The 121,896-nt window shown below is 38.3% G+C and overlaps 1 protein-coding gene across 1 annotated transcript; it reads left to right on the top strand.

Annotated features, from left to right (window-relative positions):
- Positions 1-550: 550 nt before the first annotated feature.
- Positions 551-76,792, top strand: TMEM245 (transmembrane protein 245). The gene is made up of 18 exons (XM_053945321.1): positions 551-1,192; positions 10,890-11,007; positions 12,154-12,255; positions 13,160-13,267; positions 18,207-18,431; positions 22,456-22,625; positions 27,467-27,490; positions 32,889-32,993; positions 34,307-34,389; positions 36,470-36,560; positions 37,360-37,458; positions 39,291-39,422; positions 46,025-46,147; positions 49,996-50,141; positions 66,117-66,217; positions 67,526-67,700; positions 69,848-70,042; positions 71,064-76,792. The coding sequence occupies exons 1-18, from the start codon at positions 551-553 to the stop codon at positions 71,107-71,109; spliced, it is 2,685 nt and encodes an 894-aa protein (XP_053801296.1). The 3' UTR covers positions 71,110-76,792.
- Positions 76,793-121,896: the final 45,104 nt, after the last annotated feature.

Below are 121,896 nucleotides of genomic sequence, written 5' to 3'. Positions count from 1 at the left end.
TCCTTGTTAAACAACTTGTTGCCAGAACATGTTCATACGATACAAAATTCTCCAGCTAGTCTAACCAGTCTTGCTCTCCACCATGCAATGACACTGCAGGTCTCCGAATTCGCTCCGCTCCCCGAGACTAGAGCAGCAGCAGGGAGAGGGGAGTGTTCAGCGAAGCAGGACAGGGTTGTACTTCTGGGATAGGGATGAGGTTGCGCCGCAAGCTGCTGGGCTCTTCCACGCTCTAGCCTTTGGCCGCCTTCCTCAGCGGACGCCACGAAGGCGCTGGGCAGCCCGCGCTCGGCGGCTCAGGGCCGGGGCGCAGCCCCGCAGGTCCCGCCGGGCGGAGGGAGCGCGGCCGCCGCTCTCGCGGAGCAGAACTGCATTTCCCAGCTCCCTTCCCGGCAGGCACCGCCCCTTTCCCGCCGGGCTGGGCGCACGCCCGGAGCCGCGCGGCGGCGGCACTACAGCCCCAGGGCCCCTGCGCGCCCTCGGGCACGACCGCCTGGGCAGTCCCGGCCCCGCTCCGCGCCCGCCAGCGGCGGCCGTGCCCGCGCCCGCCATGGCTGACAGCGCAGAGCCCGCGGCTCCCGACGCCGGTCCCGCCGCGGCTCCGGACGCGGGTCCCGCCGCGGCCCCTCCGGGCTCGCCGGTGCGGGAGCGGAGGGCGGGCGGCTCCCCCGGCGCGGGCGCGGCCGCGGCCATGCCGCGGCTGCCGCTCAGCGGCCAGGGCGGGGCGGCGGGAATGTCGCTTCCGCGGCTGGAGAAGCCGATCAAGCAGGCCTTCTACAACACCGGGGCGTTGCTGTTTGCGGGGCTATGTTGCGGCGCCGCCGTCCTCGTGTACTTCATCCTGGAGGCGTTCCTGCGGCCGCTGCTCTGGGCCGTGCTCTGCGGAACCTTCCTGCACCCCTTCAAGACCTCGCTGACGGCGCTGGGGCGGCGCTGGCTGGGCCGCCTGCACCGCTCCCGCACGCCGGTGCTGCTGGCCGCCCTCCTCCTGCCCATCTGCTTCGCCAACTACGGCGTGGAGGCGCTGGGCGAGCAGGTGCTGCGGCGGCGGCGGCTCCTGCTGCTGCTGGGCGCCGGGGGACCGCTGCTCTACGGGCTCTACTGCCTGGGCAGCTCCCTGGGCGTGCAGGTGCTGCTGGCACAGGCCGCCCGCATCATCTGCCAGGGGCTCGACTACTTCAGCAGCCAGTGGGTGAGTGTGTGAGTGTCGGCGTTCCGCGGCCGTGCTTTAGGCATGCCCCGCTTCTGGAGATGCTGTTAAGTCAGAGGTGATTCAGGCGAGTTCTTGGGTAAACATCGAGGCTTATTGAAGTCTAAGGTGTGTGTTAAAGTGTTGCGAAATAGCAGCGCAGCTCCACAAGTGACCCGGGATGGGGGAAGGCATCTTAAGGTTTATTTCTCAGTGTACGGTGTAGGATTTTCTTTTTCTTCTTAGCCTATCAAACAGTGCAAACGCAATTTGAACGTTAGAAAGTAAAGCTGTTTAACTTACAAATGTTACTGATGGTAACAAATCCTGGGAGACTACTTTTCCCTGTGTTCTGTTGAGTGCATAGGATAGGTAGAACTTCAGGCAGAACTCTTTTAGACTTCGTTAGTTATAACTGAAAATACAAAAAGTGCTACGTATCAGAAGCAAATGGATATGTGAAAGATCAGATCAGTAAGTTCTACTTCTGTTAAATACTGGTGTACAACTGGCATGCTCAGATTTCTTAGTGTCAAAGACTTTTCAAAAGCGGCTCTCTTTTTTAAACAAACAAAGTATGCCCTTTCCCCAGGTAACAGTGCTCCTGAATGGACTGACAGAGGATATTTGGACAGACTACCTCTAGTGTGAATAGAATGGACAGGAGAATGTGTTTAGCTTCTTGAAAGTAAGCGCTGGAGGAAAATATTTTCTTGACTTTATTTGGTCCTGGAAGATGTCAGAGGACATGTGTTTCTAGTCTGTTTTGTCCTCAGAAGTATAATTAGGACTGAGTAGACAGAGATACATTCTCTCTTTATAAAGAGGCAAGATATTACCATGTTTACTTTCAGCTGAGTGGTAACAGAACTAAAGCATGGCCTGGTACTAGTGGGAAGCTTTGACTTGTTGCCTCACAATTTGCTTGGTAAGCTTAAGATTTTTTAAAGAACTTTGCACTGGCCTCTTTGTTTTATTTTTAACAAATCTATATTGCTGCACTAACTGATTTGGCTAAGTCCAGGCTTTTATTAAAGGTATACTTAATGCTGTGTAAATATAAGGGTACTGAAGGAAGCTGCACTTACTGAAGCTTATAGCTATGGCTGTAATGCACTGCTGGATGTCTGTCCCTCCTCAGTGCAACCTTGTTTAGCAGTCTCTGAGCCTTCTGGTTGGCGCTGGTGTTTCTGATTTAACACTTGTGTTCATTGAACTGTGGTAGGATATTAACTGCACAAAGCATAGTAAGCTCCCAGAACTCTTCAGACCTGAGTTTCTTGGGAAAATTTTGGGTTTGTGTCAAGGTAACTGATCACAGAGTTCCTTAAGCAAACCAGTTGCTTTCTAAGCAAGCTGTCTGTGTATCTTTCTGGGGCCTTATAGGAAAAAAAAATGTGGGCTTTCCTTTGTAAATAACTGCAACTCGGTCTGGCATAATCTGTACACTTTGCAGTGTTTTCTTAGTCCATATATTTTTTTTTTAATTTTGCAGTGCTTGATGTGTATTATCTCAGAGCTGTAGCAGGATAATTTAATTTTATCTGTGCTGCTGAGGAGCCCTGAGCTGCATCAGTTAATAGTGTCAGTTTTAACTTCAGTGAAGCACTTTAAAAGCCTTTTAATTGCCGTGTTATATTGCAGGACTCTGTTTTCATGCATATGTTCTGCTTGTTAGCTGCACAGGAATTTGGGATATTTTGAGTGTTCTTCTCTGGGCTCATGGTTCCTTCTGTATGCAGGATTGCCTTCTCCCTTTCTGAGTCCCTCTCCTGGACTAGAGAAGTGAGTGGATGCCTATCGTTAGAATTATGGGGATTTGGAATACTGATTTGTTATTCTCTAACTAAAGGTATTTTTATGGTATCTACTAGGCCATGATACTGAGACAGAAATTCTCCTCTTAAGTTCTAGAAAAAAAGAAGGTTCTTCAAATGCAGTACTTGCACGTGACAATGACATGGTAAGGTGTATCTTGGCACCAGTATGTTAAAGAGCTTTCCTGTCCTGCTGCCCTCAGATCTGGCAAAGCCATTCATGGCTTTGGTGAGTCAAGATTCAGAAGTGCCTGTGTTCCCATCTGTGGTTCTTAAGTCACACCTGCAGTTCAGGAATTGGGTACCTACATGACTGGATTGTTTGATAGCTGATTGCAAAACACTGCATTTGGAGAACAAGTTCAAGATCTTAGGCTAGTCTACAAGCATTGTGCTCCTACGGTCTCCTTTTCTTTCCCTGCAGGCTTTATAATCTTCAAAGAAGCTTGCTCAAAAAATGTAGCTGGCTGCTAGGCCTTAAATTAGAGGCTGGTTAAAAATTCCAGATGAGTTCATTGTTCTGACTCTAGCCTTTTCTTGGTTATTTGCAGAATTCTTATGCAGAGGGCCCTGCACAAGCAGCAGTTTCATATAATAGGGAAGGGGAATGTTTTCCTGTGTATTTTATTTCTTGGAAAGGATGGGATTTTGTCCCATAGAGGACTGAATATAGTCCTACACACTTCTGGGCTGCAGCAATTTTACTAGTTTTGCAGGAGCTATGCCTATGTCCAGTACTGTATCTAAAAACCAAATTCTTTTGCTTTGTGGCAGGAATTCAAACTACTTTAGGCTGATGTTTTACACTTAATATATATCCAATTCCAGCTATTCATTATATTTTCTTCTTTTTTTTAGAAGAAGAATTTGCATGCTCATATTTATTTGGGAAACAGTTTTGTAGATCCCAGCAGATGTAAAGAATTATACAGCTGCTCTATGTTGGCTCTGAGGTTCATCTTTGTAAATTAAATTTGATGCAATCATAATGAGCAGAATTCTCTGTAGTGAACTTGATTACAGGGCTGTCAAAATCTTTCTCTCTGGCCAGTCTTTCTTCTTTGCTTTGTCACAGGTAGTTGCAGGCTCACAACAGTGTAGTCACATGTGTGTCAGTGTATTTTTATATCTCTGACTGTATGAGGTACAACTTGTGTTGTTCTGGGGGTTTCTATGCCATTAGAGCACTTAATCAGTCTTATCCTCACCAAGGTGCTGGGTGGATCTGGAAATGCCATTGCCCACTATTGCTGTGACTGCTGTATTGGAATATTGTCAGAGTACCTGCTACCTGTTTTGGCTGGTGCTGTCTGCTCCACATCAGGGATTCTGTGAAAGACATCCACCAGGGAAACCTCTGTTTGTGTTGCACTAAATGTCACTCCCCCAGCAGCCTTTGCAGACTGAAATTCTCCAAGCATTCTTCCATGCTCTGAGGTGTTTGGCTTCCACAGTCCTATCGAATATCACCTGTAGGGGCAAAAAAACATCTGTGTTTTGTTGAATTCACCTGATGGGGCAGTTTCTCTTCTAATAAAGGAAAAGGCACACTTCTGATTTTTAGTGTGCGTACAATTTCTATTTCTTTGAGGATTTAGCATAGGTGGGCTTTTTTTTCCTTCCCTTTCTTAGAGCAGGCTTGCAGGTTTCTAAAACTTGCCCACCATAAAAAAGAAAAAAAAACCAAACCAAAACAAACACCTGAACAAGCTATTAAGTATTCTTTCTGCTGTTTATTATGGTATCCTGGCTTATAAATGATACAGCCAAATATTGCCTGTAAACACATCTTACCAAAACCACAGATTTTGGTATGTTTTCACAACTTTTCTTGGTAGAGCTAAACTGTGTAGAGACCACGTGTGGCCTGTTTAAAAACAAGATGGGTAGAGGCAGGGAAAGTCTGGGATGTTGATAGTGTTTTCTATAGCTGTTTTTCCCTTCCACACCCATCCTCAGTTTTGGAAGAGCCTGCAGTGAGGTACCTTTCTTGGAGAAGCTGAGGAGCTTGTTCTGATTTATATGCAGGAAGTACAGCCTCAAAGCTGGCAGTAGCCTAAAGCCTAATGATATATGCTACATAATATTAGCTGTTTACTGGTATTTATATATATTGGTTGAACAAATGATATTTCTTTTTCCAGCACCTCTGAAAGAAATTATCATTATGGAACTGTCCAGCAAAATTTTAACTGTGCTCTATATAATAAAAGAAGAAGGAATTGTGTATGTTGTGGAGCCATCTCTTGCAAAAGTGTTATCATAAAGTATGTCAGAGGAGTGGTGCTCTGTTTGCAGGGAAAGAATTTGATATGCTCTGGGAAACCTCTTTTTGCAAGAGAATCTTAATGCATTTGATTTCTGAATAGCATTTTTATTGCTAGTTTCTCATAAGTAGCTTTTATATTAGGACAGAAAAAGTGAACTAAAGGAGAAGTATTCTCAACATCCATTGCTTCAGTCTTCTGGATATCTTAGATGTTATGATTTTTTTCTTACAGTGTAGAAAATGTTGCAGGAAACATAGAAAATAATTTTCAGCCTATGTGTGGCAGTGTTGATTTTGATAGTCAGTTTCCCCCTGCCCCAGGGTTCTAGTTATAAGTTCATACCTTCATTCCTTCAAAAAGGGGTGATCTCACTAAACGCCATATTTCTGTTTCGGGTGGTTTAGTAGTCTGTGTTTTTTAATGCCAGAAATACCAGCATGGATATATGCCATGTTTGGGGGTTCTAGAAGAAACAGAGTGGGCACACAGTTCTCTAGTCCTTTGGACTTGGGACAAGGAATAACTTACTTGTGTCCACTTAGAACCTGCTTTAGATAAATGAAGGCTTCCTAAGTGAAGGGAGGAGGTGCTTGTCTTTGCTCTGAGGTGAAAAATAGTCTTACATGTGTGCTTAGTTGGAGTTTGGGTATTTTCTTATATGTTTCATAAGGGCTGTCTCTGTGCTAAAGGACAGGCACACTTACTCTGCACGTTATGGGATGTTTTGTGTGCTAGTGAAAATGCACTAAAGCTACCATAAATTAATTTTTGTTCTAGAAACTGGAGTCAAAATGACATCTTTATAATTTGTCATCTGCCTCCTTAATATCTTTTATGCAGTTTAGAAAACCATTTTCAAATGAACAGGCAGATAAAACACTGATTATTTTTTTTGAAGGCAAACACAGTTTGGCTTTTAGCAGTGCATTTAATGCATTGTGTTGCTTCATTTTTCAAGTCCAACGCTCTTCTGCTCAGCTTTTTTGGTAGGTTCATTTTCCTTTGTCAGCCTGCATCATCACTGAGGAGGGAGATGTAGAAATAGTCAACTGGTGTCATAAGATCACCTCTTTAATCCATCTTCACTCTGCAGCACTGTTTTAAAAGTTTGCAAAAGTGCTGTGTTAATGCTTGGTCAATGTTTTTAATGATTTTTTATTTTAAGAAAAACTAATTAAAATCTCTATTTCCAAATGAAAGTTTGGTTTTAAAATACTAAAGGGAACTGATGAGGTAGTTTGCCCCCTTTTTTTTTTTTTCCAAAATACAGAGACTGGAAAATAGAAAGCAATTTAAATTAGATCTGTAGATCCATCAAACAATTTTAAATTTAAAGCTCAGTTAAAATCCCCTAGACAAACCAAAACATAAACCAAACTCTGAAAAACCTTGCTCTATGATTTCCAAGTTGAAAGAGCAGCCAGGGGAAAGCATAATTTCAAAATGGCCAGGGGAGAGGGCAGAGCTACCATTAGAAAAGGAAGGAGTTCAGACTCAGTTTTGTAGGTGCTGACTTGTTAAAAACTGAAAAATTTTGGCAGGTTGGCAGGGCATATATCAAAAGAAGTAACTGTTGGTTCATCTTCTCAGTCTTCACTGTTGGGTTTACTTGTGGGGTGGTTCATAGAATCATGGAATATCTTGAGTTGGAAGGGACCCAGAAGGATCGCTGAAGTCTCACTCCTGGCCCTGCACAGGACCACCCCAAGAATCATTGCATGTGCCTGTCATTGAGTCAGGGATGGATGAATGAGTGATACATAGACTCTAGGTCTCCAGAAGGCTAATAATAATTTTGTTAGGAAACCCATTCTTTTTATACAAGGTTCTGATACAGGTGGACCTGATTGGTCATGTAATTAAAGCACGGTCACCATTGGCTAATTAAGAAACCACCCTTTGGTAAACATCTAATGAGAAGCAACTGTTCAAAACGCCAGCTGCAGAGCCTTAAGATAAGAATTGTTTTAATTCTTTTCTCTGAGCTTCTCACAGCTTTTCCCAGAACAATTCCTGGGAAAGTTTATCTGGCTGTCCATCTCTGACCAGTCTGTCACAACCATGTGTGCCTGGGAAGGCACATGAAGCAGGTGGGAAATGTGTTTGCTGCTGGATGTTGAGATGTTGGGGCAACATTCCAAGGAAGACTAAATCATTCCAACAGCTTTGCAGTGGGAAGCTCTTCTTGCTTATTGCACTTCTGAGATATGCTTCTGTTGCCCTGTTGTTGGTGCCTGCCATGCTTCTGTGAGCTTATTTTGCTATAACTGAATTACAGGTAGTTTTTTATGAGCTTAGGGATCTTGAGCTGGCTGGATGAATGTTGAAGCTGCTGTGTAGAAGAGGTGGGACTCTCTAGCGGGTAGTAGGAGATAATGAATTGCCACTTTCAGTAACAGTTACTGAATGCACTCATCTGCAAAACCTTCCCCATAGCCCTTAACTTGATGATAGGAAAAAGGGGAGGGAACCGTGTAAATAAAGAGTTTTACTCTCCAACATAAATCAGTATAAACATTGTCAAAAGTTGAGTAGTAGGAGTTTGTTCATGAAAAATGAGGTCAAAGCCAAAAGAGTGGCTCTGATTTTCAAATCCTTCAACTTCAATTTCTTCACCAGGAAGGAGAAACAAACTTTCAGTAATGTTGGTGATGGTTCATGCTGATATATCCCTGACTTCCCAGCACAGAAATTTCAAAGAAAAATTACTGAAGCAGCTGCTTGAGTTTAATGCAAAAGCTGCATCTTTCTATAGTGTAATTTTGTCTCTAGTTGGCAATTTAAAGAGAACTAAAGCCTTTCATAGTTGCCTTAGACATCTCTAAATCTGCCTCTTAAATTTACCACTTTAACACAGAAGTGGATGCTAAAATCCAAGAAGTTTCCCTGCAGTCTTAGCACTATTTATTCAGAAAAGTTGACAGTTTTACATGTCTAAAGGCAAAGCAACACTTAGTTCAGTTTGTGAGAGATGCTACAAAATGCAGAGGAGATATGAAAAATGAGGTCTTGGCTGTCTATTAAGATAGGCCAGAGAATGAAGAAGGGCAGCTTGCAGGATTAAACTGTCCCGAAGTTGCAATGTATGGAAGTTGTGCATGTCTGTAAATAGTAATTGTGATTGAGGAGTGATTTAAAATTGCAGAGTACGTGGTGAAAGTTAGGCATCTGTAACTGATTTCAGCTTGCTAAATAGTTGATGAGAGTTAACGCATTCTGCAAAATCTGAAGTGTATGTATTAGTTACCTGGTTAGCTTATAAATTAAACACTCTTATAAATTAAATTTATAGACATTTTGTCTTAGCATGGAATCTTATAAATTACAGTTTCAGTGCAATAATTGAAGTAGCTTAATTTTAGTGAAAGTAGGCAGTCTTTCATTCTTTGTTTCAATTATGTCAGTTTTTGAGAATGACATAAAATAGCAAAGAGGCTATTAATATTCTCTATGCTTTTCAAGCCAAAACCTTTGGAGACCATCCAGAAAAACGATGGGAAGGATTATGTAATGTGCTTTTAAAGGGTTAAGGAAAAAAAAAAAAAAGTATGCTGTTGCCAAATCAGTATGGTATGAAATCCTAATCCATGTCAAATTAAGTTAATTTGCCTTGTCAGTTGCTTTCAGCTATGTGCTGTTGGAAGTAGGCTACCCTAGTTCCCGTGCACTGGTTCTTGCAGTGTAGGGATGTGCTTGGCCTTAAGATTAACCAGTAAAGAGCTGATTATTCCATGGTGTCACTGAAATTAAATTTCTTGCCCCAGTCAGTTGACTACACGGTTCTTTTTACAGAGCTTCGGGAAGGTTATTATTTGATCTCTGAAACAGGGTGACTGCTTAATTTAAAAGTAAATTATTTCTATCTGTTCAGTAGAAGTGAAGACTTCTACTTGGATAATTTGCTAAGCTTTTAGGAATGATAACTGATTAATTATTTTTACTTCAAACACAAAAAAAAGTTATTAAATACCTAAACCCTATAACGTTCAGCTACATGCATGGATAAAAGCAGTGCAGTGTGTTTTGCTTTGTTGGCTGTTAAACATAGGCTTTTACCCTGTTAGCCTTCTACTTCTTTTTTAAACAGAAAATTTAAATTACTGAATGTATTGAGTCTCCTGTTTGTAATTTATCATTAAATTTAAAAGCTAAAGAGAAAATCAGCTTGGAACTGGAACATTTATCATACAAAGATGCTGTACGGCTGATGTTGGGGAGTAGGATAATATTTTTGTGATGCATTATCTATTGGAATTAGAGCTGTGCTGTGAAGTGCCTTATGAGTGAATTTATGTTTAAACCTATTGAAAGAGTGCTACTGTGCATTTCTGGTAAGAATTTTTGTTTGTGACTTTAGTCTTGATGTCTATGGGTTGTGTTAGTTTTAGACATTTATTTTGAGTCTGCACTTGGCCATAAGTATTATGGAACTCTGTTGATGCAAAACTAGAAATAAGTGAAAAGTTGGAGTGATCTGCTTAGATGAGAAGCATTAGTGTGCAAAGGGCAGGTATACCTTTGTTCAAATATCTTAAGTGATTTTAAATTACCTTGCATATGCAATCGTTCCCTCTGAAGTTATCAGGGACATCACTCACTGCTTGTCTGCTCAATTCAGTACAGCTAAGATTTCCTCTCCACCAATTAGATATGTGGCAGTAGTCGCACAAACCTGCTTTTCACAAGGACTCTTGTGTTTTCAGCATGAGTTGTACAGTGCAGAGTAGAGGTGAAAACTCCTCTGGTGTGTTCTTCCTAATTACTTGTTCTGTGTCACTGCCTGTGCGTTCTTCCTTCTTGTAGTGATGTCTGATTCAGCAAATGCTCTTAATAGCAATTCTGTTCGAACTTCTTTGGAATGTATGGATTTATAAGTGTAAATTTGAAGGGGTACTTAACTGGTAATGGATAGGGAATGTTCATTGAATTTGAGCCAGAAATATCTTTAGTTATTTATTTTAAGAATGAAACACTGGGTTTTAATTTTTATCGGTTTTTGTACTTCTTTTATTTCACATCCTCTCCTGAGTAGCAGCTTTTCACCTCCTGTTACCTCTTCCTGCTTCCTTCTTTCTTTTCAGCTCAAATTCATCATCTCAAGATTCTTAACTTCAAATCTATATTGCTGTTTATCTGATTAGTAGAGTAGTAGAAGGCAGTTAGAAACAGCAAACCCAAGTTGTCACTGATGTCTTCCTGTTCTTGTTTTTCTAAGTTAAAAAATGAAAAAATTACATATTCTATGAAGACGTCTGTTTTGTGAACCGGCACCACTGAGGAACAGCAGTTTTTGTTGTGCTTCCTAATGGCTTCTTTGGCTTAAGCTCCCTTTTGTCTCTTTGGACTGAAACACAGGAGCTGGCAAATTGCTCCATGCTGGAATATGTGCAGCATGCTGTGCTGACCAGCTCTGTCTCCCTGTGGCCACAGAGGTGCTGCTGATGAACTCATATAATTAATTGAAATGTGGGCTTTTAAAGACTTACAAGCTGACTTCAGTTCTCTGTCTCTTACAGTTATGGGTGTGTGCATGAGTTTACACAACATACATGAGTACAGTAAAGCTCTCTTTTGATGTATGTATACATACCTATATGTATCTTTTTCTTAAAGATATGGACATTGGTAGTTGGTTACCTGCTGATGGTTTCATTCAAGTGGAATATAAGCACTGAACGTTACTTAAAAGCAATCTCTGTTCCTGTCTGGATTATGCTGCTCTTTCACTTAGGTGAGTAACTTATTATTAATAAGTTATTATTCTGATAACTGAGAGTTCTGTAAACAAAGCTCCTCACTTGCTCTTCTACTAAATTCGTGAAATAGAGTCTTAGCTGAAATGCAAACTGTTTTGTCTGCATGTGTCCAGAAGGGAGCATTAGAGTAGGGAATGGGAAGGCATCAAAGATGCTGAGCAACATCTTCCACTCCTCATGCCTTTGTATTTCCCATGGTTTCCCCTTATTTGGTTCACAGACAATGTGAACTTCTTGACAATGAGGAAAGGCTGGGGTCATGTGAGGCTGGCTTTAGACATTCATTTGTGATATTTTATTGAAAGCCTGCCAGTAACCAAGGCTGAAGCTGCAAAATGCATTTAATAGTAGTAACAGAAGCAAAAAAAAAAAAAAAAAATTCTATTGGTAGTCAACAAGCATATCAGAATGGTATCAGCAGTATAAAATACACTTGCCAGGAATCTATATAATCTGTTTATACAAATATAAGATTATAGTAATCTTTTAGACTTATGTTACACATGTAATATAATAGATGATCACCTTATGTTCTCATATCAGAGTTTATGGTGGAAGAATTGTGCAGTTAATAGAAGACTACCGTGACAGAAGGTTTCACAGTGTACCTCATGATTTACTTTACTTTAGCAGCAGGCTTCAAGGGTTGTTCTGACCATGTGAGGATTCTCCCCTGAGGTTTAAGCTATATGTACTGACTTTGCATTTACTTAGATTTTGACAGTCTTGTATTTACTGGAAGTACAGGCTGAATAGGCAAAAATCCCATTCTGTGGAGATCTAGCCTAAATACACATTTTTGGGGGGAACATGACTTTTCTCTGATATCGAAAATGTTTTGATTTTGTGTGTATTTTCATGTGATTTTGAATGTTGTTTTCAAAATTGTTCTCTATGTCAACATTATGTAGCTGAAGTTATGAACTGTAACAACTTGGTTTGTTCATTGAGAAACTTGTTCATGTTTCTTTTCTGTTCTTCCTTTAATGCAGAAAGCCTGTTTGTTTTACAACTTCTTTGTTTTTTGGTTGATGTGCTGCCTTTCTTGATTTTGCTCAATGTAGGGTTTATTAATGATGTAATTTTTCTTGTAAAAAAAATCCCAACACTGTATCTTTCAGCTTCTGTGGCAGGTTCCTGGAGAATTCCTGTATTTCTGGTTATAGTTGTTCTGATGACAGTAGGCATGTTGCATGAACAGCAGAATGGGAAGGAGTCTTCTGGTAAGGAAAAGTCCCTGTTTCTTTTACTGTTGGAGGCAAAAATTCACTTAAGTCAAATGAAATAATATGGACTGTATCCCCATAAATTTAATACCATATGGATTGCAAGAATTTACTATAGGATGTGTAGTGTGTTTTGAAGAGGTTTACTCATGCTGAAGTGAATCTTGGATTCTTTACAGAATGATTGCTGTGGACTGATGTTTCTTTTCCGTGGTAAAGTAGCAACTCATTATTAAGCCAAATTCCTTGAGTTTAAGGATTTCAATATGCAATTTCAGGCATGAAGGTAGACCAGGATGTTTGAAATCAGAGGCTAATTTTGAAAGAAATGAGCAATATGGGTTTAGTAGCTCCTAAAATACTGAGTATGAGAGAAACCAAGACAACTTCATCCAGCAAGTTTCCAATATCCAGTCGTTTGTTTTTAAAATAGTTTCTTAAAAATATGTTTTGTGTTTATATTTTGAGAAGAATAGGTTTTTTTCCTGTTACAAGTCAATTTAGAAAAACGTAAAGGCATCATAAATTCCTGATGAAGGAAACCTTTTTCCTGTCTGGCTGTTTTAGTTGGTTAGTAAAATTGATTAACTGGTATACACATTTTTATAATAATCATACTGTCAGCAGCTGTGAATGTCTTGGTTGGTAGCAGTTCATTATCAAGAAAAGCACTAAGCAAATAACTGTTTGTGAGTTTTGGCTGCAGATGTGTTGTAATACTAAAATTAATAGCACTCATTCCTGTTTGATCATATTGACTACATATAATACGTACTAAACACTAACAGCATCTATCCATATAATTGCTGCTACCTGACAGCTCCAGTGGATATCTAACACAAAACAAAACATTTTAAGGCTTAAGCTTTTTGTTACTTACATGCATGTATATATTTTACAGGGGCGGAGCTTCCTGGTCAGATGATTTCCATTGCTGCTTCAACAATTGCCATGGCAATTTCAATGACAGAAGATGAGTCCAATAATGAACATTCCTCCCAACCCTCAGGTGACTGAATACTCTGTAAGAAACATTTGAATTTGCTCTAAAGGCATGAATATGGATGGAATTCAGATAAAATTTCAAAATAGTTCATAACCTCTTCATTTTGTCCAAAGAGTGTCCAAATCGTGAATCAGACTTATCTGTTTTTAAAAAATGTCAAGAAGATGCTAGTATAAAAGCTGTCTAGCAGAGGATATTTTATGTGGTGTTGAAGACCTGACTAGAAGGATTTATTACTGTTTTGTGGTTTTTTTAGAATGAAGGTGTGATTTTTTTTTTTTCCTGTTCGTCATTGTTAATTATCTTAATTTTTCTAGCCTTTTGATTTGTTGGCAGTTACATGTTATATAGCTGGATTTCTGGACCAGGTACAGACGGACTGGAGGAATTTTTGTGTACATTACAGTGAGAAAAAACCACACCGCTTAAAATATGGTATGCTCAAAGTCCTTCATATATGAGTTTACTTGACTTTGTGGCTTGAGTCACATGATACTTTCACTTATTATAAGACAATCAGCTTAAAAGAGTTCAGATAAAATATTTAGATATCCAGCACTGATTTTGAACTTTACCATCTTTTTTTTTGGGTAGGTCTTTGATGAAATGTGATACTAGAAAATTAAGCTATTACTGAGATCTCTGGAAATTGAAAAGTTTCATCCATTTCCTGCAAACCAAACGAAGCACATCATTCAACTTGACAGAATGTGAACTTCCAAAACTTAATTTTTAAATCTAAAAACAGCACCTTTAGACAGCTTACTCTTAGCTTTTTTTTTACATTTTATATGACTATCATCAATATAAACATAGAAACCTATGGAATTATATCCTGAAATTTGAAATCAGAGCATTATGGTGACAGTTCTCCTGTATTTCTGTGTTCAATCTTTAATTTTGGAATTTAGAAAATTTTTTTTTAGCTGAATTTTGAAATCTAGAAAAGTAACAGATGCCCACAAATGGGCTATGTAAGTGTTTGTGTTCTTTCATTGCTATTTTTTTTAATTTACCAGTTCTTATTTTTTCACTTCTTTAAGACAGTTGTCTTTCTGTTTTCAAGAAGAGATAACTACAGCAGTTTTTCAAAGGTGTCTTTTATATTTTTTTGACTTCCCTTGAAACAGCTAACCAGATGAGGGTTTTTTTTTCTTATGAATTATGTTGTTTTCCTTCACAGGGAAAAAAAAAACCCATGGAGTTTTCTTTTAACTCCTAACAACAGTTAAAATAATATTCGCAGCAATCTGGTAAAAATTAGTATTCTGTTCTGTGATATATTAATCACAATTTTGCCCATCTTTGGTTTGGATATTTTGTAAATGATGATGAAACATTATTCTTATACAGCAAAAAGTTTTACCTATAGGCTTAAGAACTCACAGCTTTTTTGGTTTTCCTGACACTATTAAATCCATTACAGAACAACTAGGCTTAAAATTGTTTATTAAAAGACCATGAGGGAGTATAAGCTTTGTTGTTGTTGATTTTATATTTTTTTCTGAACACTCAAGGTTTTCCGTATTTTATTGTTGCATACTGGTATTTAGTGCTGGGAGTGAGGAGTTAATTGGTACCGGTTTGTGTGATCTAAGTGGTCCCTCCTGGTCTTCCAAGAGTTTCTGGTGTATACAGCAAAGAAGTAGTCTGCAATTTCTGAAGCAGATACTACTGCAGTATCTGCAGACAAGATTCTATTGTCTTGTTGGCTTTAAATATGATAGATACTAAAATTCTTAAATGAAGTCATGCCTCCCAGGTTCCCTTTTGCCCTCACTTCTTTTTTTTTTTCTTTGAAAAAAAGCATGAGAAATATTTTTCATGTGAAATTACAGAAAGATGTGGTCCTTCTTGAAGGAGTACCTTCATTCTGATGTTCTGTGGACTTCTTCATTAATAGTAATAAAATTACTGTTTTCCTATCTTATGCCCTGCATAGAAATACAGACACCTCTCTTTATGTTACTGTTTATTTGTCTTCTTCCTGGGGAGGAGAATAATTCAAAATTCTGTGACAGCAAGAAATTGATGTGACAGAGAACATACCATGTAATGAAAAGAACAGGTCTTAATAAGACAGCCTATGAAATTTGCTCTTTTTTTTTTGTTTGTTTTTCAAAGAAGTACCATTCATTCTGATTTAGCTAGAATTTTTTCCTAAGTATTGTGCTAGCTGTTTAGACTGTCATACTTCCATTAGTTGGAAGATAGAAAGGTGTTTTTCAGATTTCATTTCTCAAAATATCATGAAGCACACTAAATGGGATTTTACAAAAACAGAAGTTACTCAAAATCACTGTACTGACAGTTTTTTTTTTTCTGTTTGTATTGACAAGGCACTCATACCTTGGTTTGCAGAGCATATCTTGCCAGCAGAAGGTGACTTTTTTCATTTGCAATTTTGGTTCTTTTCTGGGTGGATCAGCTTTGTGTACTGGTTTATGAGAGTCATCTAAATGGCAATTCTGATGCAGGCCTGTGTTTGTCATGAGGAGAATACTGGGTCATGGGGAGTGACAATTTAATTTTGCTAAAAGTGCTGGAGAACTGCATTCTGAAAAAGCTTTCTTGCCTTGGGATCCCCTAGAACTTTTTCTTTTCCTCTTTCTTTCTTTTCCTTTTTTACTCCCTCATATCTTGCCCCTTTTTTTTGTATTCTGTGTACAGTCAACTTACAGGGAAACTGTAAGAAATAAGACTGTTAAATTGTTACTGCTTTTAACATTACTGTTGCTGTTATTTAATTAAATCATTCTTCATTCCAAAAATATGTGAATCAAATCTTTCATTACTAAAAGAAGGAAGGTTCTTTTTTTTCCTAAAGGTGACTCTGCTCAGGAGTTTTTGGGCAAAAAATACTGTATAACTTCAATTTTAGGCATAGACTTCAGCTAATTATTCTGTTTTTGCTTTTAGTGCTTCCTTTTATTTGATAAATATTTGAGTTTCTGCTTGTTGTATTATTACTTCTTATGTTGATTATATTAATTTTGGAGCAGAACAGTAAGAAGTGTTGAATAAATTGAAGGGGAAAATTCTTTATGATGGGTATACTGCTTTCAAATTTGTGTTCCTTTAGTGCATCATTTGTTTCTTTTGGTACTCTTCTGCTTTATTACATATAGGCTGAGAAGTACAGGGGAATCATAGACCTTCTTCTATATGACAAAAATACTTTGTCTTTTTATGAAAATTTCTGTTTACAGGCGAATTTTTCTCTACCCTTACGAAAAGTTGTTTGTAGTTTCTATAGTAGGGCTGGCCATCATGCCATGGAGATATGCACTGATTTGCCAAGAACCTTCCCACCTGAAGCTTGTGCTGTGATTATCTGCTTGCAGAATTCCTTCTTTGAGGTTGCATGCCATAGTTCCTTCATGAATATTCTGAAGTTCCACCAAATACATAACCAGTAACCATTTGATGTTTCTGTCATCATCTCAGTGTCAGTCCCAGCTGGCTGAATCAGTCGATTTGCATTGTTGTCTTGGTGTGGTGGGGATGTCTTCATAAGCTGTTAAAGTAGTTCCACTTACCTAGAATACCAGGGCAGATTTCTGCAAGAAAAGAGAAGTGTTCATCTGCTCTGTGAGGGTATACTTTGTTACTTACTCTTACTGTATGACAAATGAATCTTGCCTTTTGGAACATTTTTAGCTGTCGTGCTTTGGGCTAGAAATGGCTTTAGTGACACACTGCAGCTAAAAATGTGTGTGTGGAACACGAGTAGCTTGACTGCTGAACATGTAGTATTTTGTAGTACAGTTTTTATGCAGTTTTTCTTCATGGGAGAAGAAGTGTCTGTGACGCAAGTCCAGTGAAAGAGTTGTGTTCATCGTTTACCAGCTGTGTGGTATGTACCAGCATATTAAATAGCGTTTTACACTTCAGCATGGTGTAACTTTTCAGGTTTTTCTGTGTGTGCATTCCTGCACTATGGCTGCAGACTTCCCTCAGGTAGTGATGTGTGGGAAATGCATGCATTTGGACAACAGCACAGAGCCTCAGTAAAAGTTAATACTTCTGTGTTCTCAGGGAGAGATTTCATGTAGAGTGGCTGAAGATGGATTTGGTGTCATCCAGCAACTGAAAGATTAAATAAATAAATAGCCATGTTCTGCATCCAAGAATTTTAATTTCAGCATAGTATTTTTGCATGAAAAGACTATTGTTTATATATAGGGTCTTTAACGCATCAGTTTTCATTTTTGAATTTAATTTTTTGTTTGCTAACTTATTAGTGAGAGACTGACAAAATTTGTTATCCGCTAACTTGTGCTTGATATTACTAATATTCGTTACACAGAGCAAGGAATTTAGGATGATAGTGTGAGTGCTGCTATGTTTGTGTTGTGAGTGATCTGGAAAAGTAGTAGTGAGACAGTTGTAAGATACAGGTTTTCAGTGTATACTCTGTATTGTTTGTTCTGTTTAAATGTATTTTGAGCAAATCTAAGTTTGCTTTTTTGAGTACTTGAAGTAAAGGGAAGTGAAAGATTTATTTTAAGATTCCAGATTTCTTCTAGAAGTTAATTATATTTTGTGGTTTTCATGGTTTTATGGTTCTTTGATAAAACATAATTGGCTTGTAATTTACCTGCAGTGACAGGAGCCCTCTTAGAGGCTGTAACAACTTTTCATCTCTCCTCCTCTCAGCACTGTTTGGCATGGTGATGTAGGATGTAAGAGAGTTTACCCAGCCTAAAGAGTTCTAGCTCTTCAGAATGCAGATCAGTGCCAAGGCTGTCTCAGTCTTTCAGAGAAATTAAAAAACCAACCCCAAAACAAACAACAAAAACACAGCCTTCTGCTGCTGTCCCTTCCTTCACCCCCACCTTCCAAAAAAAAGAAGAGGCAATTTGGGAATAAGGAGCATATTCTGTTTTATGGTGAATATTAATGTGATAATTTCCACTTTGTTTGCATGTGTTTCTTTTAGGATCAACAGCAGAAGATGATCAGCCTCCACCTCCACGAGCTTCATCATCTTTCAGCACCTCCTCTTCATCATCTTCTGGGAACAGACAAAGAACTGAGATTGGATCTTTTCTTAGAAAAAAGAAAACTAGTGATATTTACTTTGTTACTCTTGTGTGGGCCATTGTCATTGTTCAGATCTGGCTAAATTTCTGGATTGTGCAACTATTGCCAGTGCCATTTGCAGGTAATAATCCAATTACTAGAAATGTTTGGCATCATGTTAAATAAAACAGGAGGAAAGGCTTGTAGACTTTTAGGAGTTTTAAATTAAAACTCTTTCAGGATTTGTTATGACAAGATGAACTGTAGCTTCAAAAAGGAGGATTGATGTGCCCTGTCTATTACCATGTAATGGACAACTCTTAAATTGCTTTGTCCATTGACTATTGTAGTTACCTGAAGTAATGTAATGCCATACCTTACATAGTAAGAATACTTCTGGTTTAGACCAGTTAATTTTTCTTCCTCCTGATGTCAATTCTTTAATATTTTTGCACCTATAAATGAAGAATATTTTAGCTGTTATTCAATAGTGAAGTAGAGCTCATGTTAACTTTTAATTTCTGTAAAAAATGGGTTGCTAGGCACTGTGGACGAGTCACAAGATAAATTTAGTTCCAATTTTAGGTCTGAGGTTAATTAGATTTGTTGCTTCACATCTATATGCATCTGTTCTCCTATATATCAGGCAGGAATTGGAGTAGTTACCATAGCTATCAAAAGATATTATTTTAAAACTGGATTCCACTTTTTCCTCTACTCTTTTGGGGGAATGCAAAGGGAAAATGGGAATTCTAGGAGTATGTGTGAGTTACTATGAATTGGAAGGCATTTCTTCCCATTCCCCTACTGTAAACATTGTTTCCTAGTTTGCTTGGATTTTCTCTAAACTCCAGTTAAAATGCTAGGTTTTAGCATTTTAAAATGCATTTAACACTTGAATGTATCTATTTTTCTTTTTTACTAAGCGTTGTGGGTTGGCCCCAGCTAGTGGTCAAATAACCTCAAAACCAATCATTCTTCCAGTGTTTTAACGTGGACTTGTCTGCATTCCCTTTAGGGAGATATGGGCTCGGGATTTCCCTTATCCCTGGGCCACAGTCCCTTCAAGAGGTGTACCTGCTCCAGCATGCTTCCTCTGTAGGCCATGGTCCCTCTGAGTGGTGTGTCTGCTCCACTGCAGAGCACTTCTGCTTCCCTGGCCTTTTCATTACCTCTCTTCATCCCTCTGTTCCTTTTTCCTCTCTAGTCACTTTTTCGGTGTTCCTTCTTCTCCCTGCCCAGGGATTTCTGCCTTTCCTTAGATACATTTCCACTGAAGCAGCACACCCAGGCCTGATGGGCTCAGCTTTGCCCAGTGATGGATCTGTTGTGAAGCCACCTGGAGCTGTGTCTGGGACAAGGCACCCCCTGGTCTCTTCCCATGGTGGCCACCTCAGAGGCCACCCTGCTACCAAAGTCTTGAGGTCTGTGCACAGTACACAAAGCTACTGTAAACCATCTGGAAATTGTGACTTGGGGTCACACTTAGCTATTTGAAGGGCTGTGAACTCTGAGGCATGGAGAAAGGAACAGCTGCACCTTTGGCTGTGGCACTCTAGCAGCAGCAAAGGGTAATGTGATGGCAAGACATATAAATAGCTGAATGAAGGGTAAGAGCAGAGAGGGGTTTGACCTTTGTTTCATTCCAGTATAGTTACTACAGAAGGAACTTCCCAGTTTTGGTGTCTGGGTGTCATGGGAGATGGCAATCACGAGTGAAAAAGGAATTAGAAAATACATTTTAGACTTATTAGAAGCAGACCTTACGTGACTAGTTTACTGAAAAGTCAAGGAGTAACTTAACCACTGTTCAGAAACATTTACATGTGAGGAAGAAGGGAAGCAGCAGTTCTGCAGTTAGACATAAGTTAATGGTTTAAGCTTGAGCCACACAAGTCTAGATTAAACTACACATCTAAATGAGACAGAATACTGCTCCTGACAGTCATTAGGTCTAAAATAACTACCCAAGCAATAAACTCAAGTCAAAAGAGAAATTACTTTTGGGAATATTTGTGACTTGTTGCCTTAGCAGTGACACTGGGCATGACGTGCTTTTTCGTGGCATAGAACTGAATCATCAGAAAAATATTACACATAGGCAGTATAATGATGAACAGAGCTAAACTTAGAACAGTGGTTTATTTTAAGTGTCAGAAGGTGAGTGATGATAATCTGCATGGCTAAGAGGGAGGTAATAGTAAAAATACTAGGAAAATAGGAAGGCTAATAAAGCAAGTTTCCTTGTAATGGTTCAAGTTTAGAGACTAATAATAAATTGAGATACTTCTGAGACATTAAAGAGGATGCTTCTAGTATGTAAAAAACCCCCCAAACCCTCCACAAAACCTTAAACAAGAAAGGTGTTAATTTTATGAGAGTTCCTTATATTAGTAAAGTGGACTCATACAATGTAGCATTTAGATTATTAGAAACATCTTGGTGCCATTTACATTTTTCCTTGCATGTATTTATATTTCAGTTGGAATGAAATGGTCTTTTAAAACTGCTTAGTGTAGAGGGTGGGAAAATGATACCATAATTATACCATAAAATGAAAAGGTGAAAGAACTGCTATGAATTGAAAAGCTAAGCAATGAATCACATTGTGGAATACTTGCAGCATTTTACTGAGTGATGTGAGCCTGGAAATCCTGGTATTGTCTCTTTAAGATCTTTCGTTTGCTTCCTTGCTTGTTCTGTTGTATCCTTTTTCTTAAATAGTTTTCAGGTAATTTTCTGCTTCCTGCAGATGTTTGGAACTTGTTATTATGCAGACTTTTTCTTGTTTTGCTCACTGCTTTCTAATAACAGTTGTTTAGATTTTCCTCTCTTGTCTCTTTTTAACTTAATATGATTACAGCTGTTTGATTGACTGTAGCACCTCCTTTGCAATGAGTGAACAGTCATTTATTTTAGAATATACTGTGTAAACACTTGTTCTTAAATAACAGTGGAAGATTAGAATGCCATTTCAGGATTTTTTTCACCTTGTAAAATGCAAGCCTGCCTGGCTTTGCTGAGCAGCAGTTTGTGTTGTGACCATGAGCTGCATTTCATCATACAGAAACTTCAGCCTTTAAGTTCAGTGCTGGCACTTGCACTGTATTTTCTCTTTTTTTGTATCTTTGCCACTCATTTTATTGGAGAAATTATTGGATTATTCTGTTTCTTCAAGAGAATAAATCCCATATTTGCCACGTGGTGGTGCCAAAGGATAAGTAAACTAAACCTCAGCACGTTTTTGCGCTGGCTCTCCAAAACAAGAGCAAGAACATAAACTATTACACGTGTGGCTTGCAGAGAATAAGCTCTTGTGGCTCTTGGATAAATGCCCTGTAGGCAGTAAAAGTTAACCTTTTTGGCTGTGTATGCCATTTTACACGTCTCCAAGTAGAAACATGATGTGAATTTTTGATGATGAAGTGATGTACTGCCAACTGTTGTGGAGCTCATGTATGGCAGTAAGTAATGAACCAGGTTTGGAGAATAGTCACAGAAAAAAAAAAAAAAAAAAATTAAAATTTAAGTTACTTGTGGTGATAGAAAGTTCAGTGTCCTGTGTTGCCAAGATAAAATGCTAATCACAAATAGCTTTTTTTTAAGGTTTAAAAGAAAAAATCTTATCAGTAATATTTCAAAAGAAGATTTAAATGGATGCTTCTTTACTGTGAAATTTGGCATGATGTGGTGTCAGTTATTGAAGGAAAGATACACTTTAACAACGTAGAAGGCCTAAAGCTTAAGAATTTTGGCTGAAAATTTTCTTTTATGTGTAAAGTGCTCTTAAGTTCTGATTGTGGTACTTTATGTGGAGCCATTTGGCATGGTGTGTGTGTGTGGATATGGAAGAAATCCACTGTATTGGAATCATGGAGTGGCACCTTCTTATCCCAGGCCTTGATCAGTCTAAGCTGCATTATTGGGTAGTGTGCAGTCACTTTTCTTGTGCTGTCATCTAAGTTCCATGTGGATAAGCACAGCTGCAAAGCCAGTGAGGAGATTAGTACTAAAAACACTGGCAAATTCCAGAAGTTTTTAATGGGAAATGAAACTCAAGAGTCTTTTCCTTTCTTTTTCATCAGTCTTCCAGAATAGAATAGATACGTAGTCTTTTGGTGTTCCTCTGAAATCTCTGATACTAAATTTCCTTCTTGTGGTTACAGTTTGGGCACTTAAAAAATCCGTGGTTCATTTTGGAGTTTTGAACTTCATGGCAAACCACTGCAAAAGTTGGTGGCAACTGGTTGAAAATTTTGTGAAGGAACGCCAGGAAGCTCTTGCTCCACGGCCCATCAGAGGACTTGGAAGTGTTATGCTAAAGCTTGACAGTAAGGTATTTCTACTTACTTCCTTAAGCAACTTGAAAGTTTGTTTTATTCTCTGTTCACCATATTCTGAGGTGCTTTAATTCTAAAATAAATGTCTGTCACTAATGGATATGTCTTTCATGTAAAACTGTATTTGTTTTATGGTGTATTTTAAATTATGTCTCTTCTATCACTATTCACACTTAAGTGCACATTTAAATTTGTTAAATGGTTGCATGCAGACCTTTACAGAAGTCACTTTTAAAATGTTGAATCACCTTCATAAGATTCCTTATCTGAGTAAGGCAAAGTTCTCTTAATCCTACCTGCTTACAAAGATTTTGAATTTAAACCTAATGAGCTTTAGTCTGAGGGATAAGATGTTGCTACTTCTTATGTGAAAATTTAATTAAAAAGCAGACCATTGTGTTTGGTAAGTAGGGCCCAAGTCAGTTCAGATGTATTTGTCTGTACGGTGTGGAAGGAAAATTGTTGCACTCAGTAGTATGGTGGTACAGAAATGAGTCTTCCCTCTGTAAGTGAAGAAATATGTGGGATAAAGTATTTGGGAAATGCCATAGAATAAGGCTTCTGTGTACCCCTTCCTTCTTCCCCATGCAAAATATGCCTACATTTGCATTGCAAATTGCATAGTTGGAAAGCTCCAGAAAATTTATAGTTTCTTTCATTAAGAATTTTAAGTTTTCACGTAAACAGATAGATGGATTCTTTTGTTTGTATAGCTATGGCACTGTGTAAGAATGTGCTTTCTGTAACTGTGTTGTTGAAGTATTCTCTACTCTGGAAATAGCCTTTATCTTAGGACTTCTATAACTGAAGAGCTGAGCCCTGTAAGTACATTTGTCAGAGCATCTGTACCTTGGCAGATTGGTCTCACAGTTTATAGCTCTGAATTCCTACAGGAGAGGGAGGAACTTAAGCCTGGATCTAATGGGTGAGTGGATGACAAAAGGTCAACAAAAGTATTAAAATAGCTGTAGGAAAAAAGTGATGATTTCACAGGGTTCATTGAGGAAGAATTTGAAAAAAGAAAAGCCTTTCAAAATACAGCTATAAACCCAATAAAGTGGTTTTCCAAAGGTAGTGAAAATTACTAACATGGGGATAAAAGCTAACATGATACAAAGCTTTTCATAAAAAGATTTTGTTCTGTAAGTAAGAAGCCACTCTAGACACAATGTTTAATGTATTGTTGTTTTATGAGTTGTCAAGTTTGGTATCCTTGTATTGTATAACTGTATGATACAGTATCCTTCATAATTCCAGCAAGTCTTTTCTCCTTAAAGAAGGTAGGGCTTTAATATGCAGCAGAACCTCTCGCTCTTCAGCTTAAATGTACTTAAGGTCAGTTTATTTACATGTTGTTTTTGTCTAAGCAGGAGAACAGTGTTGACCAACTCATTTCCCCATCTCCCTTCACACCTCCATTTTTTAGATGACAGCTGTATTCCTCCTGAGTGTGTGCTCTGTGTATTAAAGCAGTTTAGCTTTCCCAGACATTACAAGAAAGGCACTTGATAATCTGCATGATTCTGTTGTCCTCATTTGTGCCTATTCTAATTCTGTTTCAGCCAGCATTTATCATGGGTGGCTGGGATTATGTGTAGTCTTCCAGTGCTTACCACACTAATACTTCCCCATATCTTTTAAGTTCTACTGGCTGTGCTTATTCTGTATATTGTAGGATGATGGATGCACGATATCTCAGAATTTGGGAAGCAATGCCACAGGCTATTGGCAGTTACATTTTTTGTAGGGACAGGGAAACAAGAGGAACGAAAATTACATCATTGCAAGATTTTTTAAGTTAGATTACCAAATGTTTTGGCTTCAGTAGGCACTGTTGAAGAGGAAGTAAAAAATAAGCAGACACAAAATAGAAATTTGAGGAGTAAATTGTTACAGCTTACCTTTTATTGGGTGTGTGTGAGAAACCAAGACTGAGGGATCATTTCCTTTGCAATTAGAAGTTTAATTTTTAGTATTTTGTTTTTAGCTTATTTTCATGGGAGCTGGATCTGCTTAGGGTTTTTGTTTGGTTTGGTGTTTTGTTGGTATGCTAAGTTAGTTGGAAACTGAATCTTAGCATCAGGATGTATTGAGACTCTTAGCTAAGTACAGCCAGCTATTGACAAGGTCTTTTTCACACCAATACTTAGTGGGTAGTACTTGGGCTGGCAAACATGGTATGCCCAGTTAGGATATAGTTCCAGATTTGAGTGAAATGTAGTGAGAATGAGGAACATATCTTGAAGTGGGATGTCTTTTTCCCAAACAAATTTTAGGAGGCTAGTGTAGGTAGTCTGGAAAATAACCCATTGTGAGAAATGGGTGAGTACTGCTCATGCATGCAAATCGGACCCTTACTGATTACATCTGTTTTTTAAACAAAGCCATCAAGAAAAGAACTGCTTCTCCTGTCACAATTCTCATTTACTCCTGGTTCTCCTTGAAGTGCAGAGAAATTTGAAATGAAGAGAAACTCTGGTCATGAGAAGGGAAAGGGCATTGCATTTTATTATTTTTATAAGCACTAGATCAGTCTGTGTATGAATGTGTCTCCTTTAAATATGGACTATGAAAATAGGATGTTGTTACTGTATTCTTTAGTACATGGCTGTGCATTTGCCTCATGGAGAGTCAGCAGACAGCAGTTCAGATGTGAGAGACTTCCTGGAAGAGAGAGTAGGGAGGCTTCTCTTGTCAGCCACTGAACCATCCTAAACTTAATAGATGGGGTATCATGTGTGTTCTTACCAACAGTAGAGAATTAATAATTTTCTTTTTTTTTTTAAATTTTTTTTTTATTTTAAAGAACACTGTTGTCTTACAATATGATGACTGCAGTTTGATTATAGAATTTGTGAGGGAGTTTTGGCAGTGGCTCAGTTGCATGCACTGGACTTGTTAGAATGTACTAATATTTTACATGCATGCTTTCTGATGTACTTGAGTGAATCATGTAGTTGTTACATGCTTTTTTTTAGGTAGAGTGCGCTAGAATTTTATATGTGGATTATTTAGATTGTTTGGATTTTGGATAAAGTCAACTTCTATTTCTTCTGGTACCAATTTCAGCACATAGTTTAACGAAGCACAGAAAACAAGCAGAATCTCTGCCAGTATATTTATTATAGAAAATACTTTCATAGACATGTAAGAACTTAGATGAATAGTTTTCCAATAAAATACTGGAAAAGTTGCTATAGACTTATTAATTTTGGATGACTTGAAGATTAGAATTAAGCTGTAGCCTATTTTCAAATATAGGTTGATTACATTTGTAGAACGACTTAAACATCAGTATTGGTAAACTAATAGACAGGGAGAGCCTCCCAGGTACTGTCTTAAATTTTGATCAAAAATATTTTTATTTTGGACATAAAATGTTGTTTCCTAGTTACTGTATTTATCATCCAGTTCCTGGAGGCTGAAATTACAGAAAAATACCAAAGACTTCCTTTCACATTCTGCTAAAATCTTAGGGCTCTTTTGTTGTATTTTGTATGGAATTGCGAAGTGGAGCAATACAGCCATGAGATCTATGTTTTTTCCAAAACGAACCTCAGGTACAGATAGTAGGTTTTAAAGTACAGAAGTAAAATTAAAAGTATGTAATTTAATCAGAAAACAGCTTCCCCTTTTTTCACAGATAAATTATTCCATATGTGAAGAGGTAAAGTAGAAACAAATTCTACAGTGTCAGTTTGAGGCTTTTGAAGCCTTGTAATTAATTTCTCTGACTGTGACTCTTTCCCTAAGTAGCAAATGCTAGTAAATGTGGGTGCTTTGTGACATATTTTATTTTCATATTTCCTAATGTTCATGTTTCTTTGTAAATCTGGTTCTAACTTAATCAACATTATGAGATGTTTATAAGTTTGAAATATTCATACCTTTTGTTTCCATTGGGAGCTAATGTAATTTCTGGCAACTGGCAAACATGTTAGATTTAATGAGAATTCAATCGTCTTGTTTCCAGGGAGAAACAAACTTCACTTACATGATCTTAATCTCTAACAGAGATGAATAACAACATCAAAGCTCTTCTCTGTTTTGATTAGGGTACTTATGATTAGCAATGGTTAGAATTAGGAGTATAGTCCTACATAAACTAGGTCCTGAAATGGATATACTTGAGCATGTGGATGAGCATCGGTAAAGAAAAATAACTTTAGAGCAAAAGGAGAAATTGACTTTCAAGAAGTGCAAGGCGAATTACATGAAATCTGTACGTTTATATGATCTACATTTTACTGCTTTATGTATATCAGACTTAATTATGTATTTGATGTTGTGTCATTGAATATGAATGCTTTAATATGAATGTTGTACCAAAAAACCATATGGAATCTGTCCAAGAGTAATTGACATAATAGGAGTATTTTGAAATGCATAGAATGGGAATATATGAATGCCTGAATGATAGTATTAATGCCATAAACTAGTACCTCATGTTAAGATTTGGTGTTTTGCTGAAATGTCCTTCTTAGAGTACAAGTCCTCCTCTGAAATGTGATGGTAGCTCTCAGTATAATTAAACTGGAATTGTCCAGATTGTGCTGATAGCTCTGTTGGTACCATTAAAGCTGTTCATATTTGTTATATCCCTCTTTGTTTCAAAAGTGCATGTTAGTAGTAAAACCCAGGTTCTTGCATTAGAATTTGTTATGATCTTTTCTTCCTATTGCAATTTACCTTTGTGTCTAGAACAATTTCATTTTCATTCTGTGGATGACTTTGCCTGCTTCTCATTGCTTTTTTCCCTATTACTGCATTTTTCAATAATTTTCCACTGTGTTGTGTTTTTTTCCCTTTTCTTCCATCTCCGCCTGCCACTGACAAGCTGTGGCACTGGCTTAATAAGAAGGTAAATAAACAGAAAAATTATGATTCCAACTAATGGATTCTGTGGTTTTGGGGAGTTTGATTTTTTTTTTTTTTTATATATTTTGCAGCATGAACACTTCTTAACATGCCTTGCTTCATATAGATTTCTCTCTCAAATGCCTATTTTCCAGCTCTCAGTATAAGCTACTGAAGGTCATATAATTCTATCTGATCTCTTCTACTCCAGTGAATGCACATAGTTAAATGTTTAGCACAGCAGAGGATTGCATTAACCTTTCAAGGGCTAGAGTGATTTAGGGGCACTTCTGTTTAAAAATAGTTGATCTCCACCTGGTCCCCACTTGTACACCTAACAAATCCAGTTCTCTCCCAGTCTGGAGAGCTGTTCTCTGCTCAGGGAAAGCATCAGTTAACCAAATTACCACGGGAGTGGTGAGGGTGTGAAGCACAGTTGTAAAGCTGTAAGTGCTTGCAAATAGTTTAGGGACTGGTTTCACTGAGTGCTGTCAGTCTTTTACTTTTGAAGTGCCAAACTTGCCTGTGTACACAGGCAGAGTATGTAGTGTACCAGGACTGAATGCATACAAAATGAGACTTTGCATGGCCTCAGAACTGCTGAACCTTAACAAGTCTGAAGGGAAGAAAAAGGCGAGTTAAAAAAAAATATTGGTAGTTGGTGTAGCTAAAATATTTTTTTCCTATTGTGTGGCTTTTAAAACTGTGTGATAGGTTTTCATTATTGAGTTATAATTGTCCACGAAGAGGGGCATTTTAAATGTTCTTTTGCCCTTGACTGTATTTCTCCTGTTTTAAAATTACATTTTTATTTCCCATCTATGAAATGTTTATCTTATGTGAGTAATTTCTGGTTAGTAAATATGTGCAACCATAACCTGTCATAATTTTTTTTTTTTTTAATTAGATACTGGTTTGTTACAAGAGTTCAGATAAAGAGCTGAGTTTGGTGACCCACAAGAGAAAGTGTAGTCTTAATTGCTTTTTTTCTGTCTTTTGTCATTTTTGTTGAAAATTCATATAAGTAGATATGGGCTTTTTTCCTTAATACTGGTAGGTTGCAAAACCAATTTAACTGTAATAGCTTTAAATGCTAAAATGTCTGGATTTTATTTTTAGTTTAGAAATTTGCATTATTTGGCAAAACCCTGTGGATATAATTTCTTAACAGAGTATGGTTTTTTAGTTCCTTGGAGTTATCTTTGAAAACTGTTGGTTTACTTTACAGTTTCATAAGTAGAAATCCTGAAAGTCCTATGTATTACATACAGTGTTGACCTCTGTGCATGAACACACAGTAATAATATTATAACCAAGATTTTAAAAAAGTGAAAAAATGTGCAACCAGTGGATTCATTTTGTTGTCTGTAGTGTCTTGGTGATTTTTTTAAAAATAAAAAAAAAGTCACACTCTACCAGAGGCAGAAAAAGGAGGGGATTTGTACTACAGAACACTGGCTGCAGTTAAAAGGTGATTCCTTTGGTGCCTTTCTCCTTTTTTCCTGTCTTTGAAGGGACGTACTTCAGAGACCACAGACATAAATTTCTGGTAATCCAGCAGGAAATTTTAAATCATATGGATATGACAGAGTTTGAAATGATGGTTAATTATGACTGCTGGTGATAAACCTTGGCTTTTTGATTCCTGTTCATGGTATATAGAGCCCAAAATGTAGAATAGATTCAGTCAGTCTGGCATAATTTGTTCTTAATAACATTGTCTGTGTCAGGAGTCTTTAGAAGGAATTGCTAAATTCTTCTACTGCTTTTGGAGGGATACTGGGGTAGGTAGACTTGAGACCTCACAAAGACTGTTCTCTACATTTTCTAGCTTAACTACTCAGCTGACTCATTTCACCATAACCTTGAGATGTGTTCTGGTTACAGACTTCCCCTTATTCTCTGCAGATGATATTAATGAGATGCTATCTTCAAATATTAACTAAGTAAAGGGAAATGAGACGTCTAAGGAATGTCTTGGGAAAAAATACTCATAAATAGCAGAGCTGTTTACAAAAAACACCTAAAAGTCCATATTGGTAATTTTATGTAGTTTTAATCAAAAATGAAGTAGATGCCTAGGTGTGCTTCACTGTTTGGGTAATGTAGTAAATTAAACATGCTAGAAAAACTACTGCTCTGAAGGCTATGCGGTATGAAACCTGCAAATATTAATTCATAATTGATGTATCGTACTGCATAACAGGGAGAACCTGTCTAGATAGTAGGATTTCTGATTTTTAAGTATGGATTTTTAAGTTCTGTTACAGCTTAGTATAATATGGTTTGTGTCATCATCCAAAAGTTGAAAGAGGGAGTACTTGCAAATTATTGAGGAGCTTTCTAATAGAATGTAACTCAATGATAAAAAAAGTTTTTACAGTGAGCTAGATTAAAATAAAAACCTTCATAACTTTTCCTTTCAAAACTGTGACAATTAAAGATAGTTTTTTGTGGACAGTCTATCACAAATCAGTAATATTTCAGTTTGTTTTCACAAGTTGACCTTCTGTAGCTTAGGAGCCTGGCTTTCCTTTACCTTTGCATAATCTCAGATGCTGTGGCAGCCTCAGCTTTCCACTGGTGACTAACTTCTGGATTAGAAGCTTGGAACCAAATATAAAACTTCATGACCTCTGGCTAATGAGTGTGTTTAGTCAGTACGTGTTTGTCTCTGTGTGCATGCCCATGGTTTACAGGAAGGGTGTAAAGGGAGGTCTCGCACGATTGGGGTAAGAGTGAAGTCTGGACCTGATTTGGTGATAAGTACAACCACACAGACATTTAACAGTGCAGCTTCCCTGCAGTGAGTAGCTTACCTGTACCTATGCATTATTTAACATGAGTGTGAAAAGGTAAGGGATTCCTAAGGAAGTGTTGTGGGTTAATGTAGGGGAAAAAGTGTGTTGTAATAGAAGGAAAAAAAGAGTAAATATAGCCTTAAGTGAATGTTGTCCATCTGCTTTTATTTGTACAATACTCAGTCCAAGTCAATCTTCTGCTGTGATGTATCTGTACCACTTACATAACTCGGATCCCCTTAGGTCTGTGTTGAGAGATGTAATTGCAGTACCTGTAGGCTTGCCAAAGCCAGTTCTCATCAGGCTTCCTTGGCCTACCTGCCCGAGTAAATAGAGACAAAGTGGGCTTGCATGGCTGAGGCTGCTGCTCGTAGCAGTACATCATCAGTGCTGCCATGACTTTACTAACTAGATTAAAGGTAATCCAGGGTTTACATGTGCTGCAGCTGCACCTTAATAGCAGTCCAGGCGTATTTGAGCCATGACTATGAGTGTCCGGGAAAGATACCTTGTGCCATCTCAGAGAGAGTCCTCATCCTGGTCTTTTGGAGCTTGATCTTCCAGTGGTTGCTCCATGGCAAAACATCTAAAGCATTCAGCCTCATGTACACTGAGATTTCACCTATTGAATACCCCTCACACAATCATTGAGCCTAGCATTTTTTGAAATTTCTAACAGTACTTCCAATTACGTGGATTCAGGGAATCTGATTAAGGTGCTATATGTAAGACTACTGGATTTCTTTAAACTCTTACTTAGAAAAGTAAATAGCAGTTTGAACTTTGTCTGAAACGAGGGCAGCTTTAATTTTTAATAGCTTAATTTCAAAGTCCATGCTATAAAATTTCTTCCCCTGCCTATTCAGTGGTGTTTTCTTGGAGATACTTGTTATTTCTGTCCTTTGAAACAAGGACTTTCATTTCTTGCTTCTCTTGCATAATCACTAGGTGTACATGAGGCTTGGAAGGACACAACAAATCTCATTTAAGTCTTATTTCCAAAGAGGTAACCCCTATATATGTGCCCTATGTAGGGGCTGCTCTAAGTTTTTCAGAGAGCTGCAGTACTGCTGCAAGCAGGTCACTTCCCTCCAGCACTGGCAATGCATTTCTGATGGCTGAAATATGTTAGCAATGTTGAAAACCGAACTTAGGTTAAAAATACCTAAGACAAAAGATTTTTCACACTCACCCATGTTTTCCAAGTTCCTTTCTGCAGTTCTTAATATAGTACAGTCTTTGTTACAAGAACTTGTGTTAATTTAGATCAAACAAGGAGCTGGGTGTAAAAACTTGAAGTTTAAAAATAGTTACGTGATGTACATAAACTGCTCAGTTACAGTTTGTACATTTAAAACAACAAACACACACACAAAAAATCCTTACTTTTGTCAAATAGGAGATCTGACTTCAGTGTTGACCAATTCAATTATCACACAGCAGTCTGAGAAGTTCGTTGTTCCAGGATCAATTTCATGTGTAGGGATAGGGTAAATAATGAAGAAAAAACTAATGTAAACCATTAGCATGCATATTAGTAGTTTTATAAGATCTCTAACTAAAAAGTTACCAGCTTAATCATTGAAAATATAACTTTCACTTACTACACATTGGCTTTGACCTCAGTTCTCATGAATCACAAATTTTACAATTGTGCTGTTGCTTTTTCCTGTAGTAATGCTAAATGGAATAGAAATAGACCTGGTATTTGAACCATAGGAGCTAGAAAAATGTATTTGGTCATGCTTGCATGTGCTTTCACAGTTTTTTATGTAAACAGTCAATTTGTGTATGAGATGAAGCTCAGCTGCTGTGTTCCAGAGCGCTCTGCAAAGTCGTGTGACTGAGCAGTTTCATTGTTTTGAATGACATTATCAGAATTTCTCTACTGAAATGTGGCATCAACATTTGCTTACGGACATGTATGTAATGGGCCTTTTTGTAAACTGACAGAACAACAAATGTGCCTGTTTCCTGTATCAGTCAGTTTAGCTGATGCTGAGCATCCTCCTGAGACTGGAAGTGGATAGAAGTAGTGCTGAATAATTGGCCTGATATTCAATAATGTAGAACCCCACCTGTCCCATTTCAGTTCAGAAGGTGATGAGGCAGCTTTAAAAATTTTATTACTTGCAAAAATACCTCATTTGTCATTTAGATGGCTCTTAGCTATTCAAATCTGAAAGTTATGGTTGTGCTTTGAAATCCTGTGCAGACAGTATCTGTAAGTTTCCAGGTTGCTGAAGGACAAGAAACAAAGACAAATTTCTGGGTTTAGTTGACATGAATGTCTTCTTTAGGTACTTCTCTAGGTCTAGTAAGTAATTGTTGAATTATTGCTTGCTTTGCAGAGAGCTTGCTGTGTTGTGTGATTATGTGTACATGTTCTGCAAAATCACATCATACCATGACTTTAATCATGCTAACATTGCTTGTTAATTGTTCATTTCCAAGCTTGGGCATAAATGCTGTTCAGTTAGAGCCTGATTTTGTACTGTAATTGTAAATAAAAATAACAATACTGTTGCATAACATATAGTATTGCTTTCATTAAAGATTGATTTATGTGCTACAATTTGTTCTTTTTTTTTTTCTGCACAGATTATCGTGTGGTTGGAGAAAATGCTAGATAAAATAATCAGCATTTTCATAATATTTTTGTTGGTGATAGGAACCCTTCTGCTAGCTCTTCTCCTTACTGCAAAGGTACAGTGTCCTAATGAATATACTCATAAAGCTCATTTTCATTGCTGATGAAGGTTACTGATATTTTATGAGATTGTATCGCTTAAAGAATTTTTCTAAATGTTTAGGAACTAATTGCTCTGTGACAAGTTTAACTTGTCACCATTCCAAGACTAAAATATACAAAAATATATCAAAATTTCAATGTTTCTATTTCTTTGTATTTCTGTGATTTTTACCTATGACAAGGCTAATATATAGACATTTGTAAATACAGAATTCATTCTAATAAAAGAATTACTAGCTTATGTATTACAGGACCAATTTGTTTTGCATCCTGTTGACACTTTCCTTGTCAACGGAAGAACCACTTAGATTTTTTTCTCTTTAATTTACCTCACATCAGAAACATTTGCAAAATAATTAAGATGTATTTGTCAATTTGTTTGTGTAATCGCCTGTAACAACCTCATGGTATCCTTTTCTCAGTTAAATGTACTGAGATTCATAATCAGGTATTCTCTGAAATTGATGTTTGGTTTATGGTTGAGTTTGGGTGGGTTTTTTTTTTTTGCTCACCAGAAGAGGTCACTCATGTACTTTTTTTCCCTTTTTCCTTAATGGAGCTGTTTTCATACTTGAAATGGTTAATGGAGATTGAATGTTTGACTTGAAAACAGTTACGGAACAAAGATCAATGTGTTCTGATATCAATCTCCTTTATCCAAAATGTAGGCATATGTAATGTTGAGTACTTAAAATTGAAGACTTTTGAAGTTGTGCAAACATTCCTGCCTAAAGCTCCCTTACATTCATAGAAGGAGTATTAAGATATTTTTAAAAGGTGTATTTTATCTTGCTGAAGAATTTATTTGGTTAGGCACTTCATAGCAGGGTTCGTCATGTTAGAGCTAAGTATTCATTAATTTTTACACTTCTTTGATCCATGGCTTAAAAAGTTGTATCTGAAACTTTACTTTGTATTTTAGTGCTTCTCTTGACAGCACTGCTGTTATTGTTCAATTTTTTTTCCACTGATGGGATAAGGTTTAAATTTCCATTTGCTATTACTAGTGACCAGAATTTATTATTGTATTGACTAGGTGTTTCTTGGGTTAATGGAACTTCTTTCTTCATAGTGGGTTGTTTGCACTTGAAGAATTATTTTTTAAATGTACAAACTGGTCACTGCATCCCTTCCCACCTTTCCCCTGCCTCCCCACCCTCTTCCTTCCAATACCACTCCTACTCCCCCCAAAAAATAATTCTTTCTGAGTGTAGGAAGAGTTGTAGTTTGCGCTGCATAACATTTCTCCTCTCTCTCTTTAATTTAGGTACATCAAGAGAGTGTTCACATGATTCAAGTCACAAGCAGCTTGATCAATGAGACAGTAGCCAGTCACCCAGAATGGGCAAAGTAAGAATGCTGAAGTTAAGCGAATAGTATAGGGTGGATGAACAAGCTTCCAGGTGCTCTTATGCATAGTTTTTAATTTAAAAAATCCCCTAGGTGAACAGAAATGTGGGTATCTCTCACAGGCAGATGTAAAAGCTAAACTATCAGACAGCAGAGATGTGTATGCATCACTCTGGAGGACTGTCAGTGTGGTATCTCATTTGAGGACTGGTTGGGTTTTGGTGGTGAAGGACAGCTCTATGAACTTTTCTAGTTACAGTTGTGGAGAAGAAACTTGTATAGTGCAGAGAATGAAGAGATCTGTATTTTGTCCCTTTTTTGTATGAAAGAGAAGCGCTGGCAAAGAATGCTCTAGAAAGTTTCAAGATAGAGCTAAATTATTTTTTAAATATAGAGAGATGGATTTGGAGTGCATTTGAAGGAATAGGAGTTGAAGGCGTTGTTCCTGGAGTGAACTGAAGAAGAATTCAAGGGTGGGTGGGGCGAGTTTGGTGTGAGTCAGTTGGGCAGGGCCATCCCTGTTAAGAGTAGATGTGTGTAGTGTGCACAGTGGGGAGTTTGTAAGGTTTGGTCTGTATAATGACTAAAGTAAGCACCAAGACGAGTAGTAAGGGAGAGAGGCAGTGTTGAGAGAAGTGCATCTAGAGGAAAACATAGGCACACTGGTGAGAAAAGAGTCATTGCATGAACATCAGAGGGGGAATAGGTGAGACTGAAAAGTGTGATTTTAAGGGGAGCATGTTCCAGGTGGATTTCATTCTGATTCAGCTAAACAGACACCGGGCAAATGTGAGACACCAGACTGACAGCAAAAAAAAGATCTCTGCAGAATAAGAATGGTTGACTCTTTCAAGGGCACATTTTAAATAAAAGTGATGGTGGTTTAAAAAGATTGAAAGAAAGCAGATGCTGTATTATAAGAGCAAAGCAATTTTTCAAAAAGAGAACGAAAAGGATATAGTTAATAACCACTGTAGTAATACATGCTTTAGCACTACTAAAATAATCACAATCATGAGAACAGAAAGCACATAAAGCACTTGGTTTTATTCCTTCATGGCATCTCTTGCTGTAAGATGGAAATAAGTGGAACTAATGGAGGTGGAAATTTGACTGTCAGAAGCTTATTTACATAATGAAACTACTGGAGTACTAGTTAAATAATTTGCAGAATTCTAGTATAACTTTTTACTTCCAGTGTTTGCATTCAAATTTGAAGTACCCATAACACTGTATTTTAGTTCATTAAGAGTAAGAATACCTCTTGCCAAATCCATGAAGCTTTACCAGCTTTCAGAGCTTGATGCTTGTATTATGTTTAGAGGTAAGTGATTGAAATATCTTGGAACATTTCTGAAGCATTATACAGACAGAGGAGCTTCCATGTTGATCTTCAGTTAGGTGAACAAATACAGCAGTTCTGTTTCCTGAATGCTTTCATTTTGTTTTGGAAGGGTTCCAACAAGTGCCATTGAATCAAGATGTAAAAAGAAAGTCAAAGCAGAGATTGTGTGCCCTGTATTCACAAGTGGTAAAATGCTGACGATTCAGTAGGGTACATTGCTTGAAAGTGATGTGCGTCCCTGAAGAAATTCACGAGCAGGTGGTTTGATGAGGACTTAGAAATAACTGATGTTCAAACCTTTTGTCAGCAGGTTGCTTTTTTATGGCAACTATGTTAACAATTTACATTCAGCTTGTAATTTCAAAGGGTTGTGTTTGCAGCTAGATGAGACTGCTTCATATGATATTTTCAGGAAACCCTGGGAAAAAAAATAATATTGTAGGAACAGCGCACATAGAGATTGAAGAGCAGATCTCTTCTGAAAAAGCTGAGATATCAAATTAATTAAGGTTTCAGGAACCTTGGAGGATTTTAAATGCAATGACGTGCTTATGGGAAAATCTATTCCTTGATATGTAGAAGGAAACGGTTGAGTTGTAGTAAGCTTATATGTATTTAACCATAATGATTTGTTGTTTCAGAATGTTAATTTGTAATGTGTTTTGGGTGTAATGTAGTGAGTATAATATATAACAGTTAACTTTGTTTTCCCTCTTTAAAATCCACCCCCACCAGCTGGCTCCCAGAAGCCCAGGTCATTCAGAAGGCGCTCAATTCTGCAGCTAACAACGTATACCAGTATGGCCGAGAATGGATCACACACAAGGTAAGAGCAAGCTGTCAAAAAGCTCAAATTCTTTGGTTTTTGTTTTCATTTCTTGTATTTCATAAAAGTAAAAAGAAATAAAAATACATTTGTCAGGAGTTCTTTTCCATGTGTTTAACCATTTTGTTGACAAATCTATTCTTTCTGGTTTGGGACTTTTGAAGGAAGAGTGAGAGTCATTTCAGTAGTCTTTTCTGTTCTGGTGATAGTTTCTTTTTAAGAACTGAAGAATCTGTCATCATTCCAATGATTCCCAGTGAAAATGCATCAAATAAAATTGAGTAATTTTTTTTTTAACTGACTTTGGCTGTCGTAGTATAAACAATGTAAACTTCTATTGCAACCACTGCCCCTTCCTCTCCCTAATTTCTGCGTGGGCTGGGTGTGATACACTGGACATTTTTTAAATCATAATTTGTATTGTTAAGCTATATTCTTCAGAAGAAGAATTTGCAAGATTCTTACTTATATGTTTGATATATAGCACACATCTTAAATTATTTGAAGTATTTACTCTAAAGATATGATCAAGGATTTTGGATTAAGAATTTTAGAGACAGCATTTTTTTTCAGTGCAGAAAGAAGTCCTTAGTGCAGCAGAATGTTTTTTAACAAAGTCTTTGAATTGTGAACCATTTTGTCTGAAGTGTGTATTTCATACTGATACTAATTTTTCTAATAACTTGGGTTTAAAATGTGCCTTTACAGACAGCTGTACATTATTTATCAAGCATGAAGTTCATCAGTGGATGCCTGCTTTGTTCTGTCCTGTATAATAAAAGATTTTTATGTGTTTTAGCTCCATAAGATTTTAGGAGAAAAAGTAAATAACACTGCTGTGATTGAAAAACAAGTGCTGGAGCTCTGGGACAGGCTTTATCACTCTTGGTTTGTGAAGGTGGGTAACTTATTTAAATGGTATTCATGCTCTGACATAATTATACTAAATCTGTATTTCTGAGGGAGAGATTAACAGACAGCTAAAAGGTTGAGTAAAGCTAGGTAAAATTTTTAAGTGTGTAAGACACATCATTCTAGAGTCACGGTTTTAGTATAGCCAGAGCTGTGTCCTACACTTAAGTAGTTGTGTGTTTTTGTGTGTGCCATTTTAAAATTTTCTCACTTTTTATAATTAGTATTTCATAGTTTAGCACTTTCTGCTGATTATTCGGGTTGTTGAGGTCTTGGGAAAAGGCATCTGGTCTTCTGCATGATTTATGTAATTTTTATTAATTTGAAAATGTGAGAAAGTAATTGTCCTCTCATTAAGTTTCTTACAATGCATTTTTACAGCCATATTATAATGGGTTCTGTACACTGAATCCTGAAAAGTTCCTAAGTGTTAAATTGTTGTTATGCTGCCAATGCTGTTTGCAGTTTAAAGGAAAGAGCAATTCATTAGCCATTGTGCAATGGAAATATCAAATCCAGAAGTCATATTCCTGGAATACTGCTGTATATTTAAATGATTTCAATTATATTAACACTTTTCTTTATGTAGTTATTCTTCAAGTACCTCTAAAGTTCGAAGAAGATCTCTGCATTAAAGAAATAACAGTTTTGGTATAGAACTAGATGAACAGGTGATAGGTCTCTATACAGTTTACAAATACAGGAGGCCTATTTGAGGGAGATTTTTGACTACTCATATGTTTCTACTCTAAATAAATTGCTAGCTCAGAAGAAAGATCTCTGTGTTGGCAGTGGATTGTTATAGAAGGTTGCTAATAGTACATCACAAAGTGTAACAGTGCATCTAGAGAGAATTGGTAATGAGCAGAAAAGGTAATGCTCTTAGATAAATCAGTGCAGGGACAGCGCCTGGAATGTTATTTGCCATGTGTGGCAAAAAAAAAGATACTGCCATTTTGAATGCAGGCTGCTAAGGCTAAAAGTGTGCAGAAAATTTTAGCAAGTAGTGGAATGCTTATTGTAAAAATCAGAGTTAAGAACTTGAGAAGTCTCCTTCTATTAAAGACTACGATGTTTTAGTCAGCGGGTTTGCTTAAGCTTGCTTACAGAGAATTTTGACATGCTTCTCTGAAACATTTGTCACAGTCCCAGCCCGTGGCATTCAAGATGGTAATCAGGTATTATTCATTGGGCAATAGGCAAAATCATAATTAGGGAGGATCCACTTAAGGAATTAGCTGTTGTTTTTATGGCCATGTCCTGTTGTCTTGTTGTGTTGCAAGTTACAAAGGTGTGTAGTCAGAATCCAGGTCCTGCATCCAGTTTAGCTTTTAGGTTTTGTGTGATTGAACATGTCCTGTGGAGAGGTAGAAACTGATAGTGAGAAAACTAGTTGCTTGGACTTCTGCTTGCATTTTTCTTTATGGGCTGTGCGGAGAAAACTTGTATGTTGCAAACAGTAAATTATGTAGGCAATAATTGAAATCGTTACCTCTTTTGTGTTCTTTCTTTTCGGGCAAAATAGATACCATTGTATCAGTCAAGCAGTAAAGTTAACTTTTAACTGAGGTGAATCAATACAACATACACATGTGTAATTAAATGGGATAATTAACTACAGTTTTCTGTCAGAATTTAATTTTTCCAGTGTACAGAGTACTTCCAGGTATTTTTTGGGATGCCAGTTAAAGCAGCTCTAAGTATTTAGATGCATGTTGGATCTATTCTTCATTAAGAAAACACCAGTCTAAAACATTAGCTCTTGCCTTTCTCATTTCTCTGAATTTTATTAGAATGTCCATTTTCTTTGTTTTTAAGAATGTAACACATTCTGGAAGACACAAAGGACACAAGTGGCACATAAACCGTCAAAACAGCTGGCTTGGAGATATTCTGGACTGGCAAGATGTTGCATCGTTTGTTCACGATAACATCGAAACATTTCTCTCGGTACGTATTCTTTGCACTTATTATGAAGTTGGTCTAATTTTCAACTGATAGTAGTTTCTCCTTGGAGTACTACTAAGGTTATGGATTCAAGTAAATGGAAAATTATGGAAACACTGTTGGTGTTATTTACAATTACTGAAGCAATTGTTGCAAGCCTATTTAAGAGAGAACTGTAAAACAAACAGAAATGTTTACAATAAAGCTCTTGTGCTTTCAGCATCTTCATGGATCTCAGCTTCCCAGATGTCTTCCAGAGACATATTGTTACCTGTGCCACCTGCAAACTGATTTTCAGTGCATTATTTTATGTAGTCTTTTCTCTTTAAAGAAGAAAACAATTGGTTTAGGTTATAACTGAAGAAGCTGTTGACTAAGAGGTTGTGAAAACAAAACTAAACAATGAAAGTGGGGGGGCTGATTTTTTTTTTTTTTCTCAAATTACTATTATTTGTTGGGTTGAAAGCAGCTTATTTTTCTCTTCTTTTATGAAAGTTCTGTGGAGAATGAAATTAATATTTTATACAGTGTGAATTCCTGAATAAAAACATTTCACCTTATGCGGAGAAAAAGAGGAAGCATTGAAAGCAATCCAAATTGAAGTGTTTCACTAAAAAAATCATGTTAAATCCTAAATGCTTAACACATAGAGTCAATCCCCAATATAGTTCATCTTTGACTTGATCTGTTGTCATTACATTATCTTCAATTTTGGAAGATTATTATTTATACCTGACTGGCACTATAGCACATCTGTGGATGAAGTTTAAGCTAATATTTTCCAAGCAGTTCTTGGCTTCGACTGGTAGGCATTTGTGCTTTTTCTGTCCTCTCCCAACTGCTGCTTAAATTGTTACAGCTTCTACCATAGAAAAAGATGTGAGACAAGAAAGAGTTGCAAGAAACTTCATTGCAGTAAACCTTTTTTCAGTTAATTATGAAATTTGCATGATACTTTCTCAAAGTTAGCCATGCATGCTTGAGGCAAAGGGTTTAAAAATGCACAGCACATCGTGATGTAAAATCAGTGTGGAGTTTCCTTCTAGGCAAGAGGCACAGAAGGAGGAGAAACTACTTGATAAGAGTGTGTCATTTGCAGCATTGCTGCACAGTGCTCAGAAACCATGATGTAAAGTGTGCTTCAGTAATCTAAGCAGGCTAGAGAGAGGCAAAGAAAAGTGTAAAGAGAATAAATATTTAAGAATGAAAAATATTAATATTAACATTTTCATCTAGCTAACATGCTTGCTTTACTTCTAAAAACTGGTTTAAAAGTTCAAGAAAAACATGTCAGCAATTGCCTTGCTTTCCTGTTTATTTCCAGGAACTCATTACTCATCAGCTGTGGGGAAACACCTGTCTTTTTTCTCCATATACTCATGTCCTTAATAGCAGACTGTAAACTAGTCAGCTTAGTATAAAGCTCTAAATCCTGATTTCACATTCTTACTGGGCAGCATTTTCTTTCCTGGCTTGCTTATCTACATTGCATTGCATAAATATTACTCATGCTAATGTTTTTAATTAAAATTGATGAAAATACAGTCTCTGTTCTTGTTTAGGTCATTAAAATTTGGAGATTATTAAAATAAGAATAGCTTTTGCTTAAGTCTGGTATGTTTAATCAAGTTTCCTACCTAGCCTAAGATACAAAGCAGCCTTACTGTATTCAGGATTTGTGTTATTACCAGAGCATGAAAACTTTTCTCCTGGTATTTTGAAGTGGAACAATGTGTTATTAGAATGGCATACTGAATTGGGAAGGGCTAATATTTGAAATTTTGTGAGTGTTTTTGGGAGTGTATGTTCTGGGGATTTAATTTTTCTGTTGCTTAGGTTCTTTAGTTTGGGCTTTTTGTTTGTTTGATTTTTTCATATTTTATGGAACTTTGAGTGGGATTTAGATGAGATTAGATGGGGCTTTGAGCAACCTGATCTAAGCAAAGGTGACCCTGCCTATGGCAGGGGGATTGGGACCAGATGATCTTTAAGGTCTCTCCTAACTCAAACTGTTCTTTTTATTTTTTGGTTGAGTGTGTTGTTTGTGGGGAGAGTGAAGTTGAACACTTGAAATCAATGCTGGCTTGCATTTCTTAAGAATATAGCAAGACACAGTACAGTCCCAAAGCTGTGTTGACAGTTTCTTTTAACATACAGATAATTTAAAGAAAACGAGATAGCTGTAAAGAACTGTGTAAAGAAGTGGATACACAGCTCTAATGAGATTTCCTCCACTTTTGGAAAAGCATAAATGTGTATGGTTACACTACTTGCATGTAACAAATTTTATGCATAGATTGAGTTTACCAAAAAATAACTGTCTTGCTAGCCCCTTGGCTTTCTGAAGTATTTTAGAATAGAACAGATGACAGTTTTCTTTGAAAATACAGCTATTTGACAATGTCATATTACAGCCACAAGCAGATAAGCTCTTCTCCATTGATGGAAGTCAAAGGAAGTGTTCTTCCTCCTTAATAGAAGGAGTGTTTACTGTAAGAAAAATGTTAAGAGAAGGCAGATGCTAGTGTTTCACTTCAGGCTTTTCCCATAATAGAAGAAAGTATCATTTTAGAATTGAAAGCATGTAATTAAATTACTGATGTAGGTGTGCTGGGGAATTGCTCGTGTTCATTTAATTTGTAACACCCTGCATCCATTCAACTTTGCAACTTTGAGTATCAGGTAAAGCTTGGAAGACTTCTGTGCCCCCCTCAAAATGTGCTGTTCATTATAGCAGTTATGCTTAGCTGTATTTTGATGGAGACAGACCTTAATTATTTTAAAGTAATTTACTATATAAACATGTAAATTGCCTGAAGATTTAATATGATGATAAGCTTTTCGAAGTCATCACTTTGCATTTTTTTTCCTAAAAGCTTTGGTGTTAGCAGCACTGCTGCCTTTTTCTAGTGTTAGAAGCAGTAATGCTAAAAACTAGCATAATATAATCAGTGGTGTGTTTCTGAAGTGGGATTTATTTCATCTCCTACTTGGCAGAGAGAGCAAGAGTGGAGCCTTACTTTATGCCTTGCATTTTGTGTATGCTTGTAGCATTGAGAAAGTGAATTGCTGCTGGCTAAATCTGTGAATGATGACTCAGAGCTCCCTTGATGTAACATGAGACATTGCTAATGTCTTCTTAATTTGATCTTGTGGCTCCTTGCACGAGAATACTCATCATTTCACCACCAGGTGGTATCTCATTCAGAGATCTCCCAGACAGGAAGATGGAAGACCTTCCACACAGTTATACACAGCAAGCTTCAGCTTTGTTAGGTTTCCCTTTCCATGCTTTTAGCATGACTGATCTGTGCATTTTAAATCAAGTCAGCTTCTCAAATACTTCAGTGAGTTACTGCACATCCTAATATTTTTCTCTGGCTCCAGTAATTTCTTCAAGTAATCTCATAAGTTTATAGTTAATTCAGTCCATTTTTCAGTAATATATCAACTAGCATGTTGGGTTGTTTTTTTTTTTTTGCATCTTTATATCTAGTTTTATTCCTTTTATACAGAATTAGTTAGGTACGTAGTTTTCTCTGGCTTCCAGAAGTTTGCTGACTTGAAGTTCTCAGCAATTACTGTTTTGGTGAAGTGCCTTTTAACCCTCATTTTCAGGTGTTGACCAGTTTAAAAGTGGCCAAGAGGACACCTTAGATGCCTGAGAACATTGTGTGCAATTTTTCTTTCTTGCCTGTTACATATTGGAAAGGCACAGTAACTGATTCTGAAGGTGGCACAGTGTGATGTGTCAGAGTCCTGTATTCTGTACAACTTTGTAGCTCTTCTAAACACTGATGCCTTAGGACTGCTTACAGAGCAGTGGTTTGGGGGAAGAGGTGTGGTTTTCTGGTTTTTTATAGGAAAAAAGTAACTAAAAGTAATGTAACATTGTTGCATAAATAGTCACACTTTGTAGTGTTCTGGAGAACTCGGCTGGCAAGGTGTTAACAATTATTTATATGTAGTAGCTGACCTCATCAACTCAGCTGCAGTAGGCTCTGGGAATCAAACAGCATTATGAGCTCCTAGGTACAGCTGCATGTAATTTGATTTTGTGAGTGGTAGGGAAGTATTTGAGCACATTCTGACACTGTATTCAGTAATGATTAGTATCTGCCGTGTCTGTCTTCTCACCTTAGCTATGAAGAGCTTGTAGCTTGAAATTTTAATGATACGTGTGCATAACAAGGAATTACTTGGTAGTTGGAGACAAGTCCTAAAAGATGCAGTTGCTTTCATAAGACATACTAAAGCTCTAGAAAGGCACTATCTACACTTATTCTAAAGCAGATGTTGGTGATAACTGGTTCAACAGTTCAAATCAATGACCCCACCAAACAAGGATGTTCATGTAGGAGAACCATTCCTGATGTTAATGGAACAACCTGATACCTACATTCAAACTGCCTATGGTTGTATAGTTCTGGTTATAGTCTTAAGCTTCTAGGGAAAGTGTTCAATAAATCCTGCCTATACTGGAGAAACATCCTATTTTGAAAACTTTCCCAGTCCTACCAGTTCTGTGCTCTCCTCTGGCAGATGAACAAGCTCCACTCCTTGTAAACTCTCACTGGTACCAGCTCAGCTTACATGTTGCAAGTGAGAGTTCTAACAATTGCTGTGATTACTAGTTAGAAGGCTGCTAAATCAGAGTGGTTTTACTCTTTATAGCAAAACTTTACTAGACCAGTTTCCATTAACAACATGGTTCATGCCTGTGGTTTGCTTTGCAGTCTCCTATTCATTATCATTATGTATTCAAAGTGGCCAGTCCTTAACAGTCGTGTCCTACATGAGCTGTGTGGCTAAAAAACCATGATGTTGCTGTGTAGTTGGCACCAACAGAGTCTGTTCTTAATGGTCTGAGTCACAGGAGTGACTGAGCTGGCTGAAGAGCTTTTAGGTGTGCAAAGCTGGAACTTAATGTACATTGTCTTCCCTCAGATTAAGGAGCTTCTCCTTTCATAAGGTGTTTTAATTCCGGACAGCTCCCAACCCTTGACCTCTGCCCTGGTCTGTGTGCTGTGATACTTGGGAAAAGTATTACTTTTCCAGGTCATGACAGGTGCCTTGTCCTGTTATAGCCTGTTGTGTTTTTTCCCCCCTTTCTTAGTTCCTACCTCATTTTCTTGAAGGAAAAGCAATTTTCTAGCTCATAAAGTTGTGCATCTTCAATGCCTTCTTACTCAAAACACTGCTCGTGTTTCAGGGGCTTTCGTTTTCAATCTGTGTCCCTATTTGCAAGGCCTTTGCTGCTGTTCTGTGATTAAACTCCACATTATAACGGAAGACCTGTGGCACAGAAACTTCTGTTCACACACCAAGTTCTAGTAACAAGCTTAAATATCTGGGAGGGGAACCTTGCATACAACTTAAGGCCTGCTATTAGCAATCATAGCACTATCCTTCCCTGAATACCAGCTGGAAGGCCTCTGCTTTAGCTACAAACCATTCCCTCAGAATTCACTGTCCTCTGTGTCTACAGTCCTCGTAATATAATGTGTACACGGTAATGTTACCTAGGGGCTGCATGAATTTGTACCACTGCTGCACCCCCAGAATGAATTCATAGTCCATAGAAGAAGCAAAGGAACAGGTACCAGTGGAAGAACATTTTTCAGGAGTGTCCTCTTTGCTTCTAACTTCACTTGAATTCTCAAGAGACACTAATAAAACCTGTACAAAAGATGAGCTTCAACATTCATAATTCCCATTAAATAGTAGGAAGCATGAACTAGGTAGGTCTCTCTGTGTTGTAATTCCCTGTCATTTCCCTCAGCACTTACTCCCTCTCAAGTTCATGCTTAATAAATTATGTTTAATATGATTCACTCACTTCTAAAGGAGAGGTGATCACATGGCTTACACTTCTTTGTCTGCTCTACTGAGGAAGGGTTTTTCATTTTAGGGTGTGTTGATTGATTGGTTTTGTTTTAATTTGGTCTCGTTGCTATTTATTAAACCAAGACTAATAGTTTTCAATAATTACTTGACTAACTGATGGAGCCTTACTCAAAATCACAACTTTTGCATTTCTCTGCAAATATTACTAAAACCATGTATTTCATTACCATGAAACACTTTAACAACAAATTTATTGAAGTAGTAATTTTATTATTTGATTGGGAGTGTCAGATTTATTTCTACCTTGTGATGTTACTCCTTGTTCTTTGTGTCTTAACATTTTTGCTTTTAAAAAGGTGAATATTTTCTCCCAAGACAAGATCTGCTTGGCAGGAATGTTAATCACAGTAAACAAGTATCACCACATCTAGTTTTTTTTGCAGTTTTGCATAATGAAATAATTTTGAATACTGAGAGAAGAATTCCAAAACCTTATAATCAGCTACATAGATAATATACATATATATAATATATACATATAATATAATAGCTACACATACCTTATAATGAGCTAGCTTTGGTAAAGTGGACATTTTCACTTGATAGAACCTGCTGTAATATAGGAGTGAGGGAAGTTGATTTTTTTTTTTTAAAGTCATCTTTGTTTAGCTTGATGGAGATTAATCACTCAACAAGTAATTCTCAGGCCATGCTAATAGTATCCAATGTCTAAATCTGTCTTCTCCCTCCTTTTTCAGATCCTGGAGTCTCTGTGGATAGTGATGAGTCGCAATGTGAGCCTCTTGTTTACTACAGTTACAGCTTTAGTGACAATCCTCTTCCACAGTGGGACAGCTCTTCTCAATTTTGTGCTTTCAGTGGTAAGTAGTGTGTCATTGATTTACGTGGTCCATTTTACTGAATTAACCTAATTGCACATATTGTAACAGTGACAACTCAAACCTAAAGCATTGAAAACATCTTCTAAACTTACGTAACACCAGAATTCTGTAAGATTTTGTAAATTTGCTATCTGTTTTGGGGGCATTCTAGATGGAGGGCAAGATTAGGAGGTAGTAAGTCTTCCTGTCATTCTGTTAGTGGAAAATTCTTGTTTAAGGCCTTGAAGGTACTAAGCTCTAGCTTGTAATATCCTACATAACTACTGAAATCTTACAGCATGTCTGCATAAGCATATCCCTATACAAGCCATTGCTTTCAGGAGATGGAAACATTTTTGCAGGGAAATCGCCAATTTTGTTCTCTAGTCATCTTCTGTAAAAAAAGATTGCATGAAAGCATTTTATTTCTTCTTTAGTCCACAACTTCACCCAAGATGGCACATTTAAAACTGTGTCTAAAAAGTTAGCATACAAAATTTGCAAGCTTGGGAACTAATTGCCAGTGATTTCAAGGTACTCAGTCTCAGATACAAAATTTATCTTTAGATGCCTAATGACTTTTATCAGGTTCATTGCATGCTGTTTCTGTGATGCATGATCCTGACTTTTGTCTGCCAGCAGAATCCTGCCTCTTGCTGGGGCACTTGTACAGTCAGCTGGTTTTGCAGAGGTAGTTGGGATCTTGCAGTGTTGGAATTCTTTTAAAGATTAGATGCTTGAACTGTGCTCTTTTTTTTTTTCATTTTTCCTAGTTACTACAGAAAAGTTTTTACTAGTTTGGGGTGACACAAGCTAACTTAAATTTTCCAACAAGATAATGCTCAAAGTGGCTAGCTTTTCTACTGATTACATTTCAGTCCAGTTTTAGTCATCCTGAATAGAAACTAAAATACTGAATTTTATTTTAGCTTTAAAAATTTCTTCTTTAAAGCATGGAAATAATGGACACTTTGTTAAAAAGCTCCATTTTGAAAAATACATCTTCCATCAAAAAATAAAGTAGGAATGTAAATCTCTGTAGCACATCCATCCATGATCCAGTAAGACTGTGTTCAGATCTTAAACAAACTTTTGAAAACTGGTATTTAATTACAGAAGTGTCACTTTCATTTCATTTCTGAATACAAGTTCCTGTCTGCACACATGTGCACATGGATGTATGTATATGCCTTTGTGTGAAAGTATAGTTATGCACATATGTATACTCATGTGCACTCACTCACTCTGCTCATATTCAGTTACAAAGATTGGAAGAGAAAAAGCTCCATTTGGCTGATGGGCATCTACAGTCCTGCAAGGCATGCACAGTTTTTGAATGCTGTTAAACACACAACTAAACAAACAACCAGAAAACCCAAAACAAGGAAAAAACCTCCCACAAACAAAAACCCTGAAGCTTTTCAGCAGAAAATTGAGTATGAAAAGCAGATACAAAAATATTTACTGAATCAATGGACCTGATGCACAAGCAATTAGGTTGTGTGTTTCTTGATGCCTGTGGAAATGCTGAATTATCATTTTGGTAGAGAGTGTTTACCCAGAGTTTTCTCATTGAATTCAGTCTATCCCTCCTCAACTTTGAGAATTTAATGTTTTCAGCTACAGGACAAATTCTACAGCATGAAGTAGTAATCCATCAATTGTTCAACTATGGAAAGGTCATACTGTTTTGTCTTTGGTAAATTCTTTCTCATAGTCATTGGCAGGATCTTGAGTTGTTGCTTAGGAAACAATTTAGGTATCTCAGATATCCTGTAAAAGAGGTCTTTTAGCCTCTAGTTGCTCTAAGACAGTACATATCTTTTGCTGCTGAATGTAGTATTGAGGTTATTCCACTTGTTGGAAGAGTCAGCAAGCCATTTGATAATATATTATTATATTCTGTGACTACAGGTTCTTTTTGCATTTCTACATCTATTGTGCTAAAGGAAATACATTAATTTCCTAAAAGGCAGATACTCCAAAATTCCAGAGTTAATTTTGTGTGATGCTGTGGTCACATCCATCTTCTTTTAGCAGAAATTGAGTAGGGTTTGTAAGTTTTCCTGTCTTGTAGTTCAGCTTAATGCTGTTTTATTCCACTGCTGTTCATTCCTAGCCATTGCTTTGGCTTTCAGCCTTCAGGTGGGTATGTCTATCTTGTCTCTCCTTAAGAAAGCAAGTTTCTTCTGTAAACACTGGGGAAGAACAGTGGATAAGCAGATATTATACTTATTATACTTAGAGCAAGATGCTGCTCTCTGTGTTGAAAACTGCATGAGCAGAAAGATCTGCTCAGTGGAAGGAAGACACAACATCATCTGAGTGCCTGCTTCAGTATAGAATTTTCTACTGAAAGCAGGAAATACAGTAGCTTAGAAATGGCAGAGGCCATCAAGGAAAAAATATAGCCATAATCTTAGAATTACAGAGGATGTTAAAATGTGGTTTAAGATTCTCTTACTTAAAGTGATAGCAAAACCTAGCTGATACTGCTACTGGCACTAGACTATCTCTCATTAAAGCAAGGCTTAATTATTATTATTTTTTTAAGCTCAAAATTAATGTTAACAGCACGCTATTAAAATCTGCTGATATAATGACTTGTTTTATTAGCTAGATTGGTTTATCTCCCAAGGCAGAAGCTAAACACCTGGGGAGATGGAATATAGCCTAAACCAATATATGGCAATTTGGACACGGTCATTAGAGGTTAATATTTGAATGTGACTTTCAAGTTTTAAGTCTGGGAGGGCAGAGTAAGAGGAAAATGGTAGTAGAATTTTACCGAGTGTAAAGAAATTAGGAACAAAGACAGATGTCATTTTGAGATTGGTAATGAAATATTACAATGCTGTTTGCATTTTGTTTTCTGAGCATCTTCAGAGGGAGTGAAGGAAAAGAGCATGAGGTGTCTGTAAACTGGATGAAATGTTTGAAAGTAAGAGACTTCTAGAGATCAGGCTGTTTGGCTCATAAAAAAAAGATTAAGATGTGGTTTATTCTAGAATACAAGTAGGTTGGAAACAAGGAAAGTGAAAGAATTCTTTCTAGTCTTGGGAAGAAAGAAAAAATATCTGAGTTGTGTACATGAAGCAAATATAAGCCATAGTTTGTTTGGAGCATACAGAATGGATTTTTCTTGTTTGAGGTATTCTGTTTCAAGATGGATGCAGTTCTGTGATTCATTCTTACCCGAGAAGTTGCTGAGCCCACTAACAGGAAGATAAGAGAAACACAGTTGACTGCAACATAGAGGAAGTTAATCCAATCTGATTATAATTTTTTTGTCTTTTAACTGAAACAGTGGAACTTCCATCACTTCCGCTGAGACTCATCATCAAACTCACAGGAGGAATATTCATTTAGGATTGCCAGATTAACATAAAATTTATAGTTGTGAATTTTTGTGTACTTCATATCTGATACCCAGCTGCATAATGACTCTTGAGATAGCCCAAATTTATTTGGCAGTTTTGTTTGCTTGTTTTGAGAATAGATGCAACTATTCAGCAATTTTTTGATCTGTTAAACATGCTGAAAAAGAACCAAAGAGCCCCACAACTATAATGTTTATCAGCATTCTAGTTGTTTGGTCTAGATGTGACTTTGGAAAGAAGCTGAACAGAGGCAGAAGTTTTATAATGTCTAGCTGTAAATGTCCCCTGCTCCTTTTTGGGAAGCAGGGGAGAAAAATAATTCTTTCAGCTCTGTTTTTCTAAATCCAGGCTTGTGGAAGAGCATCTTGTTCCTTTTCAGTAAAAGTCAATATCTGAAGCATAACTGTGTACTCTAATTCTGGAAAGTATGTATTACTTTGTAATTTAAAAGTTCAATTTGTTTTGCAGGTGATTTTTCTGACCACGCTCTTCTACCTGTTAAGCTCCAGTGATGAATATTACAAGCCAGTAAAATGGGTGATAAGCCTGACACCTTTGTCTCAGCCAGGTCCCTCCTCAAATATAGTTGGCCAATCTGTGGAGGAAGCAATAAGGTATATTTCTGATTTCTTGCCGTCTGTTTAAATTTCTTCTTTAAATTTGATGTTCAACTGCAAATAATTAACAATTGTAACAGTTTGTGTTTCAAAGATGAATTGCAAAATGATTTAAGAACCTAGCATTGATGATTTTTTTTCCCCTTTGATTGTTAATTTGATTGGACTTGGCTAAAATTTTTCAGAGGTCTGTACTGTCATGAATAGTAATGCTTTGTAAAACTGCTACACCCATGACATCCCTAACTCATCAGGAAGCAGTGTTTGCAGTTGTATTGGCAGTAACAGCTGGTGCAGCTCAGTAGGAGCAGATGCATACAGCAAAAGTTGAAATGGAAGACCTGACATCAGTGCTGTACATATTTCAGAATTATTTAGTTTGAAGTATTTTGTCTACTATTATAGAATAAGTACCCATTTGTACCTGGAATGTATTAGATACGCTTCTGGAGAATATTTCCCAGTTCAGTTTCACCTGAAAGAAATCTAGTTCATGATCTCCATAAACCAAATTACATCAAAGGGAACACCAGGGGAGCACTCTCCTTATCACACTTGGAACACTACAGTGCTGCACCTACAGACTGCATCCACAGTGTTTCATGCTTAGTCACCATTTTTGTGTGTTGGCTATAAACTATTTCAGTAATTAAAGGAAGATTTTTAAAATGTTTTTCAATATAGTTCACAAAGATTTCACAGTAAAGCTATTTTTGGGGTGGTGCAATACAATTCATTGCAGATGAAATAAATCATCATCTTCCACCTGTTAGCAGCTTGAAACACTAACATGCTGGTAATGCAATCAACTGGATTTTAAATAAGGTGTTTAAGTCATAGTGTACTTTTTCAAAAAAGTTGATGATCTGGGCACTGTGAACAGACTTCATGCTGAATTCTGTACAGCCATTGCCTCTTACACCACTGCTTTCTGTGTCATCTTGTGCATACATACACTACATGAGGAGGCTTTAAACTGGAGAGGTATTAAAGTAGTTTTCCAAACTCATTGCTAAATGTTTGCGATTTTAACAATGGCAAGTTCATATTGTGTTGTGTAGGATCTTGAACAAGAATGCTAACTGCTGTAGTCATTTGAAATGAAGGGGCAATTCAGTAAAAAGCAATAGATTTGGAATTCTGCCAAAAAGTTAATAGCCTTTCTCTTGAGTGACTGCTATTGAGTTTTCATTGATCACATGGTTAGTATCTCAGTTCTATCTTTTCTGAATAGTGTGAGTGGATTTAGAAACTGATACTAGTCCCACAAATTGTTTTCTTTAGCCCAGGGTAGAGGGGAACAGTGTGGAAAATGTTTTATCTGGGCATGGATACTATGTGAGGAAGATTGTATTGAATGCCTTTATAAGTTTACAGGTATGTGACACAGATGACCCAAAGTATTTCTCAGAATTGGAGTGGAGGAAAGAAAGAAAATCATTTTAGAGAAGCCACAGGAAAATGAGTAGGAAAGAGCCAGCATGCATCAGTAACTGCAAATATGGTGAGAAAAAGCCAGTGTCTGGAGAATCTGGACAATGTAGAATGGGAAGCAGCTTGTCATGCACAAAGGACCTTTGTCTGCGTATTCACTAAGGTAGCCTGAATCAGTCACTCATATTTGATTGGAGTAGCCTGTACTTGGTGCCTTATTTGAATTCTTAGGATTGATCTGAGATTTTCAGAAGTTTCTCACTTCTCAGTTGTACCTAGGGATTTATCCTAATGATTCTCAGTTAGATTGCATTCCACTCAAAATTTATTGTGATCTTCAGTATGTAAATATGGCGAGTGTAGTAACAATTTCTCATGAATTTGTGTACCTAGTCTGTTGCCATATGAAAAGCAATTGTTACTTCACACCCTTTATTTTGTCCCAAAATAGCAACTATTCTTTCTTTTTGGAGATGAGTTGTTGCAACAGAGGTAGGAACCTAAAAGAAGTCTTCTTCACCTCATCTACAAATGGCATGCAAAATGGATATTAGTGCTTGGTGGTAGGATGGAAGAGGCTCCAGTTGTGTTACGAATTATCAACTAATGAAACATCTGTAGCTGCTTTCACCATTAGACTATGACAGCACTACACAACATGAATTCACTCCCAAAATATCCATGCTTTCATGTTGACCAAAAAGATTTGGTTCATAAATCTCAAAAGTCACCAGTGGTGTTCCAGCTCCCACCACTCTTCACCAGGACATATCAAATGCACAAAGTGAGGACAGCATCTAGTCCTGTCAAGAAGGCAGAGATCCTTCTGGCGAGAGATAGACCTAATCTCTCTGTTGCTCATAAACCAAATGATGTAAGAATAATCATCCTCCATGTTGCCAGTCACTTTTGTGGTCTTTTACTTAAAATGTGTTTGTGAAAAGCACTAGGAAACCTGGATGTAATCAAGGAAGTCTGTTCCCTTGTGTGCTTTGCTGCTTATTTCAGAGAAAAAGAGTAAGGGAGACAGAAGAGGAGGGCAATTGGCAACTCGTTTCTGTAGCTCAATAAATCCCTTAATTTAAATATGTTACCCAGCAAGCTCTTAAACAAAGACCTTTTCCCATTTCAGTTTGTCTCATCAAAACTGTGTTGTGTTTTTTATTTTATGGACTATAAATAGCTATAAATTTTATAAATACTTTTGTAACTCCTTTGATGGGGAGTTTGCAAATACAGTGACAGTTCTCTGTTCACACAAATAGATTTATGAGCTGTATAGGGGTAAGAGCAGCTTTCCAGGCTGCTTTTAGCCAAGTGTTGAATCTCACTGTTTCTGTCAAAATACCACAGATCATGAATCTGAACTTGAATAGTGGGAAAAAATAGATGCAGCTGTGGTGACACTATAGGAGTTTTGGAGAAGCTGAGTGTAATCCAAGAGCTGCCTGCTGCAAACCATGGGATGAATTGCCCTTCTGGCCTTTGATAGGAAATCTATTCATCCAGGATGCCAGAGAAGCAAAATGCCAGCAGTATGTATCAGGTGGTATCAAGCAGGGATTTGACAAGAGCATCATGCTATGCCTGCTCCAAGAGCTTGTTTCGCAAACCTAGTGGTACAAAGGCAGAGCCGTGAAAGAGAGGAGATCGCTTGGAGGCACCAGCCAGCATAGCTCCACCAAGGACAATTTGTGCTGGGGAAAGCATAAGTATTGCTTTGGGGAAGGTGACTGTCCTCAAAGGAGGACCAGGGGCCTCCCACAGTAAGTATCTGGGTGAGCATGGGCAGTAGAAGGGGCTGGCTGTAGGAGCTCTGCTGTGTGCTCAAGCGGGCCAAATTCCAGCTCTGGAGATGCTGCTGGTGGTAGTGTGACTCAGGGCAGTGATGGGTGATGCTGGTGATGGTCTGGAGTGAGGGCTTGGGTGATGGTTGGAGATCACCTTCTGCGTGGTTATGGGTGTCCCTTCCCATCTGTAGAAGGCAGGACAGCTGATGGGAATGTCCCTTGCCACGTGGGGAAGGCAGCAGTTTGATGGAAGGAAGACCCTCCTCTCCCCAGTCCTTCAGGCCTCAGTGCTGAAGAGATGGCACCTTTTCATGGGGGGCAGTGGGAAGGAAGGGGCCATGCAACCCTTGACGGTCAACAAAAAAACTCTTTTCTAGGTCTCCCTTGGGACTGGAAGGCAAATGGCAATCTAAGGAATGATCTGCTACTAGTTTTTTCTTTTCCTGTGTTGTGAATGTGACTGTAAGCTGGGCATTTGCCTTTACTCCAGATACTTGCCTTTGACTGAGTTTTCTCAGTTCTCACAGGCAGTGCTGCCTGCCTCCAAGCAGCCCTCAAGATGGGAACTGGCAGTGTTTGGACTATGGAACAAACACAGATTTGCAAATCGGTCACAAACCAGTTTTCCCAATTTTGAGTAACTTTCATCATGAAAATGCTCCTCTGATTTTAGACTAAACACTTGTGTATGCTTTGTTGTCATATATTGCATTTGTGTCTCCTCATTGTTTGCATCTGTGGAAGGCAGCATTTAATCTACAGGGAAGAGGACAGGTCAGTAGTTGTGTGATGACTTCCAAAAACACAGTAAAAAATCTGGGAGTAAGATTACTACCAATGGCATGTGTGACCACAGGGATTTCTGACTGATGTATGAAGGTTCTCTTTCAAATCCACCAACTAATTCAAAATTCCATGCTGGAGCTTCATGTGCCATTGCCTGTGAATGAGGTGGGAAATAAAAATTTAGGAAAGTTATTATCATCCCAAATACTGCTAGTGCCTCAGCAGTAAAAGAGCTTCTGTTCTCTAGTAGTTTTAGTCCTTCAAGCCCAGGTGGTGTATCTGTTTTCCTTTTTCTTTGGTTTGCAATCTCAGGTCTTTCTCAGTCTGATTCTAACTTTCTTGGTGTGGCCACATTTCATCACTCTTTATTCTTCATTTGTCCTTTGCATTTCATCCCTTCACAGTTCTTTTTTTTTTTTTTTCTTTTTTTTTTTCTTTTTTTAAATTTCCTTTTTTTTTTTCCTTTTTGTTGTTGTTTTTTTTTTTTCCTGTTTCCCTTATTGCATAAGTGGGTATCAGGACAAAAATGTGATGAATTACAAAGGTAATATTTCATCATGTGTGAGAGTTTGCCTTGACTGACAATGCTGGTTAGTTCCCTGTGAATATAGTAAATACATTATTTTCTTACACTGAAACCACTTAAAGTCAGCCATAGGAACAAAGAAAGGGAAACAGGGAGGGGCCTGACAGCTGTGGCAGAAGGATTATGCCAGAGTAGGTTGAGTTGCAGGAAATCTTTTGACACCACTCTGTCAGGTTTAGGAAGATGACTTGCTTTAGAAAGTCATGAGAACCACTTGGATGAGTTTACTGTATTTAGGTAATTTTAATTCTCAGTAGTTAGTGAATTTTTTCATTGTAACTATAATAAATAATGTAGTATTTTGACGGTTCAGGGGAACCTCACATAACAGTATGAGATTTGCTTTGTTCAGAAGGGTTCTGTAAAATAAAGTTGGTTCATGAGTCACCTACTTTACTACTTAAGTAGGAAAATTAAGTTCTTTACCCCTCAAATAGGGAGGGGGTGCTCTTGTGTGGATTTTTATTTTTGTTTTGTTTTTGTCCTGAATGGATGAAGCAGTAATTCTCTAAATCACAGGTTTCCAAGTAGTAGCATGCACACCTTTGCCTGAACCATTTTCCTTTCCCTGAGCAGCATGTCGTTCTCTTCCTGAATGCACCATACCCTTCTTCCCTGAAGCTCCCATTCTGCTTGCTCTGGTGGAGATATTGCACATTACTAAGTTGCATGTTCTCACGGCCTCAGTGCAATTTAGTGTGTGCGATACTTTCACATGAGTGCATGCACACGGGTATGGCTGTGGCTTAAAGTTACTGCAGCTTTCAGTTTTGGTGGGGCCTGATTACATTGTGAAATGGTCTTAAACCCAGAGCAGTGTTTTGAGTGATGCCTTGAAACATGTGTTAGTGGAAATTTGTTCAGTAGTGCCAGGAAGATGAGTACTGTTTGTTTTCAATTTGAGAAGGGTTATCATTATTTGCTTCATTTTCTTCATTTGCCATGCACAACTCAAATTTGATCCGATGTTTTGTTGGTTATAAAAAAGTTACTTGAAACATCACGTATTTCTAAAGAGGAAATTGTTATCCTTAGCTGAAATTGGTTGTAAAGTCAAAAGAAAGATTTGATGTGAAAAAAACCTATAGTGTCTTGATGGATGAAATAGGTTCTTAATGAAATTTCAACTTTTATTTATTAATATCTAAAGAGATCTGTAAAGAGCTAGCATGCAAACAAACAAAATTCTCAGCTGTTTAAACATCAAATTGGTTTGCTGTTGCATCCTGGCAGTGATTACGGAGAAAATGAGACAATGATACAATTCCCACAGAAAACAATAATCTTCCAGCATGTTAAGCTAATGCTTAGAAAAAGCAAAATGTGTGATCTTGTTTATTTTACTGCAACATTAATAATTTCTTTCAGATAATTTTTTCAAAGAAAACTATTAACTGATGGTGTTTTGTCAGAATTTTTGCATGCAGTGAATGTTCTTTAGTAGCAGGAGTTACTTCTTGCTGAAATTTTACGTCACAGGAATGCATTTAGTAGGACTTCACTGAAATTTTTCAAGCTTTGCTTAAGCTGTATGTTATGAGATGGGAATAAAATTAACAATTATTTTAATGATTCTGTCTTAATCATGAAGCCAATGGCATCCTGGCTTGTATCAGCATCAGTGTGGCCAGTGGGAGCAGGGCACCTGTACTCAGCACTGAGTGGCACCTTGAGTGCTGTGTCCACTTCTGGGCCCCTCAATATAAGAAGGACACTGAGGTGCTGGAACAAGTCCAGAGAAGGGCAATGAAGCTGGTGAAGGGTCTGAACATGAGTCCTGTGAGGGAGAGCTGAGGGAGCTGGGGGTATTTAGCCTGGAAAAAGGGGTCTTTGGGGGATCTTATCACTCTCTGCAACTCCTGGAAGGAGGCTGTATCCAGGTGGGGGTCAGCCTCTTCTCCTGGGTATGAGAGGAAACTGCCTCAAGTGACACCAGGGAAAATTCAAGTTGGACATTAGCAAGAATTTCTTCACAGAAAGGGTTGTCAAGCATTGGAGTGGACTGTCCAGGGAGGTGGTGAAATCACCATTCCTAGAAGTATTTAAGAAACCACCAGATGTGCCATTTAGTGGTATGGTTTAGTTTACAGGGTGGTCATGAGTCAAAGGTTGGACTTGGTGATGTTGGAAGTCTTTTCCGACCTAAATGATTGCATGATTTCTCTAATGAAATAATTGCCTAGTCTAAAACTGGGAATAACAGCTACTTATATTTTGTTTTTAATTACATTGAAGAAAGGAAAGCTTCAATTGAGTTATTGGAAAAAGAGTAGAATGTAGTCTGTAAATCTATACGAGATGCCACATTATTTCAGTACATATGCTGAACCAAATTGAAAATAACCGTAGCCTGATTATCTTAGTGGGGTAGATAGTAGTATTTTTAAGTTGCCTATTTTAGTAGCAGTAAACATGTGACTTGCTCACACCACTTTTTTAATCTTAAATATTCTCATATTTGCAAAAAGAACCACCCTAGGATTTGTCTTTACCCATATTTCCTTTTATATAGAAAATACTTCTTAAACACAAAAGCTATCTGTGTATTGCTTTATGTACACATGATCTCAGTCAGTTATTCAAAGACTGTTTCAAAGAAAAGTTCTTCAAAGAAAATTTCAGAAAATAATTTATTTGCTCATATACTTTACTCCAAAATTTACCTGAAACTATGAAAAAATGTTCCTTATTATACACATATAATTTTGGTGAAGCATGTCACAGTCTGCAAATTTAATCTGTATTTTACAGTTTACTACCTCTAATTCACAAGATTATCTAAGTGCATAACCTGATGCTGAAGCAGACAGTTCTGTTCTCTCTGCCCTGCAGGCTGGTATCAAACACATTGAGAGGCTACTGAGGGCTCTTTGCTTTATGAGGGACAGTGCCAATATTTTGCCATTGGCTTCTTTCATATTGCAGATGGCATGTTCTGTATGTTCTAACAGCATTTTGTCTTAGTGCATATTTCTAGTGTGAAATTCTCTGGCTGTCCAGTGTTTTTTAAGACTGAAAATACCTGTAAACATGTGGAGGGTGTGGGTTAGTGCATGTGCGAGTGGGAGCACGTTTAAACATATAAGCAGATTTCCCTGCACTCTTCAGTGTAACTACACTGCATCTTAGGTACAAGTCCCTTAATTATGTGTTGCACTAAGGCTTATATATACACACTACTTTTCTTCAATACAACAACTTTTTAAAGGTTACTTATGTCTCAAAACCCAATATTTGAATGAATGATTAATTGGTAATGACATAAATTGTGCCAGTAAAGAGAGTGATGCTTAAGTTACATCTGGAATTTAGATCAGCCAGTTAGTTTTTCCCTTTGCTTCTAAGGCAGGCTAACTGGAAGGGATGGAAAGAAAAAGGTTGCTGAAAGGCTTAATTAAATATATAGGCAAAAGATATTCCATCAGCTAATTCTAAAAATAAAAGTATAGTATTAGAATTATTTTTAGTATAATGTTGCAGGGTTCTATGTTTGCACATCTGATAATTCTTTATGTGTGATTTAATGTTGCAGTATAGGTTATTATAGTCTTGGTTAGATTTCTGCTATCTAAAATACAGATATATTGTAGTGTAAGAAGACTGCCTGAAGTTTTATATGAAACTTCAGGATTTCCTGATATTTCAAAGATTTAACATTACAAGCTTTAGCTTTTCACTCTTTCTAGTAATAAGGTCAGTCCATTGTTTATTGTTTCCACCAACAGAAGCAATGAAAATACTCCTTTATGCTTGTGTTTCATAATTTTATTATAGGAATAATCTGAACAGCCTAGGAGTTCCTAAATATAAGACTGCAGTGGATCTCAAGCAGTATTGACTCAAGCCAGTTGTTGCTCTCATTAATGAACTTTTCAAGCTAAAATGGGAATCCTAAAGAATTTACACCCTTAGAAAAATACTAATGCCAGTGCATGCAACTGAGTAAGGCTGAAGGGAAGAGAGTGCATATCTGAACAGCAAAATATTAAAGGCCATGAAAATGAGAAACTATCCTCTTAAAAGCTGAAGTTTTCACTGTGAAATGAAAGGATCATAAACTTCAGCAGATAGAAATAGGCATAAAGCACCTAGAAATAGGTGCTGAGTTGGATTCATTTACTCAAAGCTCCACAAAATGCTGTTAAACAAAAGTATAATTTTTCATGTGCGACAGGAGCAACAAGCAGTCGGAGGGCTGAGGGGATGACAAGGGGTACTCAGCAACCACAAGGCTCAGGTTGTTGCAGGGGGGAGGTAAATTCATGCTATTTTGCTTATTGCTGTGAAGGTAAGTAGAGGGAGTCACATTGTAAAACCTTTCTTATGGATGAGCTAAAGCAGACTCTCTCAGAAATTACAATGACTGTAGAAGAGCTTCTAGAACAAAACAGATTAAATGAGCAATAGCAAATTGTTGGGAGTGACTGATGATAAGTCACTATAGAAATCTCAGGGGCAAAATAAAAAAAAAATGTTCCAGGAAACCCAGGAAGTACAAACTTGTAAGCTGGATGGATATTGGTACTGTAAGGCTGAGTAGGAAGTTAAGGACATACCAGCACCTGGTGAATATGATTTAGTTGCAAAGAATCAGGGGAGTTTTCACAGAAGGGAAGTTCTGCCTCATTCCTCACGTTTTTTGAAGTGTGGGCAAGCAAGACCCTTAATAAGTTCATCTGTATGCTATGTTCTACCAAAATTTAATAAAGGCTTTTTACAGTATCACTTTCCTGAGACTTTCAAGGATAAGGGGTATTGTCTTTATACAGGAAGAGGGTATGTTTAAATTAGATACAAGGAAGAAATTATTTGCTGTGAGAGTGGTGGGACACTGGAACAGGTTTCCCAGAGAAGTCGTGGATGCAGCAGGATTGTAGACAAACTCAGTTAGGAGACAACAGTGTCTGGGAAATAAAATGACTGATGAAATGTAGTGTAGATGAAAGTGATGCATGTGGGAGAGAACCAGTCCTAACTTCACACATAAACTGATTACTGCTGTGCTGACTCTTATCACTTGGGAGCTGTATTTTGTGTTACACAGGCTAGCTCAGTGCTTGGTAATACTTAAAAAACATGTACCAGGCATATCAAACGTTAAGATTTGTAACCACAGACCTAGAAAACAGAAACACAGAATAGTACTCTCATTGTGTGAAACTATGATTTTCCTGTACCCTGAGTTTCTGTGTGCCATTCTAGTTCCTGCATCTCAAAAAGCTAGGAGTGCAACAAGACCGGTTAGAGAAATTAAGGCATGCATTAATTTCTCTGTGAGGAATGACTGAGCTTGTTAGGACTCTCCAGCCTTGAAAAAAGGAGCAAAGATGTGACTTGCTTCAATTGCTACACAATTGAAGTTTGTAAAATCAGAGCCAGTGCAGAAAGGATGACTGAGTTGGACTGTCTATGGTCCCTTCTAGGATAAAATCTTAGCGTCACCAAAAAGCGACCAGGCACTTCCAAAAAATGCATTGGTTCATGAAGCAGGCAGAAGGGCATGGGTAAGGTCTTGCAAAAGAGCACTGGAATTGCAGCAACTTGAAGGATTGAAGGACTAAGAAGATACATTAACTGAAGATTAATTAATAGAAAGCCTGCATGAGGTTCATAATATCCCCTGAGGTGGAAGTAGAGGTTGGAAGAATGCTCAGGGGGGATTGTTGAGGAGGTTTGTCTATTTCTTTTGTTCCCTTAGCATCTGCTTCTGGACTCTACTGGAGATGGGATGCTGGCTAGACAGATCTTTTGTCTGGACAAGTTTGCCTTTTTATATGTTATATTCCAAGATCAATTTTAAGACCACTGCAGTATTGCACTTAGTAAACATTGTCTACTCATGATAAAAATCTGGAAATGTTAGAAATAGATGATCCAGAAATAACTGGTCCTTTCAAATGTGCTTCTCAGAAGAATAATTGTAAACTTACAATTATAGGCCCAAGTAGTAATTAAAAAAATAATACAAATACAAAGGCATTTTAAAGAAATAGTCAGATATAGAATTTCTCACAGGTTAATTGTTATTTTTCACAGCATGTAGACATTTCTCTGTTAGGGAAGAAAGTCTCTGTGCCACTGTGTACTTCAGACTGGTTGCCACACTTTAACGGTGTTTTGAGAAAGTCATTGGAGCCTTGTCCTGCCTTGGGATGTGTATGCAATATTTGCACCAGTTATGCCATCTGGAGAAACCATGCTTTGATAGAAGACTGTATCACTTTATCTGATTAGTGTCATTACTAGTGTGCATATGTTGGAGCTGTTTTGTTTAGTTGTATCATTCATGAGGAGGAATTAATGTCAGCAGCAAAACTGTTGAAATCTTGTCATGGAGTCATCTCTGAAAGTAATTTGCATATTTATATTGCTCCTGAGATGATCTTACTCTGTCAAGGAACACTTCCTGCCACTTCAGCTTTATTCGTAGCTGGAGTCTATCTTAGTGCACTTAGCTTACTTTCATGTTAAATTTGAAACTGAAATATAAAGAGGGTAATTTTTTATCCCTAAAAAGAACAGAACCCTTAAAGAGGGTCGAAGAACAGCTTAAGAGGTTTTTTTCAGAAGGACTTCTTGAAGTTATTTCATTCTTCAATGTTCACCTGGTGATCACTTGAAGTTCAGGGGATCATTGTAGAAGAAGAATATGTTGATCTTTTCAAAGATAACTAGCAACTTGGCTTTTGCAACAGATCTTGGTGGTATGTGAAGAAAGAAAGTTCTTCACACACCTCCAAGAGTTCTTTGGTTTTGAAGTTATGGTGACAGTGAGTGTTAATTTCAGCTGGGGTAAGACAGCACTGATATGTTCTTGCTCTCCAGCCATGAGTGTACTGGCTTCTTTTCTGGTGGGAATGCAACTATTTAGGTCACTGCTTATGAGTTGGCTGGAGAGTGGAGACCTGAGCTGTTTTGTTAAAACTAACCTGTCATGCAACCATTGTCATGAATTCACTGTAAAAATGAAAAAGCTGAATTCATTGTACAAAGTGTCATGGCACATAATGAAGACTGTGCTGGCAGGTGGACAGAAGAAGGGTCATCTGGCACAGAAGTGAATCTTTGGAACAGGGGGATGGAAGGGCTCCTTTCCTGGGACACTTCTGAGCTAACGTGATGTGAAGATAAATTGTGAAACCATGCTGTGATGTTTTGAATGCATTTCACTTACACTTTGAACTGTCTTTTAAAATGTGGTGGTTGTATTCCCAAGAGAAACTGTATAGCTGAGGTCTCTTAAAGCATCATTTTGAATTAGTCAGTTCTCTGTACAGAAAGGTTTACAAGAAAGATGTAGTACAATCCTTTTAGTGTCTACTCAGAGAATATGGGAAAATACCAATCATCAGTGGTGTGAGGAAGATGACAAAAGAGTGAAATTGTCTTATTCTAACAGTATCTTTGGCTGAGGGTGTTTCCGTTACCAAGCTTTGCATTTTAATTTGCAAACTGTTGTATGGATTGTAAAGGGTTTTGTAAGGAATTTAGAGAAATGCTATTTCTTGCAAACTTTTCCAAAGATGAATACCACTTTTTTCTAGTTTTTGCTCTCATGCCCATTCACAAGCCAGGGTAAATATGCCTGTTCCTATAAATTTAGTATAATAACCAGAAAATCCCTCTTCTGAACTTATGCTTACTCTAATCTTTCTGGTAACTCAAATTCTCATTATTTCAGCCCATATGCTCTTCTTTCCTCCAGTGCTCTGGGAGCAGAGAGATCTAGAAAATCAAATTAACTCCAAGGTCAAAAAATACATGATCTGAGCTGAAGGGCTCTTTTCAGCTGGGGATGCTGCAGCATTAAGTTGAAATTTTTGAAATCTCATTGTGTCAATAACAGTGAACAGACTTTACCTGCAGGCTCTGTGAAGGGCACCTGAATTCAGGTGAACATACATTTGATATAAACTACAATAGTAATAAAAGGGAAGCTCTAGACTTTTTATGGCAAATCCGTAAAAGAGAAAAAAAATCCACAAAACCCTGAAAAGGTGGCCCTTTCCCTTGTGGAATCTACAAGCAAATTCTCTACCTTAGGGACAGAACTTAGTAGAAGAAACTTTTACAAAAAAAAAAAAAAAAAAAAAAAAAAAAAAAAAAAAAAAAAAAAAAGTAGGCCAGCTGTGCAGAAGCATTTCACAGAAGTTTTTAATCTGAATAATATGAAGCATGACCCATGTACTCTGATTTTTTTTTTTTAATTTTACATGCTTTTCAAAACTCAGTAAAATGGAATATATATGTCTGAGTATGCCTTGTGCCAAATTAGCATGAAGTGCTCATAAATTACACATTTGCAGATGACAGCTCTTGCAGGTAAAGTGGTTCATCCAGATACAGTGCCAAAGTGAGACGTGAGCAGCAATTCGATTTTCTGTTTTCTGAATCATACAATTACTCTTGTATATAAAATGAAGCTGTATGTGTGCCAATAATGTATTAAGAGATGAAACTTACTTAGTGTCATAATTAGACCAGGAAGGTCTGCATTTTACAGATGGTAATAAATTCATGCAGCACTGGCACACCAACATCATCTTTAAGGTCTGGTATCTCAGTTGCAGCGTCGCTGAAGCAAATTGCTGATAAGATTGTAGTTAGTGTTTTCAGAATTATTTTTTGCTGCCTTAACCATGAAGCAAAATAGATATGAATTTCCAGACTTTAAGATACAATTTTTAGTTTTTGCGACAGTTACTAGAAAGTAACAAATATGAGTTTCCAGAGAGATTAAGGTTCTCATGGTCCACACTTGCCACAAAGTAGTATCCCCTGTGCCTTTATTATGACCTTTTATGACTTCACGTGAGGCAGACACAAACCAGGGGGAGGGAGAGAAGGAGAATGAGACTAGGTGCAGCCTCCTCTCTCTTCCTGCTTCACCCCTGGCACTTCCCAACTTCCCAGCTCTGTGAGGTGGCTTCTCCTCTCAGTGTATTAGTTGTGAGTGTTAGAAGCACAGAGGCAGAGAGATGCTGTACTGTTCTACAGTCTGTCAGAGTTATGCATTGTTTGGCCATTGAAATATGTTATGTGTCAACTTGGAGAATGATATCAGACCAGGACTACCTGTTAGTCCTGGACTAGTTTTTCCCTTGTTCTACCAGTGCATCTGACTGCCAGGTCCTTGAGCTGAGACTGAGAAAGTAACTCGTTTTCTAGACACCTTCAGAGCTTTTTCCACTGGGTTGCTGTCTCTGTTTCTGTTACCATAACTGCATTGTCTTGCCTTCTTCTGTAATCTCTCTGGGAAAATTAAAAATGACTGCTCATAGATGGTTATTTTAATTTCAACTGAAGTTGATAATTCACACACTTTTCTGTCTCTGAAATGTAGTTTTGGTGCATACATACAGAAATTGTTAAGACCTTGTTAAATTTACAGAAAACATATTTTTGAAAAATATAAGGAGATACTCAAGGACTGTTATAAAATGTTTTTGACTACTGTGATGTGTTTGTGCCACAGTTCCTGTTGGGTAAGAAAAATATTTTATTTACAGATTCTTTTTAGAAAGATATTATGCTCCTATGATATCCTCAGAAAGAGTAGACATGAGTTAAATGTCACAAAAAATGCAGAAAATTAAGACTTTTAAGTAGCTAGAGTATGAAAGTATCTTGAATTTTTAATGCAAACTCACATTTAACATTGTTACTGTGGCTGTGGGTCTTGGGATTTTCTTGCCTCCTTGCCAAATTTTCATGTAATGACTGAAATGTCTTTTCTTTTAACTCAAATACAAGTGATTATGTCACTCTTCAAAATTTGTAGATTTTATATATTTTGGTCTGGCTTTCCATTTTAATATAATAGAAGTTCATCTCAACTGAGAAGTATTGAGGTTTGTTTTTTTTTTACTGGAGCCACCACATATTTGTAAATGTTCTCTGCTTTTCTTTTTGCACCATGTAATTCTTGTCTGTCAAAGATTAGATTTGTTATTTCAGGTCGTTCTTTAAAGCTTGCTTTTTTCTTTTATTTTTTCTTTCCCTCTTTTGGAGGGGAAAATGGCTGACAACAGTTGTTTCTGGTTAGTCTGTTATAAGAATCTCACTTTTTGAACAGTAGTGTTGATGTGTGTAGTGTATTATGCACTCATAGCTTCCAGAGAATTAATTTTAAATAAAATAATTTTGATTCTGAAGTCATGTGGAAGTCTAAAAGTGAGCCCTTAGGTAGGAAACAATGGCAAAAATATGGACACTGCCTACAGAAATAATAATGAGGATAGTGGCCAAAGAAGCAAAAACTGGGAGTCTTGGAATTCATCTTGGTAGCTCAGAAACAATTCTACCTAGTAATTTAATATAACAGTATCACAGGTTTCTTTGTTAAAAGGCTTTATGGACACAGTGGAGGAAGGAAACTCTGCTGTTACAGACTTTAGATCCAGAAAGGGCAGTTTATCTATGCCCTTCAAAAATTCCTGTTGTATGTCTTCCTGTCCTCCTTGCCCTGCTGCCAGAGTTCCCAAACTGCCAAGACACAATCACTATGAGTTATGAATAGGAAATTAACATCAGGACACTTCACGTTTATCTTTGCTAAGAGGGTGCATGTGCCACCACTTGTGCAAGGATGGAACTGTTAGAACTGTTCTGAGTTGCGAAGCTGAAATAGTGATTTCAGGAAACTTCACTTCTTGAATATGGGTGAAAAACTAACATAATACAATAAGGAGATTTGGCAGTTTGAGATTATGGTTTTTATGACTGGAGATCTAAGGCATGCGTTTCTAGTTCAGTTATGGGATATTCCACATGTGTACCTGCCCTAGTGCTGTAAAAATGTCACAGCATTTAGCTCCTGTTCGCTATTTCTTGAAGCCTTGGTCGCACTTAAGAGAGGAGAACTTTGGATTCAGTCCTGTTTCAGCAGGATTGAATTAGGTTACCAGATTTACTATTTAGTTTTACTAATGTAGCCTAGTAAACAACCTAAAAGCTGGGGGGATCCATTGAAAAAGAGCAGGTATAAAAAAGTAAGCAGATGAAGAAAATGAATGAGCACCTTAGAAGTGGAAAAGAGGAAAGAAAAAGTAGCTTGTATGAAGAATGGTACTGCTTATCATAGAAAAAAAGGGTTATTTTTAATAGAGAATGTGGTCTGATACTTGAGCAGTTTCTTTCAAGGAATTTATCCTGGAACCCATTATTTTTTGTGTCTAAATGCTTTTAATTACATATGTAGTAAGTATACTTACTTAGGGAACAGATGTATAAAGGGTAGATGTGTTACATTTTGAGATGTAATATTTGTGGCACTGATGGCTTTTCAGTTATTCAAAGCAACATGTGTGTCTATCTTCGTAATTTTTGGAATCCTCTTATTAATAAAAATTAACAGAGTTTCTTTGATCGTTTTAGAGGTGTGTTTGATGCTTCCCTCAAAATGGCTGGGTTCTATGGACTCTACACTTGGCTGACTCACACTATATTTGGGATTAACATAGTCTTCATACCATCTGGTAAGAATTTGAGCAATTATATTAATAAATAATATGATGTAATTATTGTACAAAATCAGAAATATTAAGTTTTCCTGACAAGCTTAGGTCTAATCGTGGACAATATGACTGTGGGAAGGGTGGAGAGAGGGCCCTGATTGCTGTCTTACCCTGAGGCTTGCCTTTTTCTGTTTTCACAACACATTCCCTGCCAGCTATTTTACCTCTTCTTTCTGTTTCGTTTGCTAGATCCAATTCCTTCTCCCTTGTATTCAGTCCAAGTTTTTTCGGGTTTTAACATTATTCTACCTGTCTTGGCTTCTGTTTCTTTCACAGTTGACAGGTGCTGATTTTTCAAGATGCCTAAATGCAGGAAGATGTGGTGTCATGGAAATGCATGATAGAGGAATGCTTCTTATTCTCAGTATCATTCTCTGACCGTATTACCAGCCTCTGGTTTTCTTTTATTATTTAATCCTCGTTTTGGAAATGGCTGGACAGTTTCTCAGAGAAAAACCTTCTCCTCTGTGTTCCTCTTTGCCCTTCTTTCTCTAAAAAGAATGATAATAATTGTAAAATGTTTGTTCACAAGGAAACATTAGGGGAAGCTATGAAGCAACAAACCCCAATGTAATGGGAAATGGCTGTATTGTACAGTGCAACTGTCTTAAAGGCATTGATTGTCACTAAACTACTTAAAAAGTAATCAGTCTTATTTTTTTCAACTACATGCAAAATCTTAAAAGTTGTTGCTTTCTGGTGAATGAGACAAAAAAAAATACCCCACTTAATTGTGCTTTGTATTATGTTCATAATACAGGAGGTGCATGAAATTATAGTGGCAGCAGATCTATATTGATACAACAGGTCTTTGTTGTAAGCAGAAGGGTGTGCAGCTGTGTGCACACATTTGCATACAGAAATATATAAGTCATAAATCTCATGTTTGCCTGCTTTCTCACTTTTATGGGTGACTGCAGGAGATGTCATAAATTGGAGTGAGACTTGGGTTTATTTGCTTTCTTACACAGTAAGAAATGTACATGATTGGTAAAACTTCAAGTTTTTCTAAACTGATGCCTCTTAACTCCTTATGACTGTCAGTTGCTGAAGCTTTTCTATATGGGGAATGGTGTAACTTGCTTTTTTCCTAAACCGCAGCTATAAAACACCAAGAGCCTCATGTGGCACTTCTTCAATGCTTTATTTATAACAGCTGATGGAAGTGGGACTTAGTGGTGTGGCAGAAGTGTCAGAATGTAACTGTAGATATATTTGTGAAATATGTTTCTCTGATCTTTTTTTCACTTCTGCTTCTGTGTGCTCTAGCATTAGCAGCAATCCTTGGAGCAGTGCCATTTCTGGGGACATACTGGGCAGCAGTCCCTGCAGTCCTAGATCTGTGGCTTGTGCAAGGACAGGGATGCAAAGCCCTTCTGCTCTTGGTTTTTCACCTCTTGCCAACCTATTTTGTAGATACAGCAATTTATTCAGATATATCAGGGTAAGTACATTGAACACATTTTAAAATTAGCATTGCAAAAATGATTGACAATCACTGATGCCTTTAATTAAACTAATTTTTCTGAAGCATGCCAAACAGTATCTTCAAGCTCAGGAATAACCTCATAGTAAGCAGTTTTACTGGCCTAAGTGTCTTCATTTTCCCAGGCTGCTTTTCTGTGAGCTTTGACACTTCAGAGGTCTTGAACCCAACATCAGCAAAATGAACTGTTTCAGTTGGGATTGTTAGAATTAGTTTATGTTTTCTATTTATCTAATTATTGAGTAGAGGTGTCTAGCATTTCCTTTTTATCTCCTAATGCCAGATAATGCTGCAGAGCAGATAAAACCACAAGCTATTTACAGACCAAAAAAAAAAATAGAGTTAATGTAGAATAAGGACATAAAGTGGTTCAGTTAGAACCACTTGTGTGTTAGAAATTAGTATTTTTGTTTACTAAATATAATTACACTGAAGAGAGAGTACCTAATGATAATATGCCTGATATTAATACTAATTTTCATAGACTGTGGCTCTAGTTATTTTGCATTAATTAAACCTAACAGGTGAAGTATAATCAAATTACTTTTTTTTGCCAACAATAAATAATGGATAAATGTAAGGCTAGTAGCTATTTAAATAGCCAGTAATTCTTCTGCTTCCTAGAATACATTTTTTTGGACTGTAGAAGATATAAAACTCTGTTTACTGTCCAGAAAATATATGGAAGAGGAATAGATTTTCTGACAGTGGAGGAAAATGTTATTCTTCCCAATAAATTGAACAGTAAGCATCATGATGTCTTGTGGATTAGCTTAAGCCTATTTGAAGTAGCTATAATTAGGTTATCCAGGGTTTTCTAAATGGATTACTGTAGTCCTGTATTTCATCAGGTGATCTGTTGTTTCATTTAGAAAACTAGGCAAAAGAATGTTTAAACTGATGCTAATGCTGGAAAACATAAGTTTTTAGAGGTTTAGAAATTAATAGTGTCTACTGTTGGAGAAACATAAAACTTTAGGCCACATTTGTCTCATCAGGAAAGCAATCTAGTCCTGCCATTAGGTTAAGTTTGATCTGGGTGAGACATGATTGAGGTGTGTCAGATTTAATAGGTCATGTTTCATGGCCTCATTTTGCACACAGTTGTGTTGAAGGCAAAGACTTAAAATTTGGGACTTGAGTAGAAATCCAGGACCATGGTAGAAACCTCAGGAACTGCTGGAGCTCTGAACTGACTAGCTGGTATTTTCTATGTATTACACTCAGAATTTAAAGGAACTTCCTGAGAATTGTGTGCCAAGTTTCAACTGTAGTTTTTCTTCTACAATTCCATATTGCCATCATTATTTTAGGTATAAAGAATGAAGAATGATGAGCAGGTTTTGTGTAAATGCTGTTTAAATGGTAGGATTCACATTTTGCAGCTGAACACAGGTGCAAAATGTGAATCTGAGATACAGAAAATAAAAACGGCATGGTTTACTTGCTGCTGTAAGAGCTGTTATCAAAAAGCCCTTCTGGCCCAAACTTTCCAGTAAATATTAATATCTTCATTAAAATCCAGTTTTGTTTTTCATCTGAAAACGTTAAAAGCTAATGATAACAAACAATCTGAGAGGCTTTTTTATAACAAGATGAGAAGCCATGGCTATTTCTTTAAAGACTGTATGCTAACTGTTCTTTAAGAGATGCACTGCAAGTTGCTATCATCAGCTAACTGAATGGCTTTGCTTAGGGTCCTCATATTACCTGTTGGTAATTGTGTTAAACTTCAACAGTTCTTGAACATAAAGTGTGAACAGTCTGTGTAAACAACCAGCTTTCCACTCTCAAAATGGAAGTTTGTTTGCCTTTACATCCTTCAGACATTGTTCAGCAGATGTCTGTAAAGTAACTACTCCACTGTGGATCTTAAGCAGCATTCCAGCTACAATAGTGTTTGATCTGTTGTGCGAATACAGCACAGAATAGAGGTTGGAACCTTTGTGCAGTCATTCAGACAGCAGTTTATAGTGTAAATATGGGTAGCTATAGCTAGCTGGGTCATTTCCTAAGCTTAGTAAAACTTCAGTATTAATTCACATTTCTTAATTGCTAATGCTGTGTTTGTTGTTCTTAATTTAATTTTATTGTTTTTGTGGCAGAGGGGGTCACCCTTACCTGACAGGCCTTGCAGTGGCTGGTGGAGCATATTACCTGGGACTGGAAGGGGCCATCATAGGACCAATTCTACTTTGTATACTTGTGGTCGCTTCCAATATATATAGTGCCATGTTGGTGAGTCCAACAAATTCTGTGCCCACTCCATCACAGGCAGCGTGGCCATTACAGATTTACCGGTGAGCTGTAAATGTTTTACTTGTATGAATTGTGTTTTCACACACATCTGTGTACATATTCCCAGGTGTAGGGAATGTGTGCCTGGGTTCAATGTAGTAGTGTGCACTCACATCTGCATAAGTACTGTAGTATTTTGAAGAGGATTCAGCTGCCCCATATTGTAGAAATAGAAAGTGTGGCTAAGTAAAACACTCACTGGAACATGTATATGGGAAGTATTTGTTTAATGTCTCTCAGCCTCTTACAGAAGGCTCGTTTAGAAAATTCGGTAATAATACCTTTATGTCCTGTAATTTATATGCTGCTGTTGTGCTAGGAGATGATTGAACATCATTTTTAAATTCTTATTCATGGATATCTAAAAGTTCATTGCCCTTAAAAAGGGGCCTGCCCAAAATACTTCATTTTTATGTCCTAATGTACAATACTGCAAAATATAAACATACCTAGATTTTAAAAAATATGATATCATTATATGCCATTTTTCCATTAAAAGTGTGGTCCTTAGTAATGTCATTATTGAATGTACAAAATTATGGAAAACAGAAATGTATCTTTAAACTGTACAGTTAAAAATGAGATAATAATAATACAGTTAGGAATAAACTGATAATTGAATAACTACTTAGAATTGTAAATCACATTGTGACAATATTAACAACAGTAGCTATTTTAATATTTCTACTGTCTTGTTAAACTATATAGGTTAGCTCATTATATATATATCTTGAAGAGAATTCTCTGCTTGTCAGAAATAATTCTTTGCCTTATTCACCTGAATAGTGTTGTCTTCTTTCATCTGGGTAATTAAGGAGAAAAACTGCTAATTGGACCTATCTGTGGTCTCTGGCTTTTAAGTTACATTCCAGTTGCCCTGTATGACAGAGCTTCTGAGTACACAGAAAAAAATCTTCATGTGTGTTTGGTTCTCCTTTATTTTATAGGAAACAATTGTTTGGAATCACTGGGCAGATTTGTGTCTTACTTTTCACTTTTCTTTTCCTCCCCGCCACCTCCCAGGTCACCAAGAGAGAGTCCTGAGGAGATGAAAATGTCTGCAGAGTGATGGAGGTGCTGGGCTGCACCTCTATAGCATGAGGAAATAGCTGTCTTCTGTCTTGGGTTCACAACAGCCATGGCCTTCTGTCCCTTCCCAGCTGTGCCTGGGGGCAGTTAACAGGGAAGCATAGGTTGGGTTTTAGGAGAAAGCACTAGAACATCTGCTGGCCTTACATTATTGTGCACTTTGCCTCTTCAAGAGAGAATGTCTACTTCCCATGGCTTTGCATACCAACACACAGTCAGCTGCCTTGTTGAAGACTTTGAAGACCTTCTGTCTTACCAAAAGAATAGTTAAGAGGACAGGTACATCCATTGGAGTTGTTATCTGCTGAAATTACTAACTTGGCTTTTATTTATTGGGTTATTTGTCTTATTAAACTGTAGTAGCTTTAAAGAAAGCTGTAATTCCAAAATATTTATTTTTAGGCAATCTGGTGGCAAAAGAAGGGCAAACCACTCATTGTGACATGAAAATATAATATAATAGTTTGCTCCTCCTCAAGGTGTTTCTTTATAAGCTTCAACCATCATCTGTAACTCATAATAACACTTAAATATTATTCATTTACACGTGCTGAAATTTAATGTTAGAGACTGGTATTTTTAATACCTTCCTGATATTTATAGAAATGCAAACTGTTAAATGTGGGTTTTCCTCTTACTGACATAGGAGGACTTGTTTAAATAGTTTAAATCTTGCCCCCATTTGCAGCAAAATCTGATAATATTTTGCTGTTTATCCTACCCTCCCAGTGGAGTCGTCTTGTCAACTAAATTTAATCAAAGGCCTTAAGTGTCTTCAGACAGTAGTAATGTAGGATGGTCACATCTCCTTCCAGTAATTGGAAGAAGTTTAATGGGGATTGTTTACTGTTGGTTTTCAAATTCTGTGGCTGAGTTCCATTCACTTTTTAAACAAATTTTACTACCAGAAAGAAAGGGGAGAGAGCATGGATTTTGGTTTAGTTTACTTGGGGCTTTTTAACCCTGTAAGCATCTGGCCACGTATCTTACTGAGATATAGAATATATCTTAATATATTAAGGTATATCTTTTTAATAAACAGAGATCCTGAATATGTAATTTTGCTTAAAATGCAGCTTAGGTGACATTTAAGGCCTTTTGTATTGATTGTCAAAACATTTTGACACAATGGATCTTTATAAATGTATCCTTTTTAAATGCGAAGTAGGGGTTTTTGGTAAATATTTCATACTTGCACAGCTTTTCCACAAATCCAGTGAGGCCTAGGTACAAAGTAGCAGATGCGCTTGCTTGACCAAAGAACCACCATTCAGTTTCCAGTAACTCGAATTGATTTCACAGTTTGATTGATAATGAGTTGTACAAAATATAGGCATGCCTTGTATTTATTGTTGACAGTAATTCAATGCTTGAAACAAAGGAATGCTATCCAGGGACAAGGATATCTAAGATTTGTGCACATAAAGCTTGCAGATGTTTGTTTTACTTGCGTTCTAGGAGTGCTGACAGATTTGGAAGGTTCTTTCCATCATATTGTATGTATTTTTACATTGTTTTGAAAAATACATTGCCATGGAAAGTGATTGGAAAGTACTCTACTGAGGAAAGAAGGAAGTCCTGCTATAGGTTTGCAATAAACAGGCTGCCTAACAAGACACAAATAGTCTGCTCCTCAGATTCTCAAAATAAGCTGCTGCAATTTTACTGATAAAATTGTATGTTTTAAATGAGAGCGGTTAAGTATGCTGTTTGTGCACACTTGCAGGTATGTGCTTGAGGGACAGACTTGGACTTAATTTAGTTGGTTGACTCAGGTTTATCAAAATATGGAAGCATACCATTTACTATTTTAAATTCTGAAAGATCTACACATCACTAACTGATTAAGAAGAATATGTTGCTTGAATCAAGTATCTGTTTCATCATCTTGGTTTTGTGGCTTACAAAAAAGCTTAAGTGAAACACATTTTTATAATTGTTGGTGGTTAGGCTGGAGGATGTAGGGAAACCTTTACTAAAATACTCCTGCAACTTTCTAACTAGCTGGAATGAGACCACCATGTTATTTAGGCAACTTCTTTATTGTAGTACTTTTTTTTAGTTCACAGTTTTGCACTGAATTGTTGTGTTCTTGTTGTAGCTACTTGTAGACAGCATGTAAAGCACCTCTTTGCTCACTGGTCAAGATATGTTTGTTGTCCACATTTGCTATCCCATTTTCTGAGACAATCTCTCATACTCCTGTGGTACTCGACTTAGTAATTTTAAAGAGTCATTAAAATATGCATTATTTTGTTTGGTTTTAAGTTTTCTTCCCCTTCAACCGATTGCCTTAGATCAAAGAAGGGTCTCTGCTGTGAAGATTAAAACCATGATTGAGACACTGTTAACTTCAGTAATGCAAATGAGTAAAATCACCTGAGAAGACACATTGCTATTTTGAAATGTTCCTTTTCCATTGTGAAATCCTTATATATAGGGAACTCACATCTGATGGAATGTTGTCTAGTTTGTCCTCCTTTGAAATGAGGCTTCATTTTGATGCTTTCTGTTCCAAATTCAGCTCAGACTTGCCATGAAGAACCATCCATAGTACATCCTTACTCAGTAAATGTAGCTTCAGGAGCTCATGCTGTGTGCTGTACCTGATTGAGGAACCAACTGTATGGTTCAGTAACATATACTGCTAAACAGAAGAGAAAAATAAGGAACAAAACTTCCAATAACACCTTCTTGGAATAGGAAATATTCACTGATTTTCACCATGTTTAGAAAAAAAAACCCACAAAAAACCCCAAAACCACAAAATACCACCTTATGAAAGAGCATACTTTGATTATTTGGGTTTTGTGTTTAGCAAGTGTCTAATTACCAGCAGAAATATAAGACCTTATCATTGGGTGTTTAGCAATCTATATTATTTTCTGAGCAGACTCAGCCTTTGTAAGAATGATTTAGTATAGATCAGTCTCACATTAATGTGAAAATAATCAAACTGGTAATTTTGATTTCTGGTCTTTGAAAAGTGCCAGTTCATGGTTATATTGCCTCATCTGCAGAAACAACTAACAGTTTGGTGGGATAAGTTTTTAGTACATGGATTGTAGCTTTCAAAAAAACCAACTCAACCCACTCCCTGCTCCAAAATCCTACAATACCACCAACCACCCAACCAACAAAAGAAGCCCCACCACTCTCTGCAGTGTGGTTTTCTTAGGAGAGGCCATCTTTTCTATAATGTTTCTAGGCAAGAAGTTGATGGCCTTTAGCTTTACTGTAAACAGTCATTCCAGGAGCAGGTACTTACTAAGTGTATTTAGTACATTTAGTGTTCAATAATTTAGAGTTCAGAAAGGAATGCTCATAGTAATACAAGACAATGTGGTCTATGGTATTGTGAAATTCAACTGTGGTGGTTTTTATCATTCTCCTTGGGGAATTGCAATTAAGTGTAGTGCCAAAGGGCTGGTGCTGTTTCTGGCACTCAAGTCTGAGTTAGCCTTTCCTTCCTCCACTTTGGCTGAGCACTGCTGTAGCAGAGCTGGCAGAGGTGACTGTGTGCCAGCTCACAGCCCAACATGTTAGCTTCAGGTCACTGTACATACTGGCTTAATTGGATCCATCAAAGAACAAACTGCAATGGGCAAGAACCTGGCACACATTCACTCTGCCAGCCTTACTACAATATGGTGGCTTTCAGCACAGGTGCACCGTGACCAGTTGGGAGCAGAAATGACTTATTTTGAAAGGCTGCTTAAAAAAAACCCCAGTTTAACATTATAATAATGCATATGATGCACTTTTTTTCAGAAGTTAAGTTGATACCCATGTGATCTTTCCATGCACAGTGATATGTGTGTGTGCAGGTACACTTAGGCTTGTCTGATTTCAGGCTCTATAGGCATTCTCTTAAGGACGCTGGGAGGAGGATATACTGGATGTCTATTTTGTCAGAGATTATTGGAATAGGAAATACATAATCTGTTTATTTAAAATAAGAAAAAAAACATTGTTCAAGGAAAATTGGATGCTGTCTCCAGTATTATATTCATTGTGGGTATAAGCATAACTTTTGAAATAGGTGTATGGCTGCGATGTTCAACATTGTTATTCAGAAAGCCTGAAAAAACAAAACTGGATGAAATTGTTCTCCAGTAAAAGCAGCAGCTGAAGTGCTATGCTGCTGATCCCTAATACCAGGAATACTGCAATGTAGCCTTTCCTATGGACCTGATACACTGAGGATGGAAAAATACCATTATTCTACTGAGATTCCATAGCATAGTGTGTGTTTCCACAGCTGCCTTTATTCAAACATTGTGTTTATATTATATTGACTTTAATTTGTCACTGTAGATAGTGCCACCTTAAAGGATGCTGCCTTTGGAAACGGCTACGATTTCCTTTGAAGGTACTGAAGGGTGTTGGGATTGGAGGTAGTATTCATTAGGTTTAATAGCAGAGGTAGCATTCTTCTAGAGATGCAGTTGCTTACCTTGGAGTTTGCAATTTTACAAGAGAAAATTGATTTGCCAGATAATCTTTATTGAGTGCCAGCTGACATCTCTTAAATCCATGGATGCATCATCTTTATAAACTTTGTATTGACTTGTATTTCAAAGGGTTTCTTCTTAATTCCTACACTTATTTCCTAACACTTTTTGCTGAAGAAAACTTTGACCATTTCCTTATTATTCCTATTTGTACAAAACTAGAATCTCTTAAAACTCTTAACAAACATTAGGGAGACTTGATCTTTGACCTGGTACTGTCTATCTGTCAGTTTTACTAAGGTATCTTAATGCTTTATGGTAAAATTTTCCAAAATTGCTTTTAAGGGATAAAATTGGAAATAAGAAAAAAAAAAAAAAAAACAAAAAAACCACTGTGGAAAATTAATTTGGTGTTTTGAAACAAGAAACAATGCCAAAAGTCATAAACATATTCAGGGATTCTGCGCTGGGTTTGCAAATGTATATATTGATGTGCAGTGTTATATAAATATTGGGAGTCTGTCCTATTCACACTTTAACTGAAATTTTGTCCAATTTTTTTTTAATACCTGAGAACAAAATAGTGCCTGTATATAATGAAAACAAGCAACATTTTCTACAATTCATGTTTACTTGATACAGATTGAGGAAGAGCCAAGCAAATCCTAGTAGTGTGACTTACCAGTGTTTTATTATAGTTCATATAAAGTAGGGAAAATCTGCTAGTAATGCATTGCTGAGAGATTGCTGTTCCTGGAAGTATTTGCACACATCCTCTAAAAAGCTGCCAAAATTAATAGGTCATGAAATACATCTTCAGTTCCCCAGACTCTTAAACTCATCCACACCTCCTCTGGTATTTTGTTTGGAATATGGTTTAGTACATGAGAGTATTGCTTCCATCCCCTTTTGGGAATTGATTCCAGGACCTGAAGGCATGCTTTCAATGTCCATACTGAAATAGTATGTTCAATTCAGGAAGGAAGTACTAATTGGAAATAAATGCATCCTTGATCTGCTCTGCATGTGGATGGACTTGGACAAATATAATTCACGTTGCATTGAATTGAAGGTTAGTTTTTTAATATAAATACTATATGGTGACACTAAAGCCAAGTTTGAGTGAGATGAAGGGCAGATTTGCTTGCAGCAGGGTAAATCCACAAGCTAATAAAGCAGAGTGAGTGCTCTAGCATCTGTATATATATGTGAAGAATTTTTAGAGTGATGTTTTTAAGGCAAAATTTGATTTCTTCTCCTAGCCTCACCCACTAGAGTGTCATATACAGTGATTCTATGAGGACCTGAAGTCAAAGAAATGTTTCATGGTGTTTGTGTACATTAAATGTAAGAAACATCACAAAGCCAAAAAGTAGCCACGCTACAAAAGTTCATTAGGCTTAAGAACTGGCATCTAGGCCATAAGGCTGGAAAAAAAAATCCCAGTATTTACTACTCTTCCTGCCAGTCTCAGCCTAAACCTGAATCTTTCTCAAGTATCAATAAAAACTACTTTTGTGTTGTTCATAAACTACTGTCTGCGTAGATCAGTGTTTTCAGCTTGTCATCTGTCATCAAGAGTATATTTGGCAAGCATTCAATTTGTTCAGATTGTTGCCTTTAAAAACAGATTTTCTGTGCTTTAGTGATGGATGGTTGGAACCAACTTTTTATACTTACATATATATATATATGTGTGTGTGTGTGTGTGTATATGCTAGCTAGCATTTGATTTTTTGGTCAAAAGATGTGAGAGGGTTGGAGTTTTTCTCACCTTGGGAAATGTCACCAAACCAAATCCAAAGAAACTTTTGATGTCCTATCCTAAGACTGGCTACACCCTACTCAAACCTAACAGCAGATGTTTTGCATTACAGAGCACAGGTTGTTCTAAAGTGTGTGTTCCTACCAGGCCCCATGGGGATTTGGAGCAATAACTTCTATTGTCTGTTGACACAAATTTTGTCTGTATGTGTGATACATCTTCAGAATGGAACTGGGTTCAAAACTGATGTTATCAGTAAATGGGTTTGATACAGTACCTGGTTTTGCATGTATAATACTGACAATATAACCCCTATGTCCTTCTGTGGCCCAATAAAATGTGTAAGTTAGGGTTGAGAACTACTTGTGTAGACTGCAGAGGTATTTAAACTAAATAATTTTGATTGTATGCACCAGTCCTCATCCTAATAAAAATGGGTTTTGTAGCAGGTTTAAGAAGCTTTTAACTTGATATTGTATTCACACTGCAGTCCTTTGTAAGCACAGAATGGTTAATATATTTTGAAATAAAATGCCATTAACATAAAGAGAACTGAGTTTGATTTGAATGATGGGCTCTTTGGAATCAGCCACAAAGGCAGCAGTTAATCTGGTGAAATAACAGGTGTGCTGGAGGCAAAGCTGGAGCTGCAGTCCCTGTGTGTGACTGATGTCACTGAGAGGAGCCGTACTTCACTTTTCCTTACATTTTCTGTGGGAAAGGGAAGGACACAGCCTCCAGGGTAACTGTGGCTCAGCTGGCACCTGGCAGTTTGCTGCGCTGCCTGCAGTACAACAACCACACGTCCAGACCCTACAAAAGCTCCCATTTGCCACCTGTAGGTAATTCAAATGACTTCCATTACAGCCTGCTCTCTGAACTGGAAGTGGTTCTTTAGTGCCTCAGTGGAATTGTAGATCATTCTAAAATCCTGCATGATCCTCCCTGCACGACTGCTCACCTTTTAAAATGTTCTGTGAGCCTCGAAGTATTTCCTACAGGAGAGTCAGTTTTAGCTGGCACCTCCTTAGTTCTCTGAAGGGGCCAAACCTGTTTAGTGCGTATACACAGGGGGGTTAACAATTGACTCTAGTAACATAATTATGATTTAATTTTTTTTAATTGAGGCAAATTTTCCAAGATTCTCAGAATTCTTTTTAAATTTGAACCAAAACAAATGCATATGTAATCAGGCAAGTCAAAGCACATCTACTTCGGTGAGAACTCTTGTGTATATATATATATATTTTTAGTCATTTTATTGTGCACATAATGGTGTTTTTATTAAAGAAAATAAGGAGTTCTGTTCAACACCCATCTCAGATAAATATATGGTAATGTAGCACCAACCTGTTCACTCGGTCTCAACTGTTTCTTCAAAATAGTTCAGGAGTTACATGTTTAATATAATTCGTTAACTTCTTGGGAGTAGGAGGGTAAAAAATATGGAGGAGTTATCAGGCAGATAACATGCAAAAAATGTTATTTTGAGTTTGACCAGAGATACAATTTAAAAGATTGCAGTCTTTTGGCTTTACCACATAGAAAACAGCAACTGGCATTTTGAGAAAAAATATACCCTAGACGTTCAAATACATCTAGTTGACTTCCAAACACATGGTGCATGATAACAAAGAAGGCTGAAAGCTGTTCAAAAAGGCACTGAGATGGTATCTCATGCTGTGTGTAAAATTTCATGCTGCCTCTGAATTATATTGTATAATCATATCAAATGCAAGAATTCCACTTCCATACTTTTGACTGAAGGATGTTTCTATCAGTTGGTATAGCTTTATGTCAAACAATTAATAGTTTTCTTCTACTTTCCCAAACCAGAAATTACTCTGAGCAAACTATTTTTCTCAAGGAAGTTCATGTTTCACATCATTGCAAGTAGTTCCTTCTTTTTGTTTTGTTATATGAAGTAATCTTTGAAATTAGAGTGTTAGTGCTGCCCTTACCTCTGCTGTGATGGGTCCCTGACAACTTCTTTGAGGATCTGGTTCCCTGAAGTCCTGAGCATTCACCTTTGCAAGTGTTTTGGCAAAGCTGGCAGATGCAGGGTAGTTTAAGGAAGAGGCAGGTTAGGCACGCTAGTCTCCTCCATTGCTGCTATACCATTCTTGGCATTGTAATAACAACTATAAAAATCTCCACCTGTTCCTTCAGTGTAACTTTTTTAAACCCTGAGGGTACTTGAAATACATGCAGGTGAAAGCAGGGCTCAAAAGTATGTACCGACAGCTGTGTGAGGTGGTTTTATTGGGTTTTCTTTCTTTTTTTCCCCTTGTAGATTTACAGCTGTGCACACACTTGCATTCTTGATTCACAGATGGAATCAAATCCTTATGCCTTAGATAACTAGGCTTTTTGCTTTAATATTGCCTTTCTTACCAGAATCTGATCTTTTTTATTAATAAAAAATAAAACCAAGATTAGCTTTGGCAAACACCTGCTTTTCTTTACTTTAGAAGACAAACAGCAGAGAAACCATTGTGATAAAACTTTAAGAACTTTTGTCTCTTTCATAATTTGTTGATAAGTATCTTCCAGCTGAAGTTGTCTGACAAGTTTTAGGGAAAAATCACAGATAATCTTGGCTGACCTGACTTCAGCCCTCCTTTTGTTTTATGGGAGAGAAAAATGTTTAATTTAGAAGCTTTGCATGACTTAGCACAGCACATCCTTTTTGAAGCACTGCTGACTGCACACTTGGATTGCTCAGAGATTACTTCTTGGAGAGAAGTCAGGTTGAAAGCGTTGCACCTCGTGTTTCTCAGTTTTCTGAAGAAAATTTTCATTCTCAGGGTCGTGAATGTAATTGGGCTTGTTTAGAAAAGGTATACTTTGGTAAATTTTGGCTTGTTTGAACTTACCATAGAATTATATAATATGCTGACTTTGACGGGACCCATCAGGATCATTGAGTCCCAACTCCTCCCCCTGCGCAGGACACCCCAAGAGTCACACCATGTGCCTGAGAGCAGTGTCCAAACACTTCTTGAACTCTGTCAGGCTGGTGCTGTGGCCGCTTCCCTGGAGAGCCTGTTCCAGTGCTCAAACACCCTCTGGGTGAAGAAACTTTTCCTGATATCCAACCTAAACCTTCCCTGACACAACTTCAGGCCATTCCCTCGGGTCCTGTCACTGATCACCATAGACAAGATCAGTGTCTGCCCCTCCTCTTCCCCTCATGAGGAATTTCTAACAGCAGTGATGTCTCCCCTCAGTCTCCTCCAGGCTGAACAGACCAAGTGACCTCAGCTGCTTCTCATTCAGCTTCCCCTCCAGACCTTTCACCAGTCCCGCAGTTTCTTGGGACATAGACCCTTTGCTAGTAAATTAAATCTGCTGCCCCCAATCTGGGATTATGGATTGAAAGGCTTGGAGCATTTGATATGAAGAGTTAGAAATTAATCGGTGATCAATGGTACAAACAGGTTAATGATCACCAGATTACAGTATGGCAAAGAAGCATTTCCGTATAATTCTCTTCTACCTCAATTTTTACCAACAGAAGTAACAGGCTTGTCACAGTTTAAACAATTAATCTTTTCTAAGATGGTACAGTCAATGACTTGTAATGATTAATATGTTTATAATTACTATTCAAAGGAGTATATCGAGGTAGGTTTATCAAACTAGAGGTGTTTTCAAGACCTACTCCCATTAGCTTTAGAACATAAATTAATGACAAACTTGGGAAACAGCAGTTCCATCAGCCAGAATGATTCCAGGGATTTTGGCACTGGACTGGTGATTTACATGGTAAATGTCAAGATGACACATGTTCAGTAAATGTCCACATGCAGGTTACAAGCCCAAAAACAGAACAAAACAATTGAATAATATTGATTGGCAGTTAAAGGATAACTTCATTATTTTATGCTTGCTGGCTGAAAGGAGCTGCAGGTTTTTTTTGTGACAATGGGGATATAAGTCTTGGAGTGAAAACGATGAGGTTCCAAGAGGACTTCATGGTGTAGACTTTTGTTCTAAGATTTTGCTTAAATGTGATGCATTTCCAAAAAAAAAAAAACAAACCCAAAGAATCAGTCTGTGCATTTCAGAAAGGGAATCTAGATCTTATTTCTATCAAAGCAAATGGTTGCTTAGATGCCTGTCAAAGAAAGGTCCTAAAAAGGTCATCTTCCCCAGAGACGTGCCAGAACTTTTTCGTGGTGAAGACAGTTCAATTCTACTCATTTAAACTCAACTTGGTAAAAGTCACAGCATCCTGTTCAGATGTCTGATGGAAAGCCTAAAACCAGATTATATCCCCTTCAGGAGGCAGTAATGTCAGGTTTTCTTTAGTTTTGTTGGGGTTTTTTTATTTGTTTTGTTGGGGTTTTTTTAAGTTAATCTTCTACAGAGTTTTTCAAACAAATTCTGTTCTGTGTAGAGCAAAGGCTACTGGCTTTTGTCAAATGCTGGTTTAGCTGGAATCTTTCAAGAACTGAGCCCGTGACAGGGCAATTCAGCAGCTTACACACTGGGAATGCCAAGCCTTTTCTTGTGCTTCTTGGTGGTCTGTAACTGACATGTAATAAATTATTTCTTTGCTATATGAAACACAGTTAGTAGGTAGGTGTAGCCAGACTGTCATTGCTGCACTATTGCAATGGTGGTTTTTCGGCTCCCTTTTTTTGGTATGTCCTGACAAACATAAGCTTCTTATTGGCTGTACACTGTAAAGCCAATTTCTTTGTGAAGATTTAAACTGATATATATATATTTTTTTTTTCCTTCAAGAGGAAATAAATTTGATTTTCCCTTTGAAGTGTTGCCAGTTACTGTGAATTGATAGAATCCAATATGTTTTCCTAGCCATATTTACCTGGGAAAGTGTCAGCTAGTTTGAACTCTCTGCTTACCATCACCACTGGTTTCAAAGCATTTAAAAGCTTGCCTTCAATGCACTTCTGTCTTTCATGAGAGCAAATGAATGCCCTGTGGTGACAAAAACTTCCAATACATTTAATTTTCTAGCCAGAATTAACTACCTTGCAGTGGTAGCTACAAAGTAGCTAAACAGAATTTTCTCAGTATCTGTACGAGAACATCTGATTTACCTGTGCATTTTCAAATAAATGGAATAAATATTTGAAGAAAATGTGTTTTAGTTCTCCCAGCTGTAAGAAATTCACCATGGCCATAAAGCAAAGGTACCAGCCTCTTCCCTAGATACAACAGCTGGTTTTCTACACCTAAGTCCTATCTTTGAAAGTAGAAGTGCTCTGAATGTTCATACAAACTAAATAAAATTTGAAAGACAATTATTTGCTAAATTTCAGTGATAAAGGGATTTCCTGTCTTCTGGGCAGTCTTGCCCAGAAGGGAATGCTTCCATTTGGATTGACTGTGAAGAATTTTGTTGGCCTAATAGACTCCTGTGAGACCTGACAAACACCATGTCAAAATAAGATCAAGATTAAGAAATTGGTAACACACATGAAAACTTAATTAAAATATAGTAAATGACTGTAGAAATAATAAATAGGAATACTTCTAGAAACACTGTGATGTAGAGGAAACGTAATTACTTGAAAGTTTAGTGTGGTAACTCAGGATTTGCAATGGCAGGTAAAAAAATTCTTTCTGACAAATATTGATTACTTGTCAAACTGATCTCATTAATAGAGCCAGATGCAAGGTGATGCATTCAGAATTACACATCTTTTATAAGGATTATATTTTGGAAGCTATTCCCCCTTAAAGCATTCAGGGTTCAGTTTAGATATCTTACAAGGTGGATGATGATTAGAACAAATCATTCTGTAGGTGGCTGGCTGATGTTTCACCATCTCCAGCCCTTGTTCTTGTGGGAGACTTTAACCTGCTGGATGCCTCCTGTAAGCTCAACACGGCAGCAAGGAGGCAGTCTAGGAGGTTCCTGGAGTGTATGGAAGAGAACTTTCTCACACAGCTGGTAAAAAAAGAGCCTGCATGGGAGATCCCCCACTAGACTGTGGTTTACAGACAGAGAAATGTTGGTGGGAGATGTGATGGTCAGAGGCTGCCTTGGGCACAGCGACCATAAAATCATGGAATTTTCAATAATTAAAGAAGCAAGGGGTGGGCAGGCTAAACAAAAACCTCTGGACTTCCAGAGGGTGACTTTGGCCCATTGAGGACACTGATTAGGAAAGTCCCTTGGGAAGCAGTCCTTAAAAGCAAAGGGGCTCAGGAAGGCTGGATGTACTTCAAGACAGAAATCTTGAAGGTGCAGGAACAGGCTGTCCCTATGTGCTGGAAGATGAGCTGGCAGGAAAGAAGACCAGCCTGGCTGAGTAGGTGGCTTTTGCAGGAAATCAGGATAAAAAAAGAGGGTGTATCACCTTAGGAAAAGGTTTAAGGATGTCACACAAAAAGAAAATTAGGGAGGCAAAAGGTCATTTAGAACTTGACCACTTCTGTAAAGGATAATAAAAAGTGGTTTTATAAATACATATAAACATTTTATAAATACATTAAAAACAAAAGGAGAGCCAAAGGAAACCTCCATTCCTCATTGGGTGTTGGGAGGGAATACAGTCACCAAAGGTGAGGAGAAGGCTGAGGTACTACACCCTCTTTGCCTCAATCCTCAGCAGTTACACCTGTTATCCTCAGGACCACTGGCCTCCTGAGCTGGTGGACAGGGGCAGGAAGAGGAAAGGACCCCCTGTAACCCAGGAGGGAGCAGTAAGTGACCTGCTGGGCCACTTAGATGCTCATGTGTCCCTGGGAGCAGATGGGATCTGTCCCAGGGTGATGGGGAGTGGGTGGAAGGACTCTCCAAGCTGCTCTCTGTCATTTGCTGGCTCACTGGAGATTCCCAGCTGACTGGAGGTTTGCCAGTGTGACACCCATCCATAAGAAGGGCTGAAGGAGGATCCAGGGAGCTACAGGCCTTCAGCCTGACCTTGGTGTCCAGATGGAACAGATCACCTCGGGTGTGATCACATGTACAGGACAACCAAGGGATGAGATCCAGCCAGCACAGGCTCAGGAAAGGCAGTTCCTGCCTTTTATGATCTCCCTTTTTGACCAGGTGACCCACCTGGTGGATGAGGGACAGGCTGTGCACGGGTTTACCTGGACTTCAGCAAAGCCTTTGACACTGTCTCCCACAGCACCCTCCTGGGAAAGCTGGCAGCCCACAGCTTGGACAGGTGGGACCTTTGCTGGGTTAGGGTGGGCCCTGAGCAGCTGAGGGAGCTGGGATTGTTTAGCCTGGAGGAGAATTACCACTCTCTACAAGCACCTGAAAGGAGGGTGTAGCCAGGTGGGCGTCAGCCTCTTCTCCCTAGTAAGAAAGGACAGGACAAGAGGACACAGTCTTAAGCTGCACCAAGGGAGGTTTAAGTTGAATATTAGGAAAAATTGCTTCACAGAAGAGTTGATTAGATATTGGAATGGACTGCCCAGGGAGGTGGTGGAGTCACCATCCCTGCAGGTGTTTGAGGAAAGGCTGGTGACGGTGGATCATAGGTTGGACTCATTGATTATCTCAGAGGTCTTGTCCAACCTGATTCTCTGATTCTGTGAAATATGATTCTTGGATGTGTAAAATGATAACACCATGTATGTCTATGACAATAATGGAACTGAGAAAATATTCAGACTAGTCCTGAGGCTCATGCACTGGAAAGGGTGTTGGACTGTAAAAAAGGTTCTGAAATCAGAAAAAGGCGATTCAGTCCTGACAATTTTTTCTTCTAATGTGAGATTAAAAAAAGGTCATTTTGGTGTTTAGCCAAGAAAGAGGTCATTGATGTTGGATTGATCAAAGTCTAGGGAAAAGCAAATTGAAAAATCAAAGGGGCCTCCTTTCAAGTAAGAAAAAAATGTCAATATCAGGTAGCTAGAAGTTGATTCTAAACAAATTTGGACTCGAGTTAAGGCACATATTTTAACACTAATTAACCAGTGGAAAAATCTCACTGATGAAGGTATTAATCATCCTTGAGGATTTAAAATCATTCACTGTCTAGGACAACTGAGTTTCTGAATTAACAAGTCCTATGGCCTCTGTTTTGTAGGCTAGAAAATAAGGCCTAGAAGAATTGCTTTATCTCAAAATTCTGTGAATACTTAGAATAGGGAATGTTTTATTCAGTAAATTCCCTCTTGTATTTAAAGCATTCATAGTTGTCTGAAGAGATAAGGAAGGCCTACTGTCTTGGTATCTGTGAGATCAGCATCTGAAATCTCAAGACAGCTCCTTGCACGCTACTGAACCCTGTCCTTTAATGTAGCTTTTTATTATAACACAAAAATGGTGGCTGCACAAGGGCATTTTACTGGGATTTAGGAATGGAAATAGTTTCATGAGTCATGCTGAAGCCAGATAAATTTTTCAGCTCTGTATGGTTTTACTTTGATGTTAGCTTGTTGACTTTCATGTTTTCCAAATAAATACCTGTGATGTCGAATGAAAAAAACATTCTGCATTTTCTGTTGTTTAAAAAAAAAATGATTCCTTGCCTTGATCTCTCTTAACAGCAACATTTGCTGCTTGAGGTGCTGGAAAATGCTGTCAAGTTTTCTGGTTTGCTTAGGTGCTGCTTCGTTTCCCTCAGAGCCAGTATGTTTTCTGGAATGGCCTATCCTCCAAGTATTAATTGCTCCTTAGTGAAGGAGCAATCTAATCCATCGTGCTCTAGGGTACACAGGAATGACCTTGCAGATTTGCTGAGTTGGAAAAGTATTGGAAAGTCCCACTGCACTGACTGTTTTTTTCCATTGGCTTTTTTTTTTTTTTTAAATCCTTATGAAATCCAGTTCAGAAGATGAACTGGGTAAACTGTTGCTGGTGGCAGCCTCTTTATCACAATTAAGTGATACTGAGGCAGTGGTGCAATTTTTGTAAAGAGACAGACCCTTTTCATGTACTGTTTGCTCATTACTAAGTTTTGTCTTTAAAACCATTTCCCCCCTCATAATCAAAAATACCCCCAAAGCAAAAATCTAGTGGAAAATTTTTGCTGATACGTGGAGTTCTTTGTGGAAAAAGATGGATATTCCTACTGCCAGACAGTTATTTTTTTCTTTAGCTCTTTCCAGATTAGGGTATTTGGGTAACTTGTTAACAGCAGATCTCAGCCTCCTGAGAAGCAGGAGACTGTTGTTAAGTGTTTATTATTCACAGATAAAATGAGGTACTGGGAAATTCTTGGTGGGATAAATAACATTGATGCCACTGCTTTCATTACAAGCAGCAGGAGTTAAATCAGATACTTCAGAGGCACCAGAGTTAAACCCATGTACTAAGTGATTTTGAAAAATCCCACTCTGCAGAGCTCACTTTGAAGATGGAGAAAGCCAGTGGCACATCAGTAAATGAGATCAGGATTTTGTTTTGGTATGTGTCCTGCCTGTATACAGACTACATCAGGTGTCTGCTACCACCAAAGTTGCTTTACCTGACAAAGGTTTTGGGATGTTACCTCACCAGGAGACAAAATGGGTTTTGTAAAGGTGAAGCTGAGTGATGTGGTAGATGGGTTGCCAGGGGGAAAGAACCCTTTAGGTGTAACTAGAAGAGGCAGTGCCTCAGGTGGGGTCCAAAGGAAGGGAAATCCTGGAGGGGTGAGGCTGCCTGTGGGGTGAGTCCATATGGCTGCTTCCTGGCTGCCTGTTTCCTGGTGGCATTCTGCTCTTTGAAGCAGGAGCAACCTGTGGGAAGTGGACACCTCACTCCTGGATCTGGTCTGAAGCTCTTTTGACTCAGGGGGCACCCTTATAACTTCTGAGGGATTGTTTAAAGTTCACACCAGGTGTAAACTGTTGAATCTTCTTGTTGCCCACTGGAGATTGGGTTTACAGCTGCCTTTTCCCTGCTGAGGATTTACAGCTGCCTTTTCCCCACTGAAGGGCTAAAAAGTAATCATGGCTCTGCTGATGGTTCTGGCAGTGTTCCTGTATCAGGGTTTCCTCAGGCTCTGTCACAGTTAAAGTCTTGGACTCTCATTCTGACCACTGAGAGTGTTAATTATCTTTTGGGTTTCATTCCTCCTTTTCTCTCCAGGCAACCCATTTCTTTTCTGTGCCAACTAGTATAAAATATGGACAAGCAAGGGAAGCTGTTATTTGAGTCTTGCTCTACATCCACTGAGAGACACAAAGTGGGGAAAAGGGAATTGGGATTTGTATGCCCAATATCACAAGTGCTATGATGAATGACTGAGTTCATTTTAATCCTCGAGAAAACTGAAGTTTGTGGGACTGCTGTTTTTATTATTGTGTTCTCCAAAAGCTATTTTTAGATTAATCTTGACAGAGCTAAAAGCTGTTTTTGATGAATCTTGGCAGAGCTAAGCAGTTCAGAAAGAGACACACACCTGAGCTCCCCCAAACCTGTAACTAGGTGTGGTTCCTCTGCTTCTGGTAGCTGCACATACTCTCAGCTGTCCTATTTTGCATGTTTGAATTTGGGCTCTTAGCACAACAGAGAAGTGACTGATGCTGTATTGTAAAGCAGGGCCAACATAAGCATTATATATGAGATTTTGTTTAAGTTAGCTTGGTAGTTTAAACACTAACTGGGGACGCAAGATCACCTTACTCTTCTTCCTGAAAGCAGCCTTTGTAAAATGGGATGGTAATTCCTTGCTGCTGCTATGGTAACAACTTCATGTGAAGTAGGTGAATTTATTTTTATATGTAGAGGCTAGAGGCTGCTGCTCACTCCATTTTAATAGGTTTTTAAATATTCAGTGGGCAACTGAACAACTTTAACTGAGCAAAGAAACCACCTTCCCAGCTCTAGATGGGGAAAGAAGTTAGGAGGAAAGAGTAATGTCTCAGTGTTTTAAGCAAAAAAGAGTATTGAACCCTCTCAGGCAGGATTTTAAACTCACAGCAGTTGGGTAAAAAACAGGTTGGATGCAACCCTCTTTGTTTTTTGCTGCTTGTTAAGAAAAGAATTATACCCTGCTCTTGTCCACCAGAAACATGCTTTTAGGAGGAGGTTCCAAGCTTTTAGTCCTAAGCCAAAAAGTGTTGCCCCAACAGTGCCAACAAAGGCACTAGTGAAGATTATTATAAAATATCTTTGCCATGAATGTCCAATAAGCAGAGTTCAGAGTATGGCTGTGTTGGAGGAGAATGCAAGGAAAAAACCCCAAGGCTATGATTCTGAATTCCGTAGGACTTGTCCATTTAACTTGCCTTTTTCACAACATCTGCTTAGTAGGTTCCTGATTGGGTTAGAACTCCATGAAATGCAGACACTGCTCTTCAGAGGAAAAGCATTTTGTCAAAAAGCGAAGACATCATGGCTGTGTACTCTACCCCATTTTCATGGAGGAGTAAATCCTAGATTGGGGTGAGACTGCACAGTTAAAAATGAAGAACTACTTGGCAGCTTACATTATAGAAACTTCTCAAGATCTTTATGTTTAGCACGTTTTGATATTGCTGTTTGCAGCTGTGCTGATGACCATGTTCTTTCTAGGAACTGCAGTTCTTCAGAACAATTATTATCTTGCAAAGAATTTTGATGTTTCAGAATGAAATTGTGATTAAAACAGGAAAACATAGGAAAATAGCACAAAATGCAAATGCAAGCCTTCCCCACCTGAAATGGCAAATTTAAAATGTGGTTTCCCTGAAAGCTGAATTTAGAGTTTCTTTCATCTGTCATTGACCATGTTTCAAATTACTTTTCCCAAGGTGAATACTGGGCAATATTTGCATTGAATCCATAAATTTCACTGGAATATTCCTCACCAATGATCTGAAATATTTGCTAGGAATTGTAATGTTCCTTTCAGGGGAGAAAAAATCCACTAGCAAACTTCTAAGAGGCGAATTACTTATGGAAAATTTTCAGTTGTCCCAGGTTCAGAGGATATGGGAGAAGAGCCAAAGAAGTCCAGCAGAGAAGAATTCAGTGCTGGCATGTTGTGGGGCACACCAGATTAAAATACAAATTTCATCTTCTCTTCAACAACAGCCAAAAGATGTGGAAGAATGTTTCTCAGTGTGCTTCTTGTTTCACATTTTATGAAGCAACAAATCAAAAGTCTCATTGATTCTGCTCAGAAAAGTCCTTTCTGGTAAGGAACGCTCCAGGGATTACTCTAGGTCTGTTGCTGTTGATCTTCAGGTACTTTGTGTGTTCTTACAATGAATCCATTAGAGGAATGCTCCTGAAAACCTAATGCCAGCCCAGGGTTTTACTGCACATTGCAGCAGTGGCTGGTGACCATGGGACAGAACAGATGCTCTGCAGGCAGCTTCATATTCAAGGACAGTCTAAAGCAGACTCTGGAGAAAGATGGAAGTTTCAAGTCTCTATGCTTCCTTTACTCCATCTTGATATATTTGATTTGAACTGTATGGTCAAGTTAAGAAAGAGTTAAAATATGCTGGTCTGGAACCTGGTGAGCAGTAGGAAGTAACACCTACCTATTGTAAAGCCACAAGTTCATTCATGACTACCTTCCTTTTCAGACCAGCCTGGAGCAGTAGCTTAAATAGATGTTTAGGCAAACAGTTAAAAACAATAATTAGAAGTTAGATATTAATAGTTCCATGTGTTACTTTTAAGTAAATTTGTAGGCATGGCAGATGATGAGTGCAATGGTTGATGGGAAAGAGTGTAATGTGTTTGGTTATAGAAATGTGTATTTGAGAAATAGGCACAGACTTCAGTAAATGAAAACAGATAAAAGTGATGTCATAAGAATTCTCTTAAGGCTTGTGTTTAACCTGCACGGTCATTACTGCCAGTCAATATCATCCCTTTCTTGGCAAGCAGTTCCTGAGTTTACAGCTGTGGTATGTTTTTCTTCTTAAAAAAACAATGCTGCTGGGGAGACAAGCATCCTTGGAAAGGAAAAGATACTAGATCAGCAAAGCAACAAATAGGCTTTAAACTTTGTAAATAGGAGTGGCTTTTTGCATAAAGACATTGGTACTGGTCTTATCCTTAGCTTCAAAATAGATTATTTGGAAGATAAAATGGATTAGAATGTAGTAGTAGTTTACCAGTCTAGAAATCTCCAAGTCTACTATATTCTCAATATACTTCTGTAATCCAAATGCTTTTGTCAAACAGGCACTCAGCAGTGACCTTAGAAAATAAAGGTTTGGTTCAGAGAAGTGTGGTTTGCAAACCTGGTCTAACTACATTGTTAAAAGAGTGACTTCCACGGAAGAGATCCTGATTTGCAGGGAACTTATCTAATTACTCGCTGTGGTGTGATAAACTGTACTATCTTTCTAATATGTACTGTAAATACCTTGGGAGAGATGTGTGGTATTTGCATATATTACAGTTTTATCTCATTGACACTTGATAAATAATAATAATCTCATGATCATCAGAGTCAGCAAATAGTTTCATCCTAGGAACAGCTTAGTATCAGGTGCAATTACTGGCTAACTCTTAAGCCAACAGTTCTGGAGAAACTGCTACTTCCAGTGGATTATTTCACAATTTTGTATGCAGTGTTGTCAAGAGACTTACAGGGTTGTACAGTAAGCCTCTTTTATCTTGGGGAAAGTATCTGTTGATTGGCTTTGTCTTAGCAGGAACTTGGAAGGCTGTGTTGTCTGATGCATAATTAACATCTGAAAGCAAAGGTCACTGAAAAGCCTTAACATTTAACAGATGATGCTGGCATGCATTTGAATATTTTTTTCATTTCTTGTCTTGAAATATTTTTAAAATCTCAGCTATGGCTTTTACATACATAATAGTGCTGGCAGCTATTTAGGCAACTCTTCTACAACTTTTCATAAATATTCCCTTGACAGCTGAACATTTCTACCTCAAGTATACATGTTTCATAGGAAATGACACTGCTGCCAGTTTCATTCTGAAGTCTGTCAAGGAAAGGGTACTTTGCTGTTGACTTTCTCACTGGATTTTCAGGTGTTGATGTAATGTTTTACTCCTTTCTTTTATACCATCTGTCTTGTCTTTGGCCAAAAGAAAGGAGAGCAGGCACAGACTGATTGTAGGTATTTTTGAAATGGTACAGGAAACTCTCATTTTGGTCTGGTTACCTTTGGAGGGCTTAGCTGCATGCTGAGCAAGACAAGTGAGGAATCCAGAGACTGCAAATACGTCAGAGCATGATTGTACACGTCTAAATGTGATTCAGCTGAGTTTATGAAATGGAAATATAAAAGACAACACTGACTGCATGTTTATATGTATCCTTGAAGAAAGATCCCCTTGAGACAACAGTGTTCTTCAGCCATTGCTTTTCCCAACCCTGAGCAGAGCCCTGGCCTGAGCCTTGAAGTAAGGGGGAAGTTGTGTTCTGCAGGTAGTGAGGGGTAGTGAGGTCCTTTGCTGCAGACACAGGCTACAGATTTCTGCTTTTGTCTCTAACAATTACTTTAAGCTGCAGAGAAATGCTCTAGTTGCAGTTGATGATGAGGTTTTAGGTGGAGGGTGCAGGGACAGAGATATTTGCCATTCTCCTCAGTCTCTCACTCCAGTTAACGTGGAGCTCTCTTACAGCTGTACTGTCAAGGCCAACATTCAGGCTCAGAACTGAGTTACAACAGTTCTGCCTTCTCTGTTTGTGCACTTAGCCCAGGGAAAATGCAAGGCAAGTTGATTTAATAAAGTGTGTTTCAGCAGAATTGCCTTACCTTTGTCTTTTCCCTGGTATTAGAGCATGTCCATCAGCTATTTTAGTGCTATTTTGAACAGGTTGTATGTTCAAGCCCTAAGGTGTCACCTCTGGAAAAGATAGGGCAAAATTTTTTTTTTTTCATGCATAATAAAGCACAGAAATATAAATGTTTTATGCTAAAAACTTGACATTTTAATTTCTGTTTTAACAGGAAAAGTTAAGAAACCACTGGATTTACTTTCTAATAGTTACATTTTAAAATTGTAAAAATTTCAAAAGTCTGACTTCTTTAAATACTGTTTTTCAGTGTAGCCCATGAGGGCTAGATGCTGTTATCTAGAAACTGTGTGGTACACCCTGTGAGATGTGCCTTGGAGCTGATAGCATATATCCTTTGTGTATGATAATCTTGAGGCCTCAACAGTGCTTCAGAAAAGATGGAATCCAGCCTGTCCTTCTGCAAGGGGATATTCTGAGGTGCAGGAGAAAGGGGGCACAATTGAATTACATGTTAATTTGTCTTGGTTCCCTCTTGCCTTTCCTACTGCAAGAGATCTAAGTACAGCAATTATCAGATTATTTTTTGCATTCTTTTCAGTGAAATAAATACAAAAGCATTTTATAAATATGAATTATGTTTGTCCAAAATAATGATGAAAGCAATTTTTGTGTTGGATGAGCAAGCAGCTGGAGGGCTGTGCCCTCCATAACTCCACAACAGTTGTTGTGTATTTGTGTCTGCATTGCAGAGACAGCAAAGAATTTATTTAGCTTTAGCTGAAAAATGTGAAGTGATAATTACATCTGTGTGTTTATCAAACATCTGCAAATTTTTCCATTTCAGTGAACACAGCTAGTGCCTCCCACTGGTTATTTGTAACCATCCCTCTGAATCAGTGTCATGAAGAGCTGAGATTTTTAGAGCATAAGAATGAAGTTTGCTATTGTGGAAATAACAGAGTCACATGCTGCCTGATGAAATGTCAACCATAAGGTTCTTCAGTCTGAAAAATTGTGCAAAAGCAGTTCTGTAGTAAAAAAAAAACCCACAAAAAAAAAAAAAAAAAAAAAAAAACAAAAAAAACCCAAAAAAACCCCAAAAAACCAACTACATCAAGCAAAAAACCAAAAAAAAGTATCTAAAAACATTCAATGTCACAATTTTGTGAAGAGATTGAAATATATTTTTTACAAGTTGGTGTGGAAGAAAAATTACTGTTAAATATGACTTTCATGAAGAGTTAAACTTTCTTCAGATGTTGTTTTGTATGCAGGTGCAAAGTATAGTTAAGGCTACGTAAATATACTAGATTTTCTTTTTTAAAGATATTTTTTCTCTTAGTGTAAAAGAAGTTGGTGCATTTTCCCTAATTAAATACAGTGAAATTACTATTTAATATTTGATTTCAAAATGTTCAGTAAAATTTAAATAAGGAAACATTAAACACAAGTTTGAGAGATTTAGGTAATGTAAGTAATAATGTAAAAAATATTTAAATCTCTCTTGCCCCACCAAAAAGCCATCAACCACCCTGCTATAAAACATAAGGAAGTGAAATTCTGCAACTTTTAACCAAGTTAGAGACTCTGTTGCATCAGTGCCTGTGACACACAGTGAACACATTCCACATCTGGAATGTTTCATGTAGGATGGATTAGCAGATTCCTTAATTTTGAAACTTCAGTTTCTTCCATGCATGTACTTGTCAGACAGGAATTTGTATAAAGATTGAAGTAAATAATTAATCTACAATTTAAGAACAACTTAGCAAGTTTTAAAATATTAAAAACAGATAGAGGGTCCATCAATTTAAATACGTTCAGCTTGGCAGACCACTAAGATTTTGAGAATAAATAGGTGAAGTGAGGTTAATTACTGTCTTCCAGCCTTGATTTCCTATACATTGTGAAGGAGGAGATATATATGGTAGAAATAAGATTTGATTTTGATAATATTTTCATTGGAATCATTTCAAGCTGACAGCTTTAAGATCTCAGTTCTGGGAAATGCTGAGCACCTGCGACTGTGAGCAATCAGTAGCAGCTAGAAGTGTTTTCCTTTCAGGAGGTCAGGCCCTCTGTGAAGAGGCCTTCTCAGCATGAATGGCTTGAAAGAGTATGCACATGATGCAAAACCATTTAAGAGATAGGTATGAGTCATGTTGGGTATTATTACATAAGTATGCATGGTTGTTTACTTTTTGAGAAAATGGAGGCACAAATGCAGTTTTATTAGGTGAACAGAAGCTTCACAAGAAATTATCTGCATGTTTTCATAAAACTATGATGTGTTTCTTCATTTGAAATGTGAAGAAATGTGGTACTTACCTTATGTAAAGCATTTGTGACTTCCTTTTCTATTCTGAGTGCTTCACGATCATCCAATGTGGGTGGGCATGATTTACTCATGGCAACATCTCACAAGTAGATAGGAGTCTTGGGGTGATAATATAGGATAGGGAGGAAGAACCCTAGTGTTTTCAGGAAAATATTTTAGTTTCTAATAAAACAATCACTGCCACAAGCAGTGACAATCCAGTGATGCCTTCTAGAAGCTGGTACAGAGTATTCTGGTGAAAAAACAATTCACTGCCTGTGGCACATAGACTCTAGCAAATGAATCACCACTGAAAGCCTGTGTTTAACAGAGTAGCTATCTAAGTTGATGTTAATAGCAGGCATCCAGGCCTTTAAGGTTCTTAAATCCACTTCAGTGGATATTGATTTGGATAATAAGAAATATTTCCTTAGGGAAACACTTGATAAAAGAGCTTAAAGCAAGAGGAAGTGATTTTGCACTGCAGTGAATGTGAAGAAAGAGAATATTTAGCCGAACAGCAATCTCTGTGATCAGCTGTGTTTCTGACTTCTTGTGCTGACACATCTGAAGAGTTTGGGTACCTCCCCTGGAGCCTGGAAGCCCTGCTGCTCTCAGGGTGATTCTGCCCTTGACAGGAGAAAATTTGCTGCCGTTTGTGTGTGAGCTCCCTGAGCTCACCTGGGTGAGCAAGCAGGGTGTGTTAGCCAGAGAATAAACTCAGGGCTGCAAAGGCTGCTTTCCAGAAGGGCTCTGCGTCTGTGATGGGGGCTGCGAGGGTGCTGCTCTGCAGGGGAGTACCGTGCCCTGAGGCAGCAGCTCTGTGCCAGCTTCTTCCAGCACCTCCAGACCTTCAAGTCTGAAGTCCAGTCTGCCACTGCTCTGATGATGTGTGGCAAAAATTAGGAATCATTATGGACAGACCTTGCCTCAAGTTTAGACTTGTTCAGCAGCTCAGATTCTGTCACATCAAGCATCGGGATCAGGTTCATTGCATGCTGCATTTATGCCAGGATTCTGGGATAGCAAGCATGTTTGAAATGTGTGCTAAGTACTAGCAAAGGGAGAGGAAGTGATTGGTGAGTGACTGACAATCACCAAGTGGCGGGTGACAGACTTTTCTTATGAAAAAGAGTAACTTCTTAAATTATCATGCATGTTTACTTGGACCTGTGTTTTAGTTTGATCTTATGATAGCTATGTCGATGCTGGGAAAAAGAGGGGAGAGAAGGTACTGTGGATTCATTAGCAAGCACTCAATCCAACTTGGAATATACAGAAGATGCTGGCAGGACAGGGAGAAGAAAAGGTCGTGTGAGTTTGGGTTAGTCCTTGCCTGCAGGATTGTATCCACAATTGCGAGTGGTCAGTGCCTCAATTTTTCATTTTTACACAGGACTTGGTTGCCTTGAGGTATGCTTTGAGATGACATTTTATGCACCTTTTCAAAGGCAGCAGTTGGTTGGAATGAGTGAAACCTTTGAGGGTTTGTGAATCTGTTCTTTGAGGTCACACAAGCAGATTGATTTTGTGACCTTATAATAAAAAATATCTGGTATGTACAAAAGCCCTGTAATAGAGTTGATAGAAATAGAGATAGTCATGGAAGTAGAATGTAACAGATAGAAGGTAAAAGTAAAAAGTCAAGAAGGGAAAATACAGCTCAAGCAATTCCACTTCTTCCATTCCTATGGCAGGCATTGTTGCCCATTCTTGTGATTGTTATGTCACAGTGGTTGGTTTTTTTTTAACGTCAACTGAAAACAAAAGAAAAGAAAGTCTTGAAAGTATGCTTAGAAGTGATATAAACAAGAATTTATGAACAATACTGAAATTAATAAAGTCAGGTATTATAGGGAGCACTTCTTAAATTAATTGTCATAGTACAGACAGTCTGTACATGGCTTGTATGCTTTTTCATGAAGCATTTCGGCTTTCCTTTCTTCTCTTTGATAACAAAGTCAAAAGATAAATCTGCTGCTTTTTTTTTGAGACCTTTTAGAGTCTTAGGGTGCTTTTTTTTCCATCTTGGATTATCACCTGATTCTCTAGACATCTCCCTTTTGATGGTAACTTTAGGGTGTACTTTAGTTGTCTGGGTGTTTTTTGGTTTGGGTTTTTTTTTTTTTTTTAATAACTGGTGTTTCCTCTGCAAGTAGTACATAGTATAATTTATAATTTACCTGACTTTGTGGCAGCTCTTGGGACTCTGGATTATAGTGAGTGACTCGCTTTTCTCTTGCTTGTTTGTTTTGTCTTGAATGTTTGTAGAGCCCTAATGTGTTTCTGGAAACACATTCTTATTTCCTGCTGAACACAATACCAGCATCTCCCAATGCAAGCATCATTCCTGAAACTCAGACCTTACAGTGCTCAGTCAGAGGCTTCATTTTCTCCTGGCATACTTCCTCAGACTGTTCATTGCCCCTGCCCTGTGTGTACCATGTAGGTATGGACCCCTTCTAATTCAGTGGGCCCGTAAATGTTGAAAACAGCCTTTATTCACCTTTGCCATTTACCCCCATGTTTTACCTCATTCTCACTATGACAAACCCTCCAAACACATTTTTTGACAATCCTTTCCTTGCTCACATCGCTGTTCCTGATACCGAGTTTATCCAATCCAGGCATCCCAGTGGCTTTCAGGCTGAGCCTGTGCTCAGCTGCTGCAAATTTTTCCATGGTTCTTGCTGAAATGTTCTTCTTGACCTACCACTGCAGTCTCAGTCGACTCTTGAATATTGCCATATGATTCCAACTGTATGTACTGTTAGTGCTCTATTTATTATTAAAGTATAAAAAGCAAGTTTTTCTGCCATTTTGGGGCTCAGTTCTTTAATTTAACATGGGGGATTTTTTCCCCAAAACTTCTTTCACTGTTTAACAACTAGAACACATTAATGTCACAAAAAAAAAAAAAGTATTTTGGTGTTCTTTGTGAGTCGCTATGAAGTATATGAAATACTTCTTGTGCATGCAACCACGCTGTTGTGCTTTGCTGTGACTTGGCTCAAGTTCAATTTTACTTGTTTGGTTTCTGCTAGTCTCCTGCTTTTTTGCCATATTGTGAGCTAATGAGAGGAGGTTTGACTGACTGAGTTTTCCAAATAAAGCTGTGAGGATCATTATCAAAAGTTTCAGGAACAGTAAATAAATTAGTCTCAATTTCACCTTCACAAACATCACTCTTGTATGTCTTCTTACATGGTGGATAACTCAAAGGCTGTTTATTTATTTCTTCACACTTGATTTAGATTACAGTACTATTTTATTTAGACAGGAAATTTGGCATGATCAGGGAAGGCTTTGTTTCAACTTTCTCTGAGAAGTTTGGCTTAAATTTTCTGCTTTTTTTCCTTAGCAAAAAGGAAAAGACAAAAATACTTGCTCCACAAGAAAGTTGCTTACACACATTTATGTAAGGCTTAATTGCCCTAAAAATAATGCTCTGTGATACTACTGGCTTCCTCCCAAGGTCAGAATGAGGGACACAGATTACTGACTTATTATACATATTTTAAGATGTGTGAAAAAGTATATATTTCTGAGGCTTGGCAAATTTGACAGGTGAGGCATCAATATTTGGAAATGCTCTCTGTAGATATTTTTCTACTGTTTCTAAAATTATTTGTGACACTTCTGGGGAGGACTGGGGGGTTGATGAGATAATGTGGCTGATAAAAATTGCATGCATGACTGCTGTAACTAGAGGTGATGGAAGTATCTATATTGCATGACTACTTTTTTCTATAATATGCCTTGAGTTGACAGTCTTATTTTCCCACTATCATGACAGAATCATGATGGTAAAGTCATGTTTCAAGGGTAATTACATGAAATTGATTTGGTCAGAAAATTTCAAGTCTTGCTTCTCTCTGGCCTTCGATGGAAAGAAGATACTGAGCTGCAATCAATATTGTTTATTTTCTCAATTATCATGTGTAAATTCAAGTCTAAGCTTTTGCAATTCAGCTGCAACCACCCTTAGATGACCACTCACCAATCGCCCAGGAAGACACACTACTTTTCCCCACATACTTGCTTTTGGTTGAAGGGAAATTGTAGAATGACTTTAATCTCTAAATGATGTAGAACCTTAGAGTACTTATGAATGTACTGGAAGTGTTGTGACATGTTTAAGCAATTTAACTTCTCAGTTTTCACTGCCACCTTGCAGCTTAATTGATAGATTTAAAACTAAAAGCAAAGACACCACCATATATTCCAGTCTTCCAGGAATATTTCAGGCTAAATAAAGATCATTACCGGGATGGCCGATAGTCTAACTTATGGTTAAGGACCACAGAAATAAATTTGAGCTCTTAGAAATTTTATTTGTAATCTACAGTTTTGTTTTTGGTTTTGTTTTTGTTTTTTTGTGTGTGTGTGTGTTTTTTTTTTTTTTTTTTGTGTGTTTGTTTTTGTTTTGTTTTCCTCATAAATCTAACTTTCTGGAAAGAAAGATGAATGTATGTGCAATGCTGTGACCTGTCTTTTATTGATCTTATGGAAGAAACAGCACTTGACAGAGGTTGGGTGGCTCTGTGATTTTTTAAAAAACTGTGTGCAGTGATTTTGCAGGTAAGGTGAACCTGCAATATTTAATAGGTGATGTATTTTCTTACTTTCTTACTTATGGCCTTTCTTTTTTGGTTCTGGCTGCTCAGATCTCATCATTACTTCTCTGATGCTGCTGGGGGAGACCTTCAAAACTCTTGAGAATTTTTTATTTAACTGAAAGCCCTCAAGTAGCACTCATGGACTGATAGCGGCCAGCTATTGTGCAGCTCAGTGTGTGAAATGGTCTAAAAATCAGAAGATGATACCCTTCTTGCACTAATGATAATTCTCTTGCACACCACTTGTCCCTTTTTATTTAACAGTGTGGATGTAGAGCTGGTAAGAGATGTCCTTTTGATAATGCTGTGGAAGAAGATTAACTAGAAAAAGTGACTGCCATACATAAATGTGGAAGCATTCCTAAGCATGTGAGTGGTGGAAGTTTAAGGAATTTTCTTAGAAACAGAAATTAGTTTAATCTCCATGGTCTGTGTAGGTCTGGTGTGCTAACTACTGCAAAGTGCAGTGATGAGTTAGTTTTGAGACAGGGAAACATATTGCATCCACATGCCACCACTTGGCCTAAATGGAAATAGAACTAAACCCTCACTGGCAGGTAAAACACACACCGGTGGCTCTGAGGTGATTCGCTGTGCTCTTGGGACAACGCCAGTAATTTTTCAAAGACTGTTGAAGTTGTATAGTAGAGCATGGAATGCAAGAGGAAAGGTTACTTCTGTAATCCTTATTCAAACATGGATCATCTTTCATAGTCACAGGCTGCAGTTTTAGAAGAGCACAGGATGCATTCCATGTCTAGCTGTCCCAGGCTTCCATCACTCGAGCTGGCATAACTAAGGTGACAGGTTGGGGTTCACAGTCTCATGTGTGAGGTGCCTGTAGAGAATGTATCACTAAACTTTGGTTCCAAGGTGAGGGATTCTGGTAGCCAGCACGTTTTCCAACACTGTGCCTTGAACAGTAGCTTCACTTTCTGGCAAGGTGTAGAGTGGTGGCTGGAGCAGTGCTTACACAAAGACTGCACAGCTTATACAGGTCTGTAGGTGTGGCCTGTTTGTTCTGAAAGTAACATGGCAAAAGTCTTTAGATTGGAGTCTCATTTCAGTCTCCAGTATGCCTGAAGTGTCTTTGGGCATGTCATTTCTCTGAGTGGGAAAATGTGAGACACCATTGCAGAGGGAGATGCAAGCCCCACTACCCCACTGCTGTAGGTGCCGTGAACAGAGGTGCCAGAGGCCTTTATACAGGTCTGCAGTGGACACTGGGCAGCAATACATGGCATCCTCCCCAGACTGGAGCAGCTATTGGGGAAATAATTTCAAACATTTCTGAAAAATATTGTTTTCGTCCATTAAGCATTATTACTGAACCCTGTAAACAAGTACAGATGAGGGCACAGTACCCAGGGTGAGCTCTTAAATGGGTATTCTTTCAACTGAAAGTGGGGCACTTCAGCACATCATTATAGTAGAGACATTATCTTTTAGACTAGTTGCCTTTTGCTTCCCAGAGCTGAACAGCATGTTGCATTGACACTTTCTTTGTGCTTTATTTCCTTCTCTGAAATCCTGTAAAAATATATTTATTACATATCCTGTGGCAGAATGTTGATTTCCTGTGGCTTGTCCTGCCTTACAAAGGTGTGTATCATTGTCCTGGAGTACTGGTCCTATCACAGAGTTTTAAGTACTGAGGTCTCAAGATTATTTGTTATGGCCCTGTGACTTCTAAAAGGAAGTGGAAGCTAACGATTTTCTAAATGTCTTTTACTCCACCCTTTAGATCCACATCCACAAAACAAACCCGAGAGCCCATTCCATAAACTTTTTTGAATTGTGGAGTTCAACCATGTTGTCTGTGTGCCGGAGAGGTGTGGGGGTTGGGGAGAAAAGGGTAGAGTAGATATCTTGGGAAGATAAGATTCATTCTCAATTTGGTGCAGCAATTACTCTAGCAATTACATACTAGCTATGAGTAAAGAATCCAACAGGGTGGGCTAAAACAAAATTGAATATCAGTTCTCCATGGAGCTGGATGGTTGTTAAACTGTAAGAGCAATTTCTGGACTACAACCACAACTACCAATGCAGACTGTGAGTGCCTGTAATAGAAAGGTAGTGAGAATATGATATATATTCTTGTTTTGTTGTTTTATGGGATGAAAACTTGGCCAAGCCTTGGTTTTCTTTTAAAAACTAACCAAACACTGAACAAACCCTCAGTATTAGGACTGTTCATCTTGAGGAATTAATAGATTACAACTGGCACACACGTACATAGCTGCCAACTAATTTCTGTTCAGTGGGAGCATTTCTCTTTGACAGCTGGAGAGCAGCAGTGCTGTGGGTGGATACTGGCTATTCCTGCTACAGGGCACTCCTGCCATTGTCCATAGCTCTGTGCAGGTGCTGGATGCTGTCCCTCAGCTGTGGGAGAGCTTCCTCTAGTAGCTCTTCAGTCTCCTGTGGACTCCATCCAGTCTGAATAGAAAAAGAATGTACATGTGCTCAGACCTTGGATGGTCACATGCAGGCAGCAAACAGGGTTACAAGCACTTGTCTATATGTGTGCAGTTTCCTTGATACCTTAGCCTTAATTAGACACAAACAAGTTGAAACTAATGACAGTCTGTGAGGCGTTTTATGACTCCTTCACTTTTATGTACAATGGATAATTAGTTAAGCTCGAATTTTCCTTCATAATTTCATCCTTCCAATTGGTGTTTTTCTGATATTTGAATTTTAAGAAGTTCTGGTTGTTTTTTTTTCATTTAATTAGGAAAATTTCCTCTATACTCAGTGTAAATCTTGACAAGGGTGAAATTTGAATAACTGCTGTTTAAATCTCCTTGAAAGTGACCTGTTCTTACTATATTTTGAGGTTGTATCTTGATGAGATAAAGATAACTGAAACTGGTGGGGTCTAGACATGAAGATGAATGGGACGAGTAGGTGTGTCTTGGGCTGCTTTGGGGAGCATGAAGGTGGAGGTGCTGAGGATCTCAGTAGTGTACACAAAGCAGAGGGCTGGGGGCTGGCACTCACTGGAGGCTGGAATGAACTCCTGCTACTATCCACCTGTCTTAACTGCTCCTGAGCTCCAGCCCATTGTACCTAGTCTCTCTTTTCTGCTGGGCAACTTGGCAAGGAGGAGAGAAGGTAACTCACTTTCCAGTTTTGTGATTTCTCTGCTAGTGTCCATACTGCAGACCATGAAATCATAGAATATCCTGGGTTAGAAAGGACCCACAAAGCTTAAGTGCAACTCTTAGACCTGCACGTGGCCATCCCTCAAGAATCGCTCTCGGGGTGAAAAACCTTTTCCTGATATCCAACCCAAACCTCCCTTGCCTCAGCTTCATACCATTTCCTGGAGTCCTGTCCCTGGTCACAAGAGTGAAGAGACTAGTTCCTGTCCTTCCACTCCCCCTCGTGAGGGTGTTGAAGACCACAATGAGGTCTCCCCTCAATCTCCTCTTCTCCAGGCTAAACAGAGAAAATTACTTTAGACACTCCTCATAAGGCTTCCCATCTAGACCTTTCATCATCCTTGTAGCTCTCCTTTGTATGCTTTGTAATGATTTAATATCTTTTTTATATTGTGGCACCCAAAACTGCCCCCAGCACTCGAGGTGAGGCTGCCCCAGTGCAGAGCAGAGCAGAGCAGGACAATCCCCTGCCTTGCCCAGCTGGCAATGCTGATGCCCCCAGGACATGCTTGGTCCTCCCGGCTGCCAGGGCACTGCTGACTCGTGGTCAACTTTCCACTGACCAGGACTCCCAGTTCCCTTACTGTAGTGCTTCTCTCCAACATCTAGTTCCCCAGAATCTGACACTGGCCCTTTTTAAACATACTGGAAAGAATCACTGTAGCACATTACCTAGGAGCTGCTATAATAGAGGCAAGAGTTTTAGTTATATATAAGACATGAGAATCAGGTCTGTGACCAAATTATTCTTGTATTTTTATCCTGATTCTAATACTTGCTCTTCAAAGAGCTGAGCCAATCTTTTTCACTGCCTCGGTTTTGTTAATTTTAAAATAGGTGGGAGTTTATTGACTTGTGGAGGATTATAATGGCTTCATACTCGGAAGATTGTTATGTCATGCTTGGATCTCCTGCATACACTTTGAGAATGACATTGAAAAAGTGGAGACGGGGTTGCAAAGCATGACTGGGAAACTGTAAGATACATCTTCTAGTGAAGGACTTACAGAACTCCATTTGTTTAGCTTCGTTGCACAGAAAGGTGACTTGATGAGTGAATTTCGCAAGTACATTTATGAGAAGAAAATGCTGGGTTCTTAAAAAGCCCTTTTATCTTGCAGAAAGAAACATAACAAGAAGTTATGTTGGGAGTTAAAGCCAGACAAAATTTATTTGAAAGAGAAACAGTTGAGTTTGGACAATGGATGCAATTTTAACAGGAAGAATGGTTAACTGTTGGGATAAACCAACAAGCCCTTGAAATTTTCAACAAAGAACCTGATGCCTTGTTGCAAGATATACTATAGCAAAATATAAATGTCTGGGTTGCAGCAGGCTTCACAGGCTTTTATTGTATTGAAATAAATTATCTAGTAATAGTTTCTGATTTTAAAACACAGAATTCTGTGCACATAATATCTCTTCATCCATATGTATGTATGCAGTAATTTTAAAATAATAAACATTGAACTATATGTGCAGATTATACCTCTACAATATTTAACATCTTTTCCAAAATACATAGTACAGAGCAGACACATGCAATTTTTATTGATTTAATTTACATATGTAATAAAAAAAAATCACTTTTGGGTATAAAGGTAATTGTCTAAATGGAAAAGTGATATTACTCAAAAATACCTGGGTTTCCAGTACCTGAAGTTAATTTAATTTATGTTTTTGCTGTAATTTTTCTTTATCGTAAATTAGGCTTCTCATGACAAAGTAAAAAACAAAGCCAAGGAAAAAATTAGTCACAAGGCAAAATATGTATTTGAGTTTGAAGAAAGGGCATTTTTCCAGGGTCTCAACATGAACTCTGAAGGGCAGAGAGTGTATTCATTTTGGATTAAGTGTGCTTTTTTTTCTTTCAATATCAAAACATGATCTGGAAGTGTAATAAACAAAATAATTAGTCAAATAAGCCCTGTAGTTTTATGACTTTGAGCTTCACTTGTGCTTTTAATTAGTGTGACAGTTACTTTATTTTGTTGTCTTAGAAATAAACAACAAAGTAAAGGCTCAAGATGGAGCACCCAGAGTTCATTTGCAGATATTTGGTTTAAGCTAAGAAACTAGGAGTATTAGGATTGCAATAACCTGGTTCTGCTTTTGTTGTTAACAATATATACTGACCAGAATGCTCTTACCTGTTGCCCAAAGGTTTCTCCATCAGGCCTGTTCTGCGGACATTTACTAGTTTTCTGGCCAGTTGGCTCCCCAGTGTCATGAATGCAGTATAACTACCCCAACTACTGGAAATGTACTCTCCAAAGCTGCCCTGCTCTTCATCCTGGCTGCATTTTAGGGCACACCTGAGCAGTGTGTTTTTGGAGGTCCCAAACAATGCAGACTGCATGTATGGAGCAGGTTCTTTCAACCTTTTTCACTAAAGCAAGCAAGGTGTTTCTGTGGAGGTTGCTTTGGAAATTTAGAATTTGAGTGGAGGATTTTGCGATATAATGCAAAATGTGCTATATTGTGTCTACAATGAAAAATTTGAGAGGAGCATGGTACTTTCCATGACAGCTTTATTGCCTTCTTTATAACAGAAAAGTAGTGAAGAGATCTTTCCATTAACAGCAGCTGACATGGACATTTGAAGTTAAGACATAAATGAATAAAGGAGGGGGAGGGAGAATTGGCTATGAATAAATAGGAATCCAAGAACAGATGATTGTGGGTGCATTTGTGGATACACGTATGTGCGCATGCACAAGCGCAGAGGTCAGTACAGGTGATGTCTTCTGCAAAATAACTTTTTGTAATTGTAAAAGCAAAGACTGCTGGCACATGGGGAAAAAACAGAGGTGAAAACAGAACATTATTTACATTGTTAATCAGACTGTTTTGAAGAAGAAAGAGCAGCAGGGAAGGTTTTGGCTTTGCAAGCAGACATAGAAATGTCTGTCAGCTCCTAATGAACCTGCTTTTGCCTTGGTTTTTGCCTGAGTTGTCAGTGTTTGTGTTTCCCTTCTTCCTTCCTTGTTGAACTTCTTTCTTGATCAAAGCTTCTATTTTATTTTTAAACTTTTCATTCCTGTAAATGACTGGAAGCTGTCCAGCTGAGCTTGGCTAAAGCCAGAGGGGACTGGAAGTAAAGAGCAAGGACAGACGTGAGGACAAATTACAGACACTTGGGGAACAATCCTTTAAAATGGCAAGAAGCAACTCTCCTTCCTTTCCTTGCATTTTAGCTCTTTCCAGTTTTTTCTAAGGAGCAGAGAATTTCATTTTACATCCCAATGCAGGAAGAGATGTCAAGGAGACAGGGAAAGACCTTGGCAGTGCAAATAGCTTAGATGTTTTTAAAGGATGTGAATACTTATTTTTGGAAAGTTAAAATAATTCATTCATTATGATGTAGGCAGCTGCACATAAGATTTAGACTGAAATGACAGGTTTGAATGCAAAAACATTAGGACACAGCCAAAGGGCACTGTCACCTAAACAATTTATGCCCAAATAACCAAGGAAAGCATCTCAATATCTACCTGGCAAGAAGTAACAGGCAGTAGTAATTTTTTGCTGTGCGTGACTGGATGTGAAGAAAGGCAATCTGCCCTGTAACCAATTCAAGCCCCTCTTTGCTCTCACCTGAGGCATGGAGTGTACCAGGCAGATGGAGAATAGAGCGGGTAGACAAGGTACTTGGGCTGTTTATGTTGCCAATGCCGGCCTTGCATGACCTATCTGTCCATGATTCTCCCTCTGTGAGGGATCCATGGATGAAGAATGAATGCAATAGTTCCTAGTGATGATGGCAAAAAACTAAGAGAGTCTGTTAACATTAAAGCAACAAAAAGGTATTCCCTGTTCTTCAGGCACGTTTAAGCAGTAACTGTGTCTTTGTAATTTGGTGTGCCTAATCTGTCATATCTTCACTTGCCCTTAAGCCACTTTTTAATTTACTCTTTTAGCACTGTTTTCCTGTGTCCCAGCTGAACTATCTCCATTTAAAGAATGATATTTTACTAGTATTACTGCCAGTGTATTGGCAAGAGAGATGGGGACAGTCATACTGATGGTAGGTGGAAAGCAGCTCTTTTTCATCATACTAGCCCTTCAAAGTGTGGTCCAGCTTTGGGTCACTCTCCATTCTTGTACCAGCTTTATAAAGGGACCAATAACCTTCTCTCAAAGACTGTCAAAGTCAAGCTAGGCCTAGCGTGAAGGAGAAGTTCATATATTTATAGGAACGTTGAAATTTATTAGACTGTAGAATTAACTATTCTTAACTTAAAGAGACATTGTCAGCTTAAATCTCACCCATCGTTAACATCTTGTATAAATAAGCTGTAAAAAATACTATGCCTGATAGGGGAAAAAAAAAATCTTCTCTTTTTAAAATAAACAAATGCAGGCATTTCCCTGAACTGTGTGAAAACCCAACAGACAAGGGACTGACCCTATGTTGACAGTAAGTGTCAAATAGAAGTGAAATGAATTTTGTGTCTGTGCTGAAAGAAATACAGTTAGTTTACAAAAAAAAAAAGTACCTCCTTTTGGTGAATAACAGGCCTTGAACATCACTGTTATTCTGCAGTAGTTTTACAGTCCTGCCTGTCTGTATGGGTGTCAGAGAATATCAGATACAGCAGTTTATTAATAAAAATCTGTTTCCTGAACTGTCCTATCAGTGGTGTAGGCCTCTCTCATAGCCTGTAGTTTGGATAAGCCAGGTGCTGTGCACAGCATCAGCATCCCACAGTCAGCCCTGGTCATGTTTTATTCTTGATGCAAGGTCAACAGCAGTCCTGTAGATCAGCCCTGTGCTAGTTGTTCTTAGATCTGTGCTCTGCTGAGCAGCTGTGCCTGGTCATGGGATGAGAAATGGACTACAGGGAAGTTCCTGGACTAGGTATCTGCACTCCAAGATCCAGGGTCAAGGAGATCCTTTGAAGATACAGTGCATCCCTTAGTCACCACTTAGTAAGGTGTCCCTACTATTATCTTGTGTCTTCGTATGTACTCGAGGGTCTGTTTTCCTAACAAATTGTCCCATGTCTTTTAGGTGAATAAAGCTTTGAAAGACATCAAGGTCGTAGTTTTTTGATCCAAAGAGCGGAGAGATTTGGTAATGGTACTAGATCTATAGTATTACTGTGAGGGATGGCTACTCTTGATATCCTGGTGCTGTGACCCTTTTTTTGATTTTTCCATTTCATCCACTTCTGCCTTCACCTCCAAATGACATTCAAAAGAAAACTCTCTTATTTGACTGCAGAGGGTACTAGCCTTGTAACTTTTCTGTCAACTTCATTATTTTTCCTTGGCATTTCATACATGGGAAAGGACCAGAGGCTTTCCTACCAAGAAGGGCACTCCCATGTCTTTCTGCCCAAATATACACGAAACTCCTAGCTTCAGCCAAGATGTTTGCAGGATATTTGAGCTGTGCTGTTTGGTCTGTGAATTTTTTTCCAGCAGTGCTGCCATTATTTGGACATGCTTGGTGTCTTCAGAGCGGGATCAGTGAGTGTATCACACTGTGAAGGGAAGAGCTTGGAGTTACCAAAGGTCCTCTGCTGCTAGAGTGCCTAAGACTCCTGTCACCCTGGCAGTTGTAGAGAAGACGTGATTTGTGCTGGCCTGGAACAGAATCTTAATGTGATTCATGGCATAGATTGATCTATCAAAATTACATCAGTGAAACACTTGTTCTTCACTAAGAGTTAGAAAAATGAATGTTCTGTTTTTTTTTCAACAGGACAAAGATATTTTTATTTGCAGAGTTCAGTTCTCAGCCCTATCACAGACTGGACAGATGCTTAGCTTGCCTGTAAAATGCAGAGAATGCTCCTGTCAGTTGTTCAGAAGAACTGTGAGGCTAAGACAACTGCAGCTATTCAACAACAAAGCAACATATATACATATGATATAAAAATATATGTAATATATATATGTAGCATATATATATATATAAGTGTGTGGAGGCAGAGAGAGAGCATAACAGAGCTATTCAACTTTTACAGTAGAGGTTTCAAGGTTTCAATTCACTGCATCCATGACATTTCTGAAAGAAGTAGCCATCCTTCCAATGGGAAAGGATCTATTCTCATACCTGAAAACTGCATGAAAGTATCCCTGGTGAAGTAGCTCATCCCTTTGGTTAGCCTTAGATCACTGGTGTTGAAAACTAGTGACAGATGGGAATACACTGATAATACCTTAGAAAGGGCTTCCTATTCTTTTCACAAATTACAGCTCTGCCCTCTCAGCGAACATATGCAACAGGAGGACATACAAGGGCTGCCCTTTTAGTTCTAATTTTCACATCAGATAAGCTGTTTCCTCAAAAGCCTTGTGGCAGATCACATTTTAAAATTTAATTTTATTCTTCTCTTCCCAAAATGAGAAGCCCCTGTGGCACATATGCTGGGCAGAGAGCTGATGGCTTTTTATGCAGTACATAGCAAGTTTAGGAGCAAATTCCAGTGGCCTTGCAGGAAGCTTCCAGCTGTGAGAGTTGGCTGTATGGCCTTCAGAGGTATTTGCCAGCAGTCATCTGAGTTCCCTACAGAGAACAAGGAGAAGGTAAAAAAGAGCCTGACTGTGTTGCCTTCTTAATAATCTCCCAAGTATTTCTTGAAGATATGCTGTTCATTGGGCTTCACCATTTTATGCCAAGAGCTGTGTGCATACTCATTTTTCTCCATTTGAATGCAACCTTGTGTATTCCCAGAAAACAACTTATCATACATTGAAATGGATCAGAAATGCCCAGTTTCACAGTAAAATATAATCTATAAATGGGTCCTTTTCCTTACAGATAAGCTCTCATTAGATAGATGTGTGGTTCTGTTCCATAGATATCCAGTGCTGTATGTCTTGGTTTCTTAAGCAGGTGAGTTAGACAGAGTCTGCTGTTATTTTTCCAGGTTTTCCTTAGGTGTAGACAGAGTAAAGGTTGAAAGCTAATGCTGGAATACTTTTGCTGTCATGTGATACTTGCTCAGAGTGACTACTCCAAGAGGCATTTTGTTTCCTGTGACTGCAAAATCTTTGAACGTTTAATTTTTATACTGTTTTCCTTAAGGGAAATGCATGAAAGCAAAATGATTGTATGCTGGTATTTTCCATATAGTCGCATTTGGTAATGATTACTTGTGGTTATCACATTCCCTCCTCTTCAGATTTGCTGTTTAAATCATACTATTGCATTACATTCCCCTCTCAGCCTCCTTCTGCTAATGAAGGAGAAGAGAAGCTGTCAGGTTTTTCCAGAGAGGATGAGCATGAATTCTAATTTAATTCTAGCATAGCTGGCTTCCTACTTTTTTATCATTACAGTGTGACCTTTCCCCTCTGAATACAAGGAGTAGATAATTCAGAAGAATTTTGCCACCTAGGCTCAGACTTTTCATTCCTTGGTCTGCAGCAAAATGGAAAAAGAAGCCAAAACCAGAATTTAGAACCAGAAAAGTCAAATTAATATTTCAAATTATGTGTTTTAATAGAAGTACCCTAGATCTTAATATGATAAAGGCTTATCTCTGCAGGCATGACTGATTTCAGAATGTCACTAATATGGAAAGCACAAAACCTTGCTAGGAGGCAAAACTGGAATCATTCTGAACAAGTTTTTGTCTGTGCTGTGATTTTTAAAGTCACTATGGAAACTGAGCTCAGACTGTACTTCTTCCCTTCTCCCAGCCAAACCTATATCCCACATTCAGAGGAAGTGCTTTAAAACCATTTTGCTCCCCTGTTCTAAATAACACCTTTTGGGTTAAAAAGCTCAAATGAGCAAAATCTGTACAGCAGAAGATTACAAATACATAGTAAACACTGTTGCATGCTGCAGCCTGAAGCTGCTGGGGAATAGTCCCACTCAGGGACTGGCTGTTTTATTTTAAGGTAGAAATTAACAAATTATCTGCAACATGGGTAATATTCTGGTGGAAATATTTATGATCTCAAATGACTTCTTTGACGAGTGCCAGAGCCTTGAAATTATTACAATTTAGTGATGTAGCTGTCTTACCATCCATATACACAAACCCCTGGAAAAGTCATACAGCATTTAAATAGGTTTGCTTTGGGTAATTTTTTAGGGTTTTATCTTCTTGTTGTCTGTTTGGGTGGGTTATTTTGGTTTTGTGGTTTGGATTGTTTCTTTTGTGCAGGTTTTTTTTTTTTTTTGTGGGTTTTTTTGGTTTTGTTCGGTTGGTTTTTTAATGAAGTCCATCACACCATTAACACCTCAGCAAAATAGAGGTTTGGAGTTTAATTTGTCAAAGGTTCTTTTTGCTTTCATCATATCCATAAGTCCCTAAGCTTATGAACTGCTTCTGCCATAACACATATATTATGACCTGCTAGTGTAGTGCTAAAATCACAGATTTCCAGGAAATCCTTGCTTGCTGTAGCCTAATAGTCTAATTCCTCCTTTAGTGCTGAGTTCATCTCCTCGATGTAAACTCTTTGTGAGCTCATGTGAGCCTACAAAATCCAGAGCTGTAGTGAGGACTGGTACTGCTTATGGCATACACTGGTACTTTCTCACTATCTATTACACCTTCAGTGCTCCCCATTGTGACCCCACAGCCCTTCTGGCAATGCATTGGATTTTTTGGACTTGGCATAGGTACTCACGTTGTACCCTCTAACCCTTATCCTTTCAATGCCTTAAATAACACTTTAACAACCAGTGTGATTAAAATGCAGAAGCAAGGTAAGCTAGGTAATTTCCTTGTACTGTGGGAAAGCTGGTGTCAGGCAATCTCTTGTGGCCTTAATGATAATTGTTCTCCTTCGGTTTCTGTCAAGGCTGATATTTTAACATCTTCTAGCAAGGTAGATTGTCTTACTTCCTGTGGTTTTCCTGATCGCCTGCAGCCTTCTTGGTATCATGCCCTGGACATTTTGCATGTATCCTGTTGTTGAGGAGTGATTTTCCCACTGTTTGTTATATTTGGCGGGAGGCCCTGGTGGTACTTTATTTTAGCTAAGATTTTTTCCACCTTGCTCATGAAACCTTAGAAGCATAGCACAACCTTGATGTTTTTTCTGTCTCAGGCATTTAATGAATTTTCCCTTACCCCCATATTAAATTTTTGTGACTCGGTCAGTCCTCTAATTACCAACATATTGAAAAGATTTTTTCTTATTTGTATTGAACCTTTCTGCTTTTTTTTTGGGATTGTAATATTTATAGCTACTAATGATAGCTGGGCATTTATAAAATATGTAGTTAGTCATGGGAGAAAGTTCTCTTTTTTCCAATTTTGTGTGCTTTTATTCTCCCTAATGATCCCATTGAGAACTGTTGCCAGAAGCCCTGTAGGTGTACAGTTCTGCATTCCAATTTCTTGCCAGGGTATAATCAAGTAGATAATCATAACCACCTTGCAAGATGAAAGTCAACTGTCTGGATGATAAGCCAGTTAGGGTGTCTGTGTGCTACATCTTCTGAGGGTGCTGGTTACAAAATAGAAACAATTTGTGAGATGGGGTCATTCTGTTTGAATTTTGGTTATCTGTTTCTGTCCCCTGTATTCTTAAGCATAGCTGGAATCCATGCTGTGACTCTTGTGCTAGGACAGGGACTATTGAGGAATTCATTTGTGCTGGTTTAGAAGAGCCACTATGGTGAAAAGTGAGAAATTAACTTTCATTTGTCCCATAAACACTAATCAATGTGAAGTCCCCTTCCCCACGTCATTGTCATTTCTTATGTCTAGATCTGCTGCTTCTATAAGAGATATTCTTCTAGATAAATGATCAGACATCTTGCTTTTTATTTCCCCTTCTCTTGTTTCATTTTTGTGTGCATTTTTTGTGTCTGTTTTTTTTGGTTTTGGTTTTGTTTTGGTGGTTGGGTTTTGTTTGTTTGTGGGATTTTTTTGTGGGGAGAGGCAGGGGTGTTTGCTAATGATTAGGTGACAGCCAGAACAGCTTTGATTGAATATAGTTTGAGTTCATGAAAGCAGAACTGAAGATAGCCTAGCTGAAGTAGCCATGGACTTTAACTAAATCATTAAATTTTCATTTTTGTTTTTCAGTCATGTCTTCCTAATTGAATATTCTGCTTGGAATCCTTTTTGAAGTGATTTGAACAGAGGATTGAGACGTGCCAGATGGTAGATTAGAGGCATTATATTTGGAATGACTGAAAAATGCATGTGATAGAAAGAGAAACTCACCTCTAGTAGGAAAAAGCCCTTGTTAAATGAATGCAATGAGAAAGTTCTTCCTTAAAAGATGTAAGATAGAAATATGAGAAATAATATGGGCAAACAGTATCTTGTCCCACCTTAGCACAAAACAAAGCTCAACAATTAAGTGCTGTAATTAGGATCCAAACCAGTGATATTTGACAACAGCTGAAAGGGAAAAAAATTACTCAAATGTTCCAAGAAGTGAAGCAGGAGGAAAAGACACCCCATGCTGAGAATCATTAAGAGCCAAAAGTAATTCATCACAGGCACAACTAACCTTATTACAGCAGTTACATTGTCTTCATGGTGCAGGCATTGATTCCATGCTAGGAAATGAACATAAAGCTGCCTTTAGTAGTAAAAGCAAAAATATTAAATTGCTCCTGAAGGTTGTAGATGTGCTGTTTACTCCATTAAGGAAGGATAATGAGGCTGTTGAGGAAAGTCCAGCCAGCCAGCTTAAGGAATGTATTTTGTTAAATACTAATTAAAGACTAATTTCTGCTGAACACTGTCCAAGCAGTGAACTATTTATTGAAAAGTGGAAGCCCTGTGGAAAAAAAAAAAGCAATTTTTTTTTAGCTGTCAGAAGCCACACAAAATTTTTGTGAGTTACTGTCCAGGTTAACTGTTTATTTACCACAATTACTTGCCTAGTAGCATAAAAGAGAGCTCATCTTTCTTCCTGCTGGGCTGTCTTGTTTGCCTGTTAGCCAAGGGCCTCATCCACTGCCATTCATAGGCTAATGGATCTTGCTAGAATGTAGTGAAGCTATGCAACCTGGGGCAGAGACAGCCCCTTGTCTTGTGGAGTTAGTCCAGGTCTAAGAGGGTCAAAGCTCAGCTCAAACTGGCTTGAGCACAAGGTGGCTTTGTGTACAGCCACTGTGAGTGTCCAGGCCATGTTTTTCTTGGTGTTTCACATTACCCAGGCTCTCCAGGTATTTTTGCTGTCTTGAATAAAGAATAAATGGGATTTCCAGATGAAATTAGGTGAAGGAGCAGCTTGTGGAGCAGTGGAAGCAGGCCAGGTGTCCTTTATGATTCTGGTAGTTCAAAATATTTGGAGCACTCTTGTTAAAACTTTGATTTAGGAAGTGAGGTTTGTAGAAGTCTGGGATTTGGTTACTAACCTAAGTAGAGCTCTCTGTTCTTCCACAGGCCAAAGTGGCAGGATGAAGTTGCTTTGAAAGTCAATAGACATGTTAGATGTACTGTCCTGGACTGTCTGCTACTGTATGAGTATTGTTGGACACAGATCCCCAGACATCCTTCGTGGGATCAGGGGAGAGATCTTGGAGTATACGTGGCACATCCTTTGCTTATGCCACTGAGGTCTTTCAAGGGATAGCAGGGAGTGGGAGGAAAGGATGTGCATCCTGATCTCATCCTGATGTGCTGTGTGGGTATGGGCAGAGAATGCTGCTTTGAAAGTTAAAACATACTGGAAATACCTAAGGAACGCTCCTTTCCTACAATTTTGAGACAATCATTTAAAGTCCCTAGTAATTTTGCATGCCTAAAATCCTGGGTCCCTAAAAAAAACAAGATATTTCAGTGGTTGATAAGCTGAAGTGAGAGGATTTTAATTGAAGTGGAGGGTGACATGAGGAGACTGGTGTTTCTGTGAAGTCCTTGATCCTGCTGCATCATTAAGAACATCCTGCAGACAAGGGTCTTGTTCAGAGTCAGAGCTGTGATTGCTTCTGTGGGATAGGTAGTAGAATACTTAAAAAGTTTGGGCTTCTTCAGTGTCAAGGGACAGGCACACATGCAATTTGACTCTTTCAAGCCTGGTCAATGGGATAGAATTAGGAGAGAAGTCTTTTAAATAACTGTTCCTTCTGGCCTTAGCAGCAACTTCCAGATGTTGAGGGAAAGGCTGGGGCCTGGCCTGCCAGTGAAGTATCTGATTCATTATTTGGCCCTTCCAAAGTTTCTGCTGCTCACTCTTTCCTTTGCATAAAAGAGCTGCTCGTTTAACCCTGGGATTTTTTTGCATGCAGGTGTGCATACTGCTTATCATCAATGCTCCTGTGTAATTTAATTTCAGAATGAGAACTATGCATTTTTTAAAAGAACTTTGGAAGTCAAACTGCCTGGCAGAAAGGTTAGTCCATGACAGAAAAGAAAACTGATAAGCAATCACTATACTTGGATAAAATGGCAAGCAAATTGGTTGATAAACTAGGCAAGGAGGTGAAGCTGTTTTTTTTTTTTCAGCTTGAAAACTGAGCAGGATCATCCAGTTCAGTGCTGGAGAAGTACAGATCATAAGGGCAAATTCCTTTTGCCCTTTACAGCCCATCAGAGCTAGACGTTTAAGCATCTTTCCCTACACGTAGCTCCCTATTGATATGGCAGTTTTGGGGACCAAGATTTGGTTTCCCCAGGCCAGTTCTTTTAGCACCAAAGTCCCCTGACTCTGATAAAGGTTCAGAAAGGAGGCAGTCATTCTTTCATTTTTCAGGAGTTTAATCGGATCAAATAGATTTCAGTTAACGCTTGCTTACAGAGAATCTTTCATGAGAAACAGATCCTTTCCAAAGCTGCAAAAGTGATGTGATGGTCCAGCTACGCATCCTTTGTATTACAGCCTAATTGGCTAGAACACATGCTGAGAGAATGTGTGACCAGGATAAATTCCTTTCTCAGCCTGAAAGAGTTTTATCTTTTGTTACTCGCCTCCAAGAGCAGAGGAAGTGCTGAGTGGCAACTGTTTCCCTAGCCTGAATCAGGCTGCCTTCCAGTAAACAGGGCTAGTAGAATAATTGAACATTTCTTTGATCAAAAGAGAGAGAGCACAAGGAAGGACATTACTGCAATGATTAAGGCCTTCTCTGTGGTTTGGGTTATGCTTTTGTTTGCTTCAGTGACTTTACAGAAGGAGGCAGCAGAACTCATGACCACCAGCAAGACTTAAGGGGCTGATTACCAGCCTCTCCTCTGCACTCTGGCCCAGAGTATCCAGAAAGGTTCCCCCATTTAGCCAAATGTGTAAGGTGGGTCTTGAGGAGGCAGAAAATATAAATTTGAATCCCATCAGGCTCAATTAAGCATTGACCTCAGGTCTCCTATTTGCTGGCTTACTGTTTTAAGAAGGAAATCATTAAAGGTAGCCCACTGTGACACCTTTCTCTCACTTCTCCAAGGAAGATCCTTGCTCAATGTTCTTTTTTTTTCTCAACATGCATCTGTATCTCATTTTCAGGAGAGGATTTGGGACTTTAGATTGAGGAGTCCTTGCTCACAACTTTTAATCCTGTTGCCTAAATTCATTCTGAATAATACCTTAGATCTTATTACATAATTATTTCAATTAATTTACATGTACTTTACTTAGTTTTCCATTTCCCAAGGGAATCATCATTTTGGTCATCATTTTGTGTAAGCTAGCTCCTTTCAGCTCTTTGCACAAACTGTAGTATGTAGGGAAGAGGTCTGGTAAATTTGGAAAGCATTAGGAGATAAGGAGGCAGTTGAATTTTGGTTTTATGGTGAGCTAGCGTTGGCTGGCAGCCAAATGTCCTTCCATCTGTTTTCTCACTGCCCCATCCTCAGCAGGCTGGGGGAAAAAATAGGATGAGAAAGTTAATGGGTCAAGATAAAGACAGGGAGATGACTTACCAATTGCAGTTGGAGGCAAAACAGACTCAAGCTGGGGAAAATTACTTTAATTAATTCCCATTAAAACAGATTTGAGTAGTGAAAAACAACAATGAAAAAATAAAACAACACCTTCTCCCTTTTTCTTTCCACAGGCTTAATTTCAACAATGCATTTCTGACTCCTCTCCCCTCGACCCTGAACGGGTTGTGCTCAATGCATAACGCTTTCTCTGATGCTCCCTCCTCATACTGGTCCCTGGCTCCAACACTGGTCTTTCCATGGGCTGCAATTCTTCAGGAGAAATGGCCAATGCTTGTGTGTGCTGCTGCTGACCAGGCCGAGGTGCTGCTCTCCAGTTTTAAACCCCCACGTTCATTATTTATGTCATCTGTCTGCTTGAAAACCACTTTTGATTAATTTATTTTATTGGAGTATGTCAGTAAATAATATTGTGCAGTCCATCCTTCAGGCAAGTTTTTGAACATTAAACAGAGAAAATATGAATGTACATACATTTTGCTGACATACTTACTTTTTGGGAAGGATCTCTTTATAGTTTCTGACCCCACTAAAAGAATAATTATGTTGGAAGCTACATCAGCGGATTTAAATTTGATTTGTGAACTCTCTAACTCTAGATGTTTTTGTATCTGTGCAAAAAATGTCTGCTTGTGGGGTTCAGAGAAAGAGTGATTCTGTGGATATTCTTCATATATATGAATTAGTTGTGGAAGCAAGTAACTTCACCACTGCTGGTACACAAAAGGTCTCGGGAACAGCAATGGTATGAGAACAGAACCAACAGAGAAAAGCACTAAAATGCATTAAAGTAAAGGAGGGGATGAGGCCTGGAGAAACTTGACATAAAATGTTGTACTGATGGAAAGTTTTAAGGATAAAATATAAAACCTCTCTGGAGTGTGACAGCTCCAATCTTAATCCACAAACCAGAAAGTGATTTCTAAATGAATCTCCCTTCACTAAAGCCCATTAAGAATTTTTTTTTTTCCATTTTTTACTCAATATAATTTTCTTAGGAGTTAAATGATGTGTTTTTGAGAGATGGTGTGTTCCTGTTTGGGAGCATGTATATACAGGTCAGACATCAGATTCCTTTTCCTTGTCTTCAGTTTTCTTTTGACATGTTACTTTTCTTTCCAAAAATTGGCTGCATGTATCATATACATAAAGACAAGAATAGATTCCTTGGTAAATACATGAGTTTTTGTAAAAGAAAACAACCAAAAAAACCCAAAAATCCAAAAGGAAAAAAAGGAAAAAAGACAAGGAGAAAAATAGAAAAAATACAAATATAAATATTTATAAATATTATAAAACCAATCCAAGCTTTGGTTATTTCTGGAAAATAAGTAATTTTCTAAAATCTGGACATCTCCTTGAAATACAAAAAAAATCTAGAGGAGTGGAAATGTTACTGTAGATCATAGAACCATAGAAAAGTTTGGGTTGGAAGGGACTTTAAAATCATCTAATTCTGAGCCCCCTTGCATGGGCGGGGACGCCTTTCACTGGATCAGGTTGTTCAGAGCTCCACCCAAACCAGCCTTTCTTCCCACATCTCCAAGAGCACCGGAGATTTTAGGTCCACATCTCTTGGGACAGCTCTTTGGGACAGGCCTTTGTCAATATTGTGTTTCCAGTCCTCCTCCTCGGCCAAGGTCCCTGGCTCACTGGGCATGGACTTCAAACCACTCCAGTGTGGTCTGTGTGCTTGGGATGGCTTCCAGCCCCTCCAGGACTGCCAGCTCCAGCTGCCCAAGGCTGAGAAATGAGTTCACCTGGCAGATGAGAAAAGAGCGAGGAGGGTTTCTGTAGGAGTTCTTCAGGTCTTGAGGAAGAACTTTACACTGAGGGTGGCAGAGCTCTGGATGGGACTGCCCCAGGGGGTTGTAAAGCCTCCCTCTCTGCAGACACTCCAAATCCACCTGGATGCTTTCCTGTGTAACCTGTCCTGTCCCATGCCATGCCATCCCGTCCCTGGCACTCAGCCACCTGGGTTGGTCACTGAGCCACCAAGACCATGCCAGGGAGGAAAGCTGCTTCTCTGCCTCCTGCTCCTGCTGCTGGAGCGCCTTCCCCTCCAGGCTGTCCAGCTGCTGTGGCAGAGTAGATTTGCTCTGTGGAGCCCTGCACCTGGGGTGTGCCTGGCCACTCTTCTCCAGCTCCTGTGGATCCTTCATCTTGCTGAACATGATGGTTTGGTGATTCCCAGCATCCTGGGAGCTCTGTGGGCAGGGAAGTGGTTGGCAGCCTATGCCATGGGGTGCTGAAGCCTGTCCCTGGCTGTCCTGAGGAGCTAGCATGTTCCTGCCCTTGGCCCACATGCAGGAAAGGAAGAGGAGGAGGAGGAGGAGGAGGAGGAGGAGGCATGGGATGGAGGCAGCTGGCTTGGAGGCTTCTGCTCTTGCCTTGAGGGGTACCTGTCTGTGCTTCATCTTTTGCCTTTGGCTGTACCCCTGGACAGACCTTGCACCTGGTTTGCTCCCTCGCCATATCTGGAGCTGCCAGTGGAGCCTGTTCAACATCTGGATCTGCCTGCTGCACTCAGGTTGTACAGGACTGTGGCCCTGGCTGGTGATGATGCTTCCTGTACTGGAGTCACCCTTGGCTTAGAGAGTGGTCAAGTTTTCTGCTTCCTGACTTTCTGTCCTGATAGGTTTTTGTTTTCTCCTTTCTGTCTGTGCAATTAGCGATAATGATCTGTGGGTAGTAGCACTGCCTTCCTGTTTTGTTTGGAAATCAAACAAGATGGTGGTGGGAATTAATTTTTGTGTGACTGCAGTCACAGGTTCACTAATTATTTTGTGAGACTGGGTAGGATGTGTAGAATTGTGATTTTAGATTGCTGTAAAGTCTCATTGTCAGATTGCATCCTGCTCTCATTCCCCCTTTGGGAGCCAGCAACTAGAAGTTGTAGATTGCAGCCTCTAGTCCACTCTCACCCAAATCCTTTATAAGATCCAGCCCGATTGTGGGTTATGGATGTGTATAGCTGTTCTGTCTAGGTTTCCAAAATGTTTTTCTCCTTGTCAGCATCTTCTGTCCTCAGCCAGCTCTCTGATTGAGAATCTAATTATGGGTAGTCAAGGGTAAATTTGATCAGAGATGTTACTCTGCCTCTGAGCTCCAAAGGCACACCTTGCTGCTCCAACACTATCAATGCTGCAGTGTTCCTCTGGCTGTCAGATTCCCTCCATCTTCCAGTGGTTCTGTGTCTTTGCTAAACAATGCAGCACTACAGACTCACAATAAATATATTGCTCTTCTTTCCAGTCATCAGCAGTTTGGTTTTGTAGAGATTTTTCCAGGTTCTAGGAGGAGACTCTGTGATTTATTTTGTTATTTTCTGCAGCCTCACACTTACTCAGCTTCAGTTCTCTGGGGTTTTTCTTTCTTTTGCCATGTCAGAAGAACACATTAAAAAAAGTCCCTACAGTTTGCTTTGGAATACTTGGAGAGGGTACAGGTCCTGCAGCAATTCCTTAAGCACATCTCACAAAAACCTGCCTACTCTAAAGAAACAGTAGGCTGGCTTTTGTATTGTCTTTATTATACCAAATAATCTTTGGCCTGTGCTTCTCCCATCTCTAGCTAAAGCTGGTGCATCATATTCAGGCCATGAGAGCATGCAAATGACTGAAGAGCCCGTGTCTGCTTCAAAAGTGCTCTGGAAAATTTCACTGATAATTTCCAGTTGCTTAACTGCCTGACCTGTGTTTGAGCTGTGTGAATCTACCATTCCATTCAACACAGCTTGTTTTTATCTGATCTTGCTCAGTCATAATCTGGCTAACAAGTCAAATTTGGTTTGATTTTACTTTCCATAGCTAGGGGGAGTACTTTTGCTGCAAACATTTATTATTTTAGCATTAATATGTCCCCCAAATTATTAAACATTTCATCTTCTACATTCATCCCTTAAAAAAAATTCCCACCAAATGCCTACTTAACAATTTGCATTTGTGGACCTTCTCCCAGCCTCTAGAGAGAGCACTTTTGATTCCTATATATCAGAACCAAGTAGTAACTTTGATTTTTTATTTTTGGGTATTTTTTGCATTATGACAAACTTTGTTTTAAGAAACATGTTGTTGCTTGAATAAATTTTGAGGTTTTTTCCTCTTAGTAAAGACTCTCCATTTTCTGCAAAAGGAGTTGGAGGGCATGCACCTTAAACTTGCATTATCTGACATCAACTGTTCAGATGTTTAACTTCTGTCCAATGTGGGCAGCTAAGAAAGACAGGGACAGATAGATCCAACCTGAAAGTATTTGAAATGTAACTGGGAAGCAGAACAAAGCAGAATTCTGTAAGAAAAGAGACATACCATCCCACTGTCTGTTCATTTGCCAAACTAGAGAAAGCACATTTTCAAAGTTAAACAAGTACTTTTGAGGTGCTCATTCTCATCTTTTTGTAGCAAATGGAAATAAATGGCATTTTCCAGAGTAAATTCATCTCAGACAAAGATAAGTGCCCATTCCCACCCTTCTCCTTAGCAGCCATGAAGTTACGACAGGTATGGGTAACACCTTATGTGGTTCTTCTGGAATCCAGTGGAGTTTCCTGTCTGGCTGTCAGTGAAACTCAGCTGGCAGTAATACTGCCTGCAAAAGAGAGTAGATGTTGTTGAAAAATTCGGCCTACCAAAAAGCCCCAAACCAAACAAAAATTAAAATTTTAATGTTCAGTCAGATTAACTTCTGAGCAGAGACCCTGACAACTGAAGTCCTGGCATTAGTTTGTTGAGGGCATGTTCCTCAGTCTGGGGTAGGACAGGGTTGGTCCTTCTGGGGCTGCTGTAGTCTTGGGTCAGTTTGGCTGTTTGGAGTTTATGTGGGTTCAGTCATGGTATTTAAAGGGGCTTGCCTCAATGTGGATTGATTTAAAAGCAAAAATATTCCTGATGGTTTAGGAGGAACTATATTCTGAGTGACTTTTTATCAACTTGATACCTCTGACATTTACAGTCAAATATGCTGCATAATTGCTGGAAATCCATTCTTATTATGTTCAGTTGCATGTACCCTTAGCAACCCTATCTGACAGCAGTAATTACATTGAGGAAGAATTTTTATGTGCTGAGAGCACTGTCTCCATTTCTGTAAGTTGCTTTTTTGGAAAAGGTGGTTTGGTTATTGTTTTTCTTTGCCTTACTCAGTTGATCACTTCAGAAACCATTCAATGAAGGAATGGTACAAGATTTAATTTCATTTCCCTGGCTTTTTTCCATTTATGAAAGGGGGACTGATGTTGGGGACTGATGTTGGCTGGTTTCAGTAGCTGTTTTGACAGTGCAATTATTGTCAAAATTGTTACAACAAATAGCCATTTAAAACTTTAAAACATGCATGTAGTAGGTTTGAGTTCCGGGGCTTTTGGATCAAGTATTCCAGAAAGCTTGCTGCATCACAGAGAGATCAGCAGAACTTGTCAAGTTAGCTGTAAAAGAAACAACCTCTAAATGTGATCTATGGGACTTGAATATTCTAAAGGGTCTACCTTAAGGTTCTGTTATAAAATTGCATTGGAATGCCAGGACCTAATGAAGTGCCCTATTCTGCCGACCAGCAGTAATAATCCCTGCTGGAAGGGAAGGGTTGATTCCTGTTCTCTTGCACATGAATTTCTCTTTTGTTATGGCAGAAAGGACTTTGAGATTTCTATGCAGTCTTTGTAAAATTGTACCATGAATGGTTGGTGTTGCTAAACTTTCTCTCCTACATAAAAACACATAGGCTGCCATCTCTCATGGATGTATTTTGTGGCCTCTCCTTTCACTTTACTAAAAAAAATGCAATTTCTGAGATTACATAGATATAATGAAACATAACTTTCTTTGTTTCCTGATCAGGGAGTCAAGACCTGCAAAATTCTACTTAAGAGCACATGTAACCAGTGGCAAATACACGTTCAGCTGACTGCTTACAGCTGTGAAGGACTTCTTACTGATGCTCAAACCATGGTCTTCTCTTTAGATCTTGGTACCTCTTTCCAGCCCTCTGGGGTGTTCATTCTGCCTCTTAAAAGATCATGGCCATTGGAGGCATTTTTTATAGGCAGTGC

Source organism: Vidua chalybeata, chromosome 1, assembly GCF_026979565.1.
Source record: "Vidua chalybeata isolate OUT-0048 chromosome 1, bVidCha1 merged haplotype, whole genome shotgun sequence".
In the NCBI taxonomy this organism is placed as follows: Eukaryota; Metazoa; Chordata; class Aves; order Passeriformes; family Viduidae; genus Vidua; species Vidua chalybeata.
Note: the sequence above shows the minus strand (reverse complement) of the source record. Positions and strands in the feature narration are given on the sequence as shown.

Bases quoted from the DNA above. Each gene is read 5' to 3' on its own strand.
- TMEM245 (XM_053945321.1), top strand. From the start codon at position 551: ATGGCTGACAGCGCAGAGCCCGCGGCTCCCGACGCCGGTCCCGCCGCG. The intron at 50,142-66,116 runs GTATATTTCTGA...TGATCGTTTTAG, and splicing joins TCTGTGGAGGAAGCAATAAG to AGGTGTGTTTGATGCTTCCC. The intron at 70,043-71,063 runs GTGAGCTGTAAA...GCCACCTCCCAG, and splicing joins TGGCCATTACAGATTTACCG to GTCACCAAGAGAGAGTCCTG.